At 45.0% G+C, this 144,179-nt stretch overlaps 5 protein-coding genes across 5 annotated transcripts in view; 4 read left to right on the forward strand and 1 right to left on the reverse strand.

The window, feature by feature from the left end:
- The first annotated feature begins 5,048 nt into the window (after positions 1-5,048).
- PFN4 (profilin family member 4) lies at positions 5,049-19,674 on the forward strand. The gene is made up of 5 exons (XM_065401930.1): positions 5,049-5,094; positions 11,632-11,760; positions 14,680-14,817; positions 17,364-17,469; positions 18,811-19,674. The coding sequence occupies exons 2-5, from the start codon at positions 11,644-11,646 to the stop codon at positions 18,837-18,839; spliced, it is 390 nt and encodes a 129-aa protein (XP_065258002.1). The 5' UTR covers positions 5,049-5,094; positions 11,632-11,643; the 3' UTR covers positions 18,840-19,674.
- Positions 19,675-31,125: 11,451 nt separating this feature from the next.
- On the forward strand, positions 31,126-43,893 carry TP53I3 (tumor protein p53 inducible protein 3). Its single transcript, XM_065402093.1, is given in 8 exon segments — positions 31,126-31,138; positions 33,133-33,275; positions 34,113-34,380; positions 37,733-37,799; positions 37,801-37,934; positions 39,452-39,483; positions 39,485-39,649; positions 43,705-43,893. Coding segments are annotated over 8 exon segments (1,011 nt in total).
- A 7,615-nt stretch (positions 43,894-51,508) lies between these two features.
- SF3B6 (splicing factor 3b subunit 6) lies at positions 51,509-60,477 on the forward strand. The gene is made up of 4 exons (XM_065400730.1): positions 51,509-51,662; positions 53,472-53,590; positions 56,789-56,927; positions 57,565-60,477. The coding sequence occupies exons 1-4, from the start codon at positions 51,633-51,635 to the stop codon at positions 57,652-57,654; spliced, it is 378 nt and encodes a 125-aa protein (XP_065256802.1). The 5' UTR covers positions 51,509-51,632; the 3' UTR covers positions 57,655-60,477.
- Positions 60,478-75,351: 14,874 nt separating this feature from the next.
- Positions 75,352-125,396, reverse strand: FKBP1B (FKBP prolyl isomerase 1B). The gene is made up of 4 exons (XM_065401789.1): positions 125,360-125,396; positions 117,884-117,931; positions 79,791-79,903; positions 75,352-75,480 (listed from the first exon to the last, which is right to left on the reverse strand). The coding sequence occupies exons 1-4, from the start codon at positions 125,394-125,396 to the stop codon at positions 75,352-75,354; spliced, it is 327 nt and encodes a 108-aa protein (XP_065257861.1).
- A 13,493-nt stretch (positions 125,397-138,889) lies between these two features.
- The window catches only part of LOC135875736 (WD repeat and coiled-coil-containing protein-like), a 25,505-nt gene continuing 20,215 nt past the window's right edge, over positions 138,890-144,179 (forward strand). Inside the window, exon 1 of the mRNA XM_065400718.1 lies at positions 138,890-140,812. Within this exon, the coding sequence (XP_065256790.1) occupies positions 138,890-140,812 (1,923 nt within the window). The remainder of the gene's footprint in view (positions 140,813-144,179) is intronic.

Here is a 144,179-nt window from a genome sequence, read left to right on the forward strand (position 1 = left end):
GATTAAGTTCATTGTTGATAAGTGCAAAGTAATGCACGTTGTAAAACACAATCCCAATTTATATACAAAATAATGGGGTCTAAATTAGCTGTTGCCACTCAAGAAAGAGAACTTGAGTCATTGTGGATAGTTCTCTGAAAACATCTGCTCAATATGCAGCAGCAGTCAAAAAAGTGAACAGAATGTTACGAACCATTAGGAAAGGGATAGATAGGTACTTCCTACAAACATACTTTACTATCCCCTCGCCTGAGTCATAGTTCAGAATCAAGGATGAATAGACTAGAGCAGAGATCTGCAACTGGTAGATTATGAAGCCTTGTAAAATAGATTGCCAGCTCCCTCCTCTCCCCACAGCTGACTGCGCTGGCCCCAGAGAAGATTTCTTTCTGCTGTCACCCCATAGCCTCTACAGAGATGTGGCGTGTGGGTAGTGCAGTCAGCAGTGCAGAGGGAGGGGACTGCTGGCAAAGAATTCTCCCTTCAACTTTGGAATATTTTCCATTTGGTCCAACACAACCTGAGCCTGCTGAGTTTCAGGGCACACTACAGGGGGTCGGACTGGAGCAGTGGCTCTCAATCTTTCCAGACTACTGTACCCCTTTCTGGAGTCTGATTTGTCTTGAGTACCCCCAAGTTTCACTGCATTTAAAATCTACTTGGTTATGAAATCAGGCCTAAAAATAAAAAAGTGTCACAGCACACTATTACTGAAAAATTGCTTACTTTCTCATTTTACTATATCATTATAAAATAAATAATCTGGAATATAAATATTGTATTTACATTTCAGGGTATAATATATAGAGCAGTTTAAATAAGTCATTGTCTGTATGAAATTTTCGTTTGTACTGACTTTGCTAGTGCTTTTTATGTAGCCTATTGTAAAACTAGCCAAATATCTAGATGAGTTGATGTACCCCCCTGGAAGACCTCTGCATACCCCCAAGGGTATGCATACCCCTGGTTGAGAACCACTGGAATGGAGGATGGTCCCTTCTGACCTTCAGCTATGAGTCTATGAAAAAACATTTATTCTCCCTGGTTTTGGAAAGCAATAGATATTGTGGTCAATGTTTTTCAGGGTCTATTTTCTGTTTGGTAATTGTTGGCTGGGAAAGTTGATGAAACTGAGGGTGTTGTGCAATAAAACAAAAAAGCAAAATTGATGGACATGCAGCTGGATGGAAGAATCATTACATCTGATATCATACAGGATGATGCACTTAACTACTCTCTCTGAAAGAGAAAATATACCCCGTGTACCTGCAAAGGAGTTGAGGGTTCCTGCATTAGCCAATCTTTTGAAGATTTTCTTTTGCACAGAGTGCTTATTGTTCTGATCTTCTCGGACACTGATGGTGAGATTCCCTGGACAGGCTTAAAGTGAGGAAAACACCTTAATATTATACTGTCCAAGCTTACAAAAAAACCTGACCTCCCTTCCATCTAGTTGCCTAAAGCAAAATTGCTTACAACATAATAACAATCATGTAAGACTCCACCCAGTGTTTGACAAGGAGAGGATGTTTGAGCATGGAAGAGAAGAGAGGTCTGTCCTTGTTGCATGGCTGGGTTCTTCTGTAAGAGAGACCAAAACAGTCCAGCTGGGGATGATTCTTCATGCGAAGGGAGGATATACAGGAAGCAGATTTAGGAAGTCAACCTATTGTAGGTATCTGCCTGTTACAAGGACCAGGAGAGAGAGAGAGATGCTGGCTGCACAAGCTTTTCTAAACCTTAAAGACTCAGGCTGAGATGAAGTCTTAGTCCTCTCTTATACCGTTTTGTTTGGATTCTGGCTACGAGAAGCCAAATTCTGGTGTTTGACATTAGCCATGCGCCTATTTGCCTGAAATACGCACAGGTTTTTGAGTTTAGCAGGTTCTGGACTGGAGAATGTGATGCTGAACAGAGGCTAGATGAGGGTCTGTATGGGCAGGCTGGAAAGAGACAGATCTGGAGGCCTGTGTTTACTTGAAACTAGGAGATAGCTTTCCTGATTTTAAGAATAAAATAAACATTTAACATCCACTTTATTTTCACCTGGCAGAGAGAATCGTTTCATCCTCGAGAATGGTCAATGCTGCTTCTATGAGGCTCACTTACCAGTATAAAGGCTGAATGTAACGCTAAGTGTCTAGTCTAGACTACTCTGGTTAGCACAAGAAATGCAAGGTACACAGATAGACCACTGATCAAGCAGGATAGAGACACCAGCTGGCTGTTCTGCCTGATGAGTACAGACAACAGTGGAGTGGGCTGACGGCCTTACAGTTTCCAGAAAACTGTAAGTGATTTTAACTATGTGTTACCCTAACTGGAGGGGAAAGGAGTCGGATTTTCAACCTTACCCTGCTCAAGCAGGAGACAGAAGGAGCAAATTAAACATCCCCCAAGAAATCAGGGCTCCCACACCTCTTCTCCCACCAAAAGAGACTCTCCTTTCCTTTGCAGAATCCACCTGTTTGTATGGATCAGTTTACACCAATTTAAATCAACCCAGACCTAACCAACTATCTACCTTCTTGGCTTTTCCAGAAGTAGCTTTGGAGGATTTGCTGTAAATGACTGACAAACAGCTATTGGGATAAAGCTACATCTTTGCCTAGTTTGCAGCTCACAGCCCCAAAAGTGATATCCATTAACAAGTGCTGTAAACTGGCATTTAATCATGGTTTTCAAGGTTAGAGTCTCAAGCACACATTTCCTAAGGGTTCACTATTGTGCTATCTTCACAGAAAATGCAATTGCTCATCTCACTTCCCTAGTTATGCAGGTAATTTTGCTGCTACTGTTCAACAGAGTTCCAGAGAGGGGACAATTTCAAAATCATAGGTCTTGTACAGACACATTGCTAGAAGTTGTTAATACCCTTACACTAAAGCTAAGCATTCTCTTACTATTTTTTTTCTGTTTTATTGATTTATTTATTTATTTTTGCCCTTTTTAGTGGGTTTGGGCCACCAAAAAACAAGAAATAAGTTTGGGAGTTCTTCAGTGGATTTCTTATTCCTTTCACAGGGAGGCCTAACAAATACTACTCAGAAACTAGAGGGAGTCTTGATCCAGTAATTTCAGATATTATGTACAGTCTCTTATTGTCCCACACTTAGCTCTGACCCTGTCAAGCCCAAGAGATGCTGAAACCAATTTCTCGAGCTACTCACCTGTTCTGGAGCTTGCACATCAGACATGCGTTGGGATCCTGGACAGTAAACCCTTATGAGCCAGTCTTCGTCCAAACTTCCCCTCCTTGTCTCTAGGGACGTTATTGAGTCAGGCTGGAGACAACATTAAAATAAGCAGGAGCAAATGAAACTAGAGTGCAGGGAGTAAGCGTTTAGTTTTCAAACACTGGACAAATCAAACTTGCTGTGATGGAAATGACCAAAGGGTTTCTAAATTCTTAAAAAAGAATAATTACTGTCAATATTTAAACAAATGTCAGTTTCATGGTTAGTTGCTGTCCCTGTAACCTCAAAATCAAATGAGTTGTTTCTCAAGTCACTGTATCAGCCCTGGAGATAATTTTACCTAACTAAAATTCCCTGCTATAATTACAATTGGTGCAGTCTTCCTATTTTATTCCTTGTCCTACCCTGTTGGATAGTGTTCTTGTGCTTTCCTAAACTGCTCTGCCAAGAGCAATATATTTAAGGATGGGTTCCTACATTTGCTAAGGTGACAGGTTTTAGAGGAATAGCCGTGTTAGTCTGTATCAGCAATAACTCCTCCTTGTTTTTACATTTGCTAAGTTTCACTCTTCAGTAAATCACAACTTGTTTCTATAAAGTCCTTGTCAGCTACAAATCCATTCATGGTCTCCGGCCAAAGGTGAATTTTCTTGGAACGTTTGAGGGAAAATGGTTTCACAATTGCAGTGACTAAGTGTCAGAAAACTAGTATCCTTACCCACATACCTGCAAATAACATCTGCTCTTACTAAAGCCTATAGGACTGTCTTTATGTGGCGGAGCAGGACATCACTGACCCAGGGACTGGGGAAGGAAGGAAGGAATAGCTGTTTCGTCTCCAGGCACCGATACCACTCCCTCCTGCTCAAGAGAGGCAGTGCCAGCAAGTGGTTAGAGCAGGGCATACGACGCCTGGGATCTATTTCCAGCTCTGATACTGGCTGGGTGTGTGGCTGTGAGCAAATCGCTTCCGCTCTCTGTGCCTCAGTTTCCCCATCTGTGTAATGGGGCACTTGATCTCCACGCCCCGAAGGCCACGAGCCCAACTTACACATTCAGGGTCCTGCGGAGGCCTGGGCACAGATGGGGCTCGCCCCTCTTTTGCAGCCGAGCTGCCTCTGGCCTCCATGTCGCCTGGGCAAGGCTCCCCCCGCCCCGCCTGAGGGGAAGGTGTTACCCCCTCTGTATGCCCGCCTCCTGCCCCGGGAGACAGCTAGGGACGCCTCACCGACAACCTTCACTGAATCCCTCCGCCGGGGAAAATAGTCCCATCTCCTCCCTTTAATCACCTGCAGGGCGGAGGGCGGGAACGAATTCTCTGGCCTCACCGTCCCTGAATGAGGAGAAACAGCCTCACCCAGCCCGAGCTGAGAGCGGGGAGAGTCAGTGATGTACAGCTCGTATCCCGCCGCCTTTGTGGTGGTTACGCGTCCCTCGCTCCCACGGCAACTCCAGCCAGAGCCTCTCCTTTATGATGGACAGGGCACTCCACCAATCAGGAAAGAAGGCGTGTCGCCTCAGCGAATCAGGGTACTAAGACAAAAGGCCCCGCCCTCCAGTTGAGAAAGGCGCTGCAGTGCTGCTTGGCTAGGTAAGGAGCGGGGGCGCCACCCGCAGCGGGTCCGATGGTTGCGGAGGTGGGGGGGGGGGGAAGGTTAAAGTGGGGGCTCCCCTCATCTCTCGTAGTAAGGTGAGGCCCGGGAGGACTACATCTCCCAGCGTGCCACGCGTTCCCGTTAACATCTAGCGCTACATGTAGAGAGCGTGGCATGCTGGGAACTGTAGTCTCTGCTTCAGGCTGGCCACCGAGCCTGCGTGAGGCAGGGGGCTGGTCCCAGTGCACACAGAGCTCTACCTCCAGGAGCCTGGGAGAGGACAGGACCCCACAGACTGAGCGGTCAGGGGTTGGCCCCAGCATGGCTGTTACATGTACACCCCTGTAACGTGCAAGTGCTTTGTGCCATTTTGCCTCTCAATGCTTCTTTTACTTTGTTGTTTAACCATGGTGGCTCTTTTTTGGTTCTCTTACTATGTTTTTTAAATTGGGGTATACATTTAAGTTGAGCCTCTATTATGTTGTCTTTAAAAAGTTTCCACGCAGCTTGCAGGGATTTTACTTTTGATACTGTACCTTTTAATTTCTCAAAAACAACGAGGAGTCCAGTGGCACCTTAAAGACTAACAGATTTATTTGGGCATAAGCTTTAGGGTAAAAAACCTCACTTCCTCAGATGCATGGAGTGAAAGTTACAGCTGCAGGCGTTATATAATGACACATGACAAGAAGGGAGTTACCTTACAAGTGGAGAACCAGTGTTGACAGGGCCAATTCGATCAGGGTGAATGTAGTCCTCTCCCAATAATAGATGAGGAGGTGTCAATTCCAGGAGAATATCCCCATATCTACTCTAGCAACACCATCAGAGGACTCAACCACATCAGCCACACCATCAAGGGCTCATTCACCCGCATGGCTACTAATGTTATATATGCCATCATGTGCCAGCAATGCCCCTCTGCCATGTACATTGGCCAAACTGGACAGTCCCTACGTAAAAGAATAAATGGACACAAATCGGACATCAGGAATGGTAACATACAAAAGCCAGTAGGAGAACACTTCAATCTCCCTGGACATTCTATAACAGATTTAAAAGTAGCTATACTTGAACAAAAAAAACTCCAGAAACAGACTTCAAAGAGAAACAGCAGAACTAAAATTCATTTGCAAATTTAACACCATTAATTTGGGCTTGAACAGGGACTGGGAGTGGCTGGCTCATTACAAAAGCAGCTGTGCCTCTCCTGGAATTGACACCTCCTCATCTATTATTGGGAGTGGACTACATCCACACTGATCGAATTGGCCCTGTCAACGCTGGTTCTCCACTTGTGAGGTAACTCTCTTCTCTTCATGTGTCATTATATAATGCCTGCATCTGTAACTTTCACTCCATGCATCTGGAGAAGTGAGTTTTTTTACCCACGAAAGCTTATGCCCAAATAAATCTGTTAGTCTTTAAGGTGCCACCGGACTCCTTGTTGTTTTTGTGGATACAGACTAACACGGCTACCCCCTGATACTTTTAATTTCTGTTTCACTAACCTCCTCATTTTTGTGTAGTTACCCTTTCTGAAATTAAATGCTACAGTGTTGGGCCGCTGTGGAGTTTTCCCCACCACAGGGATGTTAAATTTAATTATATGATGGTCACTATTACCAAGTGGTCCAGCTATATTCACCTCTTGGACCTGATCCTGTGCTCCATTTAAGACTAAATCAAGAATTGCCTCTCCTCTTGTGGGTTCCAGGACTAGCTGCTCCAAGAAGCAGTCATTTAAGGTGTCAAGAAACTTTATCTCAGCATCCCTTCCTGAGGTGATATGTACCCAGTCAATATGGGGATAGTTGAAATCCCCCATTATTATTATTGAGTTTTTTAATTTTAATAGCCTCTCTAATCTCCTTGAACATGTCAGAGTCACTAACACCATCTTGGTCAGGTGGTCTGTAATATAGCCCTACTGCTATATTCTTATTTTTCAAGCATGGAATTACTATCCATAGAGATTCTATAGTACAATTTACTTCATTTAAGATTTTTACTTCATTTGATTCTACGCTTTCTTTCACATACTGTGCCACTCCCCCACCAGCACGACCTGTTCTGTTCTTCTGATATGTTTTGTACCCTGGTATTACTGTGTCCCATTGATTATCCTCATTCCACCAGGTTTCTGTGATGCCTATTATATCAATATCCTCATTTAATACTAGGCACTCTAGTTCACCCATCTTATTATTTAGACTTCTAGCATTGGTATATAAGCATTTTAAAAATTTGTCATTTTTTGGCTGTCCCCTATTGCATGACGTAATTGAATGGGACTTTTTTCATTTGGCTGTTTCTCATCAGATCCTCCCTGTATTTTATCATTTTCCATCCTCTCCTCCTTAATAGGACATAGGGAATCTCCATTTATAGATCCTCCCCAAGGGATGTCCGAACCACATGCTCCTCCGCATGTCGGCTTTCCCCCAGCCCTTAGTTTAAAAACTGTTCTACGACTTTTTTAATTTTAAGCGCCAGCAATCTGGTTCCGTTTTGGTTTAGGTGGAGCCCATCCTTCCTGTATAGGTTCCCCCTTTCCCAAAAGCTTCCCCAGTTCCTAATAAATCTAACCCCCTCCTCCCTACACCATCGTCTCATCCACTCATTGAGACCCTGCAGTTCTGCCTGTCTAACTGGCCCTGCACATGGAACTGGAAGCATTTCAGAGAATGCTACCATGGAGGTCCTGGACTTCAATCTCTTACCTAGCAGCCTAAATTTGGCCTCCAGAACCTCTCTCCTATCCTTCCCCATGTCGCTGGTACCTACATGTACCACGACCACCGGCTCCTTCCCAGCACTACACATAAGCCTATCTTGTCCACATCCTTTCTGTAGTGGGGGGCCTAAAACTGGATGCAGTACTCCAGATGTGGCCTCACCAGTGCCGAATAGAGGGGAATAATCACTTCCCGCGATCTGCTGGCAATGCTCCTACTAATGCAGCCCAATATGCCGTTAGCCTTCTTGGCAACAAGGGCACACTGCTGACTCATATCCAGCTTCTCGTCCACTGTAATCCCCAGGTCCTTTTCTGCAGAACTGCCGCTTAGACAGTCAGTCTCCAGCCTGTAGCAGTGCATGGGATTCTTCCTTCCTAAGTGCAGGACTCTGCACTTGTCCTTGTTGAACCTCATCAGATTTCTTTTGGACCAATCCTCCAATTTGTCTAGGTCATTCTGGACCCTATCCCTACCCTCCACCGTATATACCTCTCCCCCGCAGCTTAGTGTCATCTGCGAACTTGCTGAGGGTGCAATCCATCCCATCATCCAGATCATTAATGAAGATGTTGAACAAAACCGTCCTTAGGACCGACCCTTGGGGCACTGCCAGCTAGACATCGAGCCATTGATCACTATCCATTGAGCCCGACAATCTAGCCAGCTTTCTATCCACCTTATAGTCCATTCATCCAGCCCATACTTCTTTAACTTCCTGGAAGAATTCTGTGGGAGACAGTATCAAAATCTTTGCTAAAGTCAAGATATATCATGTCCACCGCTTTCCCCATATCCACAGAGCCAGTTAGCTCATCATAGAAGGCAATCAGGTTGGTCAGGCATGACTTGCCATGGATGAATCCATGTTGACTGTTCCTGATCACCTTCCTCTCCTCCAAGTGCTTCAAAAAGGATTCCTTAAGGACCTGCTCCATGATTTTTCCAGGGACTGAGGTGAGGCTGACTGGTCTGTAGTTCTCCGGATTCTCCTTCTTCCCTTTTTAAAGGTTGGACATTATATTTGCCTTTTTCCAATCGTCCGGGACCTCCCACGATCGCCACGAGTTTTCAAATATAATGGCCAATGGCTCTGCAATCACATCAGCCAACTCCCTCAGCACCCTTGGATGCAGCGCATCCTGCCCCATGGACTTGTGCACGTCCAGCTTTTCTAAATAGTCCTTAACCTGTTCTTTTCACCAGTTGCTGAGCAGCCTGTCGATGAGTGAAAGGTCCCAGACAGGTGCGATGGGAGGAGCTGTGTAGCTCTCGAAGGTGGCCTGCTGAGAGGCTTTTCCCTGCAGCGGCTTGGGGTCTGTGGAGAGGAGGCGCAGTATGGCTGCAGCTGGCCCGGGGCACCTCTGGGTCGGTGGGGGGAGGCTTGGGGCTTCAGCTGAGGGACTCTTACGGCTGAGGGGGGGCGGGCATTTGGGCCTCCAGCCAGTGCGGCGCTCCTCCAACCGAGGGGCGGGGGTGCTTGGGACTCCTCTGGGCAGGGGGGACTCGTGGCCCCATCCGCAGGGGAGGGGCAGGGGTTCTTGGGGCTCTGGCTGTGGGGGGGAAGGGGGCGGGCGGAAGAGGCAGAGCTGCGGGCTAGCCTCCCCTAAGGGGGGCTCCACCCACCACCCATGCAGGCCAGTTAGCTCAAGCTTAAAGCACCACTTAACTTGAGCCAGAGATTTTTGTGTGTAGCTGGAAGTTGAGCACTTGAGTTATAACTTGAGCTAACTGTGCTGTCAAGACAGGCTCCCAGGGCTGACTAAATTACACATTGGACCTCTCTGGCCCTTGGGCTGCTCCAGTTGGAAGAGCACAAAGGTGGTTTAACCCCTCTTCCCTGGGCTTCAAGTTGTGTGCTGCAACTCTTAGAGGCACAGTGGTTATGATGGGGTGTCAGCATTCAGCAGGTCAAAGCCCTTTAGACTTCACATACTCACTAGACAGCTGACTAGGCAGAACATTTTTCAGTAAAAGTTTCTTTTAAAATGAAAATAAATCTACACTTCATAAAACCAGAAAGGACCATTAATCCCTGAGGAGAGGATGAGAGAACAAACAACACGTGACAGTTGTGTAGCGAGTCACATTGCTTAATGCACTACTGGAAAGTGCTTAGATACTACAGTGATAAGTGTGGTATAAAAACCTATACAGAATAGAATAGTATATAGAGTTAGATCATCTAGTCAACGTCCCATGTATCATAGTCCATTAAATTTCACACAATTACCCTTGTATTGAGCCCAGTATAAGAACATAAGAACGGCCATATTGGGTCAGACCAAAGGTCCATTTAGCCCAGTATCCTGTCTTCCGACAGTGGCCAATGCCAGGTGACCCAGAGGGAATGAACAGAACAGGTAATCATCAAGTGATCCATCCCCTGTTGCCCATTCCCAGCTTCTGGCAAACAGAGAATGCCCTGCCCATCCTGGTTAATAGCCATTGTTGGATCTATCCTCCATTAACTTATCTAGTTCTTTTTTGAACCCTGTTATAGTGTTGGCCTTCACAACATCCTCTGGCAAAGAGTTCCACAGGTTGACTGTGCATTGTGTGAAGAAATACTTCCTTTTGTTTGTTTTAAACCCACTGCCTATTAATTTCATTGGGTGACCCCTAGTTCTTGTGTTATGAGAAGGAGTAAATAACACTTCCTTATTTATTTTCTCCACATCAGTCATGATTTTAAAGACCTCTACCATATTCCCCCTTCGTCGTCTCTTTACCAAGCTGAAAAGTCCCAATCTTATTAATCCCTCCTCATACAGAAGTTTTTCCATGCCCCTAATCATTTTTGTTGCCCTTTTCTGAACCTTTTCCAATTCCAATATATCTTTTTTGACATGGAGCGACCACATCTGCACGCAGTATTCAACTTGAGTTTGACTAAGGCATAACTTTTATAAAATTGTGCATAAAATCTTTAGATTAATTAGCTGCATAACTGTCAGGATTATCCAACAACAGTTTTGTTCATTAAATGTTGCATTACAATTTGTTATATGGTTATTTAATAGTGATTTACTTCATAAAACTATATAGTCTGATTTTATCAGAGAGACAAAGTGGGTGAGGTAATATTAGGGTAACCAGATAGCAAGTGTGAAAAATCAGGACAGGGGGTGGGGGATAATAGGCGCCTATATAAGATAAAGCCATGGATATAGGGACTGTCCCTATAAAATCAGAACATCTGGTCACCCTAGTTAATATCTTTTATTGGACCAACTTCTGTCGGTGAGAGAGACAAGCTTTTGATCTTACACAGCGCTCTGGGAAACTTACTTAGTGTCACAGCTAAATACTAAATGAAACAGATTGTTTTGCATAAATAGATAACCTATATTTCAAGGGACCATTCAAGGTGAAGTGGTCTGATTTATGTAATCATTGTGCTGTATAGTGATAAAAACATCTTTATCATTTTTATTTTACTTCATCATCACCATCCAGATGAGATGTCATGTAAAGTACAGTCATTCTGAAATCCTTACCACATCTAACACTTGGCTTGGAATGAAGCAGTATTCAAGAGACACAATACTTGCAATTTTCTTATGGGCCAATCAGTTTCTAGTTTCTTGTCCTTATCGTTGCTAAGTAAATCTTCCAAATACGACTGATGCAGTGTCATCTGTCTGGCTGAGTATGCAGATAAACAGCCTGAAACAATAACTCTAAAACATGTGACATACCACCAGTATTGTCATCACCAAATGTTAACTCTGGAGTCTAATAATGTCAGTTTAAATGTCAATATTGTCAATTATTTCGCTGTTGATCATTTAAACAGAAACATCTAGGCATAGAAGGGACCTCGAGAGGTCATCTAGTCCAGTCCCCTGCACTCAAGGCAGGACTAAGTATTATGCATGTTGTGCAAGGAGCTTGAAAAGAGCACTAACCCTCCCCACTCCAGCTGACTCCCACTCTAACCTGGTGCTTATCGCAAGTTATGGAGTATTTCTCAGCTTTTTTACTCTGCATCAGCCTCCTAAAGGAAGCTAAATTAAATTCCGGATGGGAGGAGGATCAGGTCTCTGAAGCACAACTGGAAGGAAATGAACCCCTACCTATATCTGATTTCTTTCACAGAACTGAAGGAAAATGAACCAAATTCAATCTTTGCTCAATGATTGCCTCATCAGAACAAAACATGTGGAACACGCGGCCATCATCAAATTAAAGGACGAGACTGTGTGGGCATCAACCCTTGGCTTTAATGTAAGGAAACAGAAAGTATCCTAGCAAGTGACACTGAAGGTAGAAAATTTAGAAATGTACCACACTCTTCAAAGGGAGGGAACATGAGTTAGTGATTAGAGAGGGGACTGTCAGTCAGGACTGCTGGGTTCTAATAAATATTCCTGGCTCTTCCACTGGCTGTGTGACATTGAGCAATTCTAATAACCTCTGAGCCAAGTGGGGTATAATTAGGGCCAGGGCCGGCTCCAGCGTTTTTGCCGCCCCAACCAGAAAAAAAAAAAAAAAGCCGCGATCAGCGGCACAAATCTACCGCCGCCACTTCGTTCTTCGGCGGCAATTCGGCGGCAGGTCCTTCCCTCCGAGAGGGACTGAGGGACCCGCCGCCGAATTGCTGCCTAAGAGCCGGACGTGCCACCCCTCTCCGTTGGCCGCCCCAAGCACCTGCTTGCTGCGCTGGTGCCTGGAGCTGGCCCTGATTAGGGCCCTACCAAATTCATGGTCCATTTTGGTCAATTTCACAACCGTAGGATTTTAAAAATCATAAATGTCATGATTTCAGCTATTTAAATCTGAAATTTCACCATGTTGTAATTTTAGGGGTCCTGACCCATAAAGGAGTTGTGGGGGGGTTGCAGTACTTCTACCCTTACTTCTGCACTGTTGCTGGCGGTGGTGCTGCTTTCAGAGCTGGGCAGCTGTTGGCCGGAATCCCAGCTCTGAAGACAGAGCCGCTGCCAGCAGCAGCGCAGAAGTAAGGATCACATGGTATGGTATTGCCACCCTTACTTCTGCGCTGCTGCTGGCGGGGCACTGCCTTCAGAGCTGAGTGCCTTCAGAGCAACTCCCTTTTGGGTCAGGACCCCCAATTTGAGAAATGCTGGTCTCCCCTGTGAAATCTATATAGTATAGGGTAAAAGCATACAAAAGACCAGATTTCAGAGGGGCAGACCAGATTTCACGGTCCGTGATGCGTTTTTCATGGTCGTGAATTTGGTAGGGCCCTAGCTATGATACTGCTTACCAAAAAGTGTGTTGTGGGGTTGAATTTGTTGTAAAGCACTTGTGAAGGTTGATTCCTCACTCTGGCACTTTGAGTGCAGAAGGTGGGGGCCCGCAAGGATTTTAAAAATTAATACTGGCCACTCCAGGCTGGTATTAAACTCCCAAGGTCACAGCTTCTCTCTGACCTTGGATGGGTAGATGCTGCCACCACCCAAGTGCAAACCTTCCCCACTTTTGAGAACCCAGGAAGGAACACTTGGGAATTCCTTCCTGTGGGGTACCCTCAAGCCTTTTCACCCCCTCTCCGGGTAAGAGCTGAGAAAAAAAACAAAGGAAATCAGCTGTTGCCCCCAGCTAATTAAACAACATGTGCACAAACCTCTTAGGGACACAAAAATCCAATCCTGTTCTTAAAAAGGGTAAATTTTATTAAACCCAAAAGAAAGGAACTACATTTGAAACTTAGGCTTTTTGCTAGCTCTTAAAAGAAACAATTACAAAAATTAAGCATCAAGATAGCTCTCTTGAGGTTCAGCTTAAAGGTTACAAGTAAAACAAAAGCATCTGGGATTAGCACAGAGGTGTCCACAAGCCAATAAGAAATAAAAAAAAAACCCTAATCGCATCTTCCTAGACATTCTCTAATTTACTTACATATCTGGGGTTTCAGATAAGTAGGTTCGAGGTATGAATTGATGCTTTTTCATACCTGGTTTTAAAGCTGCTTATTGCATTGCTGTTCTGTGTCTCCGCTCTCTGGAGACCAACAACAACAAAGAGGAAGTTTTTTCCAATTTTAAAAAGTTCTAGCCGTCCCATTGGCTCTTTTGGTCAGGTGCCCATTCCCTTTCTTTTACCTAGCCAGGGAGACTTTTTAACCCTTTACAGATAAAGCAAGCAGAGAACAGCCACCAAGAGGGACTTTATAGCTAACTTGCTGTCCATAAAAGGGAGCTACCCCTCTCCCCCTTCATTTATCACAGCACTCATATTAGATCTTTGCAGGAAAGGTGTTATATCAGTAGAACTCCATTTCTTTCGTGCTATGGACTGCGTCAAATTGTGTTGATTTTGTTCTGTGATCAACAAGGTACCAAACAAGACAGCAGAATAGCAGCACTTCTGAATTGTATGGCAAAACTAATGCTTCCCCTGTCTAATTTTATTTTATCTTATTTATGTTACATTGGAACAGAGGGGGTCAAATCTGTCTCTCTATTTACTTATGTGGTCTCGTCACCATAGTATCTGAGCACCAAAGTGTTATCCATAGGAGAGTAGCAGTTAACGAGGATCTAAAATGCTAAAACTTCATCTTCACTCTAGAAGTGTGGCTGGTGGAGACTGGGGGCAGATTCTTAGCTGGTGTAGATTCTCATAGCTCCATTGAATTCAATGGATCTATGGCATTTCACACCAGCTGAAGATTTGCTCCTAGATTCTAGCATGTAATGCTCCACCTTGATCTGAAAAGCTCACTTGCTGGAGTCTCTCAAAGCTACGTCTATATATTAAAGATGGAGAGTATTAGTATTTGAATGCGGCATCTGTGTGCTCAGTACTGTGCAAACACAGAGCAAGGCAAGGTGCTCTGCTCCAGAGAGGTTTTAATCTAAAGGCCCAATCCTGTAAACACTACTGGGCATACTGCTTACCATTAATCCCACCGTAATCAATGGGACTACTCATAGGGGTAAATGCAAGCATTTGTGAATCCGATCCTAAATCAGACACTGTAAATACAATTCATTCTTACATGGACTAAAAGCCCAATTTCAAAGTTGTTCAGACATTTTCCTTTTTTGTGTCATCATTATCTATTTATGAAATCGTCTTTGGTTAATTATCAGACATAACAGAAGAATTGTGTTTTTTAATGATTGCAAAAGTGTGTCCTTTTGGTCCATAACAAAATGTCCCATTTTATCAATTTAGTTGCAGCCACAGCATGCCTTACTCCTCAGCTCTGCTTTCTTCAAGAACTTATTACACGTCAGAAGGGAGGGACTTTACTTCCAGGAGAAGCATTATAAATGTGTCCGAGCAGATGAGTGCTCCATCTATCTTAAAAATGTAAGTTGCTAACATTTATGGCAAGTAGGTCCAAGCACTGAAAAAAGTATTTGATAGTTTTCCTCTTTCCTTCCCACATCTCCTGTTTATGTTAACACCCAGAGTCGATTAGAGGTTAAACAAAATGTTGCCTCCTTTCTATCCACGGCACCTTTACAATATACGGGGCAAACAAATAAATGCACAGCACGGAATCTCTACAAGGAAAATGACAAGCATAGATTTATAGATTGAAACAGAAATATATTCCACCATCCATCTCAAACTATCCAACAATTTTATTTCTTTACTAACCCTGAGAAGGGAAATTGAATTCTGTTATCCCAAATATTTTTCTCACACTATTTGTGGCACAATCACTATTTCTGGCTTTTAGGATAAGCTGGGTGCTGAGATTTCTCATTATGGGCGGTCTTATTTCCAGCTGTGTAGTAGTGTAGATGTAAAACGAGGTGGCCAGGTTTTCTGAGTAGCTTCACTGGCCAGTGACACCAACTGATAATCAGTATCAGCATCTTGACTTGTAACTGAAGAGCTCTATGCTTTCTCTCTCTCTCTTTTTTTTTTAAAAACACAAATAAAAGTGTTAACCCCAGTGTTCTGGCCCAGTTCCATGTTGATTAACTACATTATGACAACATAAATTCCCAGCCACTTTGCAGTTGCAGTTAGATGTGGTATACTTCTCTGCCTTTTTAAATGTTATGTAGTATTTGTGATGCTGGTAGACCAGGGGCCAGCTCATGCCAAGGTCCCCAGGCCGCAGTGGAACACTGACAAATACATAGCTGGAATGAGTCTGGCTCACCTGAGTGTTAGTATTGTTAAAATAGGTATTAGAATTATAAGAATGTGTTTAGTGTTTAGACTTTACTTAATGCTTTTGAGTTGCTGCCTGCATTAATCTCACTTATAACTTCTGTATTTCATATTAAGGTAATATTTGAGTGGTACTATTATAAGCTTCTGTGACTCTGTAAATCACCAAACAGGAGAGAGACATTAACTAGTGTGAAGTGCCAATCAGCAACAGAAAGTGTTATGTCTTGCCCAACAGGAACGGTCCATTGATAGCAAACGGATTATTATGGACTGTTAAAGGGCACAAAAGACTCTGTTGCTCTACTTCCCTCCCCTTCCCACCCATGAAAATGAGTCATGCAAGTGGATTCCTCCCATCAGCTGAGTTCACAGCTCAGAGCACATGGCAGAGAGAAATAAAAAACCCCAGCCAGAAGAAACTGATTATCGCTATGCTGCTTGGACTTCAGAGGGCAAGGTTTATTAGGCATAAGCAAGAGAACCCTAGGGCTTAGCCTGGGTTAGCCTGAAAGGATATATAGAGCTTGCTTATTATAGAAGCTTCTATAACTGTTTGAAACTTAAGATGGTAACTCATTTGTGTATATATGTTTAACTGCTTTAACCCTGTAAATAATTCTCTTGTTTCCTTTTCCTACTGAATAAATGTTTATAGAGATTATAGGATTTGCTACAAGCATTGTCTTTGGTGTGAGGTCTAAAATGCAATTGGCCTGGGTAAGTGACAGGTCCTTTGGGACTGGGAGTAACCTGAGTAACCAGAGTATTGATGTGATTTTTGGTGTAAGGGACCACCCGTCACAAAGGTACACTCACCTGGGTGGCGAGATAGATTGGAGTACCCAAGGGGACAGTGACTCCATGTGAAAGCTGGTATAGTGCCTGAGCAGTTTATCTTTGATACTTGGTTGGTGCAATCTAAGTGTAGAACTCACAGCCAATTTGGGGTTAGTGCTCAGCTTCCTAACAGTCTGCCCTGAGGTTGGTACTTAAGCTCTTGAGTCACTGCAGGCAGCTTTACACTGTTCTTTTGAGCTGTGAAACTGCACACGTGTTCCACCCCAAAGGTAGCTGAGTAGTGGTGAGTAGTGATTCCTGTGCACATGCATACACACTTGCCGATCCTCACAACCCATGACTCAGATGCTCAGTAATTGACATCATGTAATTCAAATATGGGAGTTGAGTGTGTTCAGCAACTCCCAGAAGATGCTGGGCAACCCACACATTTGTATCCTAATTCAGAAAATTCAGTAATTCCCAATGGGACTTCCATTCATTATTGAAAATTAATGAGATTCAGATGTGTATAGTTTGTAAAGCCTTTTTGGAATCTTTCAAATTATACACAGCACACACATCTATTTTATTAATATTTTAATAACATTTTTGTGGGTTACACTTAGCACCCGGATTTCACTTTATCTCTTCAAAGTGCTTTATAAACATTATTTATGAAAAAAGATGGGAACATGCAGTATAACAGAAAACCAGCACAGCTATTGCTTGGCTTGATTAAAATATATATAAAACACATCATCTTAAATTAATTTATGTCTGTTATCAATATCAGTCTTGATTTAGGCTTTAAAACAGTATCTTCTCTTCCTCAAAGTGACACACAACTTAAAGACAGAAAACATTCTTGTCTAGCATACATTGATAAATAGTGTATATATTTAAAAGAACTCTGCAACTTTTAACCAGTTTTCTTCTTTATCTAGGAAGACAGAGGTCTGATAGCTGTGAAAACAGATTCATACATCCTGGTTGCTACTTACTCTGAGGGGATGTATCCTAGCGTGTGTGTGGAAGCTTTAGAGAAACTGGGTAATTACTTCATGTGCATGTATGTCTGAATGTAACTTGTAGTGATATGTTACAAGTGGGGGGCAGCATTTCATTCCAGCAAACTGCTTGGAACATTTGGGACTTCAGAAAAATCTTGAAAGCCCATGAAAAGGAAAATTAAAATGGACTTTACGTTGTTTGATGCCATGTTTCCAACTAATCTCCTTCAATTTTCACTGAATAAAAACATGAAGGTATCTGTATCAAATCTTAAAAAGAAAAGCGTTTACTGTTTACAGTCCTATAATTATAGTTAATTTTTAATAGGGATACTATGGATTGATTTAAGAAAACCAGCTTGGAAACATTATAGTTAATATTATTGGCCTGATTCTTAGTTACTCTGTTCCTGTGCTTGGAGTGAAGAGCAAAAGTAGCTTTAAAATTAGGTCGACATAACTGCATCACTAAGGGCTGTGAAAAATCCACACTCCTGAGTGCCATAGTTAAGCCGTCCTAAGTCCCTGTGTACACAGCGCTATGTTGACAGAAGAATTCTTCCATCAATATAGCTACCATCTCTCAAGGGTATGGATTACCAATGTCAGTGGGAGAATCCCTCCCATCGGCGTAGGTAATGTCGACACTGAAGTGCTACAGTGGCCCAGGTGTGCCGCTGTAGTGTTTTATGTGTAGACAAACCCTCAGGGTATGTTTATTCTTCAATCGTGGGGTGTGATCGCAGCTGGAGTAGACATATAAAGCTGTGGCAGTGCGTGCTTCAGCCTGGGCTGTACAAGCTCGCCCAGAACCATGGATAATTACTCCCAGGGCTAGTCTGTGCTGAAACCTGCACTGCCACAGCTTCGCTGGTACAGTACCTGAGCTAGCTAGATTAAAACTAGCACACTCAGGTGTAAACTTAGCTTGTGTTTGCTAGGTCAGACAGAGGTTTGGAGAGGTTTATTTTTTGAGCACCCATTTGTTGTTCAGTTTAATCTTTTCCTGCAGAGAAAACAAAGCAGGTTTATGTATTCTACTTTATGTAGTTCAAGGGGAGATTTCTGCATATGATTGGTTTGTAACGTGCTTGCTGATCTGAAGGAGGGGTGTTTAGAGAAGAATATCTTAATGCCACAATCTTACAATAAGAAATATTCTGTTTATTTCAAATGACACAATGGAGATATATTTGGAGTTGCTAATAGTAAATGTAGGTATTCATATATTTTAAGTATTCAGATGCAAATGCTGATGCGAGTTAGATTATGATCCCTTTCATTTAAGTACAGTACATTCCAGTGTTGATTTAAAGTGGAGCATCTCCATCACGGCAAATATTGAAAAAGAAAATGTCTTCTATTTGTTTTTTCCCCTTAGCGGAGTATTTCAGAGATAAGGAAAACTGAATCTGCAAACAACTTAAAATTGACCAAGTCTATGAAGACTGGTTTGTTAGAAAACCACAGATGGAAGTTTGTAATGAAGCACATCCAAGCAAGCAAGACAATATCTATTATTCTGCAATATTTTCAGTGCATAGTGAAGGCTCTGAAAGAGAAGGATAATCCACAGCATTTGAATCGCACCAGTGCAGCCTAACAGCCTCCTAAATTGTCAGCTCCACCATCTTCATGTCCCAAAATTACAGCTCATAAATCCAGGCATGTGTGGTGGCATTTGGGCTCTAGTTCGGATGCATTCCAAGAGTCTAATATTGCAAGATGCTGAGCGTCTCCTACCAGGTGCTGAGTACCCTCTACACACAGTGACTTCCCTGGAAGTTGAGCCCTTTCTCCACGTCTCCTATAGGAGTTGATGGTGCTCAGCATATCATAGGATCAGGCCCGAAAACTATAACTTCAGATCATCAAAAGTACAGTTGGGTGATGTTCTCTAGAGACTGAGTTAAGGTGTTTTTCTTCATTTTGCATCTGAAGAAGTGAGGTTCTTACCCACGAAAGCTTATGCTCTCAATACTTCTGTTAGTCTTAAAGGTGCCACAGGACCCTCTGTTGCTTTCTTCATTTTAACACTATCTTTTTTGTTTTGTTTTACCCAATCTCCTAGTAAGAAAGCAGTTAATTTCTCTGAGCTGTGAGGCATCTCTCACAGGACATGTACCATACACACAGCATCAAAACTGAGTAGATTAATGAAATGTGTTGCATTAACATATAGTTCAATGTAAGCTCAGAAATTGCATTGCATGCCTTGGAATGTCTTGAATAAAATGCCATTTTTATATCCATCTATTTGCATTGCCATTGAAAGATCTATTTGCATTGCCAGAAAGGACCATTAGATCATCTAGTCTGTGACATAGCACAGGCCATTACATTCCACACAGTTATCCCTGCATTGAGCCCAATAACTTGTGTTTGCCTAAAGCATAATTTCCAGAAAGGTCTCCTGTCTGGACTGGAAGTCATCCAGAGAAGGAGAACCCCCTCCCCACTGCTCTGGGTAGTTTGTTCCAATGGTTAATCACCCTCATTGTTAAAAAATTGTGCCTAATTTCTACTTTGATTTTGTCTGATTTCCTCTTCCAGCCAGCCATGGGTTCTTGTTATGCTTTTCTCCCCTAGATTAAAGACCTTTTTAGTACCCATATTTTCTCCCTGTCAAGTTACTCACGTAACAAAGTAGCATTCACCTGTAATCAAGTTGCCTCTCAATCTTCTTTCTGATGAGATAAACAGATTGATCTCTTTAAGTCTCTCACTGGACAGCATTTTCTCCAGCCTCTGAATCATTTTTGTGGCTCTTTTCTGCACCCCCCTCAGAATTTTCCAGCATCCTTTTTAAAATGTACATCCCTGAACTGTATGCAGAATTCCAGTGTAAGTCTCACCACTGCCATAAGAAGTACATTAGCCCTTTTTGCCACAGCATTACACTGGGAGCTGATGTTGAGTTGCTTGTCTACTATAACCCCCAAATCCCTTTCAGAGTCCTTTCTTTCCAAAATACAGCCCCCCATTCTGTAGGTATGGCCTGCACTCCTTGTTCCTAGATGTATGTTTGCATTTGATTCCATTAAAATGCATGTTGTTTGACTGGGCGCAGTTTACCAAGCAACCCAGATTAGTCTGTATGACTGCCCCATCCTCATCATTATTCACCATTCTGACAATCTTTCTGTCATTTGCAAATTTTATCAGCTGGGATTTTATCTATTTCCAGATTGTTGATGAAAATGTTGAATAGCTACAGGCCTAGAACCAATCCCTGCAGAATTCCACTAGAAACTCCCATTCAGTGATGAGTCTCTCTACTTTTTTGAGATCTGTCAGTTAGCCAGTTATTAATCGCAAGAGTCTCATAGTTCTGGGTACCTCAAGCAAGGAGTCACAGTCTGGTCTTACCTCTGCTGAGTACTGTTAATATTGCTGTGCAATTCACAACTCTCATTCCTGAGCAAGGCCTAGCCCAAGGCCTACCCCAAGAAAGGCAACTATCATCCCCCTCTTCTACAAATATGTTACCTGAGAGGTTGTAGATGGTCCCTTCAGGCAGATCTGGAGCTAGATTCCTGGTGACAAATATAGCAATTCCAAGTCTCATCTACACTGCCTTTCAGATTGAATTAAATCAACAGCAGAGGTGTCTATAACTATCACACCACTTTGCTCCCAGAATGAGGAACAGAACTCAGAAATCCAACATTCCACTGCTGTCTCATAAATAGCTGTATAATCCTCTAATAGAGGTTGTTGTGTCCCCCTCTAGTTTCTGGTTCACCTAGAGGATAACAGCCTACTTCTGCTACTAGTTACTTGTTTAATGTATGTGGAAGATATCTGTGGTGTAGATGCTCTCTCTCTTTTATACAAGGTAGCCTTTCTGGTAGCGATAACCTCAGCCAGAAGGGGTGTCTGAGCTCAAGGCCCTGAGATCAAAGCTCCCTTACACGGTGTTCCATAAGGACAAGGTTCAGCTCAGGCCTCACCCGGCTTTCCTCCCGAACGTTGTCTCCCAGTTTCACATCAACCAGGATATGTTCCTCCCAGTATTCTATCCTAAGCCACACTCGAATGTCAGGGAGCTAAGGCTTCACTCGTTGGATGTCTGCAGAGTGCTAGCCTTCTACATCAAGAGAAAGAAGCCGTTCCAAAAATACGTCCAGTTATTCATGGCAGTGGCAGACAGAATGAAAGGTCTTCCTGTCTCTTCTCAACGGATTTCATCATGGATCACGTCCTGCATCTGTGAGTGTTACAACCTGGCAGGGGTGCCTGCTCCTCCGATCACTGCACACTCCACCAGGTCTCAGGCCTCTTCAACGGCATTCCCGGTGCAGGTTCTCACCCAGGAAATCTGCAGAGCAGCAACGTGATCCTCCACACACACTTTCACCATGCACTATGCAATCACTCAGCGGGCCAGAGACAATGCGGCCTTTGGAAGAGCAGTGCTCCAATCAGTGGACAACTCCGACCCCACCTCCTGAACTTGGGCTTGTGAGTCAACTGATTGGAATGGAAGGTTACTCACCTTCTCGTAGCTGTTGTTCTTCAAGATGTGTTGTTCATGTCCATTCCAATACCCACCCTCCTACCCCTCTGTCAGAGTAGCCGGCAAGAAGGAACTGAGGGGGTGGCAGGTCGGCAGGACTCTATATTGAGTGCCATGAAGGCGCGTCTCCAGGGGGCGCCCAGGCCGACCTGACGGATACTGCTAGGGGAAAAATCTCCTGGCTAATATGCACACGCGCACACCTGATTGGAATGGACATGAACAATACATCTCGAAGAACAACACTTACAAGAAGGTGAGTAACCGTTTTTTATGGATAGTAAATGAGTCTGGATGAGCTAATACTTAGACCAAGGCTTCAGCCTAACTTTTCCTGGCATGAGAGTTGTTTTGCCATTTTTTCCCTCTTACATCGATTTGCTGGTTTGTTTAACTATCGCTTCTGCTGACAGGACAAAAGTGATATGTTGCACTGGAAGATTTTAGGTAAAAGGAAAAGTTAATTAGTATGATAAATACACAACCTTGTAATACTAAAATCCCTTCATACTGGAAAAAAATAGGGCAAGATGGCATGAAAACAAAATGACATGGAAATTGTATATACAGCAAAAGTTGTGTAAATTGAAGAGCATGCATGCATATTTTATGAGAGTGCTTAATGCTGATTGGAGAAAAGAGAATGAATATGTTATATGTAAGTACATAAAAATCTCCATGAAGGAGGGGCCCAAACTGGAGAAACAGTGGACCAGAAACTGAAGGAATGAGACAGAAGGACCAGACATCAGAGGCTGCAATGACCATCATGAAGTATAGGAGAACTTCCTGATTCTCAGGAATTTGGTAACTTGGGCCCCTACTGTGAGGTGATGAGTTATCACTGAATTAGAACCTGATTAAACCACATGCAGTAATGAGTCATTCCTGTGCTAGGCTCCAGCCAATCCTCAAGCCAGGAGCTGGTCTGGTGACTCCCAGGGCAGGTATATAACACTCATAAGTGATACAGCAGTTTAGTCTGCCAAAGTCACTTTATGGCTTAGAATTCTCCTCTGCCTGATAGTGGTCACTGACTCCACAGGCCTTAGCCTGCCCTAGCCTTGTTCCCAGCCCTGTGCTTGCCTTGTTCCAACCCTGCTCTTGACTCCTGATTCTGGCTGTGACCTATGGTCTGAGTGCCACCGCACCAAGCACAAAGCCTGATTGCTACTGCTCTCCCAGTATGCCTGGCCATCCACATCTCGGGTTCGGACACCTAACTATTCCATCTTATCCAGAGCTGTAACTGGGCATTTTAGTGCCAGGGGCGAGCAAGCATATTTGTTCTCCCTAGAGGTGATGTGGGGAGGTCACGCGGGGTCACGTGCCCCTTCAGATTTCTGCCTTCCATTTAGCACAGAGGTTTTCAAACTGTGGGACGGGTCCCCCACAATTTGAAAACCGTCGCCTCCTGCTAGGAGTCGGCGGATTGGAAGGTGGTGGGAGCCGCCCAGCACGCTTGGACTCCTGGCTCTCTGCGCTATGGGAGCTAGGGTGCTAGCTGGTTGCCTGGCAGCCCTCCCTTCCCTGATCCCCTGAGCACCAGGGCAGCAGCGAGCAAACATCTCAGGGAGCATCTCATGGCAGCTTGGCTATGTGGGCACAGCTCAGAGCTGTGCCCAGAGGCAGATTACAGTTTTGTGAGGCCGTGGGCCAGAGCAAGTGGGGGTCCCTCCCCATCCTTTCCGCCTGCAGTCCCTGCTGCCCCCCCCCCCAGCACTCCTGCCGGGGGGGGGAGTGGGGTCAGCACACGGGGGCTTGCCCTGCTCCACCCACCTGCTTGGTACTCCTGCCAGGGGGAGCAGGGTTGGGGCTGCTTCCTTCCAATCCGCCCGGTGGGTGGGCGGAGCGGGGCAAGTCTGCGCGCCCCAATCCCGCTCCCAGGCAGGAGCACCGGGCAGGTGAAGCAGGTCGGGGCATGGGGGTGCTCATTTTTCCAGGGCCTAGAGGTGATTTTTCCAGGGCCCCACAATTGGCTGTGGACCCTGGGCACAAGCCCCATTGGCCCAGTGGCTGTGCCACCACTGGCTGTGCCACCCGCCCTGCCTGGGGAGGTCCGGCCATAAAGAGCAGACCTGGCGGCTCCCACCAGCTTCCAATACTCCAGCTCCTGGCAGGAGGCAACAGTTTTCAAATTGTGAGGGGCACACCCCACAGTTTGTAAACCCCTGTGCTAAATGGAAGGCAGAAATGGGGAGACACACGTGACCCTGCATCCCCCCCCCATGCCACCCCATTTTTCCGCCCCAATGGCTTTTTGCCTGGGTGACTGCCCCGTTCGCCGCGCCCTAGTTACGGCCCTGATAAAATTTTATCTCTTTACCGTCAGGCATAAATATATGTTCTGACACTATACATGACAATAATTCTGTCTGAAAATTTACAAATGAAGGTGCAAATTGATTAAGCCTAAATTGGGTGGACTTGTGATTCAGTTTCCTACCTTATACTCCCAACAAGCTCAACAGTTAAAACCAATTTGTTAAATAAACCCAGCTTGCAGAATTCAGAGTCCAGAAGCCAGGTCAACAATCAAACATTTTGCCTAGGGAAAAGTGTTTTCATATTCAAACAGGCAGCATTGTAAAAAAGAGAGTGTTGCTGGCACAGAGGTGCCCGAGGCAAAGCAACAGGGGTTCGTTGCCCGGCGTGCTTCGCGCCAATAAACACACCGGGGTGGAGAAACAATCAAAGGTTTATTTGAGATCTCAAAGTGGTGCAAGGAGACAGGCAAATCTCAAATCGAGCACACAGAACAAAGCAGCTTCTCTCTTCTTATACTTTACAATTAAGCCCCCCCTTCTCTCCCCCTCCCCCTCCCCACCTCTACTCCCCCTCCCTTCTCTACCGAAGGCATGTTCATACATTTAAGCCGTTAAGTCATTCTAGGGCTATAAATCTAGCTTGTTAGTAACATTCCTCTAAACAATCATTGGGTCCTATTTACTCTAGTTTACTACCCCTCCTCCAGCTAGAAACATGCAAACCTCATCATTATTGCTTAGGACCTGGTTATAAGCAAGGTCGTAATAGGTAACTGACTATTTACACATTCCAATTCCTGTCCTTGGCTTTTGAGGCCGCTTAGAGTTAAACATGGAAGAACAGAGTTTAAACATGGAAGAACTCTGGTTCATATATAGGCCTAATGACGCCATCAGTTCCCTCCTTTGAGAATACTCAACAAACTTTTGGCTGAGTTTTCTCATATTCTGTAGACAAGATATGATTGAGTGCCATGGAGCTGGGGTTCTCAATGAGAGGGTATGCTGGGATTTCTGGGGAACGGGGGCACAAAGCTTACGGAGGAGCAATTTAAAACAAGCAATCAGGAGGAGGGTGACCAGGCACAGTACCACACCTGTGAGGAGGAGACGCACAAGGTTATTTCCCAGTCCTCCTAGGTTGGGCAACCAACTCCAAAGGGAATCGAAACCTGTGGGTTCCCTTTCCTGAGCCTTCCACTGCTCAAAAGCCTGTTCGGCTGACAGGACGTGCTTGTTAATGTCCTGTGAGTTTTCTGGGACATAAGTACAACATTCACTCCCAATAAGGGCACACACTCCGCCCTGGGAGGCTAAAACATAATCTAAGGCCTGTCTGTTTTGCAGGGACAGCAACCGGAGCTGGTAAAGCTCTGAATTAAGGCTTTTCTCTATGGCCAAGGTCTCATTGGCATACTTGGTGAGAAACACAGAGAGCCTACGATAAAATTGAGCCAGTCGTCCCACCCCATAGGATGGGAGAAAGATCATACCCAATCTGTCTCCTTCTGTAATGGGCTCTGGGGTGGCATACAAAGATCTATGCTGCCTAGGGCGGCCAGGGGGCAGTTTAGGGAAAACATGAAGGGGAGGGGCAAGATATCCTAGGTAGCAGCTTCCATACCACCGATGCGGCAGCCACTTATAGGCAGAGGTACCGCAAATATAAAAGGAGTGGCCATTCCCTACCAAGCCATTATAACCGCTACTCCACTTATTTGCTTGTCTGGCATTCAACGATCCGAGCCAGGCGGTAGAGTTGGATTTGCCTTTAACATAGACAGGGATGGAAGTGTCACTGTCAGGGGATAAATAATACTGACAGGTGCTATTCCCAGCAAACCAGGTGTGATTGCTGGACCTAAACTGTCGATAGCACACCAAACCAGGGGCCACTGGCCGCAACCTAATAGGGGAAGGGATATACGTTGAGTTGGCCTGCGGCTTCCAGGGGTCGTCCCTTAACGCATACTGGGACTCGATGGTACAATTCTGTGACAAGGGGTACCTGAGACATTTCCCCCCCTACTGAACCATCCCCAACAGATATCTGACCAATTCTGGGGAACTACCCTCCAGGGTAACCCTGCAGCATAGTGCAGGATTTGGGAGCATACCCAGCAGTTAGAGAGGTTAAACTCTTGGGCAAAGCAAACCTTCAGGGACTCATATGTATTTGTCTCTAAGTTAGTAGGGATTCCTTTCCATCCCGCTTGTGCCTGGGGGAAACGGGAGTTAACAAGAGGAGTGTCTCTATGGCAAAGAGCACCACTGTGGCAGACCCTAGACCTGAACCCATATTGGGCAGGTGATCCTAGGGCCTAACAATCACAATTCCCCAAATACCCACAAAATAACAATTACCATAAGCAAGCAGATTAAAAACAACAGGGTCCAGGCCACCAAATTAGGCCGGCCCTGTGAAAATAAACACAACCAACGCTCAGAGGTCTCGCGGGGAGTGCGCTGTGACTGTCCAAAGAGACCACAGGGCATTCCCAGCAGACACTATTGTCGCCTGAATAACAGCTTAAGTCCCAGATCGTCGCTTGCAGTCTTCTCTGCAGGCTGGACGGTCCACCGTTCAGGAGCAGGCACCGCCTTCAGGCGAGAGTGATGAATCCAGTTCTTGTGTCCCTCAACCTTTGCCGCTGTATGGGAGACCAGCAGGACGGTGTGAGGTCCCTTCCACTTCTCTTGGAGAGGCTCGTCCTTCCAGGTCCGAACGAGTACGGAGTCACCTGGCTGCAAGGAGTGGATTGGGGCATCCAGCGGGAGAGGCTGCAAATCTTTGGTATACCTGTGGAGAGAACAAAGAACAGCAGACAGAGAGCACATGTACTGAGATAAGAAGCCACACCCCATTTCCCACTCCCCTGCCAGAACCGGTGTACCATTCATAGGCCATGCCCTTCCAAACATAATCTCGAAGGGACTGAGCCCTAACCTGCCCTTAGGGAGAGCGCGAATGTGGAGCAAAACAAGGGGCAAAGCATCAGGCCACTTAAGGGAAGCCTCTTGGCAAACCTTTGAGAGGTGCCGCTTAAGAGTCTGATTTGTACGCTCCACTACCCCACTGGCCTGCGGTCGCCATGGCGTGTGAAGCTTCCAGGGGATCTGTAGGGCATCCGATATCTTCTGAACGACTTGGGATGTGAAGTGTGTTCCGTTGCCAGATTCCATCCACTGGGAGAGCAATCTGAGCCTTACTCTGTGCTACTCGATATCCTCGGAGTCCAACAAAGTTCAGGAGGCTCACAGTGGCTTTAAGGCAAGAGGTTAGACCCACAGCAGCAATTAACAAGTCATCCACATATTGCAGGAGGAGGACTTTGTCCTCGTTGTCCCACTCCTCCAAGTCTCTAGCCAGGGCCTGGCTGAAAAGGGTGGGGGAATTTTTAAATCCCTGGGCCAGCACTGTCCAGCAAAACTGCTTTCTAACCCTCCTTCTGTCCTCCCACTCGAAGGAGAAAATCTCCTGAGACTGGGGGTCAACCGGAATCGTGAAGAAGGCATCCTTTAAATCCAGGACTGAAACATGGGTGTACTGCCCCCCTATAGAAGCCAACAATGTATACGGATTGGGAACAAGGGGGTGTAGAGTCTTAACCCGCTCATTAACTGCCCTCAGGTCCTGGACCAGCCGATATGTGCCATTGGGCTTTTGTACAGGCAAGATAGGAGTGTTCCAAGCTGACTGGCATTCTCGAAGTACCCCGCACTTTAGGAACTGGTCTATAGTTTCCTGCAGTCCCTCTCTGGCCTCCCTTTTGATCGGATACTGCTTGATTCGCACTGGACCTTTTCCTGGCAAAAGCTGAACAGTAATAGGAGTATGATGGGCTGCCTTTCCTGGGATCCCTGATGCCCATACCAGAGGAAAAACCCGCTTCTCCCACTGACTCCACTCTGGGGCTTGCATAGCTGAGGGCTCAATTGCAAGTGTCATTATCCAGGCATTCTCTGGGGGTAAGGTGAGGCTTATTTCATCTTGAGTGAAATGCAGGGTAGCACCTAAGCGACAAAGCAGATCCGTCCCAATAGAGGCGTTGGACAATCGGGGAGGTAAACCAGTCTGTGAGATAGAGTTCTGTTTCCCAAAGCACATTCCGCTGGGGCATATACTGGGCACTTAGTTCCTTTCCCTGTGGCTCCCACCACAGTGAGGGAATCTGCCACAGGCAGCTGAAGGGGTTGGTTTACAGCAGTTCGTGCAGCTCCAGAGTCTATTAAAAAGTCTATGTCTGAATCTCCCACCCGCATTTTTACTCGGGGTTCCGGGGGCAGGATAGTCCATCTCCCCTGACACCCCTATTCTTGATCCTCTGCTGCCATCATAGGGGTACCTTCCCTTTCAGGGCACTCATTTTTCCAATGTCCCTCCTTTCGGCATATGGCACACTGATTGCGACCCAGACGCCTTTCTTGTAAGCCAGGGCGCCCACGCCCACGTCCTCTCATTCCCCGGCCTCTTCCACCTTCCTGAAATCTTCCCCTGCCACCAGCCTGTACTGCTGCAACCATCATTTTCACTTGCCTCTTTTCCTTTTCTCCTTCCCTAAGGCTGTAAGCCCTGTTTGCAGTTTCCAGAATCTGTGCCATTGTCATGCCCATCAAATCCTCCTTTTTCTGCAGTTTCCTTTTAATATCAGGGGCAGCACGGCTGGTAAAGATACCCTTTATAATTGCCTCAGTAGCCTGATCATCGGGGTTTGCATTAGTAGTTTGCCTGATGGTATCCCGAATACGCTGCAGAAAAGCAACCGGACTCTCTTTTGGCTCCTGTACTAGCTCATACGGCTTAGCCCAATTGTTATGTCGGACAGCTGAGTGTCGGAGACCATATAATAGGAGCTCCTTGTATACAGTGAGAAGGGTAAAATCCGCCGGCACATTGGGATTCCATTGGGGGTCTGCTGTAGGGACCTGAGCTGCAGCAACAGGGACGTTTGCTGCATCTGCCTCATGTCTATGCTGTGCCTCCTCCCGTGCCTTAGACACAACCTAATTTCGCTCCACCTCAGACAGCAGGGTCCGCATAAGGACATTACAGTCATCCCAATCAGGTTTATGACTCGCCAGACACCCTTCAAAAACCGAGATAAACTTGCTTGGATTCGTAGAGAATTCCCCTGCCTGTGTCTTAAAAGCTGCCAGATCCACCGGGTATAAACCTGCATTGTAGTGGCTGGGCGATTATCTGTTCCATGACGGGCTATCTGAGTCTCAGTAATCAGTGGATAGAATCCCACCGAGGGGGCAATCTCTGGGACCTGAGGGACCCTGTCTTTATATGGTGGGGGTGCTAGAGCCGAAGGGGACACCGACTCTGCCATCACAACCGGGGGAGGGTTCTGGGGACTAACAGTAGTTACTACCGAACCTGTCGGAGTCAAATTACACCTTTGCAAAAGATCTGACCTATTTCTTAACAACATAAACAACTGTACATACATATGTTCATTCCATTTACCCGTTCGCTGACAAAACAAAAGCAATTGAAGGATCGTATTATAATTAAGTGATCCCTCCGGTGGCCACCTTTCCTGGTCCTCTAGCTGATATTGAGGCCAGTCTACTGTACAGAATCTTTTCAGTTTACTTTTAATCAACGGATCCGATCCAAACACTTTCCAGTTCACCAGAATGCATTCTAAGGGTGTACACCTTGCCCTGCCTGCAGTACTCTGCCCCTGCCCCATATTAGGGAGACTCTGGGCGTCCCCAAGTCAAAACAGGTAGACACTGGGCGTCCCCAGGTCAAGACAGATAAAGTCCCCACTGGACTGTTCCTACCTTATCCACAGGACCGGTTCCCCACCGTCGCCCGCAGCTGCTTCTCCACTACTCAAGCGCGTTGCACCGTTGTGCCCTCCGGGGTCGAGCAAACCACGTCTCCGCCGAGGCCCCCGATGAAGTCACCGGTGAGCTCTGGGCGTCGGTCGTCGCCGTAGTCCGTCGGCCTCCAAGAGGGGTCCGGGCAAGGCTAAATTTCAGCCTCGAGCCCACTCAGGGACGCCAAGACTGTTGCTGGCACAGAGGTGCCCGAGGCAAAGCAACAGGGGTTCGTTGCCCGGCGTGCTTCGTGCCAATAAACACACCGGGGTGGAGAAACAATCAAAGGTTTATTTGAGATCTCAAAGTGGTGCAAGGAGACAGGCAAATCTCAAATCGAGCACACAGAACAAAGCAGCTTCTCTCTTCTTATACTTTACAATTAAGCCCCCCCTTTTCTCCCCCTCCCCCTCCCCACCTCTACTCCCCCTCCCTTCTCTACCGAAGGCATGTTCATACATTTAAGCCGTTAAGTCATTCTAGGGCTATAAATCTAGCTTGTTAGTAACATTCCTCTAAACAATCATTGGGTCCTATTTACTCTAGTTTACTACCCCTCCTCCAGCTAGAAACATGCAAACCTCATCATTATTGCTTAGGACCTGGTTATAAGCAAGGTCGTAATAGGTAACTGACTATTTACACATTCCAATTCCTGTCCTTGGCTTTTGAGGCCGCTTAGAGTTAAACATGGAAGAACAGAGTTTAAACATGGAAGAACTCTGGTTCATATATAGGCCTAATGACGCCATCAAGAGGAACTGGACCAAATCCCTTTGCTTACATAGGGAAGAAGGATATAGATTTCTGTCTGATTACCACAATGACGGGAATCAGACTGATCAAGCAAAAACATGTTTGTTTGTAGAAGTTTATCAAAATCTCTGACTTTGAATTCTGTATGTGTTTTTGCTTTAAATATAAAATACAATCTCATTCTTTCTCCTCTCCACCCTGTTGGGTTAGATGATAACTTCTTCTAGGGGCAGGGCTCGGAAAGGAGGAAGTGAAATCAAACTGCTTTAGAAGAAAGGGATTGACTTTTGCTCCCTGTGTGTGGAAAACCTTTCTTGGAATGCAGGATAAAGGTGAGTATTAAATTGTACCCAGGAACCAAATATCTACATTGCTTAAATTATTTTGGTCAATTTTATTGTCCTAATTAGTTACTGACAATCAGGCAAACACGTAAAAGATGTGCTTGCTTGGATGTTTACTAGTTTGAAGTGGGCCGAAGATAAGTCATCATCAGTCTTTTTTAAATGCTACTTTGTTCTACAAATTTTTTACCTATCTCTGTTGTAAACCAACCCGAGATTACTGTGATTGAAAGGATTAGAGCGGAAGCAAATGTTATATTCTCTATGTATTCCAGTTCTGTGCATTTGAAAGCACTTTGTAAATAGTCAGTTTCACTATAGTGTTTTACTGTGATGTCTGTATGAGTCTTTCACCTAGCAACGAAGAGGAAAAAGCATGTGTAAAAAATGTGTTTTGAAAAATTATGGATAAAGATAGAGGGATTAAGGAATGAATATAACATCTTTATTTTTTATTTATTTATTGACTAAATTTCACACTGATGATGTGCATTGATCTGCTAATTTTCATCATTCACTTTAACATGCACAATAAAGATGAAAATGCGGAAAGCAGGAGCAAACTATCTTGTGGGAAGGTGTCTGGTGGAGCTCTGTAAGACTCCCATTATTTCAGGGTTGGCTTTCTTTGAAATTTCTGTGCCTGATTAGTGCAGCTGAGAGTTAATCATTTAGAGAAATATTTAATCATCATAAAATAACCCCTGCAGTGACATGTGGTGAATCAATTTCCCGGTGTTCTTTGTGTCTCAATTGTGTATTGTTTTGTCATCCTAGGCCCTAATTCTGCAAGCACTTAAGTAGCTGCATAATGTTAGTCCTGTGGGTAGTTCTATTAAAATAACATTCATTGGTAACATTTGTATTTTAAATCAATGGGACAACTCCATGTGAGTAAAGTCCTACATATGCTTAAGAGTTTGCAGGATTAGGGCCTAAGACTGCAGGCTTCTTGGGGCAGTGATCCATTCTCCTCCATATTCTGTACAGTGCTGGGCACACGGTTGGCACTCAGTAGATAATACAGAAGACGAGCACCTCTGTGATTTCCCACCTCCTGTTGCCCTTCCCATTGCACCAATGGAGAATCTTTTCTGACCCAAATCTGCCAGGCAGGCTGACTCTGTACCAGCTTGTGCACGCTTCACATCTTGACAGATACCACCAAAGCAGAGGAATCAAGAATCAAGGAATCATATGAGGAGAGAAAGTCACCTAGCACCCACAGGACTGCAACAGTTAGTGGGAGAAATCATGAGATTCCTAGAGCAAGTCAGGCACAGAGGAATCTCCTGCTAAGAAGAATGAATCAGGAGGTTTTTAAACCTATAATCATTTTCTGTCTCAAATCAACCTGCTGCTGTTTTACTGTGTCTTTACATTGGCAGCTGAAGGGCTGAATCACAAATCTGCGGTTAGATAAAACTTTATACATATTAAATAAATTATTCTTGCTCCCTCTACTGAGGTGTTTAAAATTATGTTTCGCTCTTTGTCTGTGTCAATTATTTTACAGGCCAATGTACCTTGGCAGCTTGAGCACTGATCCCTTGATCCTGCCATCAGCTCCATGTTGGTGGATTTCTTCACTCACATGGAGTCCTTTGAAGTCAATGGGGCTGCATGAGGGGCACATCCACACAGAGCTCCCTACAGGATTGGGACCTCTGATTTCATGCAAAGTGACCCTAACTTTGTGGGTCACTAGATGACTGTTTTGAAACTAATGTTTTGTCCTGGTTTGAATATAATGCATTAACTTTTACACCTTCCTATTCCTGTAGTACCTGCCACCATTCCCCATCCCACGTTGTTTATGCCGGAGACTGGACTAGATTGTCCAAGTTGTGCACAGTGGAGTCTTTGGGGCAGTCTAGGTTTATGAATGGATATCAACAATTCGCGTCTTAACGCTGAACATGGGTTGCCTAGTGACAACCAAATACACCTGCTTTAGTGCTTTCCTTTTTGTATTGGTTCAGAGAAAATGTTGGCAGCTTATTTTGACCAGCCAGGAGGCCCAGAGAATCTATATGTGAAAGAGGTACCAAAACCACATCCAGGAAAAGGAGAAGTCCTTATAAAAGTGTCTGCCAGTGCTCTGAACAGGGCTGACTTACTCCAGGTATGTCTCTGTTAAGACGACTTATAGACCTGTGGGACACACTGTATTGCTTAGACTCAATTTTTGAGTAACAGAAGAGTCTGGCTTGAATTTTGACAGATCTGAAAAGTTAAGAGGGGTTGGACCTGGTTAGCACTTTGATGAGCGATCTCCAAGGAAAAGTTCAGAGTGCTGCAAAAAGAGGTGGTTGGTGATTCACTAGGTGGCACTTCTTCATCGGAGTCCTCACTGAACCTATGACCCATTATGATATAAGGGGCATTGTGCTCCTGGAGGTGTCTCCTTTCAGATGAGATGAAAACAAGCTCTAGTCACTCGTGGCCACTTAAAAATTCCCATAAGCTTCTCATGAACACAAGGGTGTTAACTCTAATACCTTGGCTAAATTCCAATATAAGTAGTCACATTCTACCTACCTCTTAAAACATACGTTAGCAGCCAACGTCTTGGCTGACACACTGGGGACTGAACCAGGGACCTCCAGAGCTAAAATCATGAGTGTCTGTAGCGTGTGCTAAAGCTCAGCAACGGGGGATAACTCATATCTTCAGCAGATCAGCACAGAGGGGGACCTGTAACACACTCACCAGTTGGTTACAGACATATAAAGTTTCAAGAACAAAGCCTGCTCAGCCTAAAAAAGGAAGTGTAATTATTGCTAAAAATACCATTAAGGATGGGAGATCCTAAAAAGACCTGGATTGAAATGTATTTGCATGATGTGACCAGAACTAAAACCTAGGGGGGTTCTGAAGTAAGACTGAATAAAGAGAGATTAGGTTAAGTGGCAGATCAAATTGCAGTTCATTGCACTGATTATTCTTTCTGTTTTTGCAGAGGAGAGGAAAGTATCCTTCCCCAAAAGGAGCAAGTGACATTTTAGGCTTAGAAGCAGCTAGACTTGTGGCTGGGTTCGGACCTGGTTGCAAGGGTCAGTGGAAAACTGGAGATACAGTGATGGCTCTGCTGTCTGGGGGTGGCCAGGCAGAATACGTCACTGTGCCAGAAGGTCATCTGATGCTGATCCCTAATGATATGACTTTTGTTCAGGCTGCAGCCATTCCTGAAGCCTGGCTAACAGCCTTTCAGTTGCTGCATTTTGTAGGTGAGTGATGTATCTGCAAATCCAGTTTGCCATTTTCTTCTGTTCATTGCCCAGTTCTGAATGTCACTTGCCTTTGAAGAGCTTTTTCTATGTCACTCCATCCATCTAGCCCTTTGACCTTTCTTGTCCACATGACTTAGATATACAAGACCTAAATTCCTAAAGGTTGGCCACATCTACTCAATAATAACTTGCTTTGCTGATTGCATATGTAAAAGGGAAGAATACAAAAAGGGGCTTGGCTTTACAGTAGAACCTCAGAGTTACGAACTGACCGGTCAACCACATGTTGGCACCAGAAGTACGCAATTAGGCAGCAGCAGAAAAAAAAAAAGCAAATACAATGCAGTGCTGTGTTAAACGTAAACTACTAAAAAAATTAAGGGAAAGTTTAATTTTTTTTACAAGGTAAGGAAATTGTTTCTGTGCTTGTTTCATTTAAATTAAGATGGCTAAAAGCAGCATTTTTCTTCTGCATAATAAAGTTTTAAAGCAGTATTAAGCCAATGTTCAGTTGTAATCTTTTGAAAGAACAACCAAAACATTTTGTTCAGAGTTACAAACATTTCAGAGTTATGAACAACCTCCATTCCCAAGGTGTTCGTAACTCTGAGGTTCTACTGTACTTTGCATCTGTATTTCCCAGCTGGGAACTACAGCTTTCCATTAACTCCAAATGCTGTATTTTCCCCCAAAGCAAGGCCTACCTCTAAGAGTCTGACTTCACTACAAACTCAACCATGTTGGGAGGTCCACACACACCATGATTGTCACCTGATACTGTCTGAGCATGGTTTGGAATTATAGGGTAGATGGACTCTATGTTGGAGAACACCCATGCTGTGCCTTGGTTCCCAGAGACAGCTGTATTTGTAGGTCAAACTCCCATTGAAGTTAGATGGATGCTCAGCATTTTTAAAATCCCACATGGAACATATTAGACAGGCCCTAAAGTATCATTCTACTGAATTTCTCTGTTTCGTTTCTGACTGTTTGCAGGTCAGTGTGAGTTGGCAGACGTCCATTACCACAAATCAGCTTAGCACCCATGCTGAAAAGCTCAGCAGAGAGACTAAGAGCCATGTAAAATGAACTATCCTTTTGTCATTACACTAGAGGTGGTCTCTCTACTTCTTGGTAGAGGAACATCAATTGGGCAGTGTAGGGAAGCTTGTACTGCTGCTACCCAGGCTTCTGTGGCCAAATAGGACTTTGGCCTCCAGGGCTGTTGAGCCCATACCTTTCGATTGCACTAAATGACCCCCCCCAAAACTCAAATCTGTTAACATTATATATGTTCTGGGGCTTATAAGCAATTACAAGATAATATAATTATAGAAGGGACTGGGAGCACCATCTATTATGAAGGTTGCCTGACATTTCCCATTGTAAGACCCTCTTTTCAGTTGGTTATAACTTAGCCAAACTTTAACCATTCTTGAAAATTTTAGCCAAAAGAACTCAGGCATTTCCAAGAACAAGGCTAAGGAAAATTGTTTTGTCATGTTAAAAAATACTGGCAACCTTATTTTGAGACATTCTAGTGCCCTTGTGCACTGGAGCAGGAACTTGGAATTTGGCCTTTGTGTCTGGGATGTGCCTTTTGCCATCACTGTGAAAATCTGCCCAAATCTGGCCAAGTTATATACCTTTGAAAAATCAGAAGCTCAGCAGAGACTTGATAAAGTTTAGCATCTAAAGTCTCTGGAGATTCCATCTGCAGTGAGTTTACTTCAGCCCAGGGCTATGAAGGACTTTCCCTGCAATTGCAGCTCTGAGCTACTGTGGGCTTTGCCAGGTCTGGGCCAAGCATCTGGGTGGAGACAAAGAGCCTGGAGGGGGGAGACTGGGATTGGAGACTGGCAGTGCGAGGACAGATAAACTAGGAGTTGGGGGAAAGTCAAGGATTGGCTGGGCAAGGAGCCTGGAAATGGGAGCCAGGGGCAGGAGCTCAGTGTGTCATGGGGAAGGAAGTGGGTGGAGGGGAGACAGAGCTGACAAGGAGTTAGGATGCAGTGGGAGAACTATGGCAGGCTGGGCACAGAGACTTGGATGAGGAACTGGGTGGGGGCACTGGGATTGGATGAGAGGCCACAAGGTGAGTTGGAATGGGGAATGTGGGGGATAACTGAACAGAGACAGATTGGATGAGTAGCCAGGAGGGGGAGCTGGGACTGGATGGCAAGGAGACAGGGGATAAGATGCCAGGGCTGTGTGGAGGGGAAAGTGGGAATAGTTAGGCAGGAAAACTGGGAGGAAGACTAGGACTGTGAATGCTGGCGGAGATTGGGATTGGAATGGAGAATCCAGAGGGGCACACAAGGACTAGCTGGACAAGGAAACTGGGACTGGGATAAGAAACCTGAGGAATGGAGACTAGGACTGGCTTGGTGAGAATAGAATGAGGAAGCGGGTAAGGAAGAGACAGGATTGCGACAGGGACAGGTTGGAGGTCAAGGGGTCAAGCTTGAGGAAAACAGGCAGAAGAGTCTATGCCCCGTAGAGAACACTCCCTTCCAGAGCCTAGAATGGAACTTAAGATTCTTGAGTCTCACCATTCCTCTTCTATCAGAAAATATCTGTGAAACCCTCTGGCAAAGTGTCTAGTGCTGGTCCACACAGGGGATTACAACTACTACTGCTATTATTTATTACATTAGCTCAAATATCAGAGATCTGTATTCAGGAGTGCTGGAACAATCTGTATAGCGGGGGTGCCGAGAGCCATTGAACCAAACTGTAAACCCTGTATATGATGGAAACCACTTCAAGCCAGAGGATGTGGAAGCACCCCAGCACGCCTAGTTTCAGCACCTATGTCTGCATGGTGTATCTAATGGTTCCAACCCTGCTGATAAACCATATGTGTCATCATGATTCCACATAATAGAATTTCTGTTTGCTTTCTTTAAAACATAGGAAATTACAAACAGAAAAATAAGTTAAAGGAACGTTATTAAGATTGCAAATCAAGGACTCAAAAATTAAGACTGCCAGAATTAAGGTTGCCTGTGCGATCTCAGTTTTCTCACCTTGCGCGTATACATTATGATACAGTCCCTATGAAATGATCACACACTATTTTTTTCACAGGATCCCCCTGCCTCATTCAGTGAACAAGATATATGGCGCTCACTTACAGAGCAGCTACTCAATATTTTACTGCATGCACTTACACCAGGTCTGGATTTTTTCCCTCATTAAAGGTGTTCAACAGCTGCTTATTTTAGCTGAAGAATCCACAGATGAGAGTTAATTTGTTCAGCTTGTTATTGAGCACTTTTTACCACAACCATGTCTAATCTGAAGGCCGTCCCAAATGGGTCGTTCATTTCCCTATGTTTTGCTTCAGGTAAAGTACAGAGTGGACAGACAGTGCTGATCCACGCAGGAGCTAGTGAAGTTGGCACAGCAGCCGTTTCTGGCAAAAGCTATTCCCATTGTAACAGCTGGAACACAAGAGAAACTCCAGCTGGCAGCAAAACTCGGAGCAGCTGCTGGGTTCAACTATAAGGAGGAGGATTTTAGAGAAAGGGCCCTGGAGCTCACCAATGGTGAGAATGTTTGGGTAACCCAACAATTGCACTGGTATTCATAATCATGATTTAGGAAAAGTCTGCATTCTTCTCCTATGAAGTTGCTGTTGTGTTTCAACTAGGCTACATCTACACTGCAGTAAAAGACCCATAGTACGGCTATGGCTGGCCCAGGTCAGTTGTTTTGGGCTCGCAGGGCTCAGGCTGCAGGGCTAAACATTGCAGTGTAGACATTTGGGTTTGGGCTGGAGTCATGGGTCTGAAACCTCACAAGGGGGTAGGACTTAGAGCCCAGGCCTGAGCCCAAATGTCTATGCTGCAATTTTTAGCCCTGCAGCCCAAGCCCCACGAGCCCAAGTCAATTGTCCCGGGCTCTGAAACTCAGTGCCGTGGGTTATTAATGTTGCAGCATAGAAGTACCCTTAGATTTTCAATGGGATCATCCCATCAGGGAGGTTGATTTTCACACAGAAGGCCAGAATGCCTCCCCATCTCAAACCTGTTATGGCCCATCTGTTGTTGGCTGGGAGGGGAATCTGTAGTCCTAGATGAGGCCTAAAACACAGGTCTTGAGCACTAGCAGTGTTAAAAATTCCATGACTAGTTTGAATAATGATGTCCTGGCCAAATTCCAAGTTGGATAATTATGTTCCACCTAGCAATCATTCCCACTCTAGTTTTATTCAGATGTGACAACCTTCACTTCCTGTCTTAAGCTGCTATTTAGTGTTATACACTTTATATAATTATTGCATTTCACCTTGGAAGTGGCTGGTTTCAATAAGATTTCAATATGCTCAGCACCTGCAGGACAGACCCAATGTCAGCACATAACTTGTCTAACTGGGCCTTATTTTCAGCAGTGCCCCATTTGTTTTGGTTTTGTTGTTGTTGTTGTGGGCACAAATATTGTGCCTGCATTGCTTTTGCATCCATAAGTAATTGTGAGCACAAGTCCCAGCATTTGGATTGCTAAATGTTTGACTGTGGGCACAAAAAATGTACACAATTTTTTTACCTGCCCACTGTGCCTAGAAAAAAGTTATTGTTCTTTCTATGGATATTTAGGGCATAGTTTATGGGTTTGCATATGTGTATGTATATATTTATATTTAGCCTGGTCCTGCAGTTATTACTCACAAGTAGTCACATTGACTTCAGTGGGACTAATCCCATAAGTAAGAGTTACAGGACTGTGCCTCTCTGTATACAGACCTACTCGTCTCAGTCTGTTTTTTGTTGTTGTTTGTTGTTGTTGTTGTTGTTGTTGTTTTGTTTCAAATTATCCCACATTTTGATTTCTCCAAAGTACATTATTGAAATGGGATAGCTCAGTGGTTTGAGCATTGGCCTGCTAAACCCAGGGTTGTGAGCTCAATCCTTGAGGGGGCCACTTAGGGATCTGGGGCAAAAATCAGTACTTGGTCCTGCTAGTGAAGGCAGGGGGCTGGACTCGATGACCTTTCAAGGTCCCTTCCAGTTCTAGGAGATAGGATATCTCCATTAATTTATTTATTTATTCTGTTCCACTTGAGGCTCTGGAGTGGATATTATTTTAGACTGCATTGGGTGGTTCCTACTGAGAGAAGAACCTCAATTGTCTGAGTACTGATGGCCAGTGGATTGTGTATGGACTGTTGGGTGGAGGTGAAGTACATGGAGATCTGCTTGCAAGGTTGCATTCCAAAAGAGGGAGCCTGCTTACTAGTCTGTTAAGATCACGAGAAAAGGAGGCAAGTGATGACTAGCAACATCTTTATTTAGTTTAACACAGGAATCTGTAATTCTAATTACTTTGTTTCCTTTTAATACCAGTGATAAAATATTGTATTCATAGAATCATAGAACTGGAAGGGACCTTAAGAGGTCATCTAGTCCATTTCCATGCACTCATGACAGGACTAAGTATTATCTAGACCATCACTGACAGGTATTTGTCTAACCTGCTCTTAAAAATCTCCAAAGATGGAGATTCCACAACTTCCGAAGGCAATTTATCCCAGGGCTTAACTACCCTGACATTTAGGAAGTTTTCCTAATGTCCAACCTAAACCTTCCTTGCTGCAATTTAAGCCCATTGCTTCTTGTCCTATCCTCAGCGGTTAAGAACAAATTTTCTCCCTCCTCATTGTAACAACCTCTTATGTACTTGAAAACTGTTATCATGTCCCCTCTCAGTCTTCTCTTTTCCAGATTAAACCCAATTTTTTCAATCTTCCCTCATAGGTCATGTTTAATCATTTTTGTTGCTCTTCTCTGGACTTTCTCCAATTTGTCTACATCTTTCCTGAAATGTGGCGCCCAGAACTGGACACAATACTCCAGTTGAGGCCTAATCACCATGGAGTAGAGCGGAAGAATTACTTCTTGTGTCTTGCTTACAACATTCCTGCTAATACATCCCAGAATGATGTTCGCTTTTTTTGCAGCAGTGTTATACTGTTGACTCATATTTAGCTTGTGGTCCACTATGACCCATAGATCCCTTTCTGCAGTACTCCTTCTTAGGCAGTCATTTCCCATTTTGTATGTGTGCAACTGATTGTTCCTTCCTAAGGAGAGTATTTTGTATTTGTCCTTATTGAATTTCATCCTATTTACTTCAGACCATTTCTCCAGTTTGTCCAGATCATTTTGAATTGTAATCCTATCCTCCAAAGCACTTGCAACCCCTTCCAGCTTTGTATTATTACTATTGCATTATTGTATTAATGCAGTATAATATTAATGTATTACCATACAAATAACACTCAATTTTTTAGTATATATCTCGGAAAGCAATCCAGAATCAAACTATATTGTCCTTGTACTACTTGTGCCACATCCATTTCTGTTGTAACACAGCTGAAACCAGTGGAGTAACACCAGGGATGATTTGTGTTAACTGGGTTTTTTGTTAGCCTCTTGTATGTACCATCTATGTACACTGAAAATGTTTCCCCTAAAAGGAAACAAAACTTACAAGAAATTGAAAATGGGAACATATCTATAAAATCGTTTGGGGTTCTATTTTTCAAAATAGTTCTGCTTCCATTCAGTCACCCAGATTTGAGAGCTGCTAAGAGCTGAGCACTTGTGAAAACTGGCTTTACCTGGATGATACTGAGGGAGGGATCCAAGAGGGTATTTAGGCACCTAAGTCCCATTTTTAGGCACCACTGTGATCCACAAAACTCCCGCTTGGCTGCTGCCTAACTCTGTAGGTGCCTAAACTCACTCAACACTTAAGTATTTCCTCTGGGGATGCACACTGCAGCTCGCTCTAGGCGCCTATCTCCTGCCTGAGCATGTGCACTGCTGTCTCATGACAGACATCCAAATGCTCATCTCCTGCCTATGCCTCAGAGCAATTCACAAACTGGGAAAGATAGGGGTTTGGTTGTCCAAGTCGTGTGCCGGGGACTGATCTGGTTGGCAGCCTCTACTGGATCAACCCCTCAGGTGAGTTCGCAGAAAGCAATCGGAGGGAAGGAGGGAGTAAGAGGAGGACCTCCCTTCTAATTTTTAGCCTAGCGGTCAGGGTATTCATCCAGGATGTAGGAGACCCCCAGTTCAAGTCCCTCCTCCTCCTCCTGAGGGGGAGAAGGGATTTGAAGAGGGATCTGCCTCCTCTCAGGTGAGTGCACTAAGCTGTGGGATATTTTGATGTGGGGGCTCCCAGAATCTCACCTATTGAAGTTGTTCTACTTCACTCAAACAATAAAATACTTAAATATTAATTGGACCAAAGACAGAATGGCTCTGTAGTCTATTCTTAGGGCATTCACCTGAGAGTTGGCAGATCTCTGTTAGGAATGTAAACGGTTAACCAGTAAGCATTAGGCTTACTGTTAACTGACCTTAACGGCCGGAGGGACCCCAGCCCCGGCCACACTGGCAGGATCCCAGCCCCGGCAGGCTGAGCGACCTCGGTTAATGGTTAACCGATATAATTTTAATCATTTAACCGGTTAACTTTTTAAACCGATATTTACATCCCTAATCTCTGTTCAAATCCCTTCTCCCATTCAGGAAGAGGGGGGACTTCAACCAGCGGTCTCCCACAGCCATGGTGAGTGCCCTGTCCACTAGGCTAAAAGTTACAAATAGGGGTCTATCTAAATTTGCGGCCATGAAAATCACATCACAGACCATGAAATCTGGCCTCCCCCATGAAATCTGGTCTCTGACCACCCAGTGTGATTTCTCTATGAGTTAAGTAGACCCCTAGTTGTAAAAATGGTTATCCCCCCACTCCCACCATTTTGTTTCAGGCCCTGCATGCAACTTAGCCAGCCAAAGTCTATCTTCCCCCAATTCATGTATCACTAGCAGTTAGGCATCGTTGTGCAGCCCAGACTGACGTGCTATCTCTCACAGAGGTGCAGGTCTTAGGTCACATCCCCCAGGCTAGCTTAGATTGCTTCCCACCTTGCGTGCTAGCTTTTGTGGATCACAGTCTAAGAAAGACACCTCTCTCTCCCCATTCATTGTATAGGGAGCATAGGCACCTCACTCAGGCTTTGTGGGTCGCAGTGCTGTTTGTTTATCTAAACACCTAACAGTTACACACTGTGATACTCAGCTTTCAATGCCTAAGTCCCTTCATGGATCCCACCGTCAGTGCTTTCTCTATGCTGCCCCTCATACTTGGGAGAAGCTCCCTGTAAACATCTGCAAAACCAACTCATCATCTTCCTTCATGTCCCTCCTCAAAACTCTCCTTTGCTATGATGTATACAAAAAAGCCATAACTAAGGCTCCTATGCACTATGGTAATACAAATAACTAATAATACCAAGAAGATATTACAGTGATGGCAGCAATATGAAACCCTAAGATATATTCTACCCAGGATCCAATACAGTATTGTTCCTACACTATTGTTGCCGGCACAGAGGGCCCGAGGCAAAGCAACAGCGGGGTTCGTTGCCCGGTGTGCTTCGCGCCAATAAACACACCAGGGGGAGAAGCAAACAAAGTTTATTTGGGATCCCAAAGTGGTGCTAGGAGACAGACACGTCTCAGATCAAGCACACTAACAGAAACAGTTTTTCTTCTTTTATACATTTTGCAGTTAAGCCTCACCCCCCTTCTCCTCCCTTCCTCCCCCTCTACCCCTCCCTTCCCTGGTAACAGTTACTAAGCAAATAGCAAGTACATTTAAGCAGTTAAGTCATTCTTGGCAGCTATAAGCCTAGCTTGTTAGTAACTTCTTTAAACCGTTATCTTGTCCTTTTTCCCTTCAGCCAGAAACATGCAGGCCTCATTATTACCGCTTGATACCGCTGTGAGCAGGGGGTTGCACACAGATAACTGGTTGCTTACATATTCCAATTGCACCTGGCTTTTGAGGTTGATAAGAGTTTAAACATGGAAGGATAGAGTTTGGTTCACTTAGGCCTAGTGCAGGAAGGCTTCACTGACACTTGTGGTCGTCTACCCTCCCGAGTTACCTAGGGTGATGCCTAGTGACGTCAACACTATATTCTCAAGTCCTTTGTCCAATCTTATTTTAAATGCCTCTGTGATGGAGCTTCTGTCACTTACCTTGGGAAAATATGTCACCCCATTACTATAATTTAAATTCCTTGGAGGAGCCTAAACAATTCCTCTCCTTTAGGGTATACATCCTTTAACTATTGTAGACTATTATTATAAGTGCCTCCCAGTACAATAATGTTATGAAATGTAGTGTATCTTTTAGAAACATGCTCATTTTTATAGGTAATACTTAGAGATATGTGCATGAATTAGAAAAGTAGGAATAATTCTTAAAATATAACCTCCTTTCATTTTTTCTCTTCAGTATAAAGAAAAGCTGGTGAAAGCCTTCACAGAGAGAGTGTTGCCGTATTTCTCCCAAGACAGATCTCCTCATGTCCAACCAATCATTGACAGTGTTTATCCTTTGCACAGGATTGTAGAGGCTCACAGGACCATGGAAGAAAACAAGAACCTTGGCAAAGTTATAATTAAAATGCCTCCTTCATCTTAAAGAAGGGTGTGCTGCTGCAGGTGTTCCACAGAGACTAAATTACTATTGATGTGTATGGGAGTTTGGCATCTGGAGCACCTGCAATTTCAGGCCACAAATTTGAAATGACTGACAGTGAGGAAGGATTGTGAAAGCGAGGAGTAAAACTAAGTCTTTGTACAAGACTGTCTTTGAGAAAGTAATTCCCTTATAAGGGAATAATAACAAATCCAAATCTATCATTGGTATGGTGTCCTAGGGCAGTGGTCTCCAAACTTTTTTGATCGCGCACCCCTATCAGTAAAAAATTTTTGAGCACACACCCCCAATATATGTATATTTATTTATGTATAAATTATATACATTTACTACTATATTAATATATTATGTACATTATAAAACATACAAAAAATAGAAATTAAAAAAGGATGAGATAAAGATGAAATAAACAATATTTTAAAAAAAAATTATTGTATTTTATTTATTAACGGTACAAAAAACCTTTTTGCTCTCACAAAAAAAATATTAATAATAATATTTTTTAGTGAGAGCAATGTGATTGAATATGCTTCATTATTTCTGAAAATCTTGGTTTAACACTTTGTGATACAGCGGTTCGAAGGTCTGGATTAGGGTTAGGGTGCGGGAGGGGGCTCAGGGTGGGGTGCGGGGTCTGGGAGGGAGTTAGGGTGCGGGAGGGGGCTCAGAGTGGGGGTGCGGGGTCTGGGAGGGAGTTAGGGTGCGGGAGGGGGCTCAGAGTGGGGGTGCGGGATCTGGGAGGGAGTTAGGGTGCGGGAGGGGGCTGGGAGGGAGTTAGGGTGCGGGAGGGGGCTCAGGGTGGGGGTGCGGGGTCTGGGAGGGAGTTAGGGTGCGGGAGGGGGCTCAGAGTGGGGGTGCGGGGTCTGGGAGGGAGTTAGGGTGCGGGAGGGGGCTCAGGGTGGGGTGCGGGGTCCGGGAGGGAGTTAGGGTGCGGGAGGGGGCTCAGGGTGGGGTGCGGGGTCTGGGAGGGAGTTAGGGTGCGGGAGGGGGCTCAGGGTGGGGGTGCGGGGTCTGGGAGGGAGTTAGGGTGCGGGAGGGGGCTCAGAGTGGGGGTGCGGGGTCTGGGAGGGAGTTAGGGTGCGGGAGGGGGCTCAGGGTGGGGTGCGGGGTCTGGGAGGGAGTTAGGGTGCGGGAGGGGGCTCAGGGTGGGGTGCGGGGTCTGGGAGGGAGTTAGGGTGCGGCCGGAAAGAAGCGGCACTTTCCCCTTCAAAGTGCCGCTTCTCTCCAGCTGGCTTTGAAGGGGAAAGCGCCGCTTCTTTCCGGCCGTTGGCTGTGCGGCTGCCCCTGCTCCTCCACGGGCTGGAGGACTCAGGGCCACATTCCGAAAGGGGCTTTAGAGCTGCAGTCCAGGGCCCCAGGGCCCCCTTAGCCCAGGGCCCTGCAGCCCCTAAAGCCCCAGTGTTCCGGGTGGCCCTGCCCGCCGGGAGTGGTGGGGGCAGGCAGCTTCCCAGCTCACTCGTTCCCTCCCTCCTCCGGCCGCCCTTTTTTTTTTTTCCTCCCCCCCCCCCCCCCCCCCGGCGGCGCTCCTCCTCGCGCACCCCCCCAAGGGATTGTCTTGAGCACCCCCTGGGGTGCGCACACCACACTTTGGAGATCACTGTCCTAGGGGAGTAATTTAATGTAGTCTATTCCACTCCTACAGTTCTTTCATTGGGCAAGATTGTCATTGGCCTTTTTCCTTTCTATTTCGCTGCTTGTTGTTTTCCATTCTTTGAAAACAACTGTTCAGCCTAGGGGCTAGTAATTTGTCTGAAACAAATCCCCACATCACTTTAGTATAACTCTGAGGTCCTATTGTAATTATGCAAAGTGTGGGCCATTAATGGTGGTTTAGAATCTTGATGGCTCCCATTAACCAGGACAACTGGTTGTAAATGGTTTATTTACCTGCACACCTTCCTGTCTATGTGTGGGCCAACCCAGGAAGAATTGAGACTAAGGGTCTTACATGATAGTGGAATCCTGCTTAATCCTTGTACTTTTCCATTGATGAAGCAAGGGTGGGGACAAGCACAGACAAAAGATTCCGGCATTTTGCCAAAGCTATAAAAGGGGGTGGAGCAGAACAAAGGGGGCTGCCATTCATGAGAAAACCCCGGCTTACCACCGGAAAGGTCTGCTGGAACTAACAAGGACTGTACCGGGGAAAGGATTGGGCCCAGACAAGGAAGGCGTCTAGTCAAGAGGTCTCAAACTCAAATGACCACGAGGGCCACATGAGGACTAGTACATTGGCCCAAGGGCTGCATTACTGACACCTTCCCCCGACCCCCGCCGCCCTCGGCCCCGCCCCCACTCCACCCCTTCCATGAGGCCCCGCCTCTTCCCACCCCTTCCCTGCCCCCATTCCAACCCCTTCCCCGAAATCTCCACCCCAACTCCGCCCCCTCCCTGCCCACAGGGGGTGCAGGAGGGGTGTGGGGTGTGGCGGGGGCTCAGGGCAGGGAGTTGGGGTGTGGGGTGCAGGAGGGGTGAGGGGTGCGGCAGGGGGTCAGGGTGCAGGGTGCGGCAGGGGTCTCAGGGCAGGGGGTTGGGGTGCAGGAGGGATGCGGGGTGCGGCAGGGGGCTTAGGGCAGGGGGTTGGGCTGCAAGAAGGGTGCGGGGTGCAGCAGGGGGCTCAGGGTACGGGGTCGGGGTGCAGGGTGCAGCAGGGGAATTCGCAGGGGGTGACGGTGTGGGGTGCGGCAGGGGGCTCAGGGCAGGGGGTCGGGGTGCGGGGTGCAGCAGGGGGCTCAGGGTAGGGGGTCGGGGTGCAGGGTGCAGCAGGGGGCTTCGCAGGGGGTGAGGGTGCGGGGTGCAGCAGGGGGCTCAGGGCAGGGGGTCGGAGTGCTGGAGGGGTGCGGCAGGGGGCTCAGGGCAGTGGGTTGGGGTGCAGGAGGGGTGCAGGGTGTGGCAGGGGGTTCAGGGCAGGGGGTCGGGTGCAGGAGGGGTGCGGCAGGGGGCTCAGGGCAGGGGGTCAGGGTGCAGGAGGGGTGCGTGGTACGGCAGGGGGTCAGGGTGCAGGAAGGGTGTGGGGTGCGGCAGGGGGTCGGGGTGCAGGGTGCAGCAGAGGACTCAGGGCAGGGGGTCGGGGTGCAGGAGGGGTGCGGCAGGGGAATCAGGGCAGGGGGTCGGGGTACGGGAGGGGTGCGGGGTGCAGCAGGGGGCTCAGGGCAGGGGGTCAGGGTGCAGGAGGGGTGCGGGGTACGGCAGGGGGCTCAGGGCAGGGGGGCAGGGTGCAGGAGGGGTGCAGGATGAGGCAGGGGGCTCAGGGCAGGGGGTTGGGGTGCAGGAGGGGTGTGGGGTGCAGCAGGGAGCTCAGGGCAGGGGGTCAGGGTGCAGGAGGGGTGCGGGGTGCGGCGGGGGCTCAGGGCAGGGAGTCGGGGTGCAAGAGAGGTGTGGAGTGCAGCAGGAGGCTCAGGGCAGGGGGTCGGGGTGCAGGAGGTATGGCAGGGGGTCGGGTTGCAGGACGGGTGTGGGGTACAGCAGGGGGCTCAGGGCAGGGGGTTCGGCTGCAGGAGGGGCTCAGGGGGCGGGCTCTGGCCCAGCGCGCACCGGGGGAAGGGCAGGCTCCCTGCCTGCCCTGCCCTGCCCCTGCGCCGCTCCGGGAAGTGGCCGGAGCCTTGGGGAGGAGGGGCACAGGGGTCTGTGTGTTGCTGTTGCTTCAGGTACTGCCCCCAGCAGCTCCCATTGGCTGGTGCGTGTCGGGCCGGAGCCGCTCTAGGTAAACGCTGGGGGAGGGCAGGGGGGCCGCGAGGAGCTCGCGGGCCGCAGAAAACAGCCCCACGGGCCGCGTGTTTGAGACCCCTGGTCTAGTCTGTGAAAGAAGCTTATTGGAACATCTCTGAGGATGAGATATTACCTGTGATCTGTTTCTTAATGTATTAGACTTAGACTTGTGTGTTTTTGCTTTATTTTGCGTGGTGACTTACTTTGTTCGGTTTGTTATTATTTGAAACCACTTAAATCCTACTTTTTATACTTAATAAAATCACTTTTGATTGTTAATAAACCCAGAGTGATTAATACCTGGGGGAGCAAACAGCTGTGCATCTCTCTCTATCAGAGTTATATAAGGCGGACAATTTATGAATTTACCCTGTATAAGCTTTATACAGAGTAAAACGGATTTATTTGGGGTTTGGATCCCATTGGGAACTGGGTGTCTGGGTGCTGGAAACAGGTTACCTAAGCTGTTTTCAGTTAAGTCTGCAGCTTTGGGGGCATGGACTGGTCCCTGGGTCTGTGTTGCAGCAGGCTAGCATGTCTGGCTCAACAAGACAGGGTTCTGGAAGTCCCAAGCTGACAGGGAAAATGGGCTTAGAGGTAATTTCAGCACATCAGGTGACAGTCCCAAGGGGATCTCTGGGACCGAACCCATCACAATCCCCTTTAAAAGAAGGGGGGAAACTAAGAGAAAATAGGTGATTTGCTCAAGGACAGACAGTGAGACAGTGCAGAGATGGATTTGGAATTTAGGAGTTCTTGCTCAGCCTAATAAATCTGGGTGGCCTCCCCTGCTTCGACACAGCTCTTTTGGGCAGATAAATAGCTTCCTCAGCAGAAGTCACTCAGTGATGGTTACCAGTGGGAAGTACTTTAAGAACAAAAAATAACCTCTTGTCTACAAACACTAAAGTTCACTAAGCCTCAGAAAAAATTTGATATGAAACAGCAAATCTTCAACATTATGCAACAATATTTACAGCTTGACATTAATATTAGAGAGATGAAAGGGTGGAGAAAGAAACCCTTCCCTTTGATATATGTCGAGTCTCCCTTTGTGAGTGTGGAAATGGTCATACAGTAACTCCTCACTTAAAGTCGTCCCGGTTAACGTTGTTTCATTGTTACGTTGTTGATCAATTAGAGAACATGCTCATTTAAAGTTGTGCAATGCTCCCTTATAATGTCGTTTGTCAGCTGCCTGCTTTGTCCACTGCTTGCAGGAAGAGCAGCCCAGTGGAGCTGGTGGGGGCTTGGTGAAAAACATTTCCCTGGAACCTAAGCCCCTCATTTACATTAATTCTTATGGGGAAATTGGATTCGCTTAACATCGTTTTGCTTAAAGTCAAAAATAACAGGAGTACTTGTGGCACCTTAGAGACTAACAAATTTATTAGAGCATAAGCTTTCGTGGGCTACAACCCACTTCTTCGGATGCATAAAGAGTGAACCATATATTGAGGAGATATATATACACACACATACAGAGAGCATGAACAGGTGGGAGTTGTCTTACCAACTCTGAGAGGCCAATTAAGTAAGAGAAAAAAAACTTTTGAAGTGATAATCAAGATGGTTCAGTACAGACAGTTTGATAAGAAGCAAGTGTGAAAATACTTACAAGGGGAGATAGATTCAATGTTTGTAATGGCTCAGCCATTCCCAATCCCTATTTAGCCCTGAGCTGATTGTGTCTAGTTTGCATATCAATTCCAGCTCAGCAGTCTCTCGTTGGAGTCTGTTTTTGAAGTTTTTCTGTTTTAAGATAGCCACCCGCAGGTCTGTCAAAGAATGGCCAGACAGGTTAAAGTGTTCTCCCACTGGTTTTTGAGTATTATGATTCCTGATGTCAGATTTGTGTCCATTAATTCTTTTGCGTAGAGACTGTCCGGTTTGGCCAATGTACATGGCAGAGGGGCATTGCTGGCACATGATGGCATATATCACATTGGTAGATGTGCAGGTGAACGAGCCACTGATGGTATAGCTGATGTGATTAGGCCCTATGATGGTGTCACTTGAATAGATATGTGGACAGAGTTGGCATCGGGCTTTGTTACAAGGATAGGTTCCTGGGTCAGTGTTTTTGTTCAGTGATCGCATTTCTTAGGAAAATAACTACAACGTTAAGCAAGGAGTTACTGTACCAAGTTATGAAGTGTAGCAGGTTATACTCCCACCGCTAGAAATATAAGAGGCAGCTCTGATATACTGTAGCCAGACTACATACTTTGTGAAGATCTAGCTGAAAAATGGAGGGGGGTTGTTTAAGACCATGGTAGAAAATGTGTAGGGGAAGGTTGTTTTTCTTTCATTGCGGGGAAAAAGCAATTGGGAATATTTTGCCCAGTTCTAAAGTTGTGGGGAGTAATGGCAGCAGCAGCACCAAGGAGAGGAAATCCCTTGAAGGGAGGGAAGTGCTGTACAAAACAAGAACTTGACATCCCTGATGTCAACACCAGCAGCTAGGACAAAGCTTCTAACCCGGTGCAGAAAGGAGTGAATTTGGGGAAGTTAGCTAGAAGTGAACTGAAGTAAGCTGCTGCCCCACTTCTCCAGCCTCAAACTGGTCTGCACGCTGCCTTGCGCTGTTCTGCACAGTGCTGTGGTCAGAACTGATGGATTGTCCGACTGACATAAAGCTTCAGCTGGGTTATTTACATTGTGTCTTAGGTCTTGGCTACACTCGCGGATTCACAGCGCTGCCGCGGCAGCGCTGTGAAGCACGAGTGTAGTCGCGCCGCCAGCACTGCGAGAGCTTTCTCGCAACGCTGCAAGTACTCCACCTCTCCGAGGGGAATAGCTTGCAGCACTGCGAGCGAGCGTGCAGCGCTGCAGACGCTGATTACACTGGCGCTTTACAGCGCTGCACTCGCTGCGCTCAGGGGGGGTGTTTTTTCACACCCCTGAGCGCAGCAAGTGCAGCGCTGTGAATTGCCAGTGTAGCCAAGGCCTTAGTAAATTCAAACACAAGAGGCAGGAGCAGAGGGGAAGGGAGGAGGGAGGCGGGTGAGCTGGTGTGACTGGGGGGGGGACTAGGACCAGTAGTGGGTGGGGGAGAGAGGGGAGGGGCACTAGTGGGGCAGGTATTGTGGGGAGAGGAGCAGGGCAGGAGGGGGGAAAGGGTGAGGGAGGGGCCATGGGGGGTGAGGGGAGCGGGTAGAGGCCCGGGGAGGTGGAGTGGGGAGGGGCAGGTGGGGGAGGGGTACTAGTGGGGCAGGTGTTGTGGGGGGAGGAGCAGAAGTGGGGGCTGGAGGGGGGAAAGGGTGAGGGAGGGCCATGGGGGGTGAGGGGAGCGGGTAGAGGCCGGGGGAAGTGGAGTGGGGAGGGGCACTAGTGGGGCAGGTGTTGTGGGGGGAGGAGCAGAAGTGGGGGCTGGAGGGGGGGAAAGGGTGAGGCAGGGGCTATAGGGGGTGAGGGGAGCAGGTAGAGGCCGGGGGAGGGGAGGGGCACTAGTGGGGCAGGTGTTGTGGGGGGAGGTGCAGAAGTGGGGGCAGGAGGGGGGGAAAGGGTGAGGGAGGGGCTATAGGGGGTGAGGGGAGCAGGTAGAGGCCGGGGGAAGTGGAGTGGGGAGGGGCACTAGTGGGGCAGGTGTTGTGGGGGGAGGAGCAGAAGTGGGGGCTGGAGGGAGGAAAGGGTGAGGGAGGGGCCATGGGGGGTGAGGGGAGCGGGTAGAGGGCGGGGGAGGGGCAAGAGTGGGGGATAGAGGAGTGAGGGAGGGGCCAGAGGCGCTAACGGTATCCCCAGCAGGAGGGGACTGCGGGGAGGCAAATTAATGACCGCGCCCGGCACGCTGGAGGCCAAAGTCACATGACCCTCGCCGTCATTTCCTCAAGCCCCGCCCCTAAACTGACCGGCTTCTTTCATCCCCATCCGGTTGTCATGCGTCACTTCCTGCGCGCCCGCAGTGCAGGCTGGGATAGCGTCCGGGCCTGCCTGTCGGGGTGAGCAGGCGCGAGTCGGAGGCGCTCCCGTTGTTTCCCCGCTAGGAGAAGGCCCCCACCCCGCACGGCAACATGGCGATGCAAGCGGCCAAGCGAGCCAACGTGAGTAGTGCCGCCGCCGCCGCCGCCGGGGGGGAAACGCGGCTCCCCCGCCCCGGGCTGTTCCGGCCGCGCCCGCCTGCCCCTCCATCCCCGCGCCCTGCCTGAGGCTCCCGCCGCGGCGCCCAAACCGTCTCCCACCGCAGGGCGGCCCCGGGCAGGAGATGGGGCCGCTGACAGGGGCCTGCGGCCGCCCCAGCCCCGGGGGTGACGGGCTCACGCGGCGGTGGGGGGCGGGTTCGGGGCGCCTCGGCTGAGCCGGTCTGGGGGCCGGCTTGTTCCGCGCTCCGAGCAGCCCCGAGGGTCAGGCCCCGGCCCCGGCCCCGGAGGCGCGTGGTGGTGCATGAGACTGCACCAGGTCTGTGGCTTCCCGTGTAACGCTTCGCACCGTATAACCCAGCGCCGCCAAAGCTCTTCACACCCGTGTCCTGGGGCTTGGGGGCAGAGGGGACCGTTAGCTGATGTAGTCCAACCTCCTTGTCACAGACTGTAGTATCATCCAGTTACCCCTGTATTGTGTCATGTGACACGCCACTGAGAGAGCCAAATAATTACCTAGCTGAGAGGTATTATTGCTCTGATACGTCCGCAGAGACTTTAAATGACTCATCAAAAGTCCCACGGCAGATGGTCAAGACTGGAAATATTTTTACGTTCGAGAAGATCAACGCAAATGATTAAAGGGTTGAAAAATATTCTGTATAGTGATCAACTCAAGGAGCACAATCTATTAAGCATAACGAAGACAAGGTTAAGGGGTGGCTTGAGCCACCGAGTGCCAGCACCCATAAGGAGAACAAATATTTGATAATAGGCTCTTCAGTGTAACAAGCAAAGGGAAATCAACTTTCCAACCATTGGTTCTTAAGCTAGCCAAATTCAGGGCTGGTCTACATTAGAAGTGATACATTGGCACAGCTGCACCGATGCAGCGCAGGAGAGAGCTCTTCCATCCGCATAATTACTCCACCTCTGCAAGAGCCAGTAGCTATGTCGGCAGGAGAGTGTTTCCCGCCGACATAGTGCTGTCCACACTGGCGTTTAGGTCGGTGTACCTTGCGTCACTTGGGGGTGGTGGGGGTGGATTTTTCACACCCCTAAGCAACATCAATTATATAAACATAAGCGGTAGTGTAGACCTGCCCTCAGACTTGAAAAAAGGCGTACATTTTTAACAGAGAGGGTTCCAACGCTGGAACAGTTTACCAGAGATTGTGGTGGCTTCTCCATCACTAGCAATTTTCAAATCAAGACTGGATGTTTTCCTAAAAGAGATGCTGTAGTTCAAACAGGAATTACTTGGGGAAGTTCTATGACCTGTGTTTTGCGGGAGATCAGACTAGATGTTCCTGGTGGTCCCTTCCGAACTTAGACTCTGTTCATCTACTTATACGTATAGACCATAGAGCTACAGATACCTCAAATTCTTTCCTAATGTTTTTCCATGCCAGCAAGTGCTGTTGTTATAATAAATAATAAATAATAATTAATGGAGATATCCCATCTCCTAGAACTGGAAGGGACCTTGAAAGGTCATCGAGTCCAGCCCCCTGCCTTCACTAGCAGGACCAAGTACTGATTTTGCCCCAGATCCCCAAGTGGCCCCCTCAAGGATTGAACTCACAACCCTGGGTTTAGTAGGCCAATGCTCAAACCACTGAGCTATCCCTCCCCCCCATGTTGTGTATGGATGTTGTGTGATCACAAAAGGGTCTGTGAGACAGAAGGTGTATGGTAACTGGGAGATATTTACATTTGATGCGTTAGTTTTGGAAGTGAGCATTCTAAATGTAACTGTGGTCTCTATTATAGATTCGGCTGCCTCCTGAAGTCAATCGGATTTTATATATCAGAAACTTACCATACAAAATCACAGCTGAGGAAATGTATGATATTTTTGGAAAATATGGACCTATTCGGCAAATCAGAGTGTAAGTCTTTTGATTACAAAAATGTAGCAGTAAGTATTGGGTACAATTGTTGGAAGTGTTCCAAAGATCCATCAGTGTGAGCAGCAGCAGCACATTGTTTTCTGCAGAAATATGATGCCAAACTCCTCTGTTTTGATTTTAGTTGTAAGCATACTAGATCCTCTTTAAAGTACATTCATAGCAGATAAAAGTTGACAGGTTGGGGAAAATGATATGGGATTGTGCAATGGGAGGTAAATAAACCATATGACTCTATTTCTCCTCCTAGACAAACCAGCAGTCTAGTGAAGAACTCATTCATAGTGCATTTCATTTTTGTTAGTATTCAGTAAAAACATTCACTGAATATGATCTGCTATTTTTCCTAGTGGCTTTTGAACAAATTTGGTTCACAGTTTAAGTGCATCAAAGAGGTCAATGTGAACAAAGTTCATGGCTAGTTTTTACTTTAAATATTTTAAAGAGTTATTTTGGAGAAAACAGACCCTTCTACCTAATGGGAATTTACAATATTACAGTAAATGCTGTTGATCTAACAGTCTTGGCTTTTAAGGTTCTCCTTCAAAGGCAGCTCTGTGAGTCACTTAAGTCAAACGGGGCGAGCTATAAATATTGTAGTCTGTTTTCTCCATAAGATAGCAGTCTAATCACTTAAACTAAGAAGAGAATAGATTTGAAATACATCAGTGCAGTGTAAACTGTACTGAATTGGGAATGATAATTCCAGTGGAGACTAAATAATATAAACTGACTGCAAAGAGTTACAAAGGGATCTCATAAAACTGAGTGACCCGGCAACAAAATGGAAGATGAAATTCAGTGTTGATAAATGCAAAGTAATTTATATTGGAAAACAATACCAACTGTACGTACAAAATGATGGGGTCTAAATTAGCAGTTACCACTTAAGAAAGAGATCTTGGAGTCATCGTGGATAGTTCTCTGAAAACATCCGCTCAATGTTCAGCAGCAGTCAAAAAAGCTTACAATGTTAAGAACCATTAGGAATAGGATAGATAGTAAGACAGTAAATATCATAATGCCACTATATAAATCCATTGTACACCTACACCTTGAATACTGCATGCAGTTCTGGTTGCCCCATCTCAAAAAAAGATATTAGAATTGGAAAAGGTGCAGAGAACACCAACCATAATAATTAGGGGTATGGAACAGCTTCTATGTGAGGGGAGATTAAAAAGATTGGGAATGTTCAGGTTAGAAAAGAAATGACTACGAAAGAAATGATAGTGGTCCATAAAATCATGAATTGTGTGGAGAAAGTGAATAAGGAAGTGTTATTTACGCATTCACATAACACATGAATCAGGGGCCACCCAATGAAATTAATAGGCAGCAAGTTTAAAACAAATATAAGGAAGTACTTCTTCACACAACACACAGTCAACCTGTGGAACTCGTTGCCATGGGATGCTATGAAGGCCAAAATATAAGTGGGTGCAAAAAAGAATGAGAGAAGTTCATGGAGGATAGGTCCATCAATGGCTATTAGCCAAGGTGGTCAGGCACACCCAGGCATACTCTGGGTGTGCCTAAATCTCTGACTGTTAGAATCTGGGACTGGATGACAAGGGATGGGTGACTTAATACATTGTCCTGTTCTGTTCTCTCCCTCTGAAGCATCTGGCACAGTATTGGAAGACAGGATACTGGGATAGATGGATGATTGGTCTGACCCAGAATGGCCGTTCTTATGTTAACAGGACTTAGACCGATACATTGGATACTGGACAGCAAATTAGCGAGGCATAACATTCTCAACAGTTATACTGCATAAATGGCAGGCCGCCTACTACACGCTGAAAATAGAGTTTATATACCTAGACAACAGCATACAGTTCTAGCTATCTCAATATCAGAAAACTGTTGACATATTAAAAGAAGTTCAGAAAAGATTAACAAAAATGATTAGGGCAGCACTGTATGGACTGAGCTGAGGAAGGTGTAAAAGAATTAAATGAGTAGCATGGCTAAACCAAGTAAAATTTCCTATCCTTCTAACACTTGTGTAGACAAAGAAGGAGAATTATTATTTAGGATGACCCAAAAGGATATAAGTAGGAACAGTGAGATTGCATCGAACAAAGGAAAGCTAGAGTGAATATAGTTACAAGTAAACTTCATTATCATTCAGTCAGGGAAGTGTATCATCTATCTGGTCACCAGCATAATTCCTGTGCTGATGGATGGAAGATCTCCAATGAACACTTAAATACTAAGTGACCCAGACCTTGCTTAATTTATCAGGTCCAACACATCACAGCATAAACTGGTCTAGCTGCTAGTTATTAGGATACTGAATAAACATGAAGGTTTTTCCTTTATGCTTGGTTTTAAGTGAAGGATTTCATCTTGGAAGAAATGTCTACAAAGCACTAATTGATTCATTGTTTGTGTACTGAGACCTGGTTTTGTTTAAATTCAATACAAATAAGATAACAGAAAGGGAACATTAAGCTCTGTTATCTACTGCCAGCACAGTTTTTGAAGTTGAGGCACTATTGTTCCAATGTAGCTTTCTTTGGGTATGTTTATGCTGCAATTAAAAACCAAGGGCTGCAGGTGAGATAATTCAGGCACAGGGTAAGGGGCTGTTTAATTGTGGTGTAGACGTTGGGGATCGGGCTAGAACGTCTACACCACAATTAAACACGGAGTCAGCTAACACGGGCCAGCTGTGGGTTTTTAATTGCAGTGTAGACATACTCTGTCTATGTGTGTGATATGCTGAAATAGCAATCCATCTAGGTTCCTGGTATCTTGGAGTGGTATCACGCACAATACTTCAGCTTTAAAGATTTTATTTGACAATACAAGATTGAGCTCTTAAGCAATTTACTGATGTAACAGTTTTCAGGCTTTCCAAGAATGAAACCGCCATAATGCATAGTAAAGGCTTTCATAATCATTCTTAGAGAGGAGATGAATTGAACTTGGAATATACTATGCATATAGTTGCTGCTGTCACTCTTTACAAAATTAGAGCCAGAAATAATAATAAACGAAGATTGGTATGGAAAGCAAGGATGTATCTCAAAGTCTAGAAAACGTCATTAGAAATCTTGGTTTTTATTAAAGTCGTATTAGTTAACATAATCTGTGCTGTCACTGCTAATTGTTATTGGAATTATTTTATATTCATATTGTTTTAATATTAAAACTGATCTTACGTTGCAGTGGAAACACTCCAGAGACTAGAGGAACAGCATATGTAGTTTATGAAGACATCTTTGATGCCAAGAATGCTTGTGATCATCTGTCGGGATTCAATGTGTGCAACAGATACCTTGTTGTCTTGTACTACAATGCAAACAGGGTAAGTACACTTGTTTTTCTAAACTAACTATTAAATATGTGGTATGCTATCAATTTTCCATTCTAGTCTAAAATGAAAATTATTTGGATTTATTGCAGCTATTGATTTAAATATTCTAGAGAACAATGCTGAACTTGGAGTGGGATGGTCTATATGAGCTAACAGGGTTTCATTTTAGCTTTGATTCTTTTTTGTGCAAAGAACATGCTTATTGGACTGGACTGGGGGAAGCAAGGTGGGCTGTAAAGAGCAGATTGCAGCATTGCTTCCCACAGGCTTAGTTTTAGGGTCCCTGCCAAAGGAGACAAGATCTTGGTTAGAAGAAATGATCTCTGAGCTCTTGACATTGTTTCTCTGCACAATGACAAGCATATAGATTTCTAGGCCACATTTCCTTGGGACACTGTCCAGTATTGAAGAATTATGCTGTGTAGTGACGAGAATTACTTTCACTTACCCTAAAATCATGATATTTTTCCGTATCTTAATTGAAGACTATGGTAATTACATGGTAACTTGTGTTAACTGTAGTATTGTCTCCTAAGAAGTGTAACTAATATGCCTTATTAAAAACTCAGTAAGAGATAAATTGTAAAGAATATTCTTCTCTAATGTAGTTTTGTTGATTTTATTACAGGCATTCCAAAAAATGGACACAAAGAAGAAAGAAGAGCAGCTGAAACTTCTCAAGGAGAAATATGGAATAAACACAGACCCACCAAAATAAAGATGAGCTCTTTTGGAAAGATTTTAACTCTTGCCACAGTGTTTTCGGACTGAACCTCATAAGGACCGTTAATCAAGTTTGATTATTTTCATTTGACCCTTTTACTTCTATGCCTCATGCATAGACTATTCATTTTGAAGCTTTGATATTTTAAGTTTGGAATTTACTAAATAAATGTAGTTCACTTTTGGATTTGGTTTAAATTACTTAAATTTTAGTAATTCCATTAAGTGGACACACTTCCTCCTAGATATCAAGGAGACCTAGTCATTGCTGCATAATTGTAGTGTCTGTTTCCAGTAATATTACCAAGTTTTTGATTCAGTCCTGGTGAAATTCCTCACCCTAGATAGCTTGCACTAGACTCTGTGCACCACTTAGCTTCCATCTTTAGGGTAAGTGGTCTTGTGTGGACTCTCTACATAAGAGTGAATTTCATCCCATATATGTATAAAAATCAGGCACCATAAATAGGGGAAAAAACCCACAATTTTTGTATAGAAAAGGGTTTAGTATATTTTGACACCTATCAGATATTTCTGCTATTGTATGTAAGTTACTATTTTTCTCCCTATGGGAATGTTTGAATCAACCTATCCTTTTTGTTATAGGGAACTTGTGTTTGTTATAAGGCTGCTGCTTATATTAAACAAAAATTTCTCTGTCTTGTGTAGCTCTTCCCTTAGACTGGTGGCAGTAAATAGAGGTCTGGATTACAAGTCATAAACATGTATTGCCCTGAAATATATCCAGATGTCTAGTAGATGTTTTTCTAAGAAGTCATCTTGTTGCCAGTGACTGGCTAAAAGGAGGGTGTGGGGTGGAAAGCTGATGTGCTGTATTGAAGCAGGTCGGTGGGGATGGGAGGGAGTGTTAATAAATAACTTGAGACTGTTTTGGCTTATAGATGCTAATACATTTAAAGACCTGTTTTGCCAAATGTAAATGTTAATGTAATATAGACAAAGATCCTTTAGGATGGTGAATCACCATAAATGAGTATTTAAACTTGAAATTTACTAGCCAGTGCTCAAAATTTGCTTACTCTTAGTTTGATGAGGGAATAAAACTAACATTTGTTTATCCAAAAGTTGCTTATGTACAACTTTTGCAAACCTTCCTATATGCCATGTTAATTTACTGATAACATCTTTTCTCTTTAACATGTTGGAGGGATTAAAAGATGAGTATAAACATCATCAAACTAATGATTAAAATTTGGGTAAGATCTTACATAGTGCCCATCATGATAGTATCTGTATGCCTACCTCCCATACTACCATAAATGTTGACATCTGTGTGTAATTGTGTATGTTATGTGTATATACACACACAAAAATACACCTACTTCAGTGCTCGGGTAAGGGGCTAGATTGACAGAATTGGTCTCCAACGTTGACCTGCTGAGTCACATAACAGCCTTCCATAGAGTAGGTTTTTTGCAAGGCCCGTTCAGTCTTTGATGCTTTTGCTTTGATTACCGCAAAGGGTGCCAGTTATGATACTTTGATGTGATCGCCTAACTACCAGATGAATTGTACGTAGACCATTGGAGCAGCGATCAGATAGTCTTTCAACTCTACATTGGTGGCTCAAATTCTGGCAGGGTATGACAGAAAATTACTGTCTCCTATTTCTAATTTCTGACATAGCTCCTCGGCCCTTCCCTCTGGGGCCTCAGACTGGGCATCCTTTGTGGCTCTGTCTCTAGCTAGAGCAGGGTGAGGAACGTGTTAAGTAGATGTGTTGGCAGAAAGATCTCTCTTCCTTGTAGTCTGAACCCCCCACCCCACCTATCTGGCCCTCTCCCCATTCAAAATCAGGCCATTTATTTATGACTGTGGTACCTGTAGTCTCCAATAAAGGGTCCCCTGTGCTAGATATGACACAAATTAATTAATGGATGCATTCCCTGCCTCAGATAATTCAGTCTAGGATTATGACTAGATACCCCAGCTGAATAAATAAAAAAGGAAGGATGGCTGGAGACAAAATAAAAGCAAAGATGGGTATGTTTGCATGATCTCAGTTGTCACACTAGTCTCAGGTGGCCATCAGCCTAATCAGCTGTGACAACTTATGCAAATACATTTTTATTGTTGCGTTAGCCAGCTGTTGTTTTGCCCACCCTGTGGCTTCTTGCCTATTCTTCCCCCATCACAGCCATATGAACCAAAGCTGTGCACACTTAATGTGTTCAGCGTTAACTAAATCCTAAATCCACTCAAAGGCCAGCAGTCTTCACCAAGCCCAACGGATTAAAATAAATTGGGTTCTTAGGCCAACTCCTTTTGTGTTTTTTTTTTTTTTTTTTTTTTTGAAGATGTTTCAGGAGTGAGTTCCTCTTCTCCCCCAACCCCAATATGTTGGCTGATTTTTACCTTAAACTTTCCATAGAAATCCTATGCTGTTGCTGGGTGAAATTTCAGATGGAGTAATTTAGGGTGAAATTGGGTTGATAGTAGAGCCAAATTTATCACCTTTAGCTATCCTTGAGCTTCGAGAAAATTGCACAATGAGACCCTAGACAAGGTGCCGAGTGTCCCCAGCCCTTTTGGCTGTAAGGTGCTGAAGGAACGCAGCACCGTGCTGGCTTGTGCCCTTACTAATTTAGTGAAGTATTGGCATTTGGATCCACTTCATCTTTCAGTTTTGCTTATTTTGAATAGTATGCAAATATCACATTTCCTCTGTCAATAAGAATTCTTTTGCTTGTATTGCAGAGTCTGATTTTGATGAAAGCTTGGTGGTGTTTAAGAAAATTTTTTAAAGCAATTCTGTAGGGTAATAAGATTAATAAAAATTCTTTCAGTGAACTCTTAAGACCAGCATCTTTTTGATTTGTATGAAAGCTTTGCTGCTTCCTTTCATTAAATATTCCATTTCATATGACTTTTTCTTCTAGTGCCTGTTCAGGGTTTTCAGTGTCCCTGTACATGTAAAAATGAAATCATTTGTACCTGCAAGACAGAGGGAATGGAAATCAGATGCCCAGAGGATTATTTTGATGAGGTCTGCTCAAGATTTTGTTTGAAATGTAATATCAAAGGACAGGGAAATGAGTTCAGTTATAGGAATAGCAGAGGGGGTAATTCATAAGGCAGATGTTACCAGCCTTGCAGTCTAAAGTTGTGTTATCTGTGCATTTCCTTTCTGCTTAATATTCAGGAAGTAGGACATGAAATTATGCCTGCAAGGTTGTTTTTCCATCTATAAAGTGGTTAGAAATAAGTAATATAAGAGCATATCTGATTACACAGGCAACTGGGGTATGTCTTTCCAATCCATTATATAGTAGTAGTAATTATGTGCTGTGTTGATAAATGACACAATTAAATAAATTAACACATTTTGCAGTTGAATAAAGAGCCACCAGGCAAAGATTAGAATGCTGGATTACATTTTGTTAAAGACTTAATTTCCCTAAGTATCCCAAAGCACAGCTAGTCTTACCTTCAGATATTTTTTTTTAATCAAATTGTTATGAAAAAAATGTGTGCTTCCACTAAAGGGAGAAAGGGTGGCTTGTGAGAGAGCTTCCTCAACCAGCTGTAACGAGAGATCTAAGGAAGTTCTTTGAAGACTTGATAGTGGAAGGTGCTGAACAGCCTCCGCTCTTATTGATGTGAGTAGGAAGGGCAGGTCTGAGGAGCTGCCCAGTGAGGTTGAGAGTATATATTCAGGTCAAAAGCCTGACAGGCACAGTCTTAACTGATAAAAATCCTAGCAAAAGCTGGAAGGTGCTAGGTCATGGATCCACAGAAGCGCTTAGGCATTGCGACACCTGGAAAATCACTGGAACAACAGTGGGATCCACAAAGCCTGAGGTAGGTACCTAGCTCCCTATACAATGACTGGAGAGTGCTAAGCACCTAAGAATGGGATCTGCAAGAGGTAGATTATTAGAAAGGAAGCTGCCTAAACTAGCCAATGGGACATGCTGACCAGAGGGGTGTGTTCTAAGCCTTGCCCCATTATGGAGATAGGTGCCTCCCTCCAGCCCAGATTTAGGCACCTATCTCTGCTGGTGGTTGATAGCTGGGAACGCTCTCCTCGAGTAAGGTGGCAAGCAGGGTGGTTGCCTGGGTTTCTACTTCCGGGGCCACTGTGCTGCTGTGCCACTAAGTTATAGAATCATAGAATCATAGAATATCAGGGTTGGAAGGGACCTCAAGAGGTCATCTAGTCCAACCCCCTGCTCAAAGCAGGACCAATTCCCAACTAAATCATCCCAGCCAGGGCTTTGTCAAGCCGGGCCTTAAAAACCTCCAAGGAAGGAGACTCCACCACCTCCCTAGGTAACGCATTCCAGTGCTTCACCACCCTCCTAGTGAAATAGTGTTTCCTAATATCCAACCTGGACCTCCCCCACTGCAACTTGAGACCATTGCTCCTTGTTCTGTCATCTGCCACCACTGAGAACAGCCGAGCTCCATCCTCTTTGGAACCCCCCTTCAGGTAGTTGAAGGCTGCTATCAAATCCCCCCTCATTCTTCTCTTCTGGAGACTAAACAATCCCAGTTCCCTCAGCCTCTCCTCATAAGTCATGTGCTCCAGACCCCTAATCATTTTTGTTGCCCTCCGCTGGACTCTTTCCAATTTTTCCACATCCTTCTTGTAGTGTGGGGCCCAAAATTGGACACAGTATTCCAGATGAGGCCTCACCAATGTCGAATAAAGGGGAACGATCACGTTCCTCGATCTGCTGGCAATGCCCCTACTTATACAGCCCAAAATGCTGTTAGCCTTCTTGGCAACAAGAGCACACTGTTGACTCATATCCAGCTTCTCGTCCACTGTGACTCCTAGGTCCTTTTCTGCAGAACTGCTACCTAGCCATTCGGTCCCTAGTCTGTAGCAGTGCATGGGATTCTTCCGTCCTAAGTGCAGGACTCTGCACTTATCCTTGTTGAACCTCATCAGGTTTTTTTTGGCCCAATCCTCTAATTTGTCTAGGTCCCTCTGTATCCGATCCCTACCCTCTAGTGTATCTACCACGCCTCCTAGTTTAGTGTCATCTGCAAACTTGCTGAGAGTGCAGTCCACACCATCCTCCAGATCATTAATAAAGATATTAAACAAAACCGGCCCCAGGACCGACCCTTGGGGCACTCCGCTTGAAACCGGCTGCCAACTAGACATGGAGCCATTGATCACTACCCATTGAGCCCGACGATCTAGCCAGCTTTCTATCCACCTTACAGTCCATTCATCCAGCCCATATTTCTTTAACTTGGCGGCAAGAATACTGTGGGAGACTGTATCAAAAGCTTTGCTAAAGTCAAGGAATAACACATCCACTGCTTTCCCCTCATCCACAGAGCCAGTTATCTCATCATAGAAGGCAATTAGGTTAGTCAGGCACGACTTCCCTTTGGTGAATCTATGCTGACTGTTCCTGATCACTTTCCTCTCCTCTAAGTGTTTCATAATTGATTCCTTGAGGACCTGTTCCATGATTTTTCCAGGGACTGAGGTGAGGCTGACTGGCCTGTAGTTCCCCGGATCCTCCTTCTTCCCTTTTTTAAAGATGGGCACTACATTAGCCTTTTTCCAGTCATCCGGGACCTCCCCCGATCGCCATGAGTTTTCAAAAATAATGGCTAATGGCTCTGCAATCTCATCCGCCAACTCCTTTAGCACCCTCGGATGCAGCGCATCCGGCCCCATGGACTTGTGCACATCCAGTTTTTCTAAATAGTCCCGAACCACTTCTTTCTCCACATAGGGCTGGTCACCTTCTCCCCATATTGTGCTGCCCAGTGCAGCAGTCTGGGAGCTGACCTTGTTCGTGAAGACAGAGGCAAAAAAAGCATTGAGTACATTAGCTTTTTCCACATCCTCGGTCACTAGGTTGCCTCCCACATTCAGTAAGGGGCCCACACTTTCCTTGACTTTCTTCTTGTTGCTAACATACCTGAAGAAACCTTTCTTGTTACTCTTAACATCTCTTGCTAGCTGCAACTCCAAGTGTGATTTGGCCTTCCTGATTTCATTCCTGCATGCCTGAGCAATAGTTTTATACTCCTCCCTGGTCATTTGTCCAATCTTCCACTTCTTGTAAGCTTCTTTTTTGCGTTTAAGTTCAGCAAGGATTTCACTGTTTAGCCAAGCTGGTCGCCTGCCATATTTACTATTCTTTCTACACATTGGGATGGTTTGTTCCTGCAGCCGCAATAAGGATTCTTTAAAATACAGCCAGTTCTCCTGGACCCCTTTGCCCCTCATGTTATTCTCCCAGGGGATCCTGCCCATCTGTTCCCTGAGGGAGTCAAAGTCTGCTTTTCTGAAGTCCAGGGTCCGTATTCTGCTGCTCTCCTTTCTTCCTTGTGTCAGGATCCTGAACTCGACCATCTCATGGTCACTGCCTCCCAGGTTCCCATCCACTTTTGCTTCCCCTACTAATTCTTCCCTGTTTGTGAGCAGCAGGTCAAGAAAAGCTCTGCCCCTAGTTGGTTCCTCCAGCACTTGCACCAGGAAATTGTCCCCTACACTTTCCAAAAACTTCCTGGATTGTCTGTGCACCGCTGTATTGCTCTCCCAGCAGATATCAGGGTGATTAAAGTCTCCCATGAGAACCAGGGCCTGCGATCTAGCAACTTCTGCTAGTTGCCAGAAGAAAGCCTCATCCACCTCATCCCCCTGGTCTGGTGGTCTATAGCAGACTCCAACCACGACATCACCCTTGTTGCTCACACTTCTCAACTTTATCCAGAGACTCTCAGGTTTTTCTGCAGTTTCATACCGGAGCTCTGAGCAGTCATACTCCTCTCTTACATACAACGCAACTCCCCCACCTTTTCTGCCCTGCCTGTCCTTCCTGAACAGTTTATATCCATCCATGACAGTACTCCAGTCATGTGAGTTATCCCACCAAGTCTCTGTTATTCCAATCGCATCATAGTTCCCTGATTGTGCCAGGACTTCCAGTTCTCCCTGCTTGTTTCCCAGGCTTCTTGCATTTGTGTATAGGCACTTAAGATAACTCATCGATTGTCCCTCTTTCTCAGCATGAGACAGGAGTCCTCCCCTCTTGCGCTCTCCTGCTTGTGCTTCCTCCCAGGATCCCATTTCCCCACTTACCTCAGGGCTTTGGTCTCCTTCCCCCGGTGAACCTAGTTTAAAGCCCTCCTCACTAGGTTAGCCAGCCTGCTGGCGAAGATGCTCTTCCCTCTCTTCGTTAGGTGGAGCCCGTCTCTGCCTAGCACTCCTCCTTCTTGGAACACCATCCCATGGTCGAAGAATCCAAAGCCTTCTCTCCGACACCACCTGCGTAGCCATTCATTGACTTCCACGATTCGACAGTCTCTACCCAGGCCTTTTCCTTGCACAGGGAGGATGGACGAGAACACCACTTGCGCCTCAAACTCCTTTATCCTTCTTCCCAGAGCCACGTAGTCTGCAGTGATCCGCTCAAGGTCATTCTTGGCAGTATCATTGGTGCCCACATGGAGAAGCAGGAAGGGGTAGCGATCCGAGGGCTTGATGAGTCTCGGCAGTCTCTCCGTCACATCGTGTATCCTAGCTCCTGGCAAGCAGCAGACCTCTCGGTTTTCCCGGTCGGGGCGGCAGATAGATGACTCAGTCCCCCTGAGGAGGGAGTCCCCGACCACCACCACCCTCCTCCTCCTCTTGGGAGTGGTGGTCGTGGAACCCCCATCCCTAGGACAGTGCATCTTTTGCCTTCCAATCGGTGGAGTCTCCTTCTGCTCCCTTCCCTCAGATGGGTCATCTAGTCCACTCTCCGCATTAGTACCTGTGGAGAGAACATGGAAACGATTGCTCACCTGTATCTCCATTGCTGGTGCATGGACGCTCCTCTTTCTCCTTCTGGAAGTCACATGCTGCCAAACCTCTTCACAATCCTTCTGTCCCTGCTGTGCCTGCTCTGAATCTTCAGAACATTGTGGCCGTAGAAGCATCTCCTGACGTCTGTCCAGGAAATCTTCATTTTCCCTTATGCAACGCAGTGTTGATACTCGTTTCTCCAGCCCTCGAACCTTCTCTTCCAATATGGAGACCAGCTTGCACTTTGTACAGACAAAGTCGCTTCTGTCCTGTGGAAGAAAGACAAACATGGCACAACCTGTGCAGGTTACAACAGCTGATCGCTCACCTTCCATATCCCTGTCCTCTTAAGAGCTTCCTCAGCTGTTGCAGGAACTACTCAGAGAAACCTGCAGATGAAAGCCTCAGTGAGCTCTCTCCAGGCAAACTCCCTCTGTTAGCCTCTGCTGTTCGCCGCTCAGCTGGTTCGCTGCTGACTGCCCTTATATACCAGTCAGGCCCACTCAAGGCCCACCTGGAACAAAGCACTCCCAATTCACACTTTTCAAACAAACAAGCAAGCAATCAAGCACACGGTCAAACTGACCAACTGTCCCAGCAGCAGACACTCAGATACTCACCAACACAGCCCCCCTAATGCAGCACTTAGCGTACCTCCTCTCGGACAGCTCCCAGGCAAACTCCCTCTGTTAGCCTCTGCTGTTCGCCGCTCAGCTGGTTCGCTGCTGACTGCCCTTATATACCAGTCAGGCCCACTCAAGGCCCACCTGGAACAAAGCACTCCCAATTCACACTTTTCAAACAAACAAGCAAGCAATCAAGCACACGGTCAAACTGACCAACTGTCCCAGCAGCAGACACTCAGATACTCACCAACACAGCCCCCCTAATGCAGCACTTAGCGTACCTCCTCTCGGACAGCTCCCAGGCAAACTCCCTCTGTTAGCCTCTGCTGTTCGCCGCTCAGCTGGTTCGCTGCTGACTGCCCTTATATACCAGTCAGGCCCACTCAAGGCCCACCTGGAACAAAGCACTCCCAATTCACACTTTTCAAACAAACAAGCAAGCAATCAAGCACACGGTCAAACTGACCAACTGTCCCAGCAGCAGACACTCAGATACTCACCAACACAGCCCCCCTAATGCAGCACTTAGCGTACCTCCTCTCGGACAGCTCCCAGGCAAACTCCCTCTGTTAGCCTCTGCTGTTCGCCGCAGAGTGTGGGTGTTTTGGCTCGGCCATATGTATATTGGGTGGCTGGGGGGAGAGGGCACTGGAAATGTTTTCCTCTCTGGTGGGCCTATGCTGCTCTTGCAAAAAATGCCGGAGGAGGAGGAGGAGCCTCTTTTATACTGTTCAGTCTAGCAGCTGAGAGACCCAGATTCTAGTTCCCCTCTCCACCTGATGGGGAAAAGGGATTTGAATGGGGTCTTCTCTTAGGATAGGTGCCCTAACCACTGGCCATGGTGTATTCTGAGGGGGTGGGGGGAGGCTCCCTCGCTTTCTCCTGTTGAAGCTGTTCCAAAGTAATGAAATAGTCATGGAGGTGCCAGAGCTGAGCCCTGGCACAAATTAAGCACTGACTAAACTATTATACCAGTATCGAGACTTCCTTAGAAGTATGGCATCAGGTAAAATAATCCTAACAAACAAAAACAGGCTTGGAGCGGGGGGCTGGGCTAGACTAGACTCTGGCACTCCCTGTTCTAACCACCAGGCCATAGAGTCATTCTCGCACCCGCTCTCTGGCCCAATGACTAGGTAAGTATTTATCCACAGTGGATCAGCTTCTGCAGGAGAGACTGAGGGAATCCCCACATCAGAATACCCCATAGCTCAGTGCGTAGAGCACTCTCATGGTAGACCCCCAGTTCAAATCCTTTCTCCCCAGCAGGCGGGAGATGGGGTTTGAACCTGGGTCTCCAACCCCCCAAGTGAGTGCTCTAATAACAGGGCTAAAAGGTACCGCCACCACCACATGTCAAGGAACCATTCAAGGTGAAGTGGCTCATTAACACTCCTCCAGTCAGAGAGGGGATTGTTATAGTTGTAATAAGCCATAAATCCAGTGTTGCTATTTAGTCCATGATTTTTAGAGACACTCATACCACCCTCATCCAGCTGCCTTTTCCACTTCCTCCCATCCTCTCCTCCCTGTGCCTGGATGGGTGTTAATGGGCCACTTCACCTTGCAGGGTCCCTCGAAATATGTATTTACTGTTCCATCTTGTATTTAGCAGTGACACTGTGAGGGCAGGTCTACACTTAAAAACACTGCATCAGCTGCTGTAGTACTTTAATGAAGAGCTCTCCCATCAGCTTAGTAAATCCACCTCCGTGAGAGGCGGTAGCTATGTTGGCGGGAGAAGCTCCCCATTGACATAGTGCTAGCTATGTATACTGCTCAGTATAACATCGCACAGGGGTGTGGATTCACACTCCTGAGCGACGTAGTTATACCGAAGTAATTCTGTAGTGTAGACCAGGGCTGAGTAAGTTTCCCAGAGCCTGAATTAGAGCTCTGTGTAAGCTCAAAAGCTTGTCTCTCTCATCAATGGAAGTCGGTCCAGTAAAAGATATTACCTCACCCACCTTGTCTCTCTAATATGCTGGGACGACACGGCTATGACAACACAGCATACAGCAAAGGAAGTTTATACTGAGTTTCGTTCTTTCCCAGCTGAAGTGTCACTGGTGGCTGTCATCAAGATTTCTGAGCACTTTCAATGTGCTCAATGATGTCACAAACATATGGGTGCTGTCTCACCTTCTGCAAGGAGCCTGTATTTGGTTTGAGCATTGGCCTGCTAAACCCAGGGTTGTGAGTTCAATCCTTGTGGGGGCCATTTAGGGATCTGGGGCAAAAAAAAAAACCCAAAAAACTGTCAGGGACAGTACTTGGTCCTGCTAGTGAAGGCAGGGGACTGGACTCGATGACCTTTCAAGGTCCCTTCCAGTTCTATGAGACAGGTATATCTCCATATATACAATAATAATAGGATCCTTTGTCCCCTCATCCTCCTCTCTGGTCTTGACTGCTGAGGTCAAGTTAGGTTGGTTTTGCTTCTTTCCAGCTGGTTTAATCTGATCAGTGTCCAGGCTTGTCTAGGGGGTACTTGTTGCTGAAGTGCGCTGTGTCTGTTTGGTGTCTCAGGAACAGGTGGATCTTACTCCCCAGAATTTTTCTCATTCTCTTTGTCTCAGGAATACTTTTCTGCTTAACTGTCTTTCACTAGACTCAGTTCTTAATTTGTAATGGAAGAGGTGTCAGAAGCCCTGGCACAGATGAAGCAGTGGTTGGATGGCTGGAGAGTGGCAGCTGCTGGCCAGCAGCGCAGTGGTGCCAGGGCTATGCAGTGCCAAGCCTAGAGGTGCTAAACTATTATACCATTATCCTTAGAAGTATAGCATCAGGTAACCCATTGCTACCTGCTGGCTATTAATTATGGACATGGGTCTTCTTCACCTCTGAAAATCAGAGACAAGGTGTCTTAGCCCTTGTCTACACTACCCAGTTTTGCTGGCAAAAGCAGCTTTTGCTGACAAAATAGTGGAGGTGTACACACTGCAATGCTACTTTTGTTGGCAAAACTCTCCTGTTTTGCCGACAAAATAAAACCACTGTTTTGACCTCAGCTACCTTGCATACAGATACGCAGGCATGTGCCCCTCCCCTGACAGCTGAGCATGCCACTCCACTCTGACAGCAAAGAGCAAATCATTAATGTGGAATCTCTCTCTGGCACTAGGGATGCAGCAGCAGGCAGGCGGCTGTGGGAGATGCAGGACTGCCAGGAAGGGAAGCAGGGGCTGATGTGTGAGGGGGTGTCTCCCTCTCCCTGCCTCAGGACTGGTTGCTTTCTGCTGCTGTCTGAACTTAGAGACAGCATGCCGACACAAAGGTGCCAGGCATCTGGTTTTCGACCGGAGCACCCTGTCGAAAAGGGACCCTGGCGGCTCTGGTCGGCACCACCGACCAGGCTGTTAAAAGCCTGGTCAGTGGCGCAGCAGGGCTAAGGCAGGCTCCCTGCCTACCTTAGCTCCGTGCAGCTCCCAGAAGTCCTTGCGCCCCTAAGCACATGGGCGGCCAGGGAGGCTCTGTCTGCTGCCCCCATTCCTTGTGCTGGCTCCACAGCTCCCATGGGCTGGGAACCGCAACCCATGGGAGCTGCGGGGGCGGCGCCTGCAGGCGCGAGGGCACTGCACGGAGCTTCCCTGGTTGCCCATGTGTCTAGGGGCTGCAGGGCCCTAGCACCCGCTTCCTGGGAGCTGTGGTAAGTGCTGCCGGGACCCTGAATCCCCTCCCACATCCCAACACCCTCGGAGTCCCTCCTGCCAGGAGTCCCCAAACTCCCTCCTTGAACCCGCACACCCTCAACACCCTGCCAGAGCCCTGAGCCCCTTGCTGCACCCCAAACCCCCCAGCCCCAGCCCCACCCCAGAGCTCACAACCCTCCCCCCGCACACCAACCCCCTGCCTCAGCCCCGAGCCCCCTCCTTCACCCCAAAACCCTCATCCCTGGCCCACACCCCAGCCGGAGCCCACATCCCCTCCCACACTCTGAACCCCTCATCCTCAGCCCAGAGCCCTCTCCCACACCCTGAACCCCTCATTTCTGGCCTCACCCGAAGCCCGCACCCAGAGACCATATCCCCCCGCTCTACCCCAGCCCGGAGCCCTATCCTGCACCCAAACCCCTCATCCCTGGCCCTATCCCAAAGCCTGCACCCCTAGCCAGAGGCCTCATCCCCCCCCCCCCACTCCTCTGCCCCAGCCCAGTGAAAGTGAGTGAGGGTCGGGGGAGAGCATGCAACAGAGGGAAGAGGGATGGAGCAAGCAGGGGCGGAGCCTCAGAGAAGGGGTGGGACAGGGGCAGGGCCTCGGGGCAGGGGTGTTCGGTTTTGTGCAATTAGAAAGTTGGTAACCCTAGCCAACACAGTCTGTCTCTCTCACATACGTACTCCCCCCACACTCTCTCACACACTATGACAACACACAATCTTTCTCTGTCTGTGTCTCTCCCCGCTCCCCCTCCCACACTCCCTGTCAGACACACTCCCCCACTCCCCCCCACACTTCAGTTGAAAAGCGGCTGACAATCTACCAGGATGCCCATGGAACGATGGGAGTGAGAAACCTGCATCATGTGATGCTGTATCTGCCACATGAGGCATTGCAAACCCTTCCCAAAGCACGCTGCAGCTAGTTGTACAGCGGGATAGCTACCCACAGTGCTCTGCTCTCTGTGTCGCTGCAAGAGCGGCTCGTGTGGATGCGCTCTGCCGACACAAGGAGCTAGTGTGGACATTCAACGGCGGTTTAATTAAAGTGGTGGCTGAATGTTGGCGTAACTTGCATCAACAAAACTCTGTGGTGTAGACAAAGCCTGAGATGGACACGCAAAAATGGAAGCACTCCGAGTTAATGAACGCTTCTGAAAAATTTATCTGCATATTTCTCAGTGCCATAAATGTATGATCTAGCTGCAATGGTGCTGTTAGTGCAAAATAATTTGTTACAGGCTCTCTCTCAAAAAAAGACGCTTGTCTGCAGAAGCAGAGAAAACTATATTAGAAGATACTAGAATTTACACCCACACCCACCCACCCCTGGGAGCACTAGGGCCCAGTGGTGTCTCCCCCCTTGTGGCCTTAGTGGAAAACTGCAGAGAGGGACCTGCCAGAGATTCCAGCCTGTAGAAGCAGAAGTGGCAAAAGCAGGGAACCTCTGGACATTCAGAGAACTTTCTATGGGTGGCCCTAAGGCACTACTGTAATTACATGATTACAAATCATAATAGAATTTCTCTAGCTACAGCTGTCTTTAAGCATTGTCACAGCTTGGGGCTGTGGGCAGGGTGGTCGGCTGTGAAATGTTTTATTCATACCAAACATTAAGGAATAACAATAGATGCTAACTGATGGAAGAGAGGTGGGTTTCGTTTTTTTTTAAATAATCTTAACAAGCAAAAACATAGCATTGTGGCTAAAACAAATACTGATGCTGAACTCCTAACTGTGGTATGTAACCTATCATTTAAATCAGCTTCTGTACCAAATGACTGGAAGATAGCTAATGAGACGCCAATTTTTTAAAAGGGCTCCAGAGGTGATCCCGGCAATTACAGGCCGGTAAGCCTGATTTCAGTACCAGGCAAACTGGTTGAAACATTAGTAAAGAACAGAATTGGTTGAACTATAGTAAAGAATTGGTTGAAACGATAGTGAAGAACAGACTTGTCAGACACATAGATGAACATCATTTGTCAGAATTGTCAGACACATAGATGAACATGATTTGTTGGGGAAGAGTCAACATGGTTTTTGTAAAGGGAAATCATGCCTCACCAATCAACTAGAATTCTTTGAGGGGGTCAACAAGCATGTGGAAAGGGGGATCCAGTGGATGTGTTGTACTTAGATTTTTCAGAAAGCCTTTAACACGATCCCTCACCAAAGGCTCTTAAGCAAAGTAAGCTGTCATGGGATAAGAGGGAAGGTCCTCTCATGGATTGGTAACTGGTTAAAAGACAGGAAACAAAGGATAGGAATAAATGGTCAGTTTTCAGAATGGAGAGAGGTAAATAGTGGTGTCCCCCAGGGCGGTGTCTGTATTGGGACCAGTCCTATTCAACATATTAATAAATGATCTGGAAAAAGGGGTAAACAGTGAGGTGGCAAAATTTGCAGATGATACAAAACTACTCAAGATAATTAAGTCCAAAGCAGACTGCAAAGAGTTACAAAGGGATCTCACAAAACTGGGTGACTGGGCAACAAAATGGTAGATGAAATTCAATGTTGATAAATGCAAAGTAATGCACATTGAAAAACATAATCCCAACTATACATACAAAATGATGGGGTCTAAATTAGCTGTTACCACTCAAGAAAGAGATCTTGGAATCATTGTGGATAGTTCTCTGAAAACATCCACTCAATCTGCAGTGGCAGTCAAAAAAGCTAACAGAATGTTGGGATTCATTAAGAAAGGGATATATAATAAGACAGAAAAGATCATATTGTCGCTATATAAATCCATGACACGCCCACATCTTGAATATGGCGTGCAGATGCGTTCGCCCCATCGCAAGGAAGATATATTGAAATTGGAAAAGGTTCGGAAAAGGGCAACAAAAATGATTAGGGGTATGGAACAGTTTCCATATGAGGGGAGATTAATGATTGCGACTTTTCAGCTTGGAAAATAGATGACTAAGGGGGGATATGATAGAGGTCTATAAAATCATGACTGGTGTGAAGAAAGTAAATAAGGAAGAACTAAAGGGGTCACCAAATGAAATTAATAGGCAGCAGGTTTAAAACAAACAAAAGGAAGTATTTTTTCACACAACGCACAGTCAACCTGTGGAACTCCTTGCCAAAAGATGGTGTGAAGGCCAAGACTATAACAGGGTTCAAAAAAGAACTAGATAAATTCATGGGATAGGTCCATCAATGGCTATTAGCCAGGATGGGCAGGGATGGAGTCCCTAGCCTCTGATTGCCAGAAGCTGAGAATCGGTGACAGGGGATAGATCACTTGATGGTTACCTGTTCTGTTCATTTCCTCTGGGGCACCTGGCTTTGGCCACTGTCAGAAGACAAGATACTGGGATAGATGGACCTTTGGTCTGACCCAGTATGGCCGTTCTTCTGAGAAAAAGAGAGAGATTTGTAGGGGCTGGTGCACAGATTGCAGGGTTCGATTTTTCATGCTGGTTTTATATTCATTCATCTGGAGTTATCAGCCCACTGATTGTTTTCTTTCTAGTATTGTAGTCTGGATTATTTTACATTCAAAATTCTATTCTAATTTTAATTTTCTTATAAAGAACCACACACACATGCATGCACATAAAACCAAAACCCACCACTAGCAATTGTAGTAAATTCTTCAGTTAAAAATCCAGCAGTATAGTTGAAAATATGTACAGTTTTTTTTAGCATGTTTTGAAAATAAGACTAAACACCAACACCTTAACAATGCCCATTTCCTTGGCTGTGCCATAGAAAAAATATGGCTGTTTGTGCCAATAACAATAAGAAGCTAGTGACGTTACCCATCAAGCCCAGCATACCAGGAATTAGTTTTGGATGAGGCAGAATAATTATATGAGGAAGGCAGTTAGCCAGTGTTAAAACTCCTGGGGCGTGGGGGAGGCTATTGCTGATTTGGGCAAGTGACAAGTGTTCCATGCCTCAGTTTACCCAAACCGACTTGCCAAATGCACAGGGATGTTATGATATATAATTATTGTTAGTAAATTGCTGTGATGTCAGTGTATGAAAGGCTTAGACAGACCTGTCAGCTGGTCACCTTTGCCTGGAATCAATGTGTCATGATGCATTGGAATTAGTTTTGATGAAGGTATTATTTCTTTTCTCAGCCTTAGTAGTGTTCTACATTATTATCAAGATGAAACCAAACAGTGAGACATCTTTCTGACGAGTGCCATCTCAGGGATGGGCAGGAAAGGGACAAACAGTAACATGTAGACGGAGCTATTGGATAGGGACTTGTGCCATGGGATGGGGTTGGAGTATGTGTCACTGTTAGATGGTTTGGAGGCGAACATGTCACTGGGGAAGGGGGAGGACTCAAGGAAGAATGGGTTGGACATGGATTAGGTTAACTACTTACGTGTTGGTGGGGGCAGCTGGTCTGATTACTTTGTGGTATTCTAGAGCTTCCTGTAGGTAGTCCAAGGGGAGAAGTTTGGTGGAAAAGGAGGCTAAACCACAGAGTGCTTCATAAAGAGATATGCAGGTTCCCAGCGAGTTCTTCCAGTAATCCTGAGGCCGTGGGGATTTGGTGGTCAGGCATCTCCATGCAGATTTTCAAAAACACTCAGCATTGGCCTAACTCAGCTCCCACTGAAATCAGCGGTAAAACTCCCACGGACTTCAATAGGAGTAGAATTAGGCTGACACATTAGCTTCTCAAAGGTATTTAGTTGCCTGGCTCCCACTGAAATCTGGGGCTGAGTGCTTTTGAAAAATCCAACCCATGGCCCATGGTCTATTTTCTGGCCAGGACTGAGGGGCACTGAGCCGCACAGATTCAGTTTGATTGGTCTGGGAGCTGGAGAGCCAGAACAAGCAGAAAGTCTGTCCAGCAGCCTCAAAGAACCCCCTTTATATTCATTATAGCCTGGACCTGTTTCTTCTTGAGCCCACAGGTCTCCACAGTGACACCAGTCCAGTTTGTAATTTTTAACAGTATTCTAACATGCCATAAGCATATTTTATACAAGAAAAGAAATCATTAACAAACCGGAAGATCAGTCAGTAGTTTCTAGAAGAACTTTTATATTAGAAAAAATGCCCATCTACGTTAAAAGTGAAGGACAAGAAACAGCGCAGAAATGGTAAAGTATCAAGATTTTATTGTTTCCATATTTTTTTTAATTTTCAAATGAGACATTTGTTTAAAACAGCAGCAAGCAAGCACGTACAAGTTGAGAAAAAAGTGGCAGCGCAGGTAACTCCGTTTGGCTAATGCCCCTTCATGTACGAGATGTACATTTGATTTCTGAGCACCTTTTGTTTGTCTTGGTTTGTGTACAGTAAGGCAGTGGTTTTTCCATAAGGAATATATATATATATATATTTAATTATCATTGTGAATTTTAATCACATGCAAATTAAATGAAATGTACAACTCAAAAATGTTACAATGGTGGAAATTTTTCTCAGAGCAAAGAAGCTTCTAATAGAAGACAAATATGGACACAACAACTTTAAAAAAGAGGGAAAGGAATAAACAACCTAAGAGCAGGCTCTATTGGCATGACAGCTCAAGCAGGGAAGATTGCGATTCCAGTGCGGCCTCCTCTTACCAGAGGGAAGGGGAAAAGAATGGATGATTATCAGCAGATGTCTTCACCCGGCTCCCATGAAAGGCTTTACTCTAACCTGAGCAGCTCCACGTCGAAGATGAGGGTAGCATTGGGAGGGATGACTCCAGGATGGCCTGTGGCTCCATACGCCATGTCAGGCGTACAGGTTAGCTTTGCTCTTTGTCCTAAGCTCATCTAGTGTTTGGGAGTTGGAGAGGGGGAGGGAGAAGGGGAAAGAATGTGTTAGGAGAAATACAATAGTAAAGTCACTAGTAAAGAGGCAGATTTGCAAAGTCAGTGAGAGTTTGGCCCCTATCTCGCTTGATGCTTTTGTAAATCTCACTAAGTCCTATTTGCCTCTTTAGGCCCCAAATACCTGTATAAATCTGGTCCCAACAATTTAGCCTCAGATCTCCTGGCTCCCAGTCCTGTTCCTTTACCACTGGATAACGACCTCTCATTGGCAATGTCTAATAATCCTCTAGTGCCAGTTTTGTAACCCGACAGAATACCCTTTTGCGCCAGCGTAGGCCCACATTATTTCTTTATTTAAGGCCTCTTCTGAGCTGCAGAGCTCTTGCAAAACCTGCTGACTGCAATGGGAGTTACGGATACCTGACAAGTCACAAGAGGCTCTCAACACCTAACAGGATCAAGGCTCTGGATTCAGAAAGCCCCAACTCAGTAAGACACGTAAGCATGTGCTTAAATTGACTGGGATGCATGTGGAGAAGTGCTTTGCTGAAGCCACCATGTGATTTCCAGAGTGCTTTGCATCTCCCATTTTCGTCGACATCATTGTCTTCAATGTTCAGCCCATTAACCTCTCTCTGCCTGTTTCCCCGTCTATCCAATGGGGATAATGCTACCAACCGCCCTCATAAGTGTGTTCCAAGGTTTAATGTGTTCATGTTCCCAAGGCACTTTAAGATCCTGAGCTGGAAGGTGTTGTCAAAGTGTTCAGTAATTATTATTAATTCCTAGTGTAACAATCCACTAGGTGGAGCTAGAGGCTAATTTGTTTCTAGGCAGATTATTGAAAAGGATTTAGGCTACATAATTAATTTAGGGAAGGTAGTCGGGGTGTTCTGGGAGGCTATAAATTGACTTATTTGGAATCACTGCCAGAGCTTTAGCTGAGTCGGCTTCTAACAGGGATAAATCTGTTCCCCTTTTTGACCTTAAATGGTCTTTCAGATTCATGTTATTTTTGGGACCCCATCATGAGTTTTCATACTAGTCCCAGGACTAAGCATATACACATATCGTCTCTCTGTGCCAACATCTACATCACTAAACAAAAAGCATGGCACTTCCAGGACATTTGCAAACCACCACATTATTCACTCTGTGTGTTATTTCCCTTCCCTCCAACCATTTGCTGATTTGTCTAGTTCAGGGGTTCTCAAACTTCATTGCATCACGACACCCTTTCGACAATAAAAATTACTACATGTCCTCAGGAGGGGGGACCGAAGCCTGAGCCAGCCCGAGCCCCAGGGGAGGGGAAGGGGCAAAGCCAAAGCCCAAGGGCTTCAGTCCCAGGCAGGGGCCTGTAATCTGAGTCCCGAAGCCCAGGGCTAAAGCCCTCAGGCTTCGGCCCCAGGCGGTGGTGCTTGGGCTTCAGCTTCGGCCCCGGACCCCAGCAAGTCTAAGCTAGCGCTGGGGACCCCATTAACATGGGGTCGCGACCCACAGTTTGAGAACCGCTGGTCTAGTTAGTTCTTCAGGGACCATCGTTTATTCTATGTTTGTACAGAGGAATCCTGATCTTATCTCTAGGTTCTACCATAATACAAATAATACATTTTACTACTATTACTAAACCATGCAGCTTGAATGGTTGGGAGAACTGAACATCTGGGATTCCTAGAATGAACTCGTATCCTCAAGGCATTTATGATTTAAGAGATGGGAGTAATGTGGTTAGGAACCGGATTCTTGTCCATTCGTATCTGAAACAGCACAGTGGTAGGATTGTACTAGCATCTGGATTGTTTCTTATTTGCCCTGTTCCCCCACCTTGTTTTATGCATTAGTAACAAGCTCAAGCAAATCCTTCATCCAGTCTGACCTTTGGGACCCAGAAATGTGCTGTTGCAGTGAGTTCACACCCTGGCCTTGTTAGCTCTGTATATCAAACACAGCTCAGCTTCTCTTTCTGCGTAGAGTGGCACTGCAGCTAAGGTGCCTATGGGAAACATGCATTATATTAAAATAGATTGCATTTGGGTTTTATTGGGATGACACTGTAGCGAGGAGGTGTGGCCTCCCTCAGAATCTGACAGGGAGGGACCACAACACGCCCCCTGGTGGGCTGAACCAGGAGAGCCACGTCCACCCCGCCAGAAGCGGAAGGGCAGGACAGGAAGGGGAAGTACAAATGGCAGGCCCTGCAGCTCAGTTGGGCTGGAGCCACCACAGGAGATGGATGCATCCTGCCTGCTGCTGGAGCCTGCAGAGGAGCTGCTGGGGCTGCCTCCTGAGGACTGGCTAGAGCTCCCAGGATCGCTGGCCGACGAAGATGCTGAAGAGTTGCCAGGGCTGCCGCCTAAGGACTGGCTGGATCTCCCCAGGCTGCCGGCCGCCCAAGACGCCGAGGAGCTGCTGGGGCTGCCGCCAGTGGACTGGCCAGAGCTCCCCGAGATGACAGATGCAGATACACCCGAGGGGGAGAGTAGGAAGCAGCCCAGGGAAACCAGGCAACAGTCTGGTTGGGAGCTGGCCTGATACAAGGTCAGCGTGTTGCGGGTGGATCCCCGCTGGCCCAGTGGCAGATCACACTGCCGTTGTTAGGGCCCTGGGCTGGGATGTCATAGAGTTGGGCGGGTCGGAGTCCTCCCTGCCACCCCACCCCTGGGGTGGCACTACTTCCCCTCTTTAGACCAGGAGGCCTGCACTCCTCAGGCATGCCTGCCCGAGCCCCCTAGACTGTTATTGGTGTTCAGGCTTGCCTGAGCCCCTAAACCAGTGGTGGGCAACCTGCGGCCCATGGGCCGCACGCAACCATAGGTGCCGACTTCTGCTGGCGCTGGTGGGTGTTCGACCCCCCCTCTGCCCCCAGCCCCCTCCCGCCCCTGCCCTGCCCCCATTCCAACCCCTTCCCCAAAGTCCCCGTCCCAACTCCACCCCCCCACCCCTATTCCAACCCCTTCCTCAAAGTCCCCGCCCCAACTCCACCTCCCCTGCCCCTATTCCAACCCCTTCCCCAAATCCCCAGCCCCGCCTCTTCCCCGCCTCCTCCCCTGAGCGCACCGCGTTCCCGCTCCTCTCCCTTCACCTCCCGGAGCTTGTTACGCCGCAAAACAGCTGTTTTGCAGCGGCAAGTGCTGGGAGGTAGGTGAGAAGTGGGGACGCGGTGTGCTCAGGGGAGGAGGCGGAGGTGAGGTGGGGGGAGGGGAGGGGAACTTGGCTGCCGGTGGGTGCAGAGCACCCACTAATTTTTTCCGGGGCTGGAGCACCCACAGAGTCAGCACCTATGCATGCAGCACATCAGGGTAATCTGCTGGCGGGCCGCCAGACAGTTTGTTTACATTTTCACAGCCACCGGCAGCTGCCAGTGGCTGCAGTTCGCCGTTCCTGGCCAATGAAAGTTGCGAGCCGTGCAAATGTAAACAAACTGGCGGCCCGCCAGCGGATTACCCTGATGGGCCGCATGCAGCCCACAGCCCGCAGGTTGCCCACCACTGCCCTGGACTCTCTAGGTGCTCACCCTTACCTGAGCCTCTCGACTTTATGGTGCTCACCCCTACTGGGGCTCATAGACTGCACAGCCATGCTGCCCTGATTGCAAGCGAGAGCCCTCTCATTGCTTTGCTGCCCCACCCTGACTGGGCCTGGGGCTCATAGACGGAGCACTAGGTGAAGCTAACTCCCCCCTTTGAGCACCTTTACAGGTATGCGACAGCGAGGAGGTGTGGCCTCCCTCAGAGACTGACAGAGAGGAACGGCCATGCAGCCTCCAGACACTGAAGCCTTAATGACTTGAGGGCAGCTTCCTTTTCCTTGCCCTTGGTTTAACATTGATCGTTGAACATTACATTGTGCAGTCATGAGTGGAATGTCATAGAGACTTAACAGCACAGTTCTGTATCCTGTTCAGTGAGAGTCAAATTCAGTGGAAGCAGGGCCGGTGCAAGCACTGACGAGGTGGATCTATAAGCCAACCCTCCTCTCACCTTGTAGAGGGGGAGCTCAGGAGGTTGTGAATGTTGAGTGATTTACAGACAGGAGAGGATTCCATCCTCCACAGCCCACCCGGAGAAGCATGTGCAAAGCCAAGCCATCATGATCAACCCCTGAGTTCTGGCCATCGCAATTAGGATAATCAATGGAGGACTAAGAAATATTACATTAGTATGCACCTCACCATCAGAAAAAACACCCAGGATTATAGACTGTGATTTTCACTTGCTTACCCTGATGTTAAACCATCATTATTGTACTGAACATGCCGGCATGCACTCCCGCTAAATTGAAATTCAGCCAGCATCATCCTTCTGTACCTGTGCAGCTCCTTCCTCAAATCCTTTAATGACTTCTTGTCTGCCGATCTTGAACCTGAAAGGCTTGTTTCGGTCTCTGGAGGAATCAAACTTCTTTCCGTTCTGTAGCATCCCTGCCAAAACAACACAAACAATTTCAGTCCCAACTAAGCTTGAAGTTAAGTGCTGAGGGGATGGAGTGAAGACTGATGTGTTGGTCAGATCAATCATATATTTCCTTTAAAAAAAAAAAAAGGCCAATCCAAGATTTATAAGGCAAGAGACCCTCACCCAGAGGCATCACAGGTTCTAACAGGAAGTAACTGATTGTAGAACTATATTGTAATGATTTGAGGATTCACAGACTATGTCCAAAGGGTCCACGAAAGGTTGTTGTTACCATACAACAGTTTTCAACCAGTGGTCTGTGGACCCCTGGGGATCCACAGACTATGTCTAAGATTTCCAAAGGGGTCCGCATCTCTAGTTGAAATTTTTTAGCAGTCCGTAAATGAAAAAAGGTTGAAAACCAATGAATTAGGGTGTATATTACATTTTATTGTAGTGCCGCAAACCTTCTGCCACAGGAACCCTGAGCCAAATTTGCTGTCAGTTAAATCTGTGTAAATAGGGAGCAATTCTGTTGACTTGTTACTGCAACTGGGATTATTTAGTCTGCAGAAGAGAAGAATGAGGGGGGATTTGATGGCTGCTTTCAACTACCTGAAAGTGGGTTCCAAAGGGGATGGATCTAGACTGTTCTCAGTGGTAGCAGATGACAGAACAAGGAGTAATGGTCTCAAGTTGCAGTGGGGGAGGTTTAGGTTGGATATTAGGAAAAACTTTTTCACTAGGAGGGTGGTGAAACACTGGAATGGGTTATCTACAGAGGTGGTGGAATCTCCTTCCTTAGAGGTTTTTAAGGCCCGGCTTGACAAAGCCCTAGCTGGGATGATTTAGTTGGAGATTGGTCCTGCTTTGAGCAGGGGGTTGGACTAGATGACCTCCGGAGGTCCCTTCCAACCCTGATATTCTATGATTCTATGAAATCTGCACCAGAGTAACTGACAAAAAATTTGCCCCCTTGTATGTAGGAGTAATTCAAATTATTAGAGCTGGTTGCAGAAATTTAGAGAGAACCATATTCCATTCCACCAAGAACTAAGCAGTTCAAGTGTGCATCAGTGTTGGACAGGAGGGTCGAAGCAGCAGTTAACTTTTCTGCTTTTTCTTCTTCTTTTCTTTTTGGCAAGCTCAGTCAGTATCTTGTACTTGTTCCCAGAGAAATAACCAAAGGGCACAAAGTGCTAACATGCATGCAGGTAGAGAGGTCACTCATCTGCCCCCACTCATCTTACACCTTCATTCGCCAGTTCATCATCACTGCAAAGGTACAGTTCACATAGATTCACAGCCAGGAATTTTTCACTGTGTCAGGCAAGAGCACTACCTGCTCCCCAGTAAACAACAGATTAAGCTCAGCATCTTCCTTCTTCTCTTGCCCAGGGGGAAGGACTATATATTGGGTGCATGCATACCTCTCAGTGTCCCTAATCTCAGTCCCAAAGTTACCTCAGTTCCACCCAAACTTCATGTTCCCTCACTTTTTAACTGCTGAAAATTATCTGCATCAGAAATAAACACTCTTGGTATAGAGTGTGACGGTGCACCCCTAAGGCTTTATGGAAATATGCTTATGAATGTATATATGACATAACTGGAATATGTTTTATGCTACATATGCCATGTAACATATCTCTGTAAAGGTTATGATCTCCTGAATCTATTCATCCTATTTGTATGCATGTGTCATTGTTGTATTCAAAGTTATGAATATTGGCTGTGTACTTGCTTGATTTCTAAGTAGCCTTAGTAAAGCATTTGGTCAGCTTCTTGAGAAAGGAATGTGCAAATTAAGTGCCCAATCAAGAAACACTTAAAGGACAATGAATCTTGGAAGGCTCCAATCCACATAAGAAGTCTACCTGAGGACGTTCAGGGTAGCATGTAAACAACGGCTGCTGCCTGTAAAAGTGAGTCATGCATGAATATGTGACTTGCCCGTGTGACTCCAAAACTCCATCTTGGAGCTGGACTTTGCATAGGAGAGAGGAGGGGGTCTCCACCCACAAGAGAAAGTCTATTTAAACCCCTGGGAGACCCCTCCATTTGGTCTTCAGCTGGCTAAAGAGATAGCCTCTCCACCCCCAAGGATACCTGAAAGAAACTGGAACAAAGGACAGTGTGAGTGATTGCTGGACCCAGACTAGAAGGAGACTAGTCTGTAAAAGGAAGCTTACTGGAATTCCTCTGAGGGTGAGGTTTTTATCTGTATTCAGTTTTCTTACTATAGTAGACAGACTTGCGTGTTCTATTTTATTTTGCTTGGTAATGCACTTTGTTCTGTCTGTTACTACTTGGAACCACTTAAATCCAACTTTCTGTATTTAATAAAATCACTTTTTACTTATTAATTAACCCAGAGTATGTATTAATACCTGGGGGGGGGGCAAACAGTTGTGCATATCTCTCTATCAGTGTTATAGAGGGCGAACAATTTATGAGTTTACCCTGCATAAGCTTTATACAGTGTAAAACGGATTTATTTGGGGTTTGGACCCCATTGGGAGTTGGGCATCTGAGTGTTAAAGACAGGAACACTTCTCAAGTTGCTTTCAGTTAAGTCTGCAGCTTTGGGGTACGTGGTTCAGACCCTGGGTCTGTGCTGGAGCAGACTGGCCTGTCTGGCTCAACAAGACAGGGTGCTGGAGTCCCAAGCTGGCAGGGAAAGCAGGGGCAGAAGTAGGCTCGGCACATCAGTTGGCAGCCCCCAGGGGGTTTCTGTGATCCAACCCACAGAGGTTACAGCAAAAGTCTTACAAACACTAATGGGAGGAATCCCACAGAATTTCAAATTTTCTGCATGAATAATTTCTTGTGCCCCTCACTGTGGGTCTTTGTCACACATTGATTCTGTCCCATATTTGGGCTTTGGCAGTTGGAGAGCATGGCTGTTTAGGAGACAGTGAGGAGAGAATGCTTGTGGGAAGGACAGGCTCCACACCCAGAGGTATAGTCTGGACATGAACCCCAACCTCAGAAGCTTTCTATTTCTTTCCCTGCATAGATTAACATGTTTACCCCCTAGGAATAAACATGATCTTTTGTTGAAAAAGATTTGCTGACTGTGACTGTATTTTTCACCACTGAGTCGTTCCACCAGTTTATAGTCACCTAAGAAAAGTTCCTAAGTATTTCTGAGAGAATTTTAGCACAAGAGAGATGGTGATTGGGGAGATGTGTATTGGCATTTGGTGCCATGACAGACAATTACTAACTCAAATTACAGGAGAGGTAAAGACTGATGGTTACTTTTGAGCTTCTGTTGCCACTATATATTTCAATCAGGGTCGATATTTAAAAGGCAAATGCAGGCAGCTTAGCTGCTTTCCTTTCCTTTCCTTTCTGTATTATATATACTGAATATAGAGAGAGCGCAACACAATTAATTATTTAATATGCAGCTGACATTGGCCAACAGGGACACAATAGACAACTATTCAATAATGCATTACAGTACGCCATATATCAGTGTTATGTACAACCACAAGGCAAAATGACTGAGCCTTGCATGTTGGTTGGCTTCATAGTCAAGGGAATGACATGCAAATGTCTAGTTCATTCCATAGGAAGACATTATTCTGTCTTAACTGCTTTATAGATTTGTATATTTTCAAAAGGGAAGAAAGCGTAGATTTGGCTTCAAGGCCAAAATGAGTTTCATAGGATTTCCATATCAACCGGAAGGACAGCTACAGATCCTCTACTGCCCCCTGGCCTAAAATTAAGACATTTTTTGGGGCCTAATTCTGCTACCTGTACTCATGCTGAGTAGTGCATTACTCCATGAGTAGTCCCATTACAATCAATGGGATGACTTACAGAGTAAGGTACTACTTTATGGGAATAAGGGTGTTTTAATTGGGCCATTACTGGGCATGCTACGAAACCATGCAATACATTTTTATATCAATATTTTACACAGCATGTACAGCCATGGAAATAGTTTGCATCTACCCAATAAATATCAAATATACCATTGTAGCAGATTACACAGTAATATACTATATTATATTGGGGAAGGGCTCTGTGTTCCAGATCCTTGGCTGTGGCTGAGGAATATAAAGTACAATTGAGGAGTGTGGCGGGGATTCAAGGTGGGACTACCCAAGGAGTGAGGTACTGCACCATGTGAATGTGAGTAGCAGAACCTGGCCCAAAGAAAGGAAACACCTCTAACGTCTAATCAAACAAGATAAAATAACAATATAATCAGGCATCCTCTTCCTTCTCAGTCTCCCTATCCCACCATCATGCACACATTAATCGCCCCGATCTTCCTCCTGTCCGAAGATATACATGCCTGCAACTGAGGTATCCTGCCAACGGACTTGACACTGTGTCATAGGTTCACCATTATGGTACATGTGTGTGTGAGTGTGAACACGTGAGTGAGCATCTCCAGTTACTAATCTTGGTGGATCTACTTCCTAATACAAATTGACAATGATTCTACTACATATTCTTTTCATGATAGTGCGCCAGAATGTCATATAACCTACAATGACCTTATTGTTCTGGGCAGGATTGGCAACACTTTGGTCTACCAAATCTCCTTCTCACACTGGCTGCACTCCCTTCTGAATACAGGCTGTGTTGAAAGCTTCACTCGGCAATTTCGCACACTGGATTCCCTTGGCCAAAGCTAGTGACAAGCTTCCCAAAGGTTGCGTCTAGGAGTCAGGGTACTGGATTTAGAGGCTGTCTGTATTCGGGGACAATACACTTGACCATGAAAAGAAATATTATTAATGAATTACCCCTTAGTGCCAATCTGTTAACATGGTATTTTGACCCTCGGGAGCATTCATTATTTTTAAAATACCCATCTCCCATACCCCAAATGAATGTCTTAAGAATACCCTCTTTCCTATAGCCCCCTTGCTGATAAGTTCTTTGTCACATTCAATTTACTTTATGCACAACATGGTTATGCTTCTAATGTGGAAGATCATCTTACTGAAACCTTATTGCTGTCAAACAGAGCAACCATTTAACACCTTGCAAAGGATTTAGCAACCACTGAGCTATTAAGTATTTGGGTGCAACAGAGAGAAACTCTTTGGAAAGAGTAAGACAAATACATGGGAAGAAAAGAGAGAAACATGTTAGAAAGAAACAATTATGATTTACAAAAAAGGGTGCCGACTGCCTGAGCCATGAAAGAAGACAGTCAATACACCAAGGTCACTAATAATCTAAATAAGTCAGACACAGACAATACAGTTCAAACATGATCTCATACATATATAAAACATGCACAGTGCAGAAGTCAAACACTAGTATAATCATCTTGGGCATCCAGCACTTTGATCTGTATTGGGAAATTATCTCAGAAATGTATTTTATTTAAGGGGTCACTGGATAATAGTATTAGCAGGTGTTATGCAATATCCTCTCCCCTGCAAATGTCCTGAAAGTTACTAACACACCATCTCCTCCAGTCACAGATTCCATGTTGGAAAATAAGACATGATATCACTGGCACCAGTGGGATAAGAGCACACAGGACTGCCTGGTGTCTCCCTTAGGGTTCCCAACCCTCCAGGATTGGCCTGGAGTCTCCGGGAATTAAAGATTAATTTTTAATTAAATATTATGTCCTATGATTAAATCTCCAGGAATACATCCAATCAAAATTGGCAACCCTAGCCTCACTTCAGCACAAACATCTGCAGTTTCCAGTGTAGAAGGGTGAAATAGATCACCACTTTTACGTAAGGCCCTAATAGCCTAGTCACGGATGGACAGAGACATTAAGGGTATGTCTACACTGCATTGTAAACCCGGGTCAGTGGAACTTAGGCTTGTGGACTCAGTGTTTCCAAACCCGCACTTGAGCGTCTGCATTGCATTGTAAACCTGGGCTTACAATTGCTGGAGCCAGCTCTCACAGCCATGCTAACATGTCCATACTGCACTATGCAGACCTTCTGACTTGGGTCTGCGGCTTGACCCAACTGTAACTGCAACCATACTGTAAAATGACGGGTCTAGACCCAAGTCACGGCAGGACTCAGGCTCTGACCCCCTCCCCTAGCAGGTTCCTAGGACCCAGGCCATGAAAGCTTGCTGACCTGAGTCAGACTGATTTGTGCATGGATAGAAGGAAGGCTTGGGCTCAGACCTGAGTCAGAGGGTTTAGTGTACAATGTAGACATCCCTGAGGGTATGTCTATATTCCAGTAAAAAACCAGAGCACCGAGTCTCAGAGACCAGGTCAGCTGACTTGGGCTTGCAGGGCTCGGGCTGTGGGACCATAAAACTGCAGTGCAGACATTCTGGCTCAAGCCGTAGCCCGGGCTCTGAGACCCCCCTCTTCTCCCACCCCAGCCCCCTTGCAGGGTTTCAGAGCTTGGGCTCCAGTCTGAGCCCAAACATCTACACTGCAATTTTATAGCCCCGGAGCCCAAGCCCTGCGAGTCCAAATCAGCTGACCCGGGCCAGCCGCAGCCATGTTGCGAGTCTTTTATTGCAGCGTAGACATACCTAAGACATCCCGAAGGCTACCCCGTGGGTCACAGGCAGAGTGTGATTTAAAACTCAGGACTTCCTGATATGCATCCCAAACTTATTCCTCTAGATCATTCTGCCTCAGGTCCTTCAGACTGTCTGTTTGGGGACCTGTTTAGAAGTCACTTACTGCACAGTAATGTGCATACTGACAGCACTCTATAAATAATATGTGATAATGGTTAACTCCAGCCTTTGTGTGAACCCAGCCAAGGGTTTATTAACAAAGTATATACAATATCATCAGCATTTTATGGTCTGAAGTGTCATCCTGCTTTATGACTGCACATTAGTATATCTACACCCTTTATCTTTGTCATTGGCTCCAACGTTCCAAAGAGCGCCTTAGTCACAGTGCGTTATTTTTCAAGATTGTTACAAAATCTATCATCTTTTTTTAAAATATAGGTTATACTGATCAAAGGTGCAAATCTGTTAAACTGTGTATAATTTATTCTTCCCAGCTGCTAGGAACAAGTCTGCTTTCACACAGACTAGTGTTTCCCAATCTTGTTTTCAATGTAAACAGTGCTTCATGTGCTCCAGTGCAGACACCAGCAGAGTTATCTATATCCCTCTGCCAGTAAACTCTCAGACTACATGCTGAAATACACCTCTACCTCGATATAACGTTGTCCTCGGGAGCCAAAAAATCTTACCGCGTTATAGGTGAAACCGTGTTATATCGAATTTGCTTTGATCCACCGGAGTGCGCAGCCCCCCCCCCCCCCGGAACATTGCTTTACCGCGTTGTATCCGAATTCGTGTTATATCGGGTCGCGTTATATCGGGGTAGAGGTGTACTGTCAGCTGAGACAATCTCCTTATGCCATTTTGACCAGGTTTAACTCAATCCCTGTGGCTGCTGGTAAAGGGCCAGATCTTCAGCTGGTGTAAACTGGCTCAGCTCCACTGACTTCAGCAGATTTACACCAGCTGAGGATCTGGCTTAAAGACATTTAAAATTAAAGTGAACCAAGCCCTAGAGACTATTCTGTAGGGAGCAATCCTGAAAGGAGATGGAATTGTGTGGGACTGTGATCAAAGCACGGGACTGAGAGTCTTAATGACTTGGTTCTGCCATCAACTACCTGTGGGACCTTGACCAAGTAACCAAACCTCAGTTTACCCTTCTATAAAATAGGGATTACTGATTTGACCAAGTCAGACAGTGAATCAGTGGCACAACCAGGAATAACAGTATTAATTATGAGGTTTACCCTAACTCAGGGGTCTAGGGAGACTTAATTGAGGAATACTTCTCAAGTGCCTTCAGAGCTTCTGCTGAAAGGGGCTATAGCAGCACTGATTGTTGTTATAAATAGATCTTCTCCAGCTGTAACTTTTGATTCTATGATCTTATCAAACTAACTCGGGAAAAAGTGGCAGCTGTTATCTTGACAGATGGGACCCAGGCACAGCTCTGCAGGACATTAGGCAGTAGGCTCTCTGAAGAACAATAGGAATTTCTAAGTGCTTGTTTCTATTTTCATGTTCTTAACAAGCCACACAGATTTTTCTAGACTAACCAGGAGATCACAAGCAAAGAGAATGAAAAATAAACATTTTAGGGGTAAACTGTTGAGTAGTTTGGGTCCCAAATTTAGGGAGGGGCAAATGTGTAAAGGGGCTTCAATCCAGCCTCTATCTGTTTGTAATTCCCTTTGGAGATTCATAAAATCTAGAGATAGAAAAGACCTGTTGGATCACCCTGTCCCAGATACTACAGGGCTGTTCCCTACAGTCCATTCGCCAGTGTTTTGACTAGCCTAAAGATCCCAGGCAATAGAGCTTCCACCACTTCCTAGGAGGACTTTTCCACATACGACTACATTTCAGTTAGGAAATTTGCCCTCCGGTTGTGCACACAAATGGGGCTATCATTTGTGCACATATGTCAGAGTGCTCAAAAATAGTGCATGCAAGAGACTGTGTGGACAAAACTGCACAGGTACAAACAGAGGCCATTTTTGAAATTTTGGCTCACTATGAAGAGAAATGTTTGCATGAGAACATTTTATTTTAAACTGATTTTTTTATCTTGACCATGTCCCTTTAATGTGGAAGTGTTTGTATCCAAAAGAAAAAGGAGAATTACAAAATTTACTGTAAAACCATCTTTAAAAAAATTAAAGAATAATCAAAATATATAATATAAATAACTTTACCGTGTTTCAGTGTTTCCTGCAGGTTACTGAAAATCAAAGGCAAGCTATGTTTAATTATCAGAGGTGTAATGTGAATTGGTAAAGACCCAGACTACAAAAACCCTCTGATCACATTTAAGGACAAACATTGTGACCCCACTGGATAGGAAGTAATAGGTGTTATGTGTACAAGAGACCCCAACACCTATTTTCAGTAGCTCTTTAAATCCAAAGTTGAGCTGTGATTGACATAACATAGGGGTGACCCTGCATTGTTTAGCCAGGTAAAGCTCCCGTTGACTTCAATAGAAATAAAACATGAACAATCTGTACCATCGTCCTTAGCATCATTTGAAACAAAGGGCATTTGTATGGGAATTCAATTTAGACACTATCAATAGAAGTAATAGCAGGTACAAACAACAAAGACAAAATCACAGCAAATATCTTGGTGGCATACCAGAGGGGAAAACAGAAACGAACACATGTTGCGAGTGAGCTCAAAAGGAACAACAGGAAAGCATGGCACAAACAGCAGGACCAACACACCAGTTGATGCAATGGGAGATAGGAAGACTTCAGGCTCCAAAACAAACAATTTATGGATGATGACGTTAAATGAAAATATGGAGGGATGGGGAAATTCTGCATCCACTCACAGGACTGGTTATGGATCAGAGACGGATAGGTCACTGGTTTTTATCACCCCAGGTTAGTAGAGACTGAAAGTGACTGCCATTTGAAGGTTGTCTGGTGTCCTATATGAAGCAAGTTGGTGATCTCAGTTCCTATCAGACAAGCGTCCGCATGATAAAGGTCACCACACAGTCAGCACTCTTGTCGGTCATCTCAGATTGAGACTGATCTACCCTAGCCCTTTAAGAAGGAACAAGGCCAGTGCCTCTGTGAGTGATCAGCTGATCCCAGTTAAGCTTTAAAATAGGGCACCTGGGCTTAGAGCCGGAGAGACCAGGTGATGGGGAGCCTGGGTGAGCCAGGAAGAGGCAGTGAGAGTAGACATGGGGCTTTCACTACCTGCTCCCTGGGAATAGGGAGCCCACTTGAGTAAGGTCTGCCTGAGTCCCCTGGGAGGAGCAGTAGAAGGAACCTGAGAACTGTAGAGGGGAAACACCTGAGAGCTGTAGCCCAGGGAACTGTGTTTTTATTGATTTGACCTAAGTTTGGACAACAAAACTGCATAAAAGAGACTGTGGGAAGGGCAGTGAGTCCTGGGGAAGAGCACCTTGTTACAAGCACCTTGTTAGGTACGGGATGGCATTTTTTGGTGAGAAATGCAATAGTTCTTTTTCAATTTGGGTGTAATGTTTTCTGCCTCTGTTACATAATATAGGCACAATACCTGCATCTTGCAATGACCAGGCTCCTAAACAGTCTTTAGATGCATCTGTTTGAATAGGGAGCTGCTTGTTAGGATCACAGAATCCAACTCCTGGTGCATTGCAGGCTGTCATTTTCAGTTGCTGCAGTGTCTTGTCTTGTTATGGTGCCCACTGCCAGATTATGTCATCCTGTAGCAACTTTCTCAGGGGATCCATCAAAGCTGCTTCACTTGGGATGTACTATACTAGAAATCCAGCAATCCCTAAAATCCCCTGAAGTGTCGTTTTATCTTGTGGGGGTTTACATAACCAAAAAGCAATTGGGAAAATCATGCCTAACCCTGGGAGACAGGAGAGAGAGAGAGAGGGCATCGCATTATAGAGCTTCCTGCTAGAAACGGACAGTAATGACGAATGATCATGGGAGCTCAAACCCCAAGCACAGTGAGTGTGTAGCCAGCCCCATGTTGGCTGGATCATACCTTCCTCTGACATATATAAGGGGTCTTGCCTTTTCTTATACTTTGGCAACACTAGTTCTTCTTTGATGGTGTGCGCATAGATGCGTACAGTTCCAGTTCTTTGAATTAGGTTGAGATCAGGGCCAGCTTCTTTACCCAATAGTTGTTAGACATTTTAATAGTAAAAAACTGTCCTTGGCTGTTGCTGCTGTGAAGGTGATTTCTCTTTCAGATTCTGTCCTAGAGACACCACATGTTACTAGCATAAAATTAGGCTGTCATATGCAGACTGGACCCGGAATCTGTGTTAAAATATGTGCTGGGATAATATTAGCCTCAGCCCCAGTATCGAGTCTGAATTTTATAGGAAACCTCCTTATATACAGAGTCAAATACCAAGCTTCTGCTGGATCAGCTCTGGGACTTTGGTTATCTCGACACTGTCCCTAGAAAGAATACAGGCTGGCAGTCTATTCCTGCCACAGATTTGCATCCCTTCTCTGAGGTAGATCTGTTGCGGTGACATCTGAGAAGAGTTAGGTGCGTTTCCAAGTGCGACAACTTCACAGCCCCTGTTTTTAACCATGGCATAGGCTTTGAGTCTGAGGCATATTCAGTTTGCTCGTACAGATTCTCATCAGGGCATGTTATCCTGAGCCCTAATTTGTTTAATAGCCCTATACAAGCATTTCAATGTTTTGCCGTTATCATCTTCATTTGTGTTTTTCGGTTACAATGCTACCAAACTCCTAGTCTTGAGCTCTTCCTCTCAATTCTGTTGCTTTCTTATCAATCCCACTGCTTCCAGGTAGTAGTGATGCCAGAATCTATGCTATTTGCATTTGTAGGGTTACAAGAATTCCTAAACATTGTTCAGATCTCATTCAGAGTAGGTTCATTGTCCCCTGCTTGCTCTGCTAATGTGTTAAACACTTTGAAGCAAGACTGCCTCTTTTAAATCCTCTCCTTTTTTTATCTACTCAAGAAGCCTTCATAAAGATTAGGAAGTGTTGCTCCAATCTCTTCCAGTTGTCTTCCATATTACTATCTGAAAAGAACAGGGCAGATTCTCAGCTGGGGAAAACTAGTGTAGCTTTACTGCAATCAATAGAGCTAGCCAAGAATCTGGCCCAATACTGGGGGAAACAGGCACTGATCCATATAATTGTGACTACCTCAGCATTGAATCTTAGGATGTAGTCTTAATTTTCCCCTTTAACTCCGATGTTCTACTTTCACTTCTCCTACATGCTCACAGACGCCCTGTATGAGGTGAACCCATAGCCAGATCAGGGCTGGTCACTCAGCTACAATGACTCACATCTCCAGCCAAGCCTGCGGCGACTCATCTCTCAGGTATTCCACAGCAACCTATCCCTGGGCAGAGCCCAGGTCAGATGATCCTCAGGCACAGGTCATTCTCACCGCCAGAGCTGCAAGTTAGTCAGTGCAACAGCACCACTCGGCTAGGAACCCTCCTGCTGCCTCAATGTGTTACCTGCCCTTGCGCCAGCCTCATCTGAGCCTTGTTCCAGCTCACTTCTGCCTTCTCCATGCCCTATTCCAACTCTAGTCCAGCCCTGTTCCTTACCCACTCCAGCCCTGCACCCACCTCCTGACTTCCAGACCCTTGGACTGACTCCAACCTGGCTTCGCCTTTGGCCAGCTTTTGATCCTGATTTGGCTTGTACCAACTCTGACCTGTGGCCTGTCCCCAGATCCCGGTTTCAGCGATGCCCTTGACCCGGTCCTGACTCTATGTATGGCTTCCATCCTTGGTACCTGTTCTTGCCCACTGCTCCAACCACCAGGCCTGATTGCCTAGAACCCAGAGCATGAGACCCTGGCTCCCTGCACCTGCTGTCTTGTTCCTTGCTATTTCCATGTGTTTCGGCACTTGCCAAATGAAAAGAAGACCTGCACTTCTCGCATCATACAAATTAACATAGCCCACCTCTCACACCAGGTCATGTTCTCTCATGTGGCTGAATAGCTATGGGCTGTAGTCTGAGAGTGTTCTGCAGAACCCAGAGCTCAGGAACCCTGGAAGGATCACTAACGAAAGAACAGCAGAGTATGTTTTAAACTGTAACTCTGGATTAATAACAGAAGCAAACAACATGAGCGCATTGTGGTTCAGCTGGATCCAAATTCTTCCTTCATTGGTCCTGGCATCAATAGCCTTCTGAAAAGGGAGGGAGATGACACGACACAACTCCAGACTCTTCCATATAACACTTTAAAGACAGAATATTCAGTATACTACATCTATGTAGATAATTTTTTTGTTAAGGAGACAAGATCTGTACATGAAGCATTAAAGGAGTGATGTTTCATCAGTTGGCATTGACAAAGTCATACCCCAGATACAAGATGGCCCCCTCTGATAGACTTCAGGAGGAAGGGGGCCTGTAGGACACTAGACATGCCATTGTAGGCACATAAAGATTAATTTGGTGGGAAGGGAGGCTGAGGTCTTTTGAGGGCAGTTAGGGCAATGAACCTCGCTAGTTTCATTATGATAATGAATTATTTTATGGGTTCATACAGACCCCAAATTCAAAGCAACCCCCAGGGAGACTTAGTGTAGGTGGGTTTGTTGTGTTTGTGTTAAACCATTTGACTCAAGTCTGAGTAACCAATCGAGTTTGAGTCTGTACTGATAGAAATGTTCATACATGTTCCTGAGACACTTCCACAATAAACCGTCTGAGGCAGAGCTGTGTTGTACATCTGTGTTGTACAGCTTCATTTGTGGTTGCTTGTAAATACTTGCAGAGATGTGAATTTTGACGGGGGCAGCAACAGGGAAGCTTCATGACACTGCGTGCTCATTGGCCAGTAGGTGACATTCGCATTAACTCCTTCATATTGGGAAATTGGGCAGGTCCGCTACCGACAGCAAATGAGGAGCCTCTGACTCACAGAGTGTCATAACTATAAAGGGAAGGGTAACAGCCCTCCTGTGTACAATACTATAAACTCTCTCCTGGCCAGAGACACCAAAATCCTTTTACCTGTAAAGGGTTAAAAAGCTCAGGTAACCTGGCTGACACCTGACTGAAAGGACCAATAAGGGGACAAGATACTTTCAAATCTTGGTGGGGGGAAGGCTTTTGTTTGTGCTCTTTGTTTTGGCGGTTGTTCGCTCTTGGGACTAAGAGGGACCGGACATCAATCCATGCTCTCCAAACCTTTCTGAACAAGTTTCTCATATTTCAAACTTGTAAGTAACAGCCAGGCAAGGCGTGTTAGGTTTATCTTTGTTTTCTCAACTTGTAAATGTTCCTTTTGCTAGAGGGTTTACCTCTGTTTGCTGTAACTTTGAACCTAAGGCTAGAGGGGGTTCCTCTGGGCTCTTTGAATCTGATTACCCTGTAAAGTTATTTTCCATCCTGATTTTACAAAGATGATTTTTACCTTTCTTTCTTTAATTAAAACCCTTCTTTTAAAGAACCTGAATGATTTTTCCTTGTTTTAAGATCCAAGGGTTTGGATCGGTGTTCACCAGGAAATTGGTGAAAAAGTCTCTCAAGGCTACCCAGGGAAGGGTTATAGTACTTGGGAGGGAGATATTCTGGGGGGGAGGTAGACAGAGTTTCCCAAATGACTCATAAATAATTTGGGTGGTGGCAGCAAAACCAGATCTAAGCTGGTAGAGAAGCTTAGAGGTTCTCATGCAGGTCCCCACATCTGTACCCTAGAGTTCAGAGTGGGGAAGGAACCTTGACACAGAGCAAATGAATTCACTGTAGAAACATATGCCCCTCAGCCCTTACTTGCCAGAGGAAAAGTACCAAGATGCAAACAGGATGGTGTGTGCACATGGGAGAAAAAAAATCTGTTCTGGTGCTTACTGTGCTGGCACATGCTACTAAACCAGTATGACAGAAAGTTGCCCTCGGGAAGCGCAAACCTGACCTCAGGAAATTCCTGTCTTGAAGACAGACATCATTTATTACTGAAAAAAGAACCAGCCAGGGGCAGTGAGAGGCTGACATGTTTGGGTTTAACTTTCACTGGCACACAGCCAAGTATTTAAAGAAAGGCTTAAGAGAACTTTCTTCTGGAGCCTTTGTGCCAACAATAGATGCGGACAGTACAAATATTTACAGACCTAAAGTGGGGAGAGACAAAAGGGGGAAAGCTGGGCGACTGCCCTAGCTGCTTAATATAACGGTGGCTCGTGTTGGCTTACATCACTGAAGTGACTGGGGTCTGCAGTGGCATCAGACAGGATGGAATGACTCAGTCATTAAGTCATGATACCACCAGTACAAGATGTCTTTTCACACATACTGTACTGCCCAGTCCTCCCCTTCCCAAGGGGGGTATTAATAGCTGCGTGCTCATACTGTACATACTGTAGTACCAGCATTTCCACATCAAGGGAATGTGCAGGGCTGCCAGCAGAAAGCAAAGTTTTCAAAGCAAACACAGGACAAAACTATTTTCTCTGAGGCACACAGCAGTCCTTCACTCCAAAGTGCTGTGCACTGACGACTACTCTCTCTCTCTCTCTCTCTCTCTCAGAACTGGTCTGTGAGGCCAATTCCCTCTCTTTCAAATCCCTCTCCAAGACCCACCTAAGCCATAACACCTACAAGAAATCAGCCATGACACCTACAAGAAATAGATGTCTAAGCTAAGAGGCAGATGGGGCTAGTTGGCTCTCATGTTATTTAGTTATGATAATATAATTTGAAAAATAAAAAGCAAATATTAAAAAATTAATATTTGCATATATTCAACTGCAACCTTCTCTCCTCCATTCTTCTCCACTCTCTGGGACCAGGACTTTCTCCTATTACCTATTTGTTCAGAATTTCACACAACGAGGCCCTGGGATACTATTGTGATACAAATATAATAATAATATTCTCCTCTCCCTTCAGAGGGGACAATGAGGGTGCTATGAATAGATGGAAAGCAGAATAATGCGTGGAAATAGTGCCTAGGGATTATCTGTCATATGAGTCTGAGAGCAGAATTTTGCCTTAAATCTATACAAAATGGAAACAAGCAAATGACCATTTATAATTTTTGTTTTATTGTGATTAAAAGTTGCTAATTCTTAAACTCTTACCAGGGATTACTCTGTTACCATATACACAAAACCAGATAGGACCAGTTCTGATAAAGACAATTGAAGGGGAGGTGTTGGGGAGGATCTTCACAGCCAGTAGCTTTGTTAAGATACTTTATAACTGAAGTTCATGGACTGCCATTGTCTGATCACTGCAGCAGCATGTCTTTAGTAATAAGGACCCTGAAATGAATAGCTGCCCTTGGTGGCATCAAATCAAATGCAAAACATTTTTCCTGGAAGCTTTAGAATCACTTAAAACAAAGCAATGCACCTACAAAAACAGCTCGGCATAGGGTCAGATAAGTAGAACATTACAGGAATACTCAGCAAAACACTTATATAAGAGATCATGACAAAAGAAAAAGTCCATTATTGTTTGGCTAAATAATGAAAGTCTTTAATGTCTCATATAAAGTTTATAAATTTGTCCTGAGCTCTAATTAAGTTACCCTGAACTCTGATCCAGCTCATTATGTACAAGTGAATAATTTTATATTCATCTTTTCTTTTAAAAAAATCAGTAAAATGCTTTAGCAAAAAGTTACTGTGTACAGCGGTATCATTCAGCCTTGGAGAGCTGAAGAGACACTTTGTCACTGCATAGAGTGACCAGACAGCAAGTGTGAAAAATCGGGATAGCGGGTGGGGGGTAATATGCACCTATATAAAACAAAGACCCAAATATCGGGACTGTCCCTATAAAATCAGGCTATCTGGTCACCCTATCACTGCATGGCCCTGCTGAGGGTCACAAAACAAACACAGGCCAATGTCCTGACCCCACCCACTGCAATGTTGGCCTTGTGTGACTAACACATCGCATGGCAAAGTGCCCTCAGGGTCTAAATGTGACTATTTTATGGTGCTGTATAACTCCATGTCTTCTCTCCCTCGTCTCCCCCCACACCCGGTTCTGGCTGCCTGAAGGGGAGAAGAGGGATCCTGGCTGTCTAGTTGCTAAATACTAAGTCACATGTCCTGGTCAGTATATGAGGGGCACTCTTGTGATCAGGACTCTGTTCTGCCCAAGTTCAGGCTAAACAAGAGGAACTATGATCTGATCAGTGGACTCCATGAAAGCTGTGTGGTGGGCTCTAGATGTGCGTGTTGATTTTCACTGGTCTAATGTATGTTCTAATATGTCGATCTGTTTCCCATTAAATGGTAAGTCTGTGAACTGCACTCCAAGCTGTGGGGGCATTACATTTGATGAGCCAAACTGAATCCTTCTCAGATTTTAATTCTAAGGTAAGTGTTTCATTCCTTTCATTATATTTAATGTTTTTGTTCCCCAGTGAAATATTTTCAGTCTTTGGTTGACCAGCCTGAGCCCAGACAGGACATGAGCCAGTGGGGATTATCACCAACGAAGAACTTCAAAATTATAGCTGGTGCAAGCAGAGGTCATGGGGCTTTTCTCACTCCCTTGCCTTGTTCATCATTTACTCACTGAATTTCCCTTCCATCCCCCTGGTCACATGACATGGCTGTATCTTGACAACTAATCTTACAGTTTAGAGGGCTGACTCTGTCTTTGAAACTATAGTGCTGCTCCAGGCACTAGAATGTGCTTGTATTTCATATAAGTCCGTGTATAACATACAACTTTACTTACACAGAGGCTGCTCCTTCTATATAATATATAACAGTATATATATATATATAGAGAGAGAGAGAGAGAGAGAGAGAGGAAACATACACAAAACAAACAAACAAAAATCCTCCATACACTCAATACAATAAAGCTGTGTTTTTATGCATGCATTCTGCTGATAAGCGTATACTGTACAAATCAGATGATCTTCAATGCTGTGGTTTACAATTTACACATTAATGAGAGTGTGGGAAATTCCTGACATAAATATCCAGACCCTGGCTATAAGGCTGCACCTCCATGTGTTCTTATATATATGGGACTAAAACTGCAGAGGTGCTAAGGTGCTCAGTACCTATATCTCTCACTGGAGTCAATACACAGCTGCTCAGCTGCCCTGAGGATTTGGCCCCCAACTAGTTTCCCACATTACCAGTTATTTAAATCCTGAATGATCATCGATTTTAGCGGCTATAACATTTTTCAATTGTGACCATTTAATTTCATAACTCTCTGGTGAATTTCTGAGTGTTCTATCCATAGTGGGCATTTTTATTGTACACAACCATCCTTGAACCAGAATAAACTATTAAAACGTATGATTTTTCCCATAACAGGCTACGGCACCGACGTGTGTGCAATATGCAACCCATATAAACAAGCACACTCCGTCTGGAAGCACCCCACCATACTGCACATTAAGCAACACTGCTGCAAAGTGGAGCTGAAGGTACAACACTGCTTCAATCGGCTAAAATTAGCTACTGAAAATAGCAACTGCTACAGGAACATTAGAACTCACTGTGCCTGCACTAAACTGATGATGCAGAACAGTTCAGAAAATTCCTTTAAACTTCTTTTTTAAAAGTCTTCCAGAAAAACAGGCCAGTGAAGTGTCAAGTCAGCTATCATGCATGTGAGAGGGGACTTTTGTCCAGCAGGTTGTGAGGGGGATTATACAAATTGCTTTCCTTACTGTGAATGGCAAGTGCATCTGAACCCTCATTCTTTGTTAGCTATAAACTAAAGATTGGAGATAAACTCTCCAATCAGCACTGCCATCTCATACGCAGGATCTCTAGTAGTTTCATATACTCATCGATTTTAAGGGTAGAAATGTTCAGTTTGACCATGTAGTCTGACCTCTTGCATCGCACAGGCCAAATAATTCACCCAGTAATTCCTGCATGAAGTCCATATCTCGTAGTTGAACTAGAGCATATTGTTTGCTATTATTATACTTACTTTATTATTAGTACTTATAATACTTATAATAATTTGCACTTCTCGGTGAACTTGACAAACATCCATTGATTTATCTTCACAACACTTCTGGGAAGCAAGGAAGTAATATAATACCATTACAGAGAGAGGGAAAGTAAGACTGAGTGGGTCTAAGGCCCTGGTTCCAGTACACTGGTTCACATTTAGTAGTGCCAGGGCCAGCTTTAGGCCGATTCCCCCGATTCCCCGGAATCGGGCCCCGCGCTTAAGAGGGACCCGCGCCTTAGGCGCCTTTTAAATTTTTTATTTTTTTTTACATACCCGGCGGTGGTCCGGGTCTTCGGCGGCACTTCGGCGGCGGGGGGGTCCTTCACTCGCTCCAGGTCTTCGGCGGCATTTCAGCGGCGGGGAGTCTGGAGTGAGTGAAGGACCCCTCGCCGCTGAAGTGCCGCCGAAGACCCGGACTGCCGCCGGGTATTCGAATCAGGCCCAGCAGTTCCTAAAGCCGGCCCTGAGTAGGGCCCTATTCTGATAGTAATCCCATTCATTCCAACACGACTACTTAGGTAATAAAGTATTCATGAATGTGAGTAAAGATGGGAGAATCAGGTCCTTAGTGACTGTTCCACAATGATTTACCTGAGGGCACTCTGCACCAAAAAATTAAAAATTCTGCGCCAAAAGATTCAAAATTCTGCACAGACTATTTTAAAATTCTGCAAATTATATTTGTCAAATAAATCTGGAGGCTACAGCATGGCATTGGGGAGCACAAGCCACTGGCTGCACAGAGGTGGGAGATCACTGTGCAGCTCCCCCACCAGGACACAGACTCAGTGGTGAGGTTCAACCCAACCCTGACACAGCGCAAGGACAGGGCCTGTCCCAGAAACACCCCAGGTCCCTTCCCCTCCATGCCAGGTGCACCAGGTGTGGGAAGGCAGGCTCAGCAAGGCAGGATCCAAGTGTGGAGGGGTCTAGTGTGGGGGGATCCAGGTGTGTGTTGAGAGGATTCTGTGTGGGGCAATCTGGGTGCGGGCAGCTCAGTGGGGGATCCAGGTGCGGGGGGAATCTTGATGAACAGGGGCTTGTTGGGGGGTTCTGGGTGCAACAGTAATGGGACTGTGCAGGAGGGTCCAGGTGAAGGTGTTTGGGGATCAGCGGGGGGTCTGGGTGACATCACTTGTTTGTTAAAGGATATAAAAAAGTAAACTCTTAAAGGATTCATTGCTAATGACCACACTGGAGCCAACCAATATGGGTCTAAGTACTCATAGGGTTAGGCCATTTGTAAATATCTTGATCAAATGCCTATTTGTTACTGTTTGGATGTAGTAAATTGCTTATTATTTAGGCTTTTTAGGCACCTTTAGAGCAATTGTATAAATACCATTTGGCCTTTGGATTTAATAAAGGAGTTTATGGTTACATTAGTATTGTGGTAATACCCTGCATAAATAATAATAATTCCGACACCCCTGTATATAAATCTCTAAAGCAATGGTGAGGCAGGGGAGAAGGGAAGGAAATCCCAGGAAACCAAAGCAAATGTAAAAGCAATAAGAAAAACAGCACCTATTTTTATTTAAAAATGCAAAATAAGCATAATTCAATAAAATGACATCAGCCAAAGCAATGTAAGAAACACAATTATGACCCCTTGGCTTAGCATGGAAAATTACTTCAATGAAAAATGTGATATTGCTTTGTGGAGTTGGCAGTTCTGAGAAGTAGTTTCTTAGTTGCATTATGCTCTAATTACTTCTTACCAGAAGAGGCGACCAATTCAGATACAAGCTGGGCAACAGATTGCAAGTGAACATAAATGGTTCTAGTGCTCTGTATGGGCTCAATCCTTCCTTGTATGGTACACTTCCTGCAAAATGCTGAGGGCCCTTAGATTCCATTGAAGTCAGCTCCCTCTGGGGTCGAGGACACTCAGCACTACACAGGAGTGGGTGATTGTTGGCCCCATACAGGTTTCTGTTCCCAATTTCTGGTACCATAATGCAGGTACAGAGATGGAGCTAACCTGCAAAATTTGCATCAGAGCTTTGAATGGGTGTGCAGATCCAGAGTTTTGATCTGACCCATTATAGGGACAGAAAGTAGTTCTAAAGAGCAGAGAGAGTTCTCCTGGGTTTTGGTTCTCATCCATCCTTATATAGGAAGGACGTAGAAAAGATCTACAGAAACACAACCGGAAAGGTAACCCACAGGAATGAATTTATATGAATGAAGCACCAGGGTTAACTGGGCCACATTCTATGGCCTGTGATTTACAAGAGGTCAGACTAGATGACTTAATGGTCCTTCTAGCTTTAAGATCTCTTAATCTATGAAAGAGCTGGAAAACCTAGGATTGCTTTTCTTGAAGAAAAGGCCATTCAAAGAGGATGTGATATCAAGTTAATTTGACAAGACCTATTTTCCATAAACCCAAATCCTGCTTCCACAGAAGACAGTGGCAAAACTTTTATGGTGGACCGGGGCATAGACTAAGATAAATCGAGCTAATTATGATAAAATAGTAAACACCAGTACTCAGACACTTATTTTACTCACTGGCAATTAATTCATCCAAGTTCTATTTTAGACCTGAGGAGCTGGGTGTAGATGCTTTTGAAAATCTCACTCAAAGTCAACAATACATAGGTATACAGTATGTTAATTGCAAAAAAATATTTTAAAAAAAATCCTTCCTCTTTTCTATTATGACAAAGGTCAGTCAAAGAGCTGTTAAGCTAAAGGAGAAGTTGGGAAGTTAATAAACTAATTCACTAGAGGCCATTTTTAATGTACAGTTTATTCTTCATAATTAGAGAATCTTACCTGAAAACATCTTAAATAGTCATACCAATTGTTCATAGATTGCAAAAGATATTAATATGCTACTTTAATATGATTGGAAATGTACAGTTTTGTTTTGGGAAAATACTGTGTCCATCCTGCTGAGTGGTAGCAGATTTCAGGGCTTTGTAGTTAGTTTCTTACTGGAGAAGAAATCAGTGGCACAAAGTCAAGGTATTTTCTCAGTGTAATTTGTTTGTTTATAAGCCAATCCTTGAATGGAGGGGGTCACAAATGGCATGCAGGCACTCCCTTTTTTCAGAAGTCACAGCCCAAGAACCAATACCCAGTTCCCAGGAAACAACTCCGCACCAAAAGTTGACTCTAGTTAAGAGAGATTGAGGAAAAGCGCAAACTGTCTTTCTGTTTGCAACAACACCTTCCAAAGAAACTGCATCACGAAAAGAACAGTACATCACAAAACTAAGGCTATGTCTACACTATGAAGTAGGGGTGAGATTGCCAGCTTGTGGAGATGTACTGGTGCTAGCTCTCATCTGAGCTAGCAAGCTAAAAATAGGCATAGGCAGCAGCACATGCTAGCAGCCCTGAGTACATACCCACAGGGATCAGGCAGGTTTGTACTCAAAGTGGCTAACCCGTGCTGCCACTGCCTATGCTACCACGGATACACTACTATTTTTAGCCTGCTAGGTCAGATGAGCGCTAGCACCAGCACATCTAGACAAGCTGGAAATCACACCCCTAGTTCACAGTGAAGATGTTGCCTAATTGCACAGCATTTCTTCAAATGCTACTTGCACACTGATACTCTTGGGGGAATTATGCGCCACTGCGCGGGCGCAGAAATCATTTCACTCCACGGATTTTCTCCTTCCCTGCAGAAAATGACAGGGAAGCAAAGAGAACCTGCAAAAGTAGTCAGGCGCCCCTCCCCAGCAGTTTGGGTGCCTGGTTTCCAGTGCCTGGAGCACTGCAGGGGGGTAATGCCCCCCCAAACAGAGGCGAGGCTTGGGAGGGCATGCACCACTGCCTCCCACCCCCAATTCTGCAGGCGCAGAGCTGCCCAGGTGAGGGAAGGTGGCTGTTCTGGTTCCTGACTCTGCAGCTGGATGCCGCCTCCTGGGACCTAGTGCCAGTTGACTTCCCCTTCTATGTGTGCTGTATGGTTTTCTGTACAACAGTGAGTGCCTGCGGTGGGGCAGGGGAAGTGTGGGGGGGAAATGGTGGAAGCGGGGAAGAGGCAGTGGAGAAGGAAGGGGGATCAGATAGGGCAGGGGAATGTGGGAATGAGGGGAAGAGATGGGGTAGAGGGCAGTGGGGAAGGGATGCAGAAGAGAAGGGGATAAGGGAATTGGAGGGGAAGCAAGAGCCTCGTATGCAGCGTTCCCTCAGTGGCAGCTGCAGTAGCTGGGGCTTCCCCCCTTAAGCAGGCCCACTGAACCCCCAACCCAACGAGCTCTACCCACCCAGCACCTGGACCACGCCAACGAGGCCACCTGGACCACCCACCCCACTGATCCCCAGACAGCTGCACCCAGACCCCCACCAAACCCCATTCCCCCAGCACCCAGACTCCCCCAGCGAGCCACATCACCCCACACCCAGACCACCTCTGCTGAACCCCAACTACCTTCACTTGGACCCCTCTGCAGAGTCGCATTGCCCCTGCACCTGGAAACCCCCGATGAGCTCCTGTGCATCCAGATCCACCACTGAGCCACCTGCACCCAGACTGTCCCCCACAGAACCCTCTCACCCCACACAAGGATCCCCCCACACTAAGATCCTGCTGGTCAGAGCCTGCCTGCCCACACCTCATGTGCCTAGCATGGAGGGGCATGGCTCCAGGGTGTTTCTGGGGCAGGCCTGGCCCTTGTGTTGGGGCAGGCCTGGCCCTTGTGTTGGGGCAGGTGCAGTCTCACCGCCAAGTCCTTGTCCGGGGCCGGGAGAGCACGGGGCTGCAGGATGATCTCCCACCTCCGTGCAGCCAGTGGCCTGGACCCACTGCCATGCTAGAGCCTCCTCATTTATTTATTAACAAATAAAATTTGCAGAATTTTAAAATATTGTGCACAGAATTTTTCATTTTTTGGTGCAGAATTCCCTCAGGAGTAACACGTAGAAAAAGAACTTGTGGGAGCCTATATGTAATAGTGCCAGCTGGTAACACCTGCCACAACAGTGTAAAATATTGAAAAGAAGCTAACAAAGGAAACACTTTTCTCACAGTATTTACCACACCAAACGGATTAGAGCCTGTAATGGCAGGAGCCCCAGGGTGGCTCATTCCCACGAGATTTCAGAGGCCAGGAAGGCGAGAAGGAGAGATTTATTCCACCTTATTCCTCTTGGCAAGTTTGTCTCTTTCCATTGTTCTACTGCCCCAGTGATTGCATGTGTGACAGCTCCACCTGTTAAATACTGTATGACTCTAATAATGCAGGGAAAAAGACAAGTTGCTGCACTTAATCTCATGAGTAATTATTTACGTCAGCACCTTTGGAACCTAATTTCGGCATGGTACAGATACATTTCACACTGTGAAGTATTTTCATGTATGGGCTGTCCCTGTGGAAATGGAATGGGGAGGGGGAGCAGTTGGTGGAAATATGTATCAGCTTCACAGAACACCCTCACAAATATCCCAAACCTGATGGCAACATTAGGACCAATTACTCAACAACTTATCTCCTATGTAATATCTCCAATACATTTTCTAGGAATACAGCAAGTCTAAAATAGAACTTGGATCTTGCTGGATTAACTAAACATCACTGAGTAAAATAAGAATCCAGAGCCATGATAACACCTGCAGACAGAGTTGCTCTTCCTTTTATGTTTCTATGAAGTCAAGCAGGCCAATTGGCACCAAAGTCAAAAGATTCTCAAGGCATGTTACTCATGCAAGGACTACTAATGGCAGGAGGAGCTACACAGATTGTGTCCTGGTCCAGTTAGTGTCCTGGTACTTTTTCCTAGAGGCTTTCTCTTACCAAAACATTAACATAAACATTAGAGCTTTATAAGTTCTTCATTATAACCCTGAGTTAACAAGCCAAAATTCAGCCCGTTTGTTAAAATGTTTCCCCATCGTTGAGAACAAATCTGTGGCAAGTTTGAAGCCATCACTCTCCTTCCATGCAGTTGCTAGTGATCAATCTACTTGAAACCAGGCAAACCACATCATTTTTGCTCAAGTGTTGCTTACAGAGGTTTTGAATCCAAACAAAATGAAACTCAGAGGGGGAGGACAGATGAAACTTCACTCTCTTTCCGTACCAAAGCATGAGTTAAATCTCTGGCAAACGGGGAGCTAAAATGGATGAGTTTTGGACAATTCTAATAAACATTCCTCAAACTGCATTCTCATCCAGCAGCAATTCCCAGGTCTGCTGGAAGATATTAGTGAAGGGTTATAAGTCATTTTCTTCTTCAGACTCAATTTAAAGAAGAAAATCTCAGACCTTCCTACAGTTGTCAGCCTGCACATCATTTCTTTCTTCAGATATAAATATATTCTCTTTGGTTTCTAATGTAATGTTCTCTCCTGTCTGGTTGAATCTACCTTTCTATACAATTTACAATCTGATAATTTAGTAGTCATTCTTTTCTGGTTTAGCTAAATTTTGAGCAGGGCCGGCTCTAGCGTTTTTGGCGCCCCAAGCACAAAAAACCAACAAAACAAAATCCGCGATCGCGATCGGCGGCAATTCGGCGACAGGTTCTTCGCGCCCAGAGATGGCCCCGCCGCCGAATTGCCGCCAAACAGCCAGACGTGCCGCCCTCCTCTTCTTTGGCCGCCCCAGGCACCTGCTTGCGACGCTGGTGCCTGGAGCCGGCCCTGATTTTGAGTGACTCCAGTCACCTCAAAATGTCTATAAATACACCTCTACCTCGATATAACGCGACCCGATATAACACGAATTCGGATATAACGCAGTAAAGCAGTGCTTCGGGGGGGCGGGGCTGCGCACTCCGGTGGATCAAAGCAAGTTCGATATAACGCGGTTTCACCTATAACACGGTAAGATTTTTGGGCTCCCGAGGACAGCGTTATATCGGGGTAGAGGTGTATTTACATATACAGTCACATCTCTTATGTCAATGTTTTTTCACTGAAATAAATAAGTTTACAAAGAATGTTATTTCTCTTTGCTTTTTCTTTCCCCATCCTAAAGGAGTACACATACTTTCCCATATCACAATTTAGCAATTCTTTGTACTTAATGCCTTCCATCAGAGGCACTCAAAAGGCATTACAAATATTAATGAAGCTTTACAAACACTTTCTGTGAAGCTTCAGAACATTATTATACCCATTTTACAGATGGGAAGACTTAAATAGATAGTGACTGGGTTGGGGCACATGGTGAATCAGTAGTATAGAGCAGTATAGAACTCAAATGTCCTTATTCACAGAACACTACTCTACCCTGACTAGAGTAGTTGCCTCCCATTTCCCTCTCTATTTTTCCTCTCAGTTTGTTCTATTCTAGTCAGTTATAGATGGGCCCAACCCACAAAATTCATAACTAGATGAGAACTTTTCCAAAATGTAGGGGGTGTTCAGGTTTGAGGGTGAGTTTCAGTCCATTATAGGGATTGGTGCCATGCCCAGAGGTCAAATTCAGAACCACACTACCCCAAAATTTGGAAGTGTTCAGATCTACTTCAATAATCAACTGACTTCTCCAAAATAGCTTATATAGCTAAATGCCCTGGAATGGGGATGGACAAGGGAGGGTGCTCTTGGGCACAGTATGAGAACCTAGAGAGACAGACTGGATGGTGCAATAGAAGCATCCATGTCAGAGTTATTCATTCATTCACTGTGCTTCAGGATAATGTCTGGCTTCACTTGCACAGCCAGCTCCACGACACCAAATCCAGAGATCACTTCACGAGAAACATCTGTTTGGCTTTTATCAGCTGACACCCTGGTAGGCTGCATTACACATTGGTTTCTCAGGGGAAAAGGAAAGGCTCAGATAACTGTTGCCCCAGTAGTACCCTTGTTCTTTCAACACAGCTACTTGTCCGTAAAATGTACAGAGGTGCCTGAAATTTAAAATAAATTTGGCACGTGTTGAAGAGCTGTTGCTATTCTTATCTGACTGTCCACTTTAAACACAATGGGTTGGCAATGTCCATTACTCACTAACACAACAGGCAACATTTAAATGCTTTGTAGTCTACAAATGGGCCGGCCCAACAGTGGCAGAACTAATCAGAGGGAGGTTTCCCAGTCAGGAGGAGTCCAATAAGATCTCCCTTACTGAACTGAGGAGTTTTATAGTTATCTAACATTTCTCCTCACACCCCTATAGTGTGAAGTCCCTTAGAAACTATCATTTCTCTGCTCTCTGTAAGATCCAACGTCTCCAACTATTTTCCATTTCTCCATCATCCCTGGCTCTGCATTTATATTTTCTAGCTCACTAAGGTTCCAATTCTGTTATTTATTTTTACCCATTCTAAACTTCCACGAAATCAATAGGAGCGTTGAGTGTGCATTGATGGTGACCTTATTAAAAACAGTACAATATTCTTCAGTAATGTCCCAGTAATGTAATGTGAGGTAAAATAATGGCTTTAGCTATGGTTTTGTAGTGTTTTGAATCATTATTGTAGATGACCTCATTATTCTTTTTAACAAGAAAGACTCGGGCCCTTCATCTGTTTACAACTCTTATAAAAACAATAATTTCTATTTCAATTTGGCCCCAAAATTAGGTTTGGTTTAAAAAAACCCACAAAATCTAATAAAAATAAAAATGTAATTTTCCTGCCAGCCCATTTCAGTTTAAATGATTTGTTCCGAAGCGTTACACATTCACTGCAGGACTGGAAAGACACAAAGGAATTGCTTGAGAGAGGCAATGTAGCCTAGTGAGTAGAACATGGCATTGGGACACATGGGTTCTATTCCTAGCTTTGACACTAACCTGTTGGGTAGCTTGGGCAAGTTGCTTTACCTCTCTCTGTGCCTCAGTTTCTCCATTTGTAAAGTGAGGCCCATAATACTGAACTCCTTTATAAAGTACTTTGAGATCTACAGATAAAAAGCACTGGGTAAGAGCTAAGTATTATTATGATTAGAGAAGACCCAGAAAATGAATCTGAACAGTTTAATTTCACTGTCTAAATGGAAAGAAATGTGAAATGTAAACAAAAAACATAATCAGCGATCCAGACTCTAGATATGGATGAGAGCTTCATATCTCAGGTTCTCAGATACTACAGTGTTAGGCATGGTAAAGGAACCTAGCTACATAGGTGAAATGATATCTGTATTGTAATGGGACTAACCAAAATGCCAGATCTGCACACTCTTGAATTTGGGGGCGTTGAAATCCAAGTCTAAATTTTAGGTGGCTATTGCAATGGTCAAATTCACTGCTGGCATAAGAGAGCGCAACTGTATTGCCCACAATGGAAATTTGCCCACTTACATCAGTGCAGAATTTGGTCCAGTGCTTGGATTTGACCTGCTGATGTTTAAAACTTCTGTTTGAATCCAAGAATTTGAATCATAAGCACAAATGTGGAAAAGGAAATTAGATATTTAAAGGCTTTCACGTCAAACAATCTAAGGTATTATTAGTAACCCAGCTAAGGATCTTTTTTAACATGTGCTCTTCATTTTGACATGGTGGCCCTTTAACTGCCTCTCCTGCTAGGTACTAGAAGCACTGACTCAGGAAATCAAGGTTCAGAAACAGGATCATGTCTCTGGGTTCAGGCCAGGAAGTGAATAGGACACTCTGAAAAAGGGAATCACTTAGATAACGCACACGATAGCACTCAGCTGTGCGCTGCAGAAGCATTGCTGACTGGCTCGGGGAGTAGGGCAGGAATTGTGCACCTGCCTTGCTGCTCACTTGATTGGAGACAAGGTGCAAGTGACACCACTGAAAAATCAGGGAAGGGCATAAACCTGAAGGTGCAAGCTATCAATGCCACTGTCTACCCGCTCCAAAAATTCCCCTGGCAGAATAAGGGAGGAAGCAGCTGTAGCCTTTCCAGAGCTGTTGCCAGCTACTCACTACATCCCTTCCAAAGAAAAAGGAGAACCTTTTTAGAATGAGAAAAGATTAATCAGAGCATAAAAGTAGAATTATATATATAACATGAGTGACTAATGCTCAGGGTATTGAAGTACTGCAAACATTATAGCTTGATTTCCCTATTGCAGCTACAAGACCAGGAGACTGAAGAATACACTTTCTTTTAGAATTTGAAGAGGACATATGATCATATTCACCTATAAAATGGACACAGTGAATAATATATAAAATACATTTATGTAGTGATTGTGGGGATGAGAGAGAGGGAGAGTGAATGGGGAGGTAAAATAATGAATGTCTAGTGGGGCTGCCACAATTTCATATAACTTTTAAGCAATACAGACATGAAAGGATTAAACTGGTGGGACAGATGGGATCATTACTGAACAAGAAAAAATCATTTCTCCCTATGACGAACGGACACTGGAGCAGGAACAATGCAAGATTAATCTGGGTTGCAATTTGAGATGACACTAAATTGCAAAATGCAGATCCAAATCTCTAAATAAAAATTGATAGTTGGGGTGGGGGGATCAGATACAGGGTTTTAACTCAGACCGTTACAGAGAGAGCAACCAACTAATGAATTTTAGACCTGGATTCTGGACCTCCTCCTAGAGTTTGTCAGGAAGTGGAAGTTTTTCTGCAGAAAATGTTGAATTTTCAGTGAAAAAACAAACAAACAAAACAAAAAAGTGGTCAAAAACTTTCATCTGAAAACCTACCATTTCAATTGGAAATGCTACTGTGGTGTCTCATGGGAACTGATGTTTGAGTACCTCACACTCCATTCTCCTCGTTGGGCCAAGTTGCTTGGACAGACTACATCTACCATGATGTTCCAATCTCTCATCTTTCTGAGTTACTGTGGCACATTATGTGAGTCCTTGGCCATGGTGCATCATGGGAGATGTAGTCTGGCTAGGAAATCCAGCCCAGACCCGAGAATGGAGGCATGAGGCTCTCAACCTAAAACTCCTGTGAGGCACGGCCATAACATTGCCAAATAAAATTATTTGGGTTTTGGCCCAAAACTAAAGCATTTTCAGTTTTTCAACCAAAAGAAAAAGTTTTCCACAGAAAGCAGGTATTTTTCATGAAAAGTTTTGTTTAGTCAAAAACCGAATGTTCCACTGAAAAACAGTTTTGACAGAAAATTTTCAACCAGCCCTTCTTCCTGAAGTTGAGGGGAGTTCATATCTAGGACTTTGGGTTTGGCTGTTCCCTAGCTGCAAGATACATTGTCGAGTTTTCTTGCCAGTGGAGGAGTCAGACTGAATTTTTCCCAGAGTCCATGGTCAGTGTCCGCTGCTTTCAGACAAAAGTCCTGTGGGTGCAAGTTGATTTTCCCCATGATTTTATCAAAAAATCCAGTGTGTCCTTGTCTCATTTCCAAAGAATGCTGCATCATTTTAAAGGGTTTGGAAGTAGCATAAGTAGCTATCACTTGCGAGATTTAAAACTAGACTGTACAAAGCACTAGCAAATGTACTGCAGAGAACAATGCTGGACTAGCAGATGGACTAGATAAACTAACATGCCTTCTCCATTGTATATTAAAAATAAAACAAAACAAACCTACCAAACTAACACATTACACTGCACACATAACTCTCTCCCTGGAGAGAGGATGAGAGAAAGAACAACCCACATGGGACAGATGTTAGTCACATCATTATATGCACTTCTGGAAGGGGCTCAGATACCATGGTGATGAGGACAGTATAAGAACCTATATATTATAGGACTAATGAGCCAAGTCAGGAAGGGGGAGCAAGAGCTGGACTAAGAAGTGAGGCACAGATTGGGGGAGATAGAATACACCCACCTAGATCACAGTGTGGAATCAGAGATAGTTCACAGCTGCTGTGGTCTCCAGGCTTCTGTAGTCCCAACAGTTACTGCATCCCTGCTTGGGTGATGGATACAGGTGTTGGCTGCTATGTGGATCCACTGGCCCTCTGATTATATTGGTCCCCTGGCTCTGCCTAGCAATCCCATGCATGTGGTGTCATAAGGATTCTCTGTGCCATGTGATGTGCAGGGAACACGGACTTTGAGGCCAACGTTCTTAGGAAATAGTAATGTCGGATTTATAATACCCTCAACTAGCTAGGACTAAATCTTAAATTTTCTTTGAAAGACGGTACTTTCAATATAAAGCCCCTTAATGTCATGCTGGCACTAGTTCAGTACGGACTCAGAAGCATGAATAATTGTGGAACTCTTTGTATATATATAAACCCATTAGAAATCTATTTCATTTTGGTGAAGATCTGAATCTGGAATTCTAATTGGCATCAATTATTACAAAGCTTTCAGAGCTTGGCCATTAAATTTACATGAGCTAGAAATGTGTAGCGTGAACATAATTGTGGTCACTGTAAACATGTGCAAATGGGAGCCGCAACCCTCAGTTTGAAAGAGCATCAATTATTCTGCAAGTGTGTGTTGCCCCAGATTAGTACTGAGCTCAAAAAGCCTGATGAACAGAGGCCATTACTTCTTTGTTACGTTACATAAGCTCCTTGGCAACTTTTCTTGACTTCATATCAACTTATTATAGCTTTTTCATGGACTAGACAGCAGGGGGCTTAATTATTTTCTAGCAATTTAATTTCAATGCACACAGGGAGACAGCTTGATGCAGCAAATCCTCCGGGAAAGGAACTCCTATTGAGTTCAATGGGTGCTCCGTCAGCACAGAAAACTGGTAGTCTCCAAACCTGTCTTCCAGTGACAGCAAAGTCACTCACAGCGCAGAAAGCCCCTTTTTTTGTTGTCTTGAAGAAATATCTCTTTTGTCTTCTTAAATCTGCATAAAAGAAACTAGGTCCTTTGTTTTTCTCAAATGAGTGTTAAGGTGGTTGGGCTTACAGAGCAGTCCTGAAGACTGAAGTCTTCTATTTATCCAGACAACGGGCAGCAGTAGAGTTGGATGAGAAACAGGCTTCCCATCCTGCAATTTTTTTTATTTTTTTTTGAGATTTCACAAGTTTTTCTGTTCCGTGTTGGGATGATACTGAGACCATTCAAAATTCTCCAAGAAACCCACGAAACCCACCTCCAAAATAGCCAATAGCTCAGTGGTCAGGGTACTCATCAGGAAGGTGGGAGATCTATATTCAAGTCCCTGCTCGCCCTGACTCAGATTCTTTCTTGCTCTCTAACTTCCACTGTGGACCTGAGAAACCTTTCCTGTCAAAAAATTGTAGAAGCCGACCTTTTCCTGTGAAAAATGTTGGTTTTGACAAATTGGCATTTTCTGACAAAATACTGTTTTGTCAAAAAAATCCCAACCAGCTCTAGCAGCAATGCTAGCTTCTTCTCACCATGCAGACCAGGTGTCAAAACTCTGACCTGCAGAGATCATCTTTAAGGGGATACAATGATAAAGAAGTCTGCATGCCCAATCAATCCTTATCTCTCATCTGAGATTGCCAGCAAGGTTGCTGTCCAGTGCCAATTCTGGGTCTAATTCTGTTACCCTATTCATGTTAAGTACTGTAACTCCTCACTTAACGTTGTAGTTATGTTCCTGAAAAATGCAACTTTAAGCGAAACGATATTATGCGAATCCAATTTCCCCATAAGAATTAATGTAAATGAGGAGGTTAGGTTCCAGGGAAATTTTTTTCACCAGACAAAAGACTATATTTTATAGAGTATATATATATATATATATATATATATATATATATATATACACACACACACACAGTATAAGTTTTCAACAAACAATTTAATACTGGTACACAGTGATGATGATTGTGAAGCTTGGATGAGGTGGAGGATAGGGTTACCATATTTCAACACTGAAAAAAAAGGACACTCCACGGGGGCCCTGGCCCTGCCCCAACTCCGCCCCTTCCCCACCCCCGGCCCCGCCCCAACCCCGCCCCTTCCCCGGCCCCATTCCAACCCCTTCCTCAAAGTCCCTGCCCCAACTCTGCCCCCTCCTCTGAGCACCCCGCATTCCCCCTCCTCCCTCCCGCTCTGATCTTGGTTGGGGGTTGCTAAGTGCTTCCCTGCTCCCCACTCGCCCTGCAGCCCCTGCACACACACCCCTCCCCTGCAGCCTCTGTGACCCCCGCTCCCTACTCGCCCTGCAGCCTCTGCACCCCCCCTTGCCCTGCAGCCTCTGTGACCCCTGCTCCCCACTCACCATGCAGCCTCTGCACCCCCTTGCCCTGCAGCCTCTGTGACCCCTGCTCCCCACTCGCCCTGCAGCCTCTGTGACCCCTACTCCCCATTCGCCCTGCAGCCCCTGCACCCCCCCGCCCCTGCAGCCTCTGCGCCCCCCGCCTGCCCTGCCCCTGCGCCCCCCTGCCCCTGCAGCCTCTATGCCCCTGCCTGCCCTGCTCCTCCTCGCCCTGCAGCCTCTGCACCCCCCGCCTGCCCTGCTCCCCCGCTCACCCGGCAGCCTCTGCCTGGCGGGGGCTTCGGACGCTCAGCGGCGACCGGGGCGGCGCGGGTCCTGCAGCTCCAGCACACGCCGCACTCCCCGCCCCGCGCCGCACTCCCCACCCCGCGCCGCAGCCTCCTTCCTGCCGCCACCGAGCACGTTCCCCGCTGGAAACAGCTCCCGTGGCGCCGGGTTCTGAGCCGCGTGGGGCGACGGGGCCGCAGGAAGGGTCCCCCAGTGGCCGGGGGATCCCCGCCCGCGAGGGAAGCCCGAGCCGCTGGCTGGGCCCGGCCTTCCCGTGGTCCTGCGGGCTCGACTGGGGCGCGCGGTCCGCCCAGCCTGCGGGGGCAGCAGCGGCCCCTCCGCCGCCTTCTGCGGCTGCGCCCTCCCTCCCCCCGCCCGAGCTCGCTACAATGTAGCCGGGGCGGCTGGGCTGCGCTGCGGACCCGGCGGGTTGTGCTGGGGCCGGGCGGACCCTGGCTTATGCCTCCCTATTTCCCTGGCTTTTTGAAAATTCCCCCCGGACGGGGATTTGAGGACCAAAAAGCCGGACATGTCCGGGGAAATCCGGATATATGGTAACCCTAGTGGAGGAGTCAGAAGGTGGGATATTTCCAGGGAATGCCTTACTGCTAAATGATGAACTAGCAATTGGCTGAGCCCTCAAAGGTTAACTCTCACACTCTACTGTACAAGGCAGCAGGAAAGGAGGGAGGGCAGACAGAGACAGAGACACACAACCTGTGTGTGTGTGTGCAAGAGAGAGATGCGCATTTCCCCTTTAAGTATGAAGGGTGGGGTCAGAAGTACACTGCCTTGTTAATTAGATCAGCAAGCGGAGACTCACCGCAGCTGCTGCTGCCTGGAAGCACCCTCTGTTGTGTGTCCCCCCTGCTCTATGGAAGATGGGGTAAGCGGGGTGCAGGAGCAGGAGGAAGGGGGACACCCTGACATTAGCCCCCCTCTTCCTCCCTCCCCCCCCACAGCAAGCAGGAGTCTCAGGGAGCAGCTCCAAGGCAGAGGACAGGAGCAGCACATGGCAGTGGGGGGAGGGACAGCTGCAATTGCTAGACTGCTGGGCAGCTGCTGCACAGGGAACTTAGGGGAACGGGGAGCTGATAGGGGGGCTTTTGGTCCACTCTGGTTCCAAGCCCCCACCAGCTAGCTCCACCGGGCTGCTCTTCCTGCAAGCAGTGGACAAAGCAGGCGGCTGCCAAACGACGTTAGAAGGGAGCATTGCGCAACTTTAAATGAGCATGTTCCCTAATTGATCAGCAATGTAACAACAAAACAACGTTAACCGGGATGACTTTAAGTGAGGAGTTACTGTAGTACCTAACTCTGCAAGTGATTTCACTTCAACCAATAGGACTATTGCATAGTACGGTATTGCTCAATGTGAGTAAGGGTGGAAGAACTGGGCAATCTGAGGGTCCATTTTATGATATGGACCCTTTTCCACAAGGAAATGAACTGAGATGTTCAACTCAAACTCATTCATTTACTTGTTGAAGCTACTATATTTTGCTTACAAGATCTGTGTATGCTCTCTACCAGCTCAATCTTTTTTCACTTCTATAGTCTCTTTTAACATGAGAATCTCAAAACATTTTGTGAACATTATTTAGGTTTCATGACAATCCTGTGAGGCACTATCTCCATTACTTACAAATTTCAAAACTGAGGCACAGTGGAAGCAAGTCACGTACCCTAGGTCAGACAGTAAATAGGTGGCATAGCAAGGAACAAAACCCTCTTCCCCACTAACTCCTAGTCCCAAGCTCCAGTCACTATACAACAACCTCTCCATTAAAATGTTCCCACATATTAACTGATCTATGGTAAATGAGCAAAAGTGAAAATTTGACTGACTTCATCAGAGAATCTTAACATTTGCAAGCTGTGTCTGTGTGGTCTCAGAGGAGCACGTTTCACACTGAATAGCCAAACTACCTTTTGCAATTATGATTCACAGAAAAAAAGCAGAGAAGACTTGAGATACACTTTCATTTGGTCTCAGCTGCCACTAAGATCTTCACCAATGTAAAAAGCATCCATCTTTTCAAGCCATGGCAATTTAAAGACGCATATGACTTTTACTAGAAAATACAAAGAATTGGCATGCATCACACCATATCCTATTGTACAAGATATCTTGGAAAGGCTTTATAATCAATTTAGTTCCTTATAGCTAGGCAAGTTTTGGTTGCCTATAATTCAAGGCTCAGTTCCATTGTCTTCTACACCACAGTTTTTATTAATGCTAGCTCTAATTTCTGTTTTCGCCATCTATTACAAAATCACCCAGACAGCTAATTAAAGACAAAGAATTTTGATTAAATTCCTTGCTTAGAGCCTAATTCTTTCCTCAGATACACAAGCACAACACCCACTGAAGTCAATGGGTGTTTATGTGTTTGTTTGAGAACAGGACTGGGCTAATATCAGGTTTTTGCATTTATGCTGACACAGAGCACTTCCAGATTGGATGAACGTATATCAAGCCATGCAAACATTAAGCTATATTGGCCAGATTCTCATCTAGAAAGACTGGTGTAACTCCATTCCATTCAGTGGCATTACTCTTGATTTACATCAGTCTTGCTGAGATGGGAATCTGGCCTTATGCCCATAGATTTCCAACCATTATAATGAGAATACTGTATTAAGGCTGTATTGATTTTGGCCCGTGAAATACATAGAAAATTCTTCTCTTTTTGGCAGAGTCATATAATCAAATTCCATAGAAATCTGTGTTGTGTTAAATGGATTTTTTTTCTTTTTTCATCCCGATAAATCAAGTACATTTCATAAACTACCAATAATCTGCACATTATGCATGGCCTTCACCCAACATCAGAAACAAAAATTACCAAGCATTTGGTAATGTATACATAAATACAAAATGTTTGGTAACATATGGCAAAAGGAATGACAGCAATGTGCCCCCAGATCACTAGTGCAAGCAACAACAAAAAAGACAAGAGCATCATTTATGAATTCTGATTTAAATACAGGGCCAATTTGGGTAGCTCCATTGAAGTCAATAGTCAATGGAGCTGTACTGATTGACTCCAGCTGAAGATTTATCTGATCTTAAGTGTTTTAAAAAGAAACGGATTGATTTCCTACTGGACATTAATTAGGTCTGTGACCATCAGCAAAATGCTGCTCTGAAAGATGTTTAATTTCATAAATAAATAATAATATAATGTGCACTGCTATCGCACCTTTCAAACAAAAACCTCACAGCACTTCACAAACATTAATGAATTGAGGCTTGTAATATTCCTCCAAAGTGGGTAATTGCAGTATTATTCCAATTTTACAGATGGGTAAGCAGAGGTACGGAGAGATTAAGGGCTCAGTTCTACCCTCAGTTACAATGATTGTGAATAAGAGCTGCCCCGCTATAATTAAAGGCTGAATTCGGGCCTATGTATTCAAGGGTTGTTTGAAGTCACACAGCAATTCAGCAGCAGTGCCAGGAACAGGATCCAGAATTCCTGACTCCCAATCCTATGCTTTAGCCACTAGACAAAGTATTCAAAGTCATAACACATGTGACAAAAACTAGAACTTATAGAGATCTTGTTTAATGGAAAGTCACACCTTCCATCACCTCCAGCTAGGGTTGCCAACTTGCCCCGCCCCCTGCCCTGCACCTTCCCCAAGGCCCTGCCCCATCTCTGAGGCCCACCCCCCGCTCACTCCATCCCCCCACCCCTCGCTCGCTTTCCCCCTCCCTCACTCACTTTCACCGGGCCGGGGCAGGGGGTTGGGGTGAGGGGAGGGAGGTGCGGGCTCTGGGCTGGAGGGTGGGCCTGAGGGTTTCAGAATGTGGGAGAAGGCTCTGGGCTGAGCCTGGGTCAGGGGGTTGGGGTACAGGAGAAGGTGTGGGGTGCAGGAGGGGAGGGAGTTTGGGTGCGGGAGGGGGCCCAGGGCTGGGGCAAGGGGTTGAGGCGTGGGAGAGGGTGAGGGCTGCGGGCTCCAGCCAGGCAGCGCTTCCTTCAGGCGGCTCCTGGAAGCAACTGGCATGTCTGGCTCCTAGGCTCCGGGGCGGCCAGGCGGCTCTGTGCACTGCCCCTGCCTGCAGGCACCGTCCCCGCAGCTCCCATTGGCCGTGGTTCCCGGCCAATGGGAGCTGCGGAGTTGGCACACAGGGCAGGGGAAGCACACAGAGACCCCCCTGGCCGCTCCTGTGCCTAGGAGCCAGAGGGACTTGCCAGTCACTTCCGGGAGCCACGTGGAGCCAGGGCAGGTAGGGAGCCTGCCTTTGCCCCGTTGTGCTGCCGACCGGACTTTTAGCAGCCTATTAAAATCTCCTGGATTGGTTTCAGTAGCCACCAGGAGATTGATTCCGGGAGACTCCCAGCCAATCCGGGAGGGTTGGCAACCCTACCTCCAGCCAGCCTGCTTTGAAGAGTTGACACTACAGATTCCCCACACCAAGAACTCACTGCATTTAATCTTAAGAAACTATACTGAACTGTAGAAAAATACCTTCCTAATGTTGAGATACACCATTACTAAGGCCACTGTTATTCCCTTATTGTTATTATTATCAATATTACAGTATGACCTAGCAAACTCAACTGAGACCAGGGCAATGTGCCAGGTGCTTACATACACATAGTAAGAGACAGTCCCTGGCCCAAATTGCATATAATCTAAATACACAAGACACAACAATCATTGGAGTAGGGGACTAAACACCAGGTCTCCCATCTCGCAGGTGGGTGCTCTAACCACTAGGCTACAGAGTCATACTCACTCTCTTTAGCCCAATGACTCTTTAAGTATTTATACACAATGGAAGAGCATCAACAGGCAACATTAAGACCCATTTAAGTCCTCAAAGTAGGACTTTGTACTGTCCCCCCCGCCCCCCTGCACAGGGGTGAATTTACCCCTAATCTCTGGGATACATGCTTTTATCTTATACACAGCCAAAAGAAAGAAGGAATATCATTGCATCTCAATTAATGACCTCAGGGTCCGAGATGATGGAGATAGAGGGCCTGATCCTCCACTGTGTAACATGTGTTTTCCACTTGCCTTCAATGGCTAGTGTAATGGAGCGGAGAATCAGGCCCACAGTGTCATTTATTAACCATACGCTATTAAACATTCCACTTAGCAAAGAATAGCATGCACACATAGATATTGTAGTTGGAGCTGCCCAGTCAAGAGTGATGCCTTCAGGAAACTACACAGAAAAATATTAAAAGGCCAAGAAGCGGCAAAGGAAGGGGAAAAAATATGATCATGAAATCTGAAATGACAAACGGCTCCCGAAGTGCAAAGCCGTCTGGACAGAACATTCAGAACACGCCTCACCTGTGTAGTGTACCACGCACGTCTGACCCTTCTTTGGAAATGTCCGTCCTGTTAAAAATAGAAAAGTATATTTTTAATAAGTCTTTGATTAACCATCCTGTGTGGGAAAGTTTCGCTTTTAGGAGAGGTGGGTTCAGGAGGTTAGACTGGGGTTTGACTCTAGGGCTGCTTTGAGTCTGGGTGTCATTTTATCTTAGTCACCAATATTCAGGATGGGAGTGAAATGGTTTAGGATAAAAGGTCCCCTATTTAGTTTAGGAAGACGTGTTTTCTTATATTAATGTGGTTTCTCCTTTCTGTCAAGTCTAATATCTTTTCTTACTAGCTTTAACATCTGATTTGTCCTCTGACAGCAGACTACATCCTACAACTGCAGGGGGATGGCCTTTGGAAAGACATAATGAATTATAATTACGGCTGCGATTCTTTCACGGAGGTTGGGGAAGTCACGGTCTCCATAACTTTCCACGACCTCCGTGACTTCCGCAGCGGCTGGTGCAGCTGACTTCAGGGCTGCCCGAGCAGCTGGCTCCTGGGACAGCTTCTCAGGTGCCCCACAGCCAGCCACACCGGCCGCTGCTGGAGCGACCCGGGACCAGCTGTTCTGGTGGTCCCTGGAGCCAGCCGCACTGGCCACTGCTCAGGAAACCCTGGGCATCTGGCTCTGGGGACCGCCCAAGCAGCGGCCGTTGCGGCTGGTCCTACAGACCGCCCGAGGAGCAGTCAACGCCCAGCACTGGTGTAGGGCCCTTCCCCAGCAGGGGCCCCCCAGAGCAGCGGGGCCCCAGAAGTAGAGATTTAGTCTGGGGTATTTTTGGTAAAAGTCACAGACAGGCCAGCCTGTGAATTTTTATTTATTGCCCATGACTTGTCCATGACTTTTACCAAAAATACCCAGGAATAAATCTTAGCCTTAATTATAATAATCTTTAACTTCACTGAACTTATATTTTGCTATTGTTCACAAATGAATAAGATTACATTATGAAGATGTGGTAAAGTAATGTGTTTGTATTCATAATTCCAATACCTTTTACTTAAGTCTACTTTAATAAGAACACATATAATTAGCAAGCGGCGATGGTTTTTAAAAAAAATCCTATCTCATACACTGCAAATGCATTTTCAGATCTGCAGTCACATGAGATAGGAAAGCAGTGATGGGTGAAGAGAGATCTTGTTAGCCCCTTGTTAATATTTTGAACCAAGGGCAAGAGGTCTGAATGATTTTCCTGCCACTGATAAGAGTTACCCCCTCCATCCTCCCACTCTATATATTGCTAAAATACAGCTACAGGGCAATTTTTCAGGATGCACCCAAAACCCTCCTAATAATGGCACCATTGTTTTGTGTATCTGAACTGGCAGACAGAGGCCCCAGATTCAACAGAACTTTGATCCATAATCCATCAGAAGGCCCCACCACTACAGAACAGCAGGGTCAGGAAACCATAAATTGGGGATTCAGGTAGGAGCATGAGCTGATCCTGCCTGCCTTCTGTTGCCTCTTCTGACTGAATGTTGTGTGCTAATGTGTTGTGCATTATATAGGCTATGAGCTGAGATTCCCAATAATGCATAACAAGGTAGTGCGCCAAAGCCAAACACCATGAACAGCAAATGGCAGGAGGACAAAGCCTATGATAGGCAAAGCATTGAGACAGGTAGGTTCACCAGAGAATCACAATACAAAATGGTAGTGGTGGTGCTCGTTACAACCTATTGTCTGGCCTATTTAGATTGGAAGATTACTCCTGGGGGAATCCTGCACCAAAAAAATTAAAAATTCTACACCAAAAATATAAAAATTATGCACACAATATTTTAAAATTCTGCAAAATTCTGAATATTTTATTGTCAAAATAACACAGTATAATCACACCATTTGCAATTATTTGGATAATTTCTTACAAAATACCTGTCAGCAAGCATGTCTGTAACAATACAGACAACAAAAAAGATTCAGGAAATGTTTTTTTGACAAATAGATTCCTTACTGGGCATATTAGCACATCTATACGGCTCCACAGCGAGCGAGAAGGACAAAGTCTCACACGCACACCCAGCCTTCTCTCCGTATCCAGGTGTGGGGCAAGCAGGCTCAGCCCGACAGGATCCAAGTGTGGAGGGGCGATCCAGTGTGGGGTGAAAGGGTCCTGCGTGGGGCAATCTGGGTGCTGATAGCTGCAAAGTTTTCCCATAGCAGGAACTCCAGATAGGTAGTCACATTTTGAGGAAGGATGTATTTTCCAGGGTCAGCTCGGTAGCTGACCAGCCACTCCCCTCATAGATGTGCTGTTCAGTCACCGTAAGTTTGCATATTTCAGCAGCATACATGCCGAGGACAGAATTGCAGCAAGGGAGCAGACACTTGCATTTCAGTCCCAGGAACAAGAACATTGGCTGAAGGAGGATGTCAGAGCACAGCAGAAAAACCTGTTTGAGTGGCTGCTTTCGCTAATGGCCACAAGATTGCAGGCTCCTGCTGTGCCCACTCCATGGCGTGAATCCAGTCTACAGTACCAGGAGCTGCATACCAGGAGCACTTTGGACAATTCCATGGTTGGGTGGTGTTGGTTTATGACTGTTGTTTTGGTATGCAGGCCTGCCTGGCAATGCTCTAATATGGTTATTTTTATAATACAAATATAGGCTTGTATTTTATTAGGAAAGTTTATTGCGCTCACTACATCACATCTTATAATGTGTATTTTGAATAATAAAGATAAACACAGGGTAAGGCAAAAGTTGTATCCAAACAATTTCTCCATACAGCTATGTACAGCAATCAATAGTAAATGCACTGCTCCCCCACACGCATTACATTAACAGTCATGTCATCCGAAATAAAAATTCATGACAATCAATACCTCCCCCATTCGCTGTGTACAGTGACGGTGCACCCTTTCATTGAGTGGTGTGATAGTGCCTCATTTACTGTAAACATTGCTGTACAAAAACATTCATAAATGTACTATTCTCCCTCTTCCATTGGTCCATGCAAGTCCATAATGTGGGATCACAGAGCACCCCTGATTTCCGTTGCCTGTTCCAGCTGTGAGATCAGTGCACTTTCTGGTTGAGTGTACTGGTTCAGCAGTCCATTACCGTCATAGGGCCATTCAGGGGCAAATGGCTCCCCTTTGACCTCACAAAGACTGTGAAGAGCCCAGCAAGGCACAATAAATCAGACATCACTGATGACACTGGAATCCAAATGGGTCGGTAGACCATGCCAGCAGGATTCCAAGCTGCCAAACGCACATTCAACCACCATTCTACACCTTCGGAGAGTGTAATTAAACTTTCTTTTGCCAGGCCCTCTGAAATCAGTATATGGTTTCATAGGCCAGGGCAAAAAGGGGGTATGCGGGGTTTCCCCAGAATAGCAGTGGGGGACAGTAACTCCATTTATGACAATGCCATTTGGTGGGAATAGTGTCCCAGTCTGTCCATGAAGGTAGACTGTCGACCAGTGGAAAACCCTTCACATCAAGTGGGAAGCTCGCTGCACTAACGCCAGCATCCTCACTGTAGCCAATGTCACCAGTATTGAAGGAATGATCCTTATACAGCAACTCCGCTGGGTTGGACATTGTGTGTGGATGCCAGATTCTCGCCTGCCAAAACAAGCCCTCTACTCTCAGCTGACCTACAGTCAGAGATCATTACAAAGACACATTAAAACCGTATCTCAAGAAAACTGATGTGGACATCACAAGCTGGGAGGAGCAAGCCACCAACCAACCCCAATGGTGCCACATCCTCCATCAGGCAGTGCCCCGCTTCAAGAAGAAGCGCCTTGCCCTCAAAGCTGAAAAGAGGGAGAGAAGGAAAGAAAAAGAAAGAACTTTCTCCCAGCAGGCAGTGGCCCGACAGGAAATGTCTGCACCTACTGTGGGCGGATCTGTCGTTCCAGGATCGGACTCCAGAGTCATCTCAGGACCCACATGTACATCCGTGGTAGCAATCATCCTCGAATCGAGGGATCGCCACCACAGCTGCTGCCGATTGTTTATGCCCATCACCTTTGGGTAAATCACAGGCCTGACTGCCTCAAAAACTTCTGCCTCCACTTTATCCAGAGTTGACTTTCCAACACCAAACGGTTCGCAACAGACCTGTAGCAGTCTGGGGTAGCCAGCTTCCAGATAGCTATAACAACCTGCTTCAGGTCCAATATGGCCACCCTCATGAGTATGTTGAGATGCTGGAGGGTCAGGGCAAGCTGCTCACAAAGCACCAGAAATGTAGCTTTCTTCATGCAAAAGTTCTGGACCCACTGCTGATCATCCCAGGTCTGCATGACGATGTGATCCTACCAATCTGTGCTTGTGGCCCTGCTCCAGAAACACTGGTCTACGTAGAGGGCATTAGCAGCTATACCAAAAGTCATGAGAAGCATCAGCCAGTTCGAGTTTTCCATGTCTGTATCCTCCTCCTCCTCCTCCATCATTAGCTCTGGCAGATGCCTTCAGTGGGTCAGAAAACGCCACCAAAATGTCCACCAGCATCTCATGAAACCTCTGCCCATTTCCTGAAACAGGAGCAAAAGCCCAAGCAAGAAAAGTTCTTCAAATGATGACTCCATGTTCCTGGTTCTGAGTGCTGGGAGCGTGCAGACCAAAAGGACAGCTCAGCAGAATGTGTTGGTGGGCTGCAACAACTTCCTGTGATGTGCAGGGTGGACAGTGAAGTTTTCCCATGCTGCACCACCAAGGGCTAGAGAGTGTGCTAGGTAGTCTGGGATGTGATTGGTTGGACTCGGGGATATAGGTAATCTGGGATATGATTGGAGCCCTGGTGTGGGGCCCAAGATCAAAAATTCTTAACCTAAAGTCACCAATGAGTGTGGATGCTCAAACCCTGAGCTTTTAAAGCCAGGGTCCGTGAATTCGAATCCCACTAACCTTTGACTTACACTGCAGTGTAAACATACTCTACCTGTCTGTACAAGGCCTAGTACAATGGGGCCCCGATCGCAGTAGGCACTACTGTAATATCACAACTAATAACACCGCCAGGTACGATGCACCATTCAATGTGGAAGTTAGGGTGACCAGATGTCCTGATTTTATAGGGACAGTCCTGATTTTGGGGTTTTTTTCTTATATAGGCTCCTATTACCCCCCACCCCCGTCCCGATTTTTCACACTTGCTGTCTGGTCACACTAGTGGAAGTAGATCAGAAAGAGTGTGATACAAGTGATCAGTGGCCCATATTCCACCCTGGCATAACTTGGTGTAATACTGTACCAATGGAGATGCATCATCTTATACCAAGGCTGAATTAGGCCTAAAGATGTTAAGACCATCAACGAGTCACTACAGCAAATTGACTTCTGAGTGGATCTGAAGGCAATAGTGCTTACTGGTTTTGGTTTTAATGACACTGTTTAAATCAACTGGATTGGATTAAGATTTGCAACCAGAAGAAATCACATTTATAACTTTATTTTCAAGAGCATCTTTCATACAAACCATATCCCAATACACTCTAGAGATGAATAATAAAATGACAAGGCTAAATTCTGCCCTTACTTACACTTACAATAGAATAACAGTACGTACATCAGTGGAGTTACTCTCAATTTACAGCACTGTAAATTGGAGCAGAATCTGGCCCACAGAGGTAAACAACAGTAGATGGAGAAAACAGTTAAAAGGCATAGGCAAGGGAGGAAATGATGTTGGGCCAACAGAGTTAAGCCGAGGATGAATTTGGCCTATAGATACGTATGGCTCTATATTAGTAATGACCAGAGATTCTAGAAATCCGTTTGCCATGGAAAAACATGGAAAAATGAGAAATTTGCATTTTTACAGAGAATCTTTGGTTTTTACATTTTGTGAAAAGATAGAAACATGTATAGTAGAACCCTGATTATCCAATCTAATTGAGAATGGGGTCAAATCAGATAATCAGGAGAATGGGCACGGCTCCGGCTCTCTGCCCTGGGTGGCAGGGCTCTGTCTGACAGCTTAAAAACTGTAAATATATTTATAAAACATTGTGTTCAACTGATACCTCTATATATTGTAGCTAGGGAAACTAAAGTTCAGCATTTCATTTTAATCATGGAAAAACATGGATTTTTATGTTTTTATTAGAGAATTTTGGAGTTATTATCACAGAAAAATAGGGTTCCTGGTAATGACATTTGTCTTCAAGAGTTATGGAATGATGTTCTAACACCAGATTGGAGCAGCCACTCTGAAAAAATGATCCCATAAAAACCAAAGATTAATACACTCTTTAATCTGGAGCCATTATAAAGTGTTATAGATGCAATAATAGTATTTTAAAAGGGGAGAAAACAGCTAGTCCGGTCAAAATGCTGGTGCCATCTGAAGTAATTCTGACATAAATGGCCTATGGTTCATGAAAAGGTTTGGAAATAAATTTGGGAAGCTTTGTTACTGTGCACGTTAAGTGCCAACTTTCACCACAGCCACACACACTAATGAGCAATCATATATTATGTTGATTTCCATCCTCTACAGAAATTAACTGTCTTGCTGCTGCTACCCCAATAATGCCTGATCCAGAATGCGATTCAGAAGTGAACCTGCTTTCGCTGCTGACTGCTAAGGCTCACATTTTAAAGTGGGTGTGCACTGGACTATAATTTGCTCTCGTTACTAAATTACTTCACTGCACTTGGATTTATGCAGCTGTCAGCAAATGCCATTTAAATATCCCAAACCATTCACTGCCTCTGCTGTTGCCACCAAAGGAGCAGCAGACACTGCAGCCTACTCATCCCAGAGAACCTAGTCGGCTTTCCTTCTGTTCCTCTGATCCCAGAGACCTTCCCCCCAAACATCTGATCCCAGAACCCTCAGGCTTTTACCCTCCCTGATACTAGGGATGTCACCCACACCCCTTTCTACCCTGCAGTCTTTTATTTCTTCTTCAGATGTTGGACATCCCTAGGTTCCCCTTCATCTGGTCTCATATCATCTTTTGATGCCAGAGCCCCTGAGGCTGCAGTGATTCCAGATAACCCTTCCTGATTCTGGAGACCCTAGGCTCACTGTCTTCTCTAACGCTAGATCCCGCTCCTAATCCCAGAGACTCCTGAGCTTCCTCTGATTCCATATCCCCACCCCCAATGCAAGGCACCCTTGTACTTCTGCCCCCTCTGACCACATATCCATCCTTCCTCTTATCCACCTCCCACCCCCACTCCTGAAGCCAGAGACCTCTGGACTCCTTCCTCTTCTGATGCCAGAGTATCCCGGCAAGGAGCTCCCTCTGATCTCAGATTTCTCTCACTCTCTTGATGCAAGAGACCCCTGGACTCCCTCTTCCTCCGAGCCGAGATTCCCACTCCCCCTCCAGAAACCCTTCCTCTGCACTGTCCCTTGATCCCGCATCGCGCCCCCACGCCCGATGCCAGGGGGCTCCCTCTCTTGTGATCACAGTCACCACAGTACCACTTAAAAGCAAATCAGGAGAGAGACAGACCCTACCGTCTCCAGGGGAGATGGTCTCAATTTCCACTCCCATTATATTGCACTGCTGGTCTGCGGCAACACAGAGCAATTCTTGCTGCTGCCTGGGTCTCCCTCTGCGTTCAGCTGGGCACTACCCTGCCTTCCCCACGCCACGGCTCAGCTGGACCCGCTGCTGAATGCATTCCCCTTCCTAGCTGACTGACAAGGAGCATCACAGCTGCCCATCACACGCTTCCAGCCAATGCAAAAGCTGAGATGGGTGGGGGCTGCCTACTCTGTCACCCAATCCCCCTTCCCAGCTGCACAGGAAAGGCAGGTCCCTCAGAGGGGCTGGGAGATGGGAGTGGGGGCAGGCCTCCCAGGCTGTAGTTGGCTGGGATTTGCTGCTGCATGAAGCATTTAAGGACTTAACACTTTAATACTATTCCCTTCCAGCAAGTACTTGCTCCTTCCTCACACAGCATATACTCCTTAAATAGCCCTGCAGAAGATGCCCCCCTCTCCCCCCGTGCTGGGGAATAAGCTAGTGCTGTCTGCCTAGAAGAATGCGCTCCCTCTGCCAAATGCATCCTTCAAGGCAGATGTAGTCAGTTCAGTAGTCCCCAATCCAGTGGTACATGACCCCAGTACATGTTTTGGTGTCTGGTGCATTAGGCTCCCATTCTCTTCCTAATGATGAGCTTCTGTGGTGTGTCATAGTGTGTCACCAGTGCCCACTGCTTCTAATTCACTTCTATGCCCTCTAACCGGCAGTGGAGCTTGCTTGTGGAATGTGCAAGCTGTTCCCAGTGGCTTTTGGAGCAGTCCAAGTTTCATTGCTGGTTACATCATGAGGAATCAAATCAGGAGGGGATAGTCACCAGGGATGAAAATGCCAAACATGCAGATGTGGAGGGGGATGGAGGTGGGGGCAGGGGAGGGGAGGGCAGGGCAGGGAATCTTTACTGCACCAAGGATAGATTGAAATGACAGTGATGTTTACCACTCATGCTCCAGTCTGGCATGATGTATGTGTGTGCATGTTTCCTTGTCCGTGGGGCGGCGGGGTGGGAGGGTGGGGGTCTGAAATATGCACTAAAATATATTTCAAATAATTTTTTAAAAACCTGTATTTACTGGTTAATTGTTCCCATAATGTTGGATTAAAAGTTGTAAAAAGAGATACACATATTTCAGATACCTGTGTCTGAAAAACTGTTTCCCCCACAAGAATCTGTACATGAATCTCACTATTCCCATCAGCTCTTAGGGAATAATAATTTGCTGACAATTCTCTTTCTTTGGTTCTGGAAAATGGTCTGATCATTTTTATTTTTTAACTGGAAGAATTATCTGCATCAAGCCTGTACTGGTCTGACATTTTACACCGGTATTTGCACTTTTCTCTTAATCACTATATTTTTATGTAACTTAAAAACAGTTCCCTGGGTGACTATGTAAGTCATAGGGCTGTAGTTATTATTTCCATAGGGATTCTGATATTTCTTATAAGTATTAGTGTCATGGACTCTTCTGCACCTGCCTTAGAACTTGCTATAATGTCAGTGGCAGCTGCTCAGGGGAATCATCTCCCATTTGAATCCGACAGCCCCTAAGATGGATCTGCATGTGGGGGCATCTCCTTCTCCAAGTGGCTCTTGCTTCAAAAGACAGCTACTCACATGAGAGAGGAAAAGGGCACTCTGTCACTCACATCACTTCCGGAACTGGCTCCCACTGCCTAACCTGACTGGGAGTTGCATTAAAATACAGAATACACCCTGAAAATGTCTCAGCTACTACAAAACACAGTGGCCCATTTGCTTAGCAGTGCAGATTGACAAGAACACATCATCTTGGGACTCTGTCCTTTGCACTGGGTCCTTATCTAGCAAGGTGCTCATGTGGTCTCCATCACAATAATATCTGGATGTCATTGAATAAAGAGTCCAGTTCATAGTCTTTGTCCATCTGATATTCAAAGCCTTTCATGGGACTGGGGTTGGTTACCTGAGAGATCCACAGCCAGGACCTCCAGCAACAACTACTGGAGCCATGAAATTGTGGACCAATATGTGAAAGCTCATGAGTAAAAGAGACAGAACTTTCACAAGTGCTGGACCTAGATTATGGAACTTACTTCGATGAGAGAGAAACGTGACTAACCACTTTCAGAACTAAATAAACAACTCATTTCTCCTATTTAGCATTAACACAGTAATTTCTTAACTCATATACACACGCTCACATAGCAAAAACATGTTAATCATAGTCCTTTTCCTACAAGCTGGGCAGTGAAAAAGGAGTGGAGGTGGAAGAATGACCTTAGAGTTAAGGCACTGGAACTCAGGAGATCTGGATTCATACCCCAATTCTGACACAGATTCCTTTATGACCTGGGGCAAGTCACTTAATCTCTCTGTGCGGAGATAATAATTCTGCCTTGTCTAGTTAGTAAAGAATTTTGGGGCAGGAACTGTCTCTTATATCGCACCTAACACAACAGGGCCCTGATCTAAATTACAGCCTCTAAGTGCTACTGTCATATAAATAATAACAACAACCTATGGGGTTAATCCAGAAAGAATTAGGATTATTCTGCCATGTGGTCTTTCAAGGCAGAAAATGGACAAAAGGAATTTTTAAACAAATCCATTTTGCAAAGAGAACAAAAATGAAGAGAAATCACTCACACTTATAAACAAGCAAAATATTTAGTTCAGCTTTGTCACTTTCTTGATACAGAACTGGGGGTTAAAATGGGGTCATTCTGTAAAAGGTTACAATTGACAATGCAATATATTAGACACTCTCACCATCAAAATTATTTTCTTTATACTTTTGCTATTTTTATTGGTGGGGAAATGTCACAGGCTAGACAGACTGGAAGCAGTTCAGACTATAATAGAAAAACAAAAACAAAAAACCCAAGAAACCACCAATATTAACTATAAGCTTCTGTAGTAGTGTTTTTATTATTCTGGAAAAATCTAACTATGGAAGAGAAACGAACTGACATTCTAAATCCCCCAAATAAATGAATAACTGGAACTAGATCATGTACAAAGTGGCATTTATTTTTGTTCTTTCTAAATATATTTTACATGTTCACTTTTTAACCCAAATGGCCTAAAGCCATAATACATATAACATCAATGAAATGCAACTACCTGCAGCATGGAGAGCAAGAAGCAAACTGGTGCATAGAAGTGGTAAAGGAGGGAAAATTTTGTCCAACACACCAGGGCAAACCTTTACTCTTGTGAAAAATATTGAGTCAAAAGAGTGAACAGAATGTTGGGAATCATTAAGAAAAGGATAGATAGTAAGACAGAAAATATCATATTGCCTCTCTATAAATCCATGGTATGCCCATATCTTGAATACTGTGTGCAGATATGGTTGCTCCATCTCAAAAAAGATATATTGGAATTGGAAAAGGTTCAGAAAAGGGCAACAAAAATTATTGGGGTATGGAACGGCTTCCCTATTAGGAGAGATTAATAAGACTGGGACTTTTCAGCTTGGAAAACAGATGACTAAGGGGGGGATATGATAGAGGTCTATAAAATCATGACTGCCATGGAGAAAGTAAATAAAGAAGTGTTATTTACTCCTCATAACACAAGAACTAGGGGTCAGCAAATGAAATTAATAGGCAGCAGGTTTAAAACAAACAAAAGGAAGTATTTTTTCGCACAATGCACAGTCAACCTGTGGAACTCCTTGCCAGAGGATGTTGTGAAGGCCAAGATTATAACAGGGTTCAAAAAAAGAACTAGATAAGTTCATGGAGGATAGGTCCATCAATGACTATTAGCCAGGATGGGCAGGGATGGTATCCCTAGCCTCTGTTTGCCAGAAGCTGGGAATGGGCAACAGGGGATGAATCACTTGATGATTACCTCTTCTGTTCATTCCCTCTGGGGCACCTGGCATTGGCCACTGTCAGAAGACAGGATACTGGGCTAGATGGACCTTTGGTCTGATCCAGTATGGCCGTTCTTATGTTCTTCAGAGATCTTTAATGTCCACCAAGAAACTCAGGTTTATGAGTCTCATCTGGAAAACACGTACCCACACCCACACTTACCTTCATGGCACTCTGTTCTTTATCAAGGTTGACTCAGCCCTTCAGCCTTTAACTACCTTGGAAGGCTAAAAGACTGAATCAGCCTTACTAGTATTTGACCCTACGGTTTCAAAGAGTCAAAGTACTGCAAAGCTATGTTTAGACCATTAAGCAATACCTCTCTGGTACAAAGTTTTTGAATTGTGCAGTATGACAAATACAAACTCTATATTTTCTACAGTTCTAAGGTTCCCTCTAAACTACAGTACAGTCTACTGCAGGGACAGAATCATTGCAGGCAATGGTTTTAAGCAACAATTTGAGAAATACTTTAGACAGGACAAAACCATTTTCAATACCATTTCACAAAGCATGATTATGACACAGTTCCACCAAAGCAGTCTTGTCTGGTCTGCACAGGGCCGGCTCCAGGCACCAGCCTGGCAAGCAGGTGCTTGGGGCGGCCACTCCGGAGAGGGGCGGCAGGTCCAGCTATTCGGCGGCAATTCAGCGGACGGTCCCTCACTCCCGCTCGGAGCGAAGGACCTTCCGCCGAATTGCCGCCGCAGATCACGATCGCGGCTTCTTCTTTTTTTTTTTTGGCTGCTTGGGGTGGCCAAAACCCTGGAACCGGCCCTGGGTCTGCACCTGCACATAAATTGTTTTCAATACTAGTTCAGGGGGACAAGTTGCTTAAAACCATTGTCCACAATGGTTCTGTTTCCTCCTGCAGACAGAGCTTAGAGGTGAACTATTTAAAAACAAGATTCTTACCAGCAAGGTGATACAATGGTTCTAATATGTCACTGTTTGAAACCACTTTATAAACCACCAAGCATAGAGGCATGCATCTACACTGGATAATTGTCTACTGTTGGTAATAACTGGTAAGTAATTTCTAATGTAGACAAAGATGGGTTGGTAAAGGGTATCTAATGCATCTACACTGAGATTTATCTGAAAATCTCCCACCATTGCCATACCATTGGCACAGCTCTGTCAACAACATCAGCGGTAGAAGCATTAGTGTAGATTGGCCACCAGCATTTTTACTACCATACATTCACCATACATGGAGAAAGTCTAGATGAAATGATGGCAAAAACACTGGCAACCAGACTACACAAGTACTCCCACCATTGCTAACACCAGGGGAAATATACCCATGCAATGGTGGAAGATTTCCCTAAAATTGTAGGCAATGTCTCAGGTTTGGTCTTCACTAGCTACAGAAACCATAGCATATTTTAAACACCTTTCTCTTCCAGGTACTCTCTACATTAGGAAAATGACTGGTTGAAAATGGATGGATGGATGGATTCCTAGGACCTTCTCAGCCAGCATTGAACATGATTTAACTGCTAGAACAGACAGGACCAAACCATCTTCTGCATTCGTGATGGAACTTGTCATCTTGCACAATTTCTGTAATGGGTGTTGTCCTGTTTGGTCCTGTCTACACTATCAGCCAACCTATTTTCAACACCCGGTTGGTCAACTCCCAGAGTGGACACTCCTTGCTAACAATCAGGGGTGTGCATAAGGGGGGCAAGCATGGGCACAAGCCCCCCAATAATCAGTAAGGGCACAGAGCTCCTCTGGCCGCAGGGCCACAGTGGGACGTGACAGCTCCTCCAGCCCTGGGGCCGCAGAAAGTGCCCCTCCAAAAGCGGTAAAATTTAAATTCCTGTGTGCACCCCACCAACAGTAAATAATTTGCCTAGAGTAAACAGAGTTATAGTGAAGAATAGGTCATCTAAGTGACATTTAGAAGGTCCAGCAACTATTTGTCATCAAAACGGTATAATTCTTCTGCTAGAAATGTCATTATCCTCTTCTCTTTTTCACAAGTCACAACAAGCATTCTCAAATGAGAATGATCTGAGTGTGCAAACTGTCGCAAAGCAAAATGCCTCTAAATTATTTGATAATATGGTGTATTCAATGAAATATCACTTCACAGTAAGTAAATTTATGTTCTCACTGAAAGCAAACAAAAAGTTAGAAAATGTTCTTTTTTAAATAAAAAACAAAGTGACAGACTGAAAGCAGTCACTAAAGCCAGGGATAATTTGGCCGGTGAATGATGAGTTAGAAACGGAGAACGTCCATTAGATCAGTGGTACTCAAACCTTTGCATTGGTGACCCCTTTCACACAGCAAACCTCTGAGTGTGACCCCCCCCATAACATTTTTTATGTTTAACAGTTATAAATGCTGGAGGCAAAGTGTGATTTGGGGGTGGAAGCTGACAGCTCGCGACCCCCCCAAGTAATAACCTTGTGACCCCCAGTTTGAGAACCCCTGCATTAGATCATTCAATCCCCTCTCCTTGCCGAGACAAGATTCTTCCCTAAAGTATGTTTCCTGGTAATCTTCTGCCCAGTCCAATTTTAACAGTTCCAAGCAACAGGCTCCCATCCTTTTCCTTAAGAGCCTATTCCACACCTAAATACAGTTCACGCTCAGGAAATGTTCCTTTCTGAGTGTGATGTGGAGAAGTTTGATTGTCAAGGGGAAGTATGGAGTACTCAGAGGATGATTTGATTGGGGTTTCCATAGAGGGAGGGCTGGGAAATGGTATATGGTGAGGGAGAAAGTGAAGGAGGATCAGATAGTTGGGAGGGAGGTTGGATAGGGAGGGATAATAGGGCATTCCCTGGTTGGGAGGGTGTTAGTAAAGGGGGAATCATGCTCTGGAAAGGGATATTAGTGGGCTGGTGCTGATGAGGATTTCTGTACATATCAGGAAACATATTTGTAACATGGCATGTGCATAACAACCAAGTAGCTGTGTGGTATTATTTAAGTAACTTACTTCATCTGCCCCTCCTCCTACTTCCTGATGTATTGTGTCATGAGGTACAGCACTTTGGCAAGCTGCAGAGAGCCTAAGCCCATGGTTTTCTGCTGGGTGTCGGGGAGAAGTACCCTCTCCATGGCTTGGTCCCCTCTCCCCAATCCTGCAGAGACCCTTCTTCAGGTACTGCATGAAGTTCTAGCTCTGCAGGCTGGTTACAGGAAGTGTTGGGGGACTAACAGGTCCTTACACACTTGCTGGACTGTCCCACTATAACGTGTGCAGTATTTCCTTCCATACACAGAACCACACCCAAAGGGAGTGCCAAGTGCACCAAAGGTCAAGGGAGCCCCTAACAGCATGGCTCCTGCCAGAGCCTTGTGTATCAAAGAGGAGCAGTGTGGTGGAAAATGCCTCCATGTGGATGTTCTTTGCCTCTGGTGGTTTCCCTGAGATCCCCTGGGCTCTCACGGAATTACAGGTTGGGAGATGGGGCCAACGCCTACTCCTAGCAACTTCCAGGAAGACGCACCCGCCATCTCCTCCTACCTGAGAGAAGAATTAGAAGGAAACTGAGTTTCAACTTGGAGTATCTACTCCTTGACTCTGGTATAATCTGCAGAGGGAAACCCGAGGTCCTACATTTATATAAACATTTTTTAAAGGAAAGTAAGCTACCTTGCCAAAAGAAAAGAAACACTTGTATTTAAAAAATGACAATAGGTCTCACTCTAATTTGCTATCCACACACAAAATCTTCCTGGCAGCAGAGTGGGTGAAGTCTAGTTCAGAGAGCAGTAATGGCAGAGAGAAATATCCCCCTCAGGAGGATATGATTTACATATTGTCACCAGTAGATCTGCTCTGACAGGTTACTTATTATGTATCTTTATTAATTGTGCACATTTTCTCACACTGTTTCAGTTAGCTTGTGACAGCTAGGCTATTTTTAAAAACAGATGCCTTCGGAATGGCATAGAAATGCGAGCATTAAAGAAAGTTACTCAAGATTCTTGACTTTATTACATTAAATGATACCTCAACTAAAATAACTAAAAATGGAGTGGGTTGCTTTCAAGAGTAGTATTTTTGGAAGTTAAAAATATCACATTGTTTTAGACAATTTATACCTTTGGATTAATATTGGAGAATCTGTTACTGTTAAGATTTTATTCAATATGGGGCTGGTTCCTGCTTCTGTTGAAGTCAACGGAAGTTCTACCATTGATTTAATTAATTTGGAGCAGGATTTGGCCAAGAAAGATTTATTGCTTTATTCTCTGTTTTACCATGAGTAAAGAAAAAAATGAAGTCTGATCCTATGAGATGCTGAGACCTTCCCACGTGGCTCTGAGGCCCAGATCCCCAAAGGCATCTAAATCTCATGGGGAGGCATCCTTTGTAACCTTTGAGGATCTGGATCTGAGTGCCTTCAATTCACATTGAATGGATAACGTGCTCTGTATTTCACAAGGTGTTGTTTATAATAAGAACAGTTATGTAAGAGAGAAAACTGCCAGCTTGGTGGAATATAAAATGTTCTAAACAAGGGGCTATGTTCTCATCTCAGTTACACCAATGTGAATCAGAAGTTACAATGCTACTAATGAGATCCGAATCTGGCTCACTATCTATGCAGGCGCTTGACAGCCATCCTCACTTTTTGTATCACACTACGGTGGTCTTAAGTGAGTGACAGATTGTTAACATTGCTGCTGTAAGAGAGGAGATTTTAAAGGAAATCTATGGTGCTGCCATGACAATTCCCAATGACAGGTCTATGTTTTGTGTGTGTGTGTTGTAGAGATCGGTGCACACCAAATTCACATGAAAAAAATATTAAATACTTGTTCTTGTTATAGAAATATACGCAGCCTGAATGAGGGGAAATTGTCTATTTACTTCTACTTTTTATTCTCCTGGCTGAAGAAGCAAAATATGATGAGTCGTAGTACATTGTATCAGACTTTCATTCATATACTGCCTGCATGTAGAACTTGAGAATGCACTTGTTTTAAATTCTGTAGCCTTTTCAATTATTTTTTTCCTTTATCATTTTCAGTAGTCTTCTATTATATACATACAGCTGTTCAGGCACCCCCTAATGTCTAATTTAACCCCTGAAAACGCATGCAAACCGCATGCCGTCAAAGATGCTGCAGAGTACATACATTGGCATGGACAGCTTTTGCCCACATTACTCCCTCCCACAGAAAAGCCTGTGGGAAGGGTCTGAGAAGAAGGAAGCCTGAATTAGGATCTGTCATAACTATAAAGGGAAGGGTAACAGCTCTCCTGTGTACAGTACTATAAAATCCCTCCTGGCCAGAGACTCCAAAATCCTTTTACCTGTAAAGGGTTAAGAAGCTCGGGTAACCTGGCTGACACCTGACCCAAAGGACCAATAAGGGGACAAGATACTTTCAAATCTTGGGGGGGGAAAGGCTTTTGTTTGTACTCTTTGTTTGGTTGTTGTTCGCTCTTGGGACTGAGAGGGACCAGACATCAATCCAGGTTCTCCACATCTTTCTAACCAAGTCTCTCATAATTCAAACTTGTAAGTAAACAGCCAGGCAAGGCGTATTAGTTTTCCTTTGTTTTCTCAACTTGTAAATGTATCTTTTACTAGAGTGTTTATCTTTGTTTGCTGTACTTTGAACCTAAGACTAGAGGGGAGTCCTCTGAGCTCTTTAAGTTTGATTACCCTGTAAAGTTATTTTCCATACTGATTTTACAGAGATGATTTTTACCTTTTTCTTTAATTAAAAGCCTTCTTTTTAAGAACCTGATTGATTTTTCCTTGTTTTAGATCCAAGGGGGTTGGATCTGTATTCACCAGGAGTTGGTGAAAGGTTTCTCAAGGCTTCCCAGGGAAGGGAATTAGTCTTTGGGAATGGTGGCAGCAGACCAGATCTAAGCTGGTAATTAAGCTTAGAAGTCTTCATGCAGGCCCCCACAGTTGTACCCTAAAGTTCAAAGTGGGGATACAGCCTTGACAGGATCCCTTTGCAAAGATCCTCATACATTATGCCTTTGGTGGTGGGGTTCCCCCATTCCCTACAGGAAAGGTCTCAGGGCCTGCCCAAAACCTGGCGGACTCCCAGGAATCTGTGTAGAATTCAAGGGATTCACAGGAGGGCAAGTCCTGTGCCTTCCCATGAGGACTGGCCCTCCACACGCACCACCCTTCCATTGGAGCTGTACCTGTCATCTCTCATTCACTATAGAGAGTTTGACTCCTATCTCCGAATAGCCTAAGATGCCAGACTCCATCGCTCTCCTGTTAAATTTTCAAACCTTCATACATTCACCCATGCTGCTCCTCACTCTTGGGAAGAGTTTCCCATAAACATCTCAAAACTAGCTCATTATTCTCCTTCAAGTCCCTTCCTAAAACTCTTCTTTGCCATGACATCTACAAAAAACTCGACAATGGTTAGGCTGCTCCTGGTATGCTGAGATCACTGCCTGTCATGCTGACCAACACTGGCTCATTGTTTCCTTATGCTCCCCCGTCAGTCTGTTTGTACCCATCCATTGTGTCTTGTCTCATACTTAGTTTTATAAACTCTTTGGAGCAGGGACCATCTTTTTTATTCTGTGGTCGTACAGCTCCTAGCACAAAGGCTCCTGGTAATGACTAGGACGCTAGATGCTATGGTAATAAACAAACAACTAACTACTATTATTACTACTACCCTCAGGGTTCTCCTTGATAGCAGCTGGCTCAGAAACCTTTGAAAAGACCTAAACAGAAAAGCTAATATAGTCTTGGACTGAATTTTCCTGAAATGAATTAATAGATCAAAATTGTTAACCTCATAGCTACTAAATGCCTTTTCTAATTTACTTCAAAATTCTATCCTTCGATGTGATCTAATATATGAAATATCTGGTGCGCTTGTTGGTTAAGGTGAAGTTAGGTGGTGCTAGGGTTTGAAAAAAAAATTGGACTTAACAATGGAAGAACTAGAAACACTCTATAGTTAAATCACCGTTGATTGTGTTATGAAATCTCATTACCACCCCAGTGAAATTTTATTGAGTTTGTCATTATAATAGTTGAACACATTGGTAAATTAATCAGAGAGAGAAATAAACACAGTAAGTCTGTTGTCCCTATAGCTGTAACAAGCCAGCTGGAAGGGTCTTCATGGCCAGCTGCAGACGTTTTACACAGCACCATCCCCTGTGGGGATGTCTGTCAGCAGCCAGTCCCACAAATTTGTCCTTGTAGCATGTAGCCCCTTGGAGGTATGGGTGGGTGGGAAGGTTTGGCACAGGCATGGTTGAGAAGGCAATGGCAGTGTGGCTCCTGGAAGACATATGCCCTTGGAGATGAGGAAGTCCCAAGAGTAGCAGAGAGAGCCTGATCTTCCACATGAATGGCCCAAGAATCACTGGATTTTCCCATGGATCTCAGCACACCTGCATGATTGGAAGGCTATATGTTCCTTACTTGCTTTGTCTGTTTGAAACCCTACATGGCTTATGGGACGATGAGCTGCATACTCAAAAAGTTTTGACTATTAGAGTTTCTTGTACAACATTGTCCCTCCTGCAGGTTTTTCCCACTAGAGAGACTGTTATAGCCTTTAATCTGAAAATGAACAGTTCAGCCATGTTGAAGCAGAGGAAGTTTATATAATTGCTTGTACGCCAGACCCCCATTTTAAGCTACTACCATCCAGCTGCAATATAGTCTGCTGTGATAACAAAGGTGCCATTCAGAGTTTAGTTGAGACAATCATATTGAAGAATACCAATACTGGGGTTAGTGAAATAAATCCAGAAGGTAGGGAAACAGTTAACAAGCCATTGACTTAAAAACACACACAAAAATCTGTATAGACTCTGCAAGTCTGTGGAGTTGCTGGGAAATTTTAATGTAATCTCAGTCCTTATTTACTGCAATCACTGTGGATAAACAGCTACTTTTATATTTGGCAGAACCTCTGAATAGCTCATTCAACCATCCCTGGAAAATGATGGAAACACAGCACAATCAGGCTTCCTAATCTCAGGCACTGCAGTGTTTTACCCTGAGCCTTGGGTATATTATGGAAGTTCCCTGGTCAGCCACAGTTGAAACTGAATTGGTGATGAACATGGTTTAACTGCAGGTGTAGACAAAAACAAAGCTTGATCAGCAAGGATTCAGAAACTGGAGATAAAGTGTGCTCCTCCAACTTGTGTATTTCAGCTGAAAGTTTTTTTAATTTTCATTGAGGGCATCTATGCCGTGCATCACTTCAGACTTCTCCTCAATACTGCTGACAGGGTTTTGATTTTAAATGCAATCTGCACATAATAAACTAGAAGAAGCCAATAGTAGTGTAATGTATAGGAATAGGGTAGTGTTCCTTGAAATATAAAATATAAAACATGGTGAGCGCCACCAAAGGGCTCACCAGCTTATAGTCTGTGAGCCCTTTGGTGGTGCTCACCATGTTTTATATTTTTAGAAGTTTCCAGAAACCAGCCAGAGCTGCAGGTTGTATATAGCTAGGCCTTTCATGATCTATTAAGTGTTTGTACACACAGTTATTTGGAACCCAACTGTGCTTTCTTCATATCACTATTGTTGTGTAAAGAGCAAAAGACACAACAAGTGCATTAGTAAGAACAATAGCAACAAGGAGATCCCAGCCAAAAGACACCCTGTGGAACAGGTTGCAAAAGAGAAAAAGACCCAGATTATAAAGTCAGAAGGCACCACTGGGTCATTTAGTCTGAAGTCCTGTTTAACACACGCCATAGGACATCACTGAATTAATTCCTGTTCGAACTAGAGAATATCTTTTAGAAAAATATCCAACTTGATTTAAAAATTGCCCGGGATGGAGAATCCACAACCTGCCCTTTTCGGCTTGTGCTGTAGGCTCACAAGAGGTGGGCACAGATATGCAGAAATGAACACGTCGGAGACCAAAAGGGAAGTGACATAAATGAGAAGCCGGGGAATCTGATCCAGAGAAACAAATACTAATTAGATCAGCTGCCCTGGCTTCTAGTTTATGTTGCTTATCTTTTTGTCTCCCTCTCTCACACATTTCATATAACCAGTGAGTATGATTGCTCTCTCCTATTTCCCCTTCTACACCCCCTTAGGAATCTTTGAAATGTGCTGCATATCAGAGATTGGAATCTGGCCCTTACTCTTAATGGATATGTTTAAATCTTACTTTTTCCTTCAAAGCCTGTCCGTAAAGAAGTGTCAGGTCATTATTTCATGCTGTAGCTTAATGCCAAGGCTTAACAGCATAGGATCTCTCTCCTCCATTCATTGAAGAAGCCCTTCGTTCACTGAAGGTCAAGGTATTAGAGTGTTATTTTTAAATATACTCCCAGCATTTAAGAGTTGAAAATAGGCTACTGAGAAAATGTCACTGAAGCATACAGTAATTAGCTAAACCTTGTTAGACATCCCATGAAGATTATAACTCCTCCCAGGGAAAAGCATAGTAAAAGCAGCTTTCACCTGGATTTATACTTAGAAGAGCAGCTGTAGAGTCACAGAGTGAAGGAGTTTGCATTTCAGGCTCCTTGCTTATTAGAAAAAAAATCAGCTTGATTCACCTACCGGGAAACAACTCAACAGCCGAGGGACTCATTTTCCTTATCAAGATGCTCAAATGAATCCTGTGGATTTTTTACCTTGGAACAATCACCTCTAGGGAGGAAGTTTAAAAGGATGGAGTTGGGAAAGGCAAAACTTCTAAGAACTGGCCTTAATGCCTTGTATCAGGCCATACATCCTGTGCATGGAATTGCCTGGACAGATGGGAAGCAAGTGGCACTGACTGCTTTACATTTTCATCATGGAGAACTCAAGTTTGGTGACTCAAGTGTAATTGGTCAGTTTGAACATGTTCATGGACTTTACTGGGGCTCATGTTGTGCTGCAGACACACCAGCTCTGCTTGCTGTTCAGCATAAAAAACATGTCACTGTTTGGCAGCTGAGCTATAACATTTTGGAAAAGAAAAAGCTCCTGGTTTCTCAAACTTGTGAAATGGGTGAGCCATTCCCAATGCTTCCCCAGGGCTGTGTGTGGCATCCCAAGAAGGATATTTTGGCTGTGCTTACTAAACGGGACGCCTCGGTTTTACACGCTGTTCGTTCTGATAATTCCAGGGTTAAGGCGGATATCAAAAGCAGTGGTCTCATCCACTGTGCTTGCTGGACTAAAGATGGTAATCGCTTAGTGGTTGCTATAGGCACTGCCCTTCATTCCTACATATGGGATGATGCTCAGAAAGCTTTAAATGCTTGCTTCTTTTGCCCAATATTTGATGTGGGTGGTTATATCTGTGCTATAGAAGCTACTTTAGATTTCCAAATTGCTGTAGCCACAGAGCTTCCATTAGATAAGATCTGCGGCTTAAATGCAGGCATTACTTTTGATGTGCCATCTGGTACTGAAACAGGTTCTTTAACTTCACAGTCTACTCTGGCACTTGGGGATGAGGAATACTCCATGGACCTAAGAAGAAAATCAATAGATTCAGAAAAATCAGTGGCTGTTGATTCAGTAGCTTCTTCTTCATCAGGTCCTGTGGATTTGACCCATATCCTTACAAACCATCGGAGATCTGATCCCAGTCCTCTCATTCCTCTGAGACGCAAGGACTATGTCCCAGGAAACAATCAAGACTCTTCATACCTGATCTTGGTGACTTTTGAGAGAAAGGTAACGACCACCCGAAAAGTCAGCATCCCAGGCATTCTGGTCCCTGATATAATAGCTTTTGACCCTAGAGCTCAGATTGTGGCAGTAGCTTCCAATACTTGTAACATTGTTTTGGTTTATTCGGTAACCTCTTCCTGCATGCCCAATATTCAACAAATCCAATTGGAGAAAAGTGAAAGACCGAAGGGTTTGTGCTTCTTGACAGATAAACTCTTGTTGATTTTGATTGGAAAGCAGAAATTCACTGACCCTGCTCTCATTCCATCTTCAAGTTCAGAAAGGTACATTATTCGTTTAATGATCAAAGAATTAATATTTGAAGAAGATTTTTCAGCGCCGTTGGATGCCACCCAGAATCTGCTTTCTAATTTTGAATCCTCCATAAATACTCTTGGAAAACGGAAGTTCTTTGAAAATCTTGCCATGGAAGATCAACCCTTGAGCAGGGAGCTGTTAATACCAGGTAGCACTATAATTCAATCCTCTAGTGGCAGGAGAAGACTTATAGAAGAAGTGAAGAGTCCCAGTTATGAACGAAGCTCATCATCAAGTGTGAGTGACCTTGATGAAAAAAGGGTCTCCGGTGACCCATCCATTGCTTTGGAAACGTTGGATGCTGAGCCAATTAATCGGTCAGTGGCCCTCTTTGGACTTGGTACACCAACCAGGTTTTCCAACAGACCAGCTTCTCCTAAAGTGCAGCTGGATGTGTTTCAAGAAATTTCTGTTTCTCCTAAAAATAACAACTTACCAAGTGAAAAAGGAGCAAGTCACATATCCAGGAATCTAGAAAGACTCTGTGGCAGCTTCACTGAGTTACAGCTGCACCTTTCTGAACTAACAGACTCCACTAAAAATGGAAAGAGGTTATCTCTAGCATATCCATCTTTTCAGGAGCCACCTTTTGTCCATATCACTTATCAGGTAATTTTTTATTAATTTAACATTCTTATGAGGTAGCTTTTTTAAAATTCTCTTTTTAAACATTTTATTTTAAAGCAAGGGGATGTATTTTAATTTTCACAGTCCAATTAGCAGATTTCATCAGAGCTTGACACTCAACTTGATTCAGAGTTGTGAAATAACTTGCCATTGAAACAATCACTTGCATTTCTGCAACCAGTTGGCTGAATTTTATAGGAGATTCTGCATAAGAAATCAGGATCTTTTCTTCCTTCATTGCTCAGATGTAACTGAGTTAGTTCAGTGTAGAGATGGGCCCACAAACACTCCCACTGGATGTGACAGCTACTCCCACCAACAAGCCTATGAAGTTCAGATCTGGGTTCAGATCCAAAGTTTGCAGCTAGCCAGTATCTCTGATGGGCTGAAACAAAACTTTAGATCTAGACTTTTGCAAAGTTCAGATGGGAAAGAGCTGAACTTTGCAACTTGTCCCAACTCTAGTTTAGTTTTTCACTGACAATATTTACACATCAGGACAGTTTAATTTTTTTAAAAATATTACCATTTTAACTCGATTTCTTTAAAAAATGTGTATGTACCTAACTGCTAATTATTTTATTAACTAATAAGTAATATACCAAATCATCAAGTCCTTATCTAGCCCTTATTCAGACAAAACTTCCATTGATTTCAGCGAGAGTTTTAACTGAGTAAGGACTTCAATATTTGGCCCATTATTAATTAATTATTATTATTATTGAGACACCCTTCAGATTAGTATAATAGGAAACTAGATACATTTATTTGTATATCTTGTAGCTTTTGAAAATACTTTAGGATCCTTTGGTGTGGAAGGCATTATGGAAATATAAGATATTAATTTTTATTATGTAGTGGTATTAAAATTATATATCTCTGGGTCAAATTTGATTCTCAGATGTGCGCCAGTGGTTTCCTGTTACACTAATGACAGCCACGTGCACATCCAAGGAGAGAATCTTCCTCTACACATCCTGTAAGGAAGTGATTACTTGATTCAAACATCATTCATAACATTTTAGAAATTATTTTCTTGCCATTTTGGAGTATTAATGTGTTGGCACTCTGGGTGAAAGCAAAGTGTTTGATCTCGTTTAGTCAATAATTTAACTTGAATATATTGCATAAACTCCAATATAAAAAGAAAAAATACTAATTTAAATATTTTAGTGTTATTTTCACCAAAAAGTAAGCTCCTGTGCCTTATAGTGAACTGAAGCTCTTTTGCCTTCTGAACATTTACTATCTCATTGTCTTGCAAGAAGCCCCTTCTTTTGGGTTAGAATTAGTGGTGCCAATTCTTTTCCAAATAGAAGTTTAGGCTATGGGATCTAGCACCGGCGTAAGATTTGAATTACGACGTAAGTGCTTGATTGCACATACCTATTTTTGCACAAGTAGTAAGAAATATGTTTGCTTTTCTTTTAAATCAAAGTGAATTTGGTGCTGGTAAAACGATGCCAGCCTGACCCCATTGGAGAATGAATTTCTTTGTTTACAAAAAGAACAGGTTGGTTTCTTAGCTCATACAAAGACAGCACCACATTAAACTAATTCAGAAAAAGAGCCACTTAATGAATGTTTGCAGTGTTGTAGCCATGTTAGTCCCAGGATATGAGAGAGACAAAGGTTGGTGAGGTAATATCTTTTATCAGAAGTTGGGCCAACAAAAGATATTACCCTCACCCACCTTGTCTCTCCAGCCAAATGAATAGGTTTCTTCCACATTTAGGTGTTCTTTGAAGGTCTCTCATCTAAGTACTGACCTAGTCTAACCCTTTTTAGCTTCTGAGATGTAGCAAGATCACAATATGAGGTCAAAGATAATGAAAAAGAGATTGATGGCAAAGAGACGTCCAGACAGACAGAGAGATATTTTGCCTCAGAGATCGCCAATAATTTTCTCAGAAAATAAATGTTTTGATTAGTTTGGATTCAGACATCTGAGTCTTGTTCCTGCTTCACGAGCTGATTAGCACTCTCTGAGCTCAGAGACCAGCTGAGCCATGGAGTTACAGCCAGGCTCTGTATTCATCGAGCAAAAGGCTCAGGAAATGGCCTTGCTGCCTTATGTATAAATACCTTTCTGTGGTAAACATTCTAAATATAGGTAACACTGCAGTACTGTAATACTGTAGTACAGCATTTATTTGTAAGCTAGTCATTGCAAGGTCTGTGTCTTTGTATGGGTTTGTACAGCACTCACCACAATGTGGGCCCAATCCTGACTGAGGCAGGCATCTGGGCAGTACTGTATTATAAAATACATTCAATAATAACTACAACACAATATAACAATAGGGCTACTTAAAACCATAAAAGTAAGGTTTAAATAATTATAAGTAAAAAACAGCAGTAATTAATGACCAATTATGAACTTTATTATGTGACAATGTTAATATACACCAAACTATTGAGAAAACTATGGTCTAAGATAAATCTGAATCTAAATTATTTAACAATTTCCATTTCTCTCCATAGTAAGTTCCAAAAATGGTATTTGTTCTAGTAATGCTACACTACCGGTAAGGAGGAGTCTATGTTCTTTACAGATTTGCCATGACAATACTAACTGTAACTTCTGAGACACTTATGTCTATTCAGTAGTCCCCGGGGTTATATCCTATGTAAATTACGGACACTGGCGAGAGCCATGATCACCAGGGATCCTAGAAATCCGCTTGCCTTGGAAAAATGTGGAATTTGCACTTTTACAGAGAATCTTTAGTTTTTACGTTTTGTGGGGGAAAAAACCCATATACAGTGAAACCCCAATTATCTAATCTAATTGGGACCAGGGCCAGAACTGATCATCAAAAATTTGGATAATTAGGAGAATGGACGGGGCGTGGACTGTCAGCCCGATGCAGCGGGACTTCAGCTGTCAACTTAAAAATTGTAACTATATCAATAATGTGTTCAACTGATACCTACGTATATTGTGGCTAGGGAAACTAAAGTTCAGCGTTTCATTTTAATCGCAGACAAATGCAGATTTTAATGTTTTTTTATTAGAGAATTTTGGGTTTTTTATCATTGAAAAGTGGGATCCCTGATGACCACTCAAACTTTGGAGCTGTCGCAATTGTAGCTTGTGTAATAGCCTTCAGCTATAGAGGTGATGCCATCATTCACCTTGAACAGCATATATTTAGGCTTGGAACTATTAGATTTTTATCAGCAAATGCTGGTAAACATCAATTTCACTGTACACATACAGACAAAAAATATTTCCATTGATAATAATCAAAATGTACGGACAGACAAAGTAAGAAAAATGCAGCTTGTGAACTTATTAGAGTTTCATTTAAGGATATTTACTTTGTATATTTTGACACGATATTGA

Source organism: Emys orbicularis, chromosome 3, assembly GCF_028017835.1.
Source record: "Emys orbicularis isolate rEmyOrb1 chromosome 3, rEmyOrb1.hap1, whole genome shotgun sequence".
In the NCBI taxonomy this organism is placed as follows: domain Eukaryota; kingdom Metazoa; phylum Chordata; order Testudines; family Emydidae; genus Emys; species Emys orbicularis.

What these genes read in the sequence shown, in the direction of transcription:
- PFN4 (XM_065401930.1), top strand. Translation starts at nt 11,644, where the DNA reads ATGAACCAAATTCAATCTTTGCTCAATGATTGCCTCATCAGAACAAAA. An exon ending in GCTCCATCTATCTTAAAAAT is followed by an intron (nt 14,818 to 17,363) that starts GTAAGTTGCTAA and finishes TTCTTTATCTAG; the next exon opens with GAAGACAGAGGTCTGATAGC. An exon ending in GGAAGCTTTAGAGAAACTGG is followed by an intron (nt 17,470 to 18,810) that starts GTAATTACTTCA and finishes TTTTCCCCTTAG; the next exon opens with CGGAGTATTTCAGAGATAAG.
- SF3B6 (XM_065400730.1), top strand. Translation starts at nt 51,633, where the DNA reads ATGGCGATGCAAGCGGCCAAGCGAGCCAAC. An exon ending in CCTATTCGGCAAATCAGAGT is followed by an intron (nt 53,591 to 56,788) that starts GTAAGTCTTTTG and finishes CTTACGTTGCAG; the next exon opens with TGGAAACACTCCAGAGACTA. An exon ending in TGTACTACAATGCAAACAGG is followed by an intron (nt 56,928 to 57,564) that starts GTAAGTACACTT and finishes ATTTTATTACAG; the next exon opens with GCATTCCAAAAAATGGACAC.
- FKBP1B (XM_065401789.1), bottom strand. Translation starts at nt 125,396, where the DNA reads ATGGGAGTGGAAATTGAGACCATCTCCCCTGGAGACG. An exon ending in GTGCGTGGTACACTACACAG is followed by an intron (nt 79,904 to 117,883) that starts GTGAGGCGTGTT and finishes TTGTTTTGGCAG; the next exon opens with GGATGCTACAGAACGGAAAG. An exon ending in TTGAGGAAGGAGCTGCACAG is followed by an intron (nt 75,481 to 79,790) that starts GTACAGAAGGAT and finishes CCCAAACACTAG; the next exon opens with ATGAGCTTAGGACAAAGAGC.